At 43.8% G+C, this 143,720-nt stretch overlaps 6 protein-coding genes and 4 long non-coding RNA genes across 15 annotated transcripts in view; 7 read left to right on the forward strand and 3 right to left on the reverse strand.

The window, feature by feature from the left end:
* Positions 1-216: 216 nt before the first annotated feature.
* togaram1 (TOG array regulator of axonemal microtubules 1) lies at positions 217-16,505 on the reverse strand. 2 transcript variants are annotated; one of them, XM_076978455.1, is made up of 22 exons: positions 14,337-16,505; positions 12,420-12,483; positions 10,646-10,771; positions 10,075-10,332; positions 9,045-9,247; positions 8,258-8,490; positions 7,819-7,907; positions 7,510-7,680; positions 7,182-7,247; positions 6,824-6,993; positions 6,367-6,535; positions 6,060-6,281; positions 5,723-5,840; positions 5,403-5,508; positions 4,874-5,109; positions 4,269-4,427; positions 3,873-3,999; positions 3,391-3,503; positions 3,039-3,210; positions 2,418-2,637; positions 1,769-1,855; positions 217-1,432 (listed from the first exon to the last, which is right to left on the reverse strand). In XM_076978455.1, exons 1-22 carry the CDS (start codon positions 15,372-15,374, stop codon positions 1,173-1,175), a joined length of 4,407 nt encoding a protein of 1,468 aa, XP_076834570.1. In that variant the 5' UTR covers positions 15,375-16,505; the 3' UTR covers positions 217-1,172. The 2 variants fall into 2 exon arrangements, with proteins under 2 accessions (XP_076834570.1, XP_076834569.1); XM_076978454.1 differs by having other exon boundaries at positions 10,640-10,771.
* Positions 16,506-18,243: 1,738 nt separating this feature from the next.
* On the forward strand, positions 18,244-29,872 carry klhl28 (kelch like family member 28). Its single transcript, XM_076978224.1, has 6 exons — positions 18,244-18,377; positions 20,818-21,078; positions 21,261-21,898; positions 22,732-23,175; positions 24,983-25,191; positions 25,635-29,872. The coding sequence occupies exons 2-6, from the start codon at positions 20,818-20,820 to the stop codon at positions 25,796-25,798; spliced, it is 1,716 nt and encodes a 571-aa protein (XP_076834339.1). The 5' UTR covers positions 18,244-18,377; the 3' UTR covers positions 25,799-29,872.
* A 3,175-nt stretch (positions 29,873-33,047) lies between these two features.
* dorip1 (dopamine receptor interacting protein 1) lies at positions 33,048-37,856 on the reverse strand. Of its 3 annotated transcripts, none has more exons than XM_076978590.1 (5): positions 37,695-37,856; positions 36,291-36,815; positions 35,329-35,394; positions 35,012-35,146; positions 33,048-34,445 (listed from the first exon to the last, which is right to left on the reverse strand). In XM_076978590.1, the coding sequence occupies exons 1-5, from the start codon at positions 37,778-37,780 to the stop codon at positions 34,262-34,264; spliced, it is 996 nt and encodes a 331-aa protein (XP_076834705.1). In that variant the 5' UTR covers positions 37,781-37,856; the 3' UTR covers positions 33,048-34,261. The 3 variants fall into 3 exon arrangements, with proteins under 3 accessions (XP_076834705.1, XP_076834704.1, XP_076834706.1); XM_076978589.1 differs by having other exon boundaries at positions 35,329-35,418; XM_076978591.1 differs by lacking the exon at positions 35,329-35,394.
* Positions 37,857-40,436: 2,580 nt separating this feature from the next.
* Positions 40,437-42,521, forward strand: LOC143480906 (uncharacterized). Its single transcript, XR_013121910.1, has 3 exons — positions 40,437-41,279; positions 41,558-41,912; positions 42,199-42,521. It is a non-coding gene; the product is annotated as an uncharacterized LOC143480906 (long non-coding RNA).
* A 6,105-nt stretch (positions 42,522-48,626) lies between these two features.
* Positions 48,627-50,702, forward strand: LOC143480897 (uncharacterized). The gene is made up of 3 exons (XR_013121909.1): positions 48,627-49,469; positions 49,745-50,099; positions 50,380-50,702. It is a non-coding gene; the product is annotated as an uncharacterized LOC143480897 (long non-coding RNA).
* Positions 50,703-61,643: 10,941 nt separating this feature from the next.
* Positions 61,644-63,755, forward strand: LOC143480851 (uncharacterized). The gene is made up of 3 exons (XR_013121902.1): positions 61,644-62,486; positions 62,774-63,128; positions 63,421-63,755. It is a non-coding gene; the product is annotated as an uncharacterized LOC143480851 (long non-coding RNA).
* A 10,974-nt stretch (positions 63,756-74,729) lies between these two features.
* On the forward strand, positions 74,730-76,841 carry LOC143480850 (uncharacterized). The gene is made up of 3 exons (XR_013121901.1): positions 74,730-75,572; positions 75,860-76,214; positions 76,507-76,841. It is a non-coding gene; the product is annotated as an uncharacterized LOC143480850 (long non-coding RNA).
* A 4,528-nt stretch (positions 76,842-81,369) lies between these two features.
* Positions 81,370-98,728, forward strand: ptpreb (protein tyrosine phosphatase receptor type Eb). Of its 2 annotated transcripts, XM_076978875.1 has the most exons (21): positions 81,370-81,526; positions 86,511-86,716; positions 89,652-89,723; positions 89,826-89,922; positions 90,679-90,752; positions 90,936-91,069; positions 91,167-91,257; positions 91,426-91,502; positions 91,737-91,773; positions 92,163-92,260; positions 92,442-92,561; positions 92,700-92,863; positions 94,011-94,146; positions 94,248-94,397; positions 94,569-94,662; positions 95,030-95,106; positions 95,531-95,665; positions 95,940-96,065; positions 96,439-96,590; positions 96,814-96,949; positions 97,094-98,728. In XM_076978875.1, the coding sequence occupies exons 3-21, from the start codon at positions 89,654-89,656 to the stop codon at positions 97,166-97,168; spliced, it is 2,043 nt and encodes a 680-aa protein (XP_076834990.1). In that variant the 5' UTR covers positions 81,370-81,526; positions 86,511-86,716; positions 89,652-89,653; the 3' UTR covers positions 97,169-98,728. The 2 variants fall into 2 exon arrangements, with proteins under 2 accessions (XP_076834990.1, XP_076834991.1); XM_076978876.1 differs by lacking the exons at positions 81,370-81,526; positions 86,511-86,716; positions 89,652-89,723; positions 89,826-89,922 and adding an exon at positions 90,471-90,546.
* Positions 98,729-99,569: 841 nt separating this feature from the next.
* Positions 99,570-113,309, forward strand: kctd3 (potassium channel tetramerization domain containing 3). 2 transcript variants are annotated; one of them, XM_076977924.1, is made up of 18 exons: positions 99,570-99,941; positions 101,049-101,102; positions 101,538-101,583; positions 101,758-101,831; positions 101,929-101,987; positions 102,098-102,178; positions 102,418-102,573; positions 104,268-104,361; positions 104,454-104,644; positions 104,724-104,839; positions 105,374-105,461; positions 106,334-106,450; positions 106,558-106,728; positions 107,763-107,918; positions 108,030-108,126; positions 108,999-109,198; positions 109,289-109,427; positions 109,649-113,309. In XM_076977924.1, exons 1-18 carry the CDS (start codon positions 99,871-99,873, stop codon positions 110,187-110,189), a joined length of 2,451 nt encoding a protein of 816 aa, XP_076834039.1. In that variant the 5' UTR covers positions 99,570-99,870; the 3' UTR covers positions 110,190-113,309. The 2 variants fall into 2 exon arrangements, with proteins under 2 accessions (XP_076834039.1, XP_076834040.1); XM_076977925.1 differs by having other exon boundaries at positions 104,271-104,361.
* Positions 113,310-115,106: 1,797 nt separating this feature from the next.
* Positions 115,107-143,720, reverse strand: part of ush2a (Usher syndrome 2A (autosomal recessive, mild)) — a 147,623-nt gene continuing 119,009 nt past the window's right edge. Inside the window, 15 exon segments of the mRNA XM_076977861.1 lie at positions 115,107-115,306; positions 116,964-117,185; positions 117,818-117,880; positions 117,991-118,056; positions 119,764-119,999; positions 120,686-120,769; positions 120,983-121,159; positions 122,106-122,323; positions 122,430-122,668; positions 123,374-123,580; positions 125,969-126,290; positions 127,054-128,582; positions 128,716-128,943; positions 139,473-139,827; positions 143,418-143,580. Coding sequence (XP_076833976.1) covers positions 115,217-115,306; positions 116,964-117,185; positions 117,818-117,880; positions 117,991-118,056; positions 119,764-119,999; positions 120,686-120,769; positions 120,983-121,159; positions 122,106-122,323; positions 122,430-122,668; positions 123,374-123,580; positions 125,969-126,290; positions 127,054-128,582; positions 128,716-128,943; positions 139,473-139,827; positions 143,418-143,580 — 4,199 coding nt within the window. The 3' untranslated portion in view covers positions 115,107-115,216.

Below are 143,720 nucleotides of genomic sequence, written 5' to 3' on the forward strand. Positions count from 1 at the left end.
GTACTTCACTGCAATTTAGGTAGTGAAGGCTTTTATTAGTCTCTTCTATATCTTTCTCTTTAGTTACACACCTGGAATCGTCTTGTGTATGTGTGTGTTAAAAATGTAATCATTAGAGCTTACAGAAATAAACATTTTATTATATATATATATATATATATATATATATATATATATATATATATATATATATATATATATATATATACACAGTATATCAATATATCAATCTGTCTTACACCATCTTGAAAAACATTCCATATAACTGAACATTAGATATGGAAATAGCTAAGACTGGCACAATACGGAATGAGAATTACAGCTCTGGGCATGAATTTGTTTACTATAAATGTATGTTAGTGTGATGCTAGATTTCAGCAAATGTTTTGCTTGTTACAATTCACCAAAAATACATCTGTTTTACATCCAAAGTTATTCAAACATCTGTGCATGAAAATACATCTAAAGTACAAACATATTCTGTTTACTCCACCAATATACCTGGTCATGCAAAAGTCTAGGACAGGTCCCACTTATAACATAGACCATAATCAATTAGTTAGTACCTCATTAAAGGAGTGTTTATCTATCTGCAAAATGTACATTACATACTGCAACATCATACAGCATATATTAAGCTAATACTGTGCCATTACACTTATTAGCTATACAGTACAAAAGTAATTTTGTGAATCATAGCTTTTTCTTTTTTTAAAACAACCATTTAAGACTCCTCATTGAAAAGTCACATTACGCATACCAAACAACAAAAAGACTATAGATCCTTGTTCCTTGTGCATGTGATAAATTACATTCTGCACAGTTACCTCAGGATATGTCAACAGAAAATAACAATCATAGAACAATATATATCTATAGTCACCATGACAACAGTTATCATGATAAGTGTTAGTATTTCAAAGTGCAAACAGAGCAGAGCTCCTAGGCGTGTTAAACCTGATGTGATTCACTAAAATCTGTGCTCCTTATTTAAAAGGACTTCTGAGTTTAAGGATTTAGCTTCTGCTAATTCAAAATGTTAAAAACGTTTGACTTTCTTCCTCTCTCTTTTATTTAAAGTGCAGGCACAGTAAGAAATGCACAAACATCTCCATCTTCAAGTAGAATCCATGTTGGGGTTTATTTTGGTCTGGAGGTCTGGCTGGCAGATCTCAGGTGATTGGGAGGTTCTTCACAAACTCGCTTAGGCTCTTGCGGATATTGGAAGGTTGGGAAGCAGCGCAGTCCAGCAGCGCCGGACCCATGTGGGCATGAAGGGCTTGGCATAGGTGGACAGTGGCCCCCCTCACACTTCCACCCCTCCCGTGGACCGTACCACTGTTGCTGGAGGTCCCCAGGAGGTACCAGAGCAGAGGGAGCACCTTCTGCTCAACCAGTTGTGGCTTGCGGGGGTAGAGTTCCCTAACCAGCTCTATAAAAAGAACAAAGATAAATAAATCAACCCTGGACAGCACTGGGTTATTACAAAACCATTTTCTTAACCTAGAAAGATTTCATTCAATTAAAGTGACAGTATTTGGTAACTATGGTAACTCTCTGGAATGATTAATATCAATATTATAAATATTATTAATTAATATAGGAATTATAGTATTTCTGGTAAATCTTGTTTTATCTCTGGCATCTCTTAGCATATCAGTGGAATGGCTTTCTGAAAGAATAGTTTTTTGATAAATGTATTTGAATTTGTAGAATATTTCTGTATACACAACCACAAAAGATTAAACACTGTATATTGTATACTTACCTGCAACTTTATCAACAAGATCCACTTTAGCTTTTCCATTGAGAAATTGAGCCTTTGTGCAAAACGGTTGAAGAAGTAGTGTGTTATCTGAAAAAAGACAGATCAAGGACATTGTTGGTCAAGTTCAGCAATATTTATGGTAAGTCTTTTTAGAAATGTGTCCTGCTTCATCAAAATCACTAATTATTCACATAAAATGTTACACTAACTAAATATATAGTATCAGTATATAGTACAGTATCTGATAGGAGCACAAAGCTCTGTTTGCAAATGGTCATTTGGAACGCATATGCATAATTATTTGAGTGAATAGGAAGAACAAAAGAGCCTAAGCACATCCACTGTAAACTCCATTATTTAACGATCTGCTGGCAGATAATGCAAGATCTCCTGTCAGTCTAACAAAAATATTTTTTCTTTATATTGGACTGTGCCTTAATATGAAAGGAGATTTCAATTTGATCTGCACCACAAACATCTAGCCAAGAACATTCTTTTACTGATTTGTGTGAACCTTTTCCCCAACCTAGCAACCTTTCATCAAAAGATACAAAGGTAAAACAGAACACAATCATTTTTGTTGTTGTTTTTCTAAAGCCCAGTGGCATGTGTCCTTCAAGATGTTTTTTAAAGAGAGAAATGAACCCACCAAGGTTATTGATGAGAGCTTGAATGGCACCTATTGTTGCCATGTAGATGGCATTATTCTTGGAGTTGAGGTGATTGTCCACTATAGCTGGGACTAAGATGTAAACCACTTGGGCCAGGTTGTCTCTGAGCAGTGTGATTATCTTCTGTAAGGCCTCCAAGGCATAGAGGTTAACCTTGCTATTTGACTCCTGCAGTCGTGCTTTGAAAGCATCAAATACCTGTAGCAGAGGAAGAGAGGTATAGAGCAAGGTGCCCATGCATTCATCAGACACTCACCATATCAGTGCCATTAAGCCCTGGAGCTGATTTGATTTCGAGCCTTTTCATTTCAACCGACTGATTTTTCACAAGTCATTCACTTAGATTTTTTGGTTTAATGCAATTTCAAGGATACACTTGGGTGAAATCTTCACATACATTGTAAAACAATGGACACGACTGCCCTCCACTGTAATAGTTAAAACTGATTGTCGTAATATTTTCTACTCTGAAGCATCTGAGCTTTGACGTTTCTTCAGATGTGCCAGCATTTAATGTTCTCCAAAGTATGACCCCGTATACAGATCACTTCTGAAAGCTGCTGAAAACATTAAAAATCAATTCAGTTCAAATGAGTTACCGGGAACATGTTGCCCACGACCATATATGGGTTGTCCTCGCAGTCGGCCACCAGCTGATCAATGCCCTTGATGCGCTCCCTGAAGTCTTTTGAACCCAGCAGGGCCTTGAGCTGCTTGACGTACTCCGTCTTGTCTGCAATGCTGTGGATGTGTGCTTTGCTGCCGTCTTTGCTGAACACACACAAGAGAGAAAACACAAGGATTGGTTTATAGTGTCCAAACAGAAAATGAACGAGGCTGCAATCAAATTAAACCAACATCAACACTATCAAAAATTGCAAGCATCAAAGCAGATCCAATCAGGATGCACATTTTTTTGTTGTTGTTTTGATTAACTGTTTAAATATTCACCTGCTGGCAAATTGAGGTTCACGGGTGAGAGAGGAGGTACGCATGACTCCACAGCTGGGGATAGAGCGCCTGCCTCGAGCTGAAGGAGTATCCTGAGGCATCTCACCCAGACCCTAAAGCCACATCAACATCATGGAGCGATGATATTGAAGTCCACATGTTGCTTCATACTTTGATTCTATCCCAAAGGTTTCAAGCCGGTTCATTTTGAACCATGCTCTGTCCTTTCACTACTGGGTCTGGGACTACACTGTGCAATGCCTTACTGTAAATACAATATGCGGTGCCATGCACTGTACAAATACTGTACTTTAGTATTTGTTTACAATATATCTCTACCATGACAGTTTAGATGGTTTTTTTATTGCTGTCTGTTTCACCTAAAAGTTTTGTGAATAAGCTTTGTTTAGTGAGTAAACATGGGGCATAGTGGCTGAATGGGATAAAAAATCCTCATCATGTTTCCAAATATGAATCACCACCTTGGATTTCAGAGTGAGGACAGTGTCCCTGATGGTTGCCAGATTTTTGGCAGGGATGTACTTTTCCACCATCTTATCAAAGTCACGGTGGGAGGACAGGAACAGCAGCATACGCCGGCCAAAGCACCTGAGACGAGGAACAGACCACAAAACAGGAGAGAACCGTGAGTGAGGAACCCGTGACTTACAGCACACCGACTATTTATCTTACCAGAGCACAATTTTAAAAGGCCGTCTGTGTCTAGAAAACACGATAGTGCTTCTATTACTCTACAATTTAGCAGCATTTGCTGACTTCAGAGTATCAGACTAGGAGACTAAAAGAATCAGCAAAAGATTACTATCTGGGAAACTGAATAAGCTTTGTAGAATTCTCGTTCTGATCCCAGTACTAACCTGGTTTCTTGGGAAGAGTCCTGTGCAAACATGGAGACTGCAGGAATAATTCGCTCTGTGACGTCTTTCGCCCCAGACAATAAGCGGCCAGCACCAATCTTCTCTACCAAAGTAGCCAAGTGCTGAGCTGTGCACTTTCTTACTACAGCATTCAGATGACTTTTGAGAAAAACAGAAGGAAAAAATGTATGTATGCAGTACAACTTTTAGCTTCTATAAAGAACTTAATACCCTTATGTATGATCTAAAGGCACCATCAAATGATCATATTCTATTCAATGGCTTAGTTTGCACCAGTTAGTGTACGTCTGTATTTTTTAAACAGAAAATGTTTGCATGTCCTCTGTGAGCTAGCTAATTAGCCTATTCTTTAAGCGGTGTGAAGGGCAGTTTGGATCAGCAGAGTGGAGATGGAACGCAATAAAGAAAATATTTAAGAGGATAAATAACTAAAAATATTGTGCTAGGCCAGGGCAATATTTTGAAAGAACAATGGAGAAGTAAAAACAGCAGCAAACTACAGCAGCCAAAATGAGTGCTGTGTTAGCTTCTTGTGTTGCTATCTGAAAGCTTATCAGCTTAAAGCTCACTGCAGGCTAACTGACCAGAGTCCTCCAGCGAGAAGGGCGTTCATGCTCCGAATGGGGGTGCAGTTCTGCACCATGCTCTCCAGAGCTGTGTCCACGTCCTGCCTGATGAAGCCATTGGACTCCGCTGCTTTGTGGAGGAGGACCTTAGCTGTAGCCTCCACTTCCTGGTCCATCCCTTTCTGCAGGCTGGAGTACAACTCCCTCAAGGACACCACCGCCGTGCGGGACACGCCAGAGCGCAGGTTCCGCACCTGCAGGAAAGACGACGTCCCAGCCCATTTCAGCCACATCCAACACTGCCACTGCCATCTTAAGTATAATCCACCACTGCAATGTGTTATGTAGGCGGAAATACCTTAATCACTAATTACAGTTAGATATGCCATCTCAATTTCAATTAGATGAGAAATGTTTTTATAAAAAAGTACTATGCTAACTCTGACTTGACTTTGTCAGCAACATCACCTGTAATGTGTACATGCTGATGGTGGTTGTCAATGTTAGATTTCAGACAGATACACAGTCAGCAAATCTAGTGGCTTACCTCTTGAATAAGAACAATGCAGACATCATGAAGCCTGCTGCTAAGCACATCAGAGTGATACTGAGCCAATCTACGGATGAACATCAAACCTTCAATTTTCTTCTCCCTGTATGAAGATATTGGACATAGTCACACACTGTAACCATCGGCTACTGAAAAAAAAATGCTAAGAGAAAAGGGACGAAGAGGAAAAAAACTGATACTAATAAAGTCACTTCACTAAATACATGCATACTTACCATATATGCAGAACACCATAAATGACTTGCTGTTTAACCTGCCCTAGCCAAATGCTTCAGAATTTTGCAGGTGTGACTTACCAGTCATCAGAGCTAAGCAGTCTGAAGCTCTGAGCGAGAGCGAGGTCTGGTTTGGAGAAGGGCCGTAAAGTCTGCTGCTCGTGGGGATCCTTCCTGGGGGTTCCTGGTGTGAGTTCATCTAGAGAGGAATACCAGAACCCAAACAAACTGACTAGGACTTTTAGGGCTACCAGCTCAACTTTGGATCAAATCAGCTTGAAGTCTAACTGCAAAACATTATTCAACATGGAGAACTAGATTTAAAACATTGTTGTGTAATGCAGTGTTAACAGCAAAGGCAATTTACGTGCAAGCGCAGTGATCACACATGAAGCGCTGAAGAGTAGGCAACACTCACCAGAACTGTTTGAAAGGGACGGGCGTGCTCTGTTCAGACTGGGAGCTCGTCTGCGTCTCAGCAGCGTTTGTCTAGTAGGGACAGCCGTGGGGGGGCTGGGGTGAAGCGGGGGACTCGAACTTTTGACGGGACTTCTGGGGGTGCGTGTGGTGCTCAAGGGCAAATCATCCAGGAGGACACCGGTCTTAGTCTGGGCTGGAACACTACTGTTCAGCTGCAGGTCTGATGGGAAGGAGGTTCAAGGGTAAGCGGTAAGGTAAGGGTCTCAGGAAACATGAGGGGAGTGTTCGCCGAGGTCAGCCGTTACCTTTCAGAGGTGCCACGTCGTCTGGGCTCACGTCCCTCACCGTGTGCCTAAGGCTGCGTTTCATTCGCTGCGTGTTCTGCCACTCCGCCTGTACGGCTGGAACTTCTTGCTGCTCCAGACGAGGCTGACGCATCTTATCTCTTATAATCCTAGACACCTTTGTCCTCTCCTGGGAATACACACGTACGAATCACCACATAACATCTTATGACATAACGTCATTTAGAACCCAGAGGACTAGGATGAAAATACAGTATGTAACTTTTAGTCAATTTCCTTTATTACTTTAGCAGTTTTACTACATCAAATCTTTATTCTCAAACTGGAAACAAATCGTTCTATATTAACAGGAAATCTAGAAATCACTGCTGAAGTTAGGAAAACTGTGATCAAGACAAAAGTAAAGTGAAACAGAAAATGCTGTTCAATAAAAGCCAAAAAACATTGTGTCTCTTACCACTACTTCTTCTTGCTCAGGGCTTTCTTCTGAACCAATATGTCCAGCAGAAACAGCATGGCCATACACTCCAGCCAGTGGCTCCCAGGAGGGTTTCCTCTCGGACTCCTCCTGTTCCAGAGACACCATCACTCCAGGGCGGCAGGTAAGACCAACAGAGCCAAAAACACCTGTCATGGGTGGGGAAAGGTGCCAGTTTAAGGCAAAGCTGCATGAACCTGCACAAACATCACAGGCTAAAGCACAGGACTCCTGTGAAGTGAAGGCAGGGGCCATATATTTTCAACACATAATTGGTCTTAGATCTTACTGGAAATGTGATTAGATACAAAAGCACAACGAATAGATAAATTCCAACCTCTGCCAACTACTCCTTCAGACATGTCGTCAGCAGGGGACGCCCTGGTGCTTTGCACTTGAGATCCTGAAAAGCACAATACATATTAACATGTACTCCATCAAAAATCCCAAATATAACTTCTGGTTTCATAGTGGTTTCTTCATGGTGCAGAAAAACATGTCCATGGGTGCAGGCATAGCAATGTACAAGAGGATCAGCAGGGGCTTTTTGTTTGTAGAATAGGGCTTTTAAAGCAGTTTTTACTTTTTTAATATAGATTTTTGTTGTTGTTGCTGCAGCAAATGATTTGGATGCAATTTCCAGGAGAGCGGATCAGTGAGCTCACCTTTGGCAGGCCTGAAGGCACGGAGAGGCTCTCGACCAGCAGGTTTGGTGTGTGGAGGCGACATTGCTTCTCTGGGTCTCTCTTCCTCTGCTGGCCCATTAGAGTATGTTACTCTTTGACCTACTACGCTCACGCTCAAATCAGAAAGAGCCTTTTCTTGCTGTTGGACACCTGCGATGCAAAATCACATTGAAACCTGTAAATACATTCCGACTTAAACCTCCCTCTATGTAAGTGGGTTATAAAAGCGTATTTGGGGTTGTGGTTACCGGACCAGAAGAAATCCTCCCTAAAAATCCTCACACGTACCTTGAGCACTTGCTTCCATGGAGGAATGTGTCTTCTGTCTTCCTGATGGCACCCTAGCAATACTAGATTTTGCTGCAGAGTTCCTAGGGCTGCAACGATGAATTTAGCAACATGACCATTCTTTAGAGTGCATATCAAACTCCAGCACAAACATATTGGTGTTGCTGTATGTGACTAGTGTTCCACTTCAGGTTCATTAGTTGAATCTGCTAACAAACATTCAACTTGCTGGCTTTGCACAGGAAGTAAAATGGATCCAGTAATGGGGCTGAACAAAATGACTCCTAAGAGAAGCCAGTATATGTTTGTATGGAAATGTGTGCATGGACCAGATTTCAGACAGACTTCCAAATCTAATTGAATGAGTGAAGAGCTCAGTGCCAAAGGATTATCAAAGATTAATGTATGTGTGTATGTAAGAGCAGGACCAGGCATCTACCTGATCTTGGTGCCGTTGGTGATGGTGGACGTTGGGGGTGAATACAGGCTGGACAGGCTGCTCTCGCTGAGGGGGCTGGTCAGAGATGGTGAGGTGTGGGAGGGGGAGTCTGTACTGGGCTCCAGCTTCACCGCAGAGTCCGGGCTGTCTGGGTCTGGCTCAGAGCCACTCGCATTCACCTTAGCCCGCTTCTTAGCCGCACTGTTACGCAAGTAGCGCAGGGAGTTCATCATCTGAAAAATAAAGAGTCTGTCAGCCCAAGTGCAACTGCCCATACCCACTATATCCGTCAAGTACAAGTACATACAACAATACTATACAAGTATTGAAACATTTTGCCCAGTTTAAGCTGGATCCTCCCTGTATGTTAGGTAAATGACATTTACTGGGTCTATTAGTAACTACATATCAATGCATTGATGCCAGAATATATCTTAACTAGGTTAATTTATTTATTCAAAGCCACCATATACCCCTGAGATAAACGCAAATGTAGCATCAGCAGAAGGAAACATCGTCTCATCATATTTGGACACCTAAGCAAAGCATATCGCATGCATGGTCAGCTTTAATACTGGGATGCTACAGGACCTTTATTATGTAGACACAGACGTTAGGTTTGCCAGCTTATATTAGGACCAATGCTGTGTTTATGCATTAAAATCCAGGAAGTAAAACACTTGAGTAACATTTGCAGGCAGCAACCAGAGAAATCTATCAGTTAAACTAATGCATCTGCAACTGAGATACTCCGACTATGTACAACATGATATATGTTCCTACTGACCTCCTCCTTGTCCACTGGCTCCTCATCTGGGTCATGTAAGCTCATGAGGGCGAGGTCCAGGTGGAGGTTCCTGCCAGGCTTCTCTTTCTGCAGGGCTTCCATTGGGGAGGTAGGAGGAGAAGGCCTAATCAGTCCTGACGAGGTGACTCTCGTGCGTGAAGTGCACACAGGCAGTGGGGAACACCTGCTGGAGCCAACTTCACCTGCATGGGCGAATAAGGCAATCTATAAGCTACGACGAGCAGCAACCATTAGCAGATATTAACTCACCATAACATTTCGCAGTGCCTTAGTACTACGTTGCATATGTTTCTCTATCTGAAAGTGCCACTGAAATATGATTCAAGCAAGATGGACAGAGAACGGCAACTTCTCATATGCATCTTGCCACAATTCATGTAATGGCAGCACAATGAATTAGTGCTGAATAACTGAAAGCACGGCATTCCTAAGTCCAGAAGCAGGAAGACATTTATCAGAGCTTAAGTAAATGTGTAACCCACCAATGATTCTGTTTTAGTTTAGCTTAGTTGTGATTCTTTTAGTTTATTGCATCATGAAATCTTACATTTCAATACAATTTGATTCCATTTAATTATTTCGGCACAATTCAGAATTATTTTAATTCTGATACTGGTAGATGCTGAAGAGTCAAACTACAGTACCGCCTAGCTCTGCTCATGGCTAGCACATCTCGCCTCTGCTAGACACTGTTCCATTACCGAGTGAAACCATGTCAGATGAAGATCATCAAATTTGAATTTATGCATTTTCTACATTTGACAAGTGGTGACTATAAATGAAAATTTTATTAATCCAAGTATATGCTCATTTTTTGGTTAAAATTTAATTCATGTAGTATGTATGACACCACAAAATTAGGTCTGCTCATCACTTTACCACTGACGTGGGAACAAGTGCAAGACAAGCTTAGTGCAAGACGAACTTAACTTAACCGGGCACCCAAATAACCGGCCATGCCTCACTGTGTGTGCCTAGTACGTTCTTAGCAATGTAACCATGCGCTCACCAGTACTGTCCCTCCACGGGCCCGGGTCTCTGCGCCGAGGGCTCGTGTCTCGCTTGTTGGGCCATGTATTGGACATGGAGAGTGAGGAGTCGGCGTGTCGTCTACGAGGCAGAGTAGGAGTGAGCTGCACTCCCGGAAGAGTGGCCAGAGGGTAGGAGGGCAGTAGGAACGACCCGGGGGGAGTTGCATTGGAAGGAAGTGAAAAGGTGCGCTCTACACTGGGGTTCCCAGACAGCAAGCGGCTGGATTTGGGCAAACCTGCATGGGAAAGGGCGTTCATTCTCACGAGCATCTAACATGACAATACATTTGCATTAAGTTTTGTTCAGCAGCTCCATTCATTTGACACCTGAGTGAAGTTTCTGACTAAATAAATTGTAAAGCGCCTTGAGTATTCTGAAAGGCGCTATAATTTGAACATTCATTCATTCAACTGATTTCCTTGTTCCCAAATATCGTATTTAGCAATATATTAACACAAAACAAATTATGCAACATTATAAATTCTACATTTTGTACAGGTATTTCAATGATATATAAAGTAAAGCCAACATCAATAAGTCACCTGTACCAGCATCACTGGGGTTAACTGCTTTGAAGATGTCTGGGTCCGAGTCCAGGCTGCCGCTACGGCGAAGTCTCCCCACGCTCTCTCTCTTCCACCCTGGAGAGTGGAGCTGGAGAGGCTCCACTGAACCTGCACATGAAACACAGGCAGAACTGTAGAGGACACGTTCAATCTTCAGACCAGCATATGAAATTAAGAGCTGCAGATCATACTGCAATTTAAATAACAATATTTTCACATGGCTCAAATGTACATCAAAAGTAGCATTAAGTTTAAGAAAACTTAAATTCATAATAAAATCTGCAGATGGCAGCGAGGAGCAAAAGTGGCTATGGGAAAACTCTGGAGAGCTGTGGAGAGCTCTGGATGGGAGCAGCGCAGGCCCGGGGAGTGGGGTGCTGGCACAATCAACTGACTGCAATAAAACATTCAAGTCTGGTCTTGCTTGTAAGTTCACATTGTCCTTGCCAACAGAAGTGGGTACAAAGCACAAGCTCCTTATATCACACAGACTGCTGCTGCATGCCACTGCTTAACGCTGGCCAGGTGATACCCAATACTTAAAGAAGCCATGTTATATAGATTACAAAGATTAATACATATATGCTTTGGCAGCAGTCCAGATGAGGTATCAGAATGACAATGTTTTGTTTAGATTGTTTGGGGGTGTACTAAAAAATGACATCTGTAATCCATATACATGTATTATCAGTATTATACTATGCTGATATAACACTGATTCGAAGCATTATCACCTTAGACTAAACACAACCGCCTAGCAGATAACAAGTGTCACAGTACACCCACACGGTATGAGGCCTTCAAGGTGCCCACTCTAAAGTGCTCTACTCAGTCATCAACAAACTTATCACAGCTAAAGTAATGAATGGAACATGAAATACATTCAAATTCATTTGTCTTCCTCTGGTCCATCTGGTTCATTTATTTGTCTTCCCCTGTTTCTAATAAATACTGTCCCCTGTTTCATAATACAAATATGCAGTCATGGTCACTTGGCAGTCATGGTCCGGTGGTAGGGAACTGGTGTTGTGAGGGTCGTGGGTTCGATTCCCAGGCCTGAGGCCATGAGTGAGGTGCCCTTGAGCAAGGCACCTAACCCCAACTGCTCCCCGGGCGCCGGGCTAGGGCTGCCCACCGCTCTGGGCACGTGTGATCCACAGCCCCCTAGTAATCACTAGTGTGTGTGTGTGTGTGTGTATGTGTGTGTGTTCTAACTGCACAGATGGGTAAAAGTGGAGGACAAATTTAGATTGCGGTGCTGAAAGAAAGTTGACGACCTCTTCGTACTATGCACTTCAGCATCAGCTGACCCTGCTACATCAGTTTACGTGGCCCACCACTTCGTGGCTGAGTTGCTGTTATTCGCAAACACTTCCATTTCCTTATAATACAGCTGACTGTCGAATATTTAGGAGCGAGGAAATTTCACGACTGGATTTGTTACACAGGTGGCATATTGTCACAGTTCCACGCTGGAATTCACTGAGCTCCTGAGAGCGACCCATTCACAAATGTTTGTAAAAACAGTCCGCATGCCTAGGTACTTAATTTTATACATCTGTGGCCATGGAAGTGACTGGAACACCTGATTCCGATAATTTGGATGGGTGAGCGAATACTCTTGGCAATATATATATATATATATATATATATATATATATATATATATATATATATATATATATATATATATATATATATAAAATTACATATATATATTTTACATATAGTATGTAATAAAGAGACATTTACTTACCAAAGTTTGTGACAGGAGATTCCTGATTCAGCCTCAAGGAGGTAGTGAGATTGTCCATGCTAGACTAATGCAGCAACAACAACAAAAATCAAGCCCATGTTTCCATATTTACTGAGCATTTATAAATAAGTAGCTAACTTATTATATTTTCAATTGGGGATGTGTTCTGAGATTTTTGATTCTGTGTAAGTGCAACTAAATTACAGCTTAGGTCTGAAGAAGGCCGGGAACGTATTTAATGTAAGGGTATAAATTTAACCTTTGATTATACCTTACATTTTCTCCATGAAAATGTCTAAAACTCTGAAGTCGTTGGATCAGGTACTCAGAACTGCACAGGGTCACTTTTTTCACCAAGAGGTGTGAAAACAAGCTTGGTGTCTAATTCCACAGTGCTAACCTTACCTGAGACTTCATAATCTTCCCCCTTCATTAAACATTCAATGCACTAAGTGCTTGGTTTCCACAAGCAAAACCACACATCCCTATTATCGGATACATTAAAAAAGATGAAACTCTTTTGTTTCTGAATATAATTTTTCACTAAAAATGCTTGTGAAACAACTCTCTAGCAGACAGCAAAGTGGACACTGACCCCAAACTATTTAAAACTGTTACATAGGTTTTCCATGAAACCCCACCTTTTTGCTCATGTTTATGAGCTTACAAAAGAGAAATCAGCCAAAAAGGATGCCAGGGCCTCTCTGAGCTAAATACACAAGGTGATTTTCAGTGGCAAGGAAAAATAGTCCCCTAAGGTTTCAAGAGCTTAATTAAGCCCAGCCACAGACACAGACACAGGGAACAGTGAGATCTTTATCACAATGTCTGCTTTGGGAATATGATCAATTATCTCTTAACTCCAAACAACAGTCAACCTTTCTGACAATTCAAATTAAGAGTTGTAGATATGTTGCTAAGAAACAAGTAGTGTTACAAACAAAGCCTTTGCAAATATTTTAAAGATCATTTCAGTATGAGTCAAAGTTAAAATGGCAGTTGCTCAAAAAAAGAAAATTAATTGTTGATTTAAGACACATATAATTCCTTACCTTTACCAATTAAATGCATTTAAATCATTTTATTTTAAATATACTAATGCACACACCTACACTAATGCTTGGAAAAAGATACGCCTGTCTGTGATTTAAATGTGCTTTAACCTTCCCTGTCAACTCTACATTAATATCCCATGTTGTGCAGTTTGCCACCTTAGGAGTCAACACATGTATGACTTTTTGAGGTGAACAAGATATGTCAAACCCTCTTAACCCACTGGTCCCATTCTGCATCGTGGGAGGTCGTAACCAGATCAGCACTGTATCTCTTCTCTCTCTGACAACTGACCCTCTCTAATGAATCCTCTCTATTTCTTAGGACATGCTCACAGTCCCGGCAAACAGCCAACAAGATTCAATAAATCATTTTAAGTCAGGAGGGGATCTAGATATAGGGAATACTTGAGTTTGAGCCTAAAACACTTTTACCCCTGACAGCACATTAGCCTTGTCTAAAAGAACACAAAGTTTATGTAAGGTTGTTTTATTGCAATTTAGTATTTCTAGTTCTATTTTTAAAAATTCTGATGGTTGTAATAGAAGGGAAACAGTACTCCAAGATCTGTCAATATAAATTGTATTATATATCAAGTAATTTCAAAACATGAGGGGGGGGGGGGGGGGGTCTGTGACTTCTGTTAATCTTCACCAACATCAATTTAAAATACTCAAATTGAATCAAGTTTGGGAAACAACTTATAGCCTATCATAAAAAAATACTAAGAGTACAGTTACATAAACAGCAAGTTTTCTCTAAAGTAGCTCTTTTCACAATAGTAAAATTATATATGTTTATCTTCTTCTTTGTGTATTTGTGCATGTCTTTATGTAAAATTAACATCATGAGGTAATCACCAACCTTATCAGATAACTTTCCATTTGATGCACTGCAAGGTTGATGGTTTACAGAACATGGGTTACAGACACTAGACCTTTCCCAGGGTAGCTTGTTCTTCGCCTTGCTGGCACTAACTATTCTCCTGTGCGATGGGAGGTCATCTGTAAGAGAACCAAGGCTGCCGTAGCCACTCAGCCGATCCGAGTCTGGTTCCGTGCGGAGGCTCTGCGCACTGTTAACCCTACCCCCATGAACGACCCAGTCCAGGTCAGCTCCTGAGCCAAACTGAGGCATGCGCCGCTGACCAGGCTTGGGGATGACCAGGCCGTATTCTACCATACCATCCACGGATAATCGGGGGAGAATGTGTCTGGCTCGTCGTGCCTGTACAGCAGCCATAAGTCCCTCCACATCTCCAGTGAGCTCAACCCTGTCAATTGCCTTCATGAGTGGCTGTTTTTTTCCTGTGTCCAGACAATAGTCAAAAACGGCAAAGAGCTCCAGAGCTGCATGCCTGACCCTCTTTTTGTTGTCTGCAAGATAAGGAGCGACTACAAAACACAGATTGGGGATATTGAAGTCTTTTCTGGGGTGTGTGAGCATAGCAGCTGTGATGATGTTGACGACATCTTCTCTGACTCTGGAATTTTTGTGCTTTAGGTGTCCTATTACAAGTTCCAGAACTTTCTGTGGACCTACAAACCTCATGAGCTGCCTAAAAACATTCATGTACTCATTCCGAGGAACAGTCCGTGTGTCTCCCAAAGTCTTGAGAGCTACACATACAATCTGTTTATGATATCTGTCCACATTGTAGTCCAGCTTTTGAACCAGGAGGTTGATCACCTGTAAAGTGCCATACAAGACTTTGAAGTTGGTATCATCCAGAAGTCTATGTAAAAAATGGATGAATTCCACAATACTGTCATAGGAAACGGTTTTCAAGTCCAGATCTGAAATAATGTTCTTCAGCTCTTCTACCCCATTTGTTCGGTTCTGGTAATTCTCGTGATCAAGAAGCTGTTCGTGTAACTCCGGAGGTATAAGCGCATAAATCATCGTTGATTTGACTGCTCAGATTCTGGTCAAAGTCACGTTTTGCGAGGCGCGGCGGGGTATATCCACGTCTCCATATATTCGTAAACAGCTCATCTTTTAATGGCTATGTGCGCATCAAAACACGCTCAACGAGACGTGCACAAACGGTAAGTACATTTTAGTGCAAAGAAGTCAAAAACTCGAGCAAACAGACAGATATAACTAGGTATACTGATAAGCTGTGTAAGGAAAAGCGCAGCGTCGATACAATAGGCAGTGATTCTCAAGTCCAACTACAGCACCGACCAAATATGCACATTTATCACCTGTCACTGTAGCTAAAGGGGAAACAACAATAATGAAGTGGAGGTCTGAATTGACAGCTTACATGGCAAAGGGCCAAAATGGGCGTCATTCAGGTAAAACCACCTGTAGCTGACTAACTTTCTCCTCTTCTACTGTGGTTAGAACAAACACTGTAATAACTCGCTAGCTATCTATAACATCTAACAATAAGGCACTGCGGTATTCTGATTACTGTTAGTACATTTAAATACGTAACCAGGTGTTAGAAATTCAACTTGTTCGCCAAAGTTAGCTGCCAAGCGAGCTAACTGAGTTACACGCTTTACTATCCAGAATAGAGCTGGAACTAGCGAGGGTAGGTGTGTGAAATAAACGACAAACGAACCTCTTAACTGCCATCTTCTGTGACTAAAAGTAACCTATGTTGCTGAGCCTACAACATCACCACAACCCATATATCGTTAAAAGGACTGAAGCCTCTGCAAGATAGCTAGTTATCTGGCTAGAAGGTTCTGGGTCAGCAGTGGTTTGTACAGCTGCTGTATCGCCAGCCCAACGTGTCGCAGCTCAACTCGGAACTCAACCCGTTATCAGCCAGTTAGCTGGGTTAGCTACCGCACTACAACATCAGGCATCACTTTCCAGTATTGTTGTCAATTACAGTATTTTCAAACACTGTGGCCTCCGTCGAGAACGACAATAGAAGGCACGTTCCTCTTCAAATCCCGGGTACGATCCTGTCCTTTAGTATATGTAAACACAGATCGGAAAGTCTTCTCGGTCCACAGTCGCTCCTCTCGACGCTGCAGCCAGGACTGGTTGGTGTTGGGAATCAAAATGGCGGAGCGTGTCACTAACCAAGCGCTTCCATGGTGACGCCCGCTCTCGCGACCTCGGAGAGTCGAACTCACGCGTGGTCATTTGGGAGTTGTTGATGGATAATCCAGCCAAGTATTTGACCATACATTATGTTAATACAAATAAGGCATAACAACTTTATAAAAAAGAGCTCAGCAGGTTTTCACCTATGGCTTGTGAGTAAATTTAGATCTTGATATACTTCACTGATACTTTGTTTTACATACACACTGAAACATTTCTATGTTTTACATTTCAAGATGTATGGACCCTTCTAGATGTCAAACTATTTTGGGTATTAAACTATTAAAAGTATTTTCTCACTCTCAGCTGTAGGGCTTTTTTTGTATAAACAACAAATGTATACTACTACTATCTTGGTCTAAACATTTAGTCAGAGTGAACTAGAGGATCCCAAGTGAATTAGTGTTATATATAATATTTTAGAATTATAATATATTTGTAGTCTTAGAATTAAGCCTTTCACTTTTAATTGTACCTTTGTGAGTTTGTGCCTCAAACAACCTGAACCGCAACACCACCAAAATTGTGGAAAATATAAGAGTTCAGGAAGCATGAACCTTCCTCATTGAAGATTAAGAACACTACTAACAATGTGAGGGAATCATGAGCACTATTATCTCCAACACTCATAGCTGAGATAAAATAATCACTTCAACCACAAAGAAAGCACAAAGGTGCATGAATTTTATGGGACAGTTCAGGAAACTACACAACCCCATTCTCATATATATTTCATAAAATCTTAATCTAAAGCACAATTATTATTTTCTTATTGTTTGGTTGGGTTCCACCACTGCACAGTCCAGAAACTAGCTGCAACATATCACTGGGTGTGTAGAGAAAGTCACACTTCTCTGCATCCTTCCATCCCTTGCTGAGCTTCATCAGTGAAGTATCCCCAACTGTATTGCAAAACCTTTCAACTTAGATTACACTTGTTTCAAAACTTCCCCTGTGGAAAATTCTAAACCATAGCACAATCTGTAACTGTACAATAAGGTAGGTGTATTAAATAAAGTGGCTGATTAATTTGCAGTATGTGTTTCTAATAGTTGTAATAAGTGCTTTAATATTTATTTATTGAAGTTAATAAACACCTTATTCATATGAGAAACAAAATACATACTTTTTGGGGCGTGGGTGACTTTGGTAATAAGTAGACTATCCACTGGTTTTCATACTACAATCTGGCTTTATCCCAAAGTATACTAACTAAATCTGTTTCTGGATATCCTAAATAAGGAATAGGCATATAGCTGGAACTGGCAAGTTGTGCACAGGAGCACAAGGAGACTCCTGTCCTCATGTGCACACACTTAGTCAAACTCATTTAGTTCGTGATAGAGGATCTTTGATAGCCTAAACTTTATTTATTTCGGGCAAGCTGTTATCTAGCGTACATATCTCCAGTAGTAGGTATCATATATCAAAGGCTGTATACACACGACAAAAACATCTAAGAAAACCAAATCTGATTTGAACATTGACGAAGGAGGCTTTCTTTTACTGCCTACCGCAACAAATCTCACAACAAATCTACCTTCTTGTGAAGTGGAATAGAGATTAAAGACAAAGAGACGCGTGGCACAAGGCAAATGTAATTATAAACGCGTACTATTTAGGGAACACGCCATTTGTTGACCTGCACATTTTGAAATGGTAATTGTGCCATTTTTGAGCGCTATTTAGCGCAACCTTCTCCCGGAAGTGACGCAGACAGAAGCTCTTTTGCGTTTGTTTTCCTGACAGACGCTCGAGGCTTCTGTCACTGCCGTGTTGACCTCCGCTACTGCAATACACCAGACCTTGTTGGCACATCCAAAAGGTTCAATACAGGTAATTAACGTCGTTTACGTGACATTTTTACACCGTCTGGTCGCAGCAGAGTACAGCTAGACCAGTCTGTTGCTAACGTTACCTGGATAACGGACGCAGCCCCGGCAGTGTTTATTTTTAGCAGCGACCGTGGTTAGCTAAGCTAGCGAACGCGCGAGCATTAACCACAGTCGCGAGCCGTTAGCAAGCTAACGGTAGCCGCCCGGCTAGCATCAGCAGGATTCACACAGGTGATCCGACCACGGCCGCCAACAGTTGCTTTGAATGTCCTTCTCGTCTCTAACATGTGCCATAAGTATTATATGGCTCTGTAAAGGTCAATAGCTGAGCTACGAAGTAAGGAGTTAAATCTTTAGCTAGCTGGATAGTTAGCTACTTTGGGCTCTCAAGGTTTTCTAATGGTGCTGGTACAGTTATTTATGGTCCCTTCGTTCTTGGTTGGGGCGAACTGGCTGGATAGATAACGCACCACACATTAGTGTTGGTCAGCTAACCCAGGTTACCTGTGTGTGAATGGTTCATCAAAACCAATTCGTTTGAACTAGGTAGGGAGGTTATTTCCGCTGATGGTTAACTTTTAACATAATAGTCATCTTAAAAGTTGTTACCTAACTAAATAATTTCTAAAATATTTTATATGCATGTTTAAGTCCACTCTGTTAATTGAAAGTTCTAATCTTGTATCTACGAAGGTTTATCTTTGCATGTGTGGTTATAATCTGTAGCTCCTCAGGAGTTTTACACGTGGTTTTGTTAATATCTCACATAAGTACTATATTACCATCAAGTATTTAAAAGGCACTTGTAAGTGGGTAAGAGCGTCTGCTAAATGCCCTAAATGTAAAATGTACCATATATGATAGAACTTAACAAAAACGCCACAAAAAGTATTTTGATGTGAGATACATACTATATGATAGAGACATCCACATATTTCATTAGCAACTGCTCAGTCAGCACAGACATCACCATGACACCAGTATCCATGGGCAAAAGCCTGTATTGTCTAATTAGGCAGTGCTTTCAGCAACGCTCAAATGAAAGTAACGCATACAGTGTACCAATAATATCAACCCTATAGATTGAGACAGTATTTTAACCCTCCTAACAGCACTGCTGTGATCACATATGTCAGTCAATCATATGTTTAAAGCTTATTTGGGTAAAAGGTCACTGCTATACTTTCTGTGACTGTTTATTTCAGGATAGTGTGTAGTCAGTTATGCTTAATGAAATCCTAAAGTGGACTGCAACTGATGTTTTGGGGAAAGTAAATTGACTTTAATCATCTGAAAGATGCATCCACTTCTGATTGCTGTAGAAGAGTGATTAAACATAGCCATTATGGAGTGAGGACATATATTACTCATTTAGTGTGACACCGCAGTTAAATTGAAATAAAAGTATCACAGAGCTATCAGCAAATTTTGTTTTTTGCAATGTATCTGCTGCTTTTATTGAATTGTTAATTAAAGTGCAATTGCATCCAAAAACTGTTTATTTAATTGAAATGTGGATTAAAGTGAAATCACATCCAAAAACAATTTGCTAAATATCTGCGTCAGCTATCTGGTATGCTTATGATAGGCGGAAGAGGACAATGCAAAATATTAGAGCTGATGCTTTACAAATAAAGAGAACACTCACGTGATGCTTTTAATTATCCAGATGAATCACAGATACTAGCCTGTCTGAATATTGATGTGTACTTTGTAAAGCAGAGAGTAAGAAGCAAAGACAAGCTCTTTGAGTACATTTATACATGACAACTGAAGCAAATCAGAAGGAAATTAGTTGAATAAAACATAAAAAAGTGTTTTCTAAATTTTTAAGTGTAAATGGTGTAATTGAACAATAACATTCAGAGTAGCTTGCTAAGACAGTTGTAATATGTTTATATATAAGAGACTCGATCTTATTGTTTCAAGTTACAGGAACTAGTAACTAGTTATTATAACCTCAGAAATTAATTGAATAATAAAGAATTTAAACATTAATAGCATTTGTTTAAAAGGTTAATGTTTAAATAACCTATTGATTTGTTCTAATAGGAACACTAAGATTCATTTATGTGGACAATAGTAGTTAAGTTTTTTAATGTTTCATTCAGACAGCATGATGCCCATTACAAGCTTGTGTTGGAGAGCCTGTGCCAACAGCACTAATCCTTTTAATGAAACTGGTCTGTTTTTGAATGGCCCCCATTCAGCAGGTTGATACATGGCTCTGCATGGAGGCACACACAAACACTATCTCACAGGCTCCACTTGAACCTAGTCTTGCAAAACATTGTATCAGACCTATAGTTAGTATGGTACATAACATTGATATTACAAATGCATTAATAACTCTTATGCCAAGTGAAAATGGTTTTCTTGCTAAGGTTTAGCGCTAAAATAATAGTATAGTTAATCCAACATTACTCTCTTTCCCCTGAAAGATGGACCAGCAGGCCCAGTCCTACATGCTTGCCAGTCTGACGCGGCCTCACTCCGAGCAGCTGCTGCAAGGCCTCCAGCTGTTGCGGCAGCAGCGTGAGCTGTGTGACATTGTGCTGCGGGTGGGCGACGCCAAGATCCATGCCCACAAAGTGGTGCTGGCCAGCATCAGCCCCTACTTCAAGGCCATGTTCACAGGCAACCTGTCAGAGAAGGAGACCTCAGAAGTGGAGTTCCAGTGCATCGACGAAACGGCACTACAGGTGACGCAGAGCTTGGTTTGTTTGTGCCGCCTTCAGGCTACGAAAGTGGGTTGATGCCGCCCAGTGCAGCCTTTTCAAAGCTAGTCTTTAAGAAAAAAAACTAGGTCTTTTGTCCAAAATAAGATGATGACTAGTCAAACTCTCCATTCTTAAATATTATTTTATTTCTACACCTTTTTCAGGCCATTGTGGAATATGCCTACACAGGAACAGTTTTCATCTCACAAGAAACAGTGGAGTCTCTTCTTCCAGCTGCCAACCTCCTCCAGGTCAAACTGGTGCTGAAGGAGTGCTGCAGCTTCCTGGAGAGGCAGCTGGACGCCGGGAACTGCATTGGCATCTCCCGATTTGCCGAGATGTACGGCTGCCACGACCTCTGCCTGGCTGCCACCAAGTTTATCTGTCGGAACTTTGAGGAGGTTTGTCAAACAGAGGAGTTCTTTGAGCTGACCAGGGAGGAGCTGGATGAGATCGTGTCCAACGACTGCCTTAACGTGGTCACGGAGGAGACGGTCTTCTATGCTCTGGAGTCGTGGGTTAAGTATGACGTGACGGAGAGGCAGCAGTACCTCGCTCAGCTGCTGCACTGTGTGCGCCTGCCGCTTCTCAGCGTGAAGTTTCTGACCCGCCTCTACGAGGCAAACCACCTCGTCCGGGATGACCATGCCTGTAAGCACCTTCTCAACGAGGCCCTGAAATACCACTTCATGCCTGAACACCGACTCTCCTACCAGACGGTGCTGTCCACTAGGCCACGCTGTGCACCCAAGGTCCTACTTGCAGTGGGGGGCAAGGCTGGACTCTTTGCCACTTTGGAAAGGTAAGAGCAGAGAAATAGGTCTCATTTAGCAATGATTTGTGTAGATCCTGCCTTAAAATACTTCAAACATTGACCCTGCACTGATGAATATTTCCAGGTATAACTCCTGTTGCAATCAAATCAAATTTATTTATAGAGCATCTTAAAATCAATGTCATTGGCCAAGGTGCTGTACAAAAGTAAGAGCATAAAATACATATAAAAGAAAACCACAGTTAAAACAAAAACAACCAACATCTCAGATTGGGTTAAAAGCCAAAGAGAAAAAATGTGTTTTAAGAGCACATTTAAAAGTAGAGAGTGAGTCAGCCTGCCTGATATGCAAAGGGAGATCGTTCCAAAGTTTTGGGGCAGTGACTGAGAAAGCCCGGTCACCTCTCATCTTCCTCTTAGTCTTTGGGATGACTAAAAGTGACCAGTCAGCTGACCTGAGTGAGCGTGAAGGGGCGTATGAGTGGAGGAGGTCAGATAGATACGGTGGGGCAAGGCCATGAAGACCCTTAAAAACAAATACAAGAATTTTAAAATCGTGACCTCATGACAGTGTTACTACTTGCATAAATGTGGACAACAACAAATTAAATTGTACAAGTTGAGAAGACTCTTTCTAAATTACTTTATCATACCAGCAGAAAAAAAAATGCTCCGTGCAAAGTTACAAATGCTTCTACCCATCTGTACACAGCCTAACACATTTCCATACCACGTGATTGAGCCATTGAACCATTAATATTACACTTGTGGCTTATTATTTTAAACTGACATTGCTCCACTCTACAAACTCAGTCAGTTGAGGAGGATGTTCAGTGTATTTGTGCTCCTCTCTTTGGCAGTACCGAGATGTACTTCCCCCAGACAGACTCGTGGATTGGGCTGGCTCCACTCAGCGTGCCCCGCTGTGAGTTTGGAGTAGCTGTTCTGGACCAGAAGGTGTACGTGGTGGGCGGCATCGCCACACACATGCGGCAAGGCATCAGCTACCGGCGGCATGAGAGCACCGTGGAGAGGTGGGATCCAGACAGCAACACCTGGACCTCAGTGGAGCGGATGGCGGAGTGCAGAAGCACCCTAGGGGTCGTGGTGTTGGCCGGCGAGCTTTATGCGCTCGGGGGCTATGACGGCCAGTACTACCTCCAGTCCGTGGAGAAGTATGTGCCTAAGCTAAAAGAGTGGCAGCCAGTGGCACCTATGACCAAATCGCGCAGTTGCTTTGCCACTGCTGTGCTGGATGGTATGGTTTATGCCATCGGAGGTTATGGACCGGCCCATATGAACAGGTAAGACGGGCGTACTTTTCTTTCAGATCTAATCGTTATAGCACAGTGCTGCCTTCTGTGTGAGCTTGTTTAATATTTAATGATAAAGGAATAAAATCCTCACATTTGTCAGAAACCTTCTGAATACTGCCTAAATATTTTTGTTAGCAGAATGGCAGAAGATGCTTTTGGAAAGAAAAGGAACTTTGTAAAGTTCACATACTGTGTATTACATTGTGCATCAACAATTTGTGTGGACCTGTCCCGGTATCACGAACCTATAAAAAGGTGTGGAGACATGGCATGCAGGCACCCTGTGCACAGCAGTGTGTGAAAACAGCCTGGTGACAGGCATCAACATGTACTTGTCTAAAAAGCATTTAGATTCCTTACAACTTGGTAGAGTAATGACTGGAATATTGTAGAAGTAATGCAAGTTTAGATACCAAGAACCATTAATGAAGATTGCAGACATTTAGGAAGTGCAACCTGGTTAGTTTTTACTCCAGCTAACGGTTATGCTTAATGGAATTAGCAAAGTGAAAGAGAGCTTGAAAAAAGTCGTCCTAGAATTTATGCCATGCAACCTTCAGAATATGGTCTGAGATCCTGCTTTCACACTTCCACATAGCTATAAAAGTGGAATTAGACCACATTTTGGCTCAAAAGCACAGCAATTTGCCAGGATTGCTCAATATTGTAACTGGACCTGAATTGTCTCCCAGTAGGATATTGCTTTGTTGAACAGGTATTTGGTTTTAATTTAATTTGTCTTTTTATTTTTGCATTAAAATTAGGAAAAAATAGAACATCTGAGTTCAGGCCACTGACATCAACCTAACTCAGAATGTCAAGTTTCTGCTCATGTTAGCTACATTAAAGGAAAGGCATAATGCTGAAGAATGTTTTATTTGAAAGACTGAAAATAAGTAGCTCATTTATTAAAACAAGCTGCTATTAATATAATTGTACTCCATTGATCTATTTTCTGCAATTCCTCCCAGGGATGTTGCTATTTTATTTAATTTTTTCCTTCTCAGGGCTCAAATCCCCAAAGGTTTCAGTCTAGGCTTAAAATGTTTTAATGTATTAATATCTGTGCGTGTGTGCGTGTGTGTGTGTGTGTGTGTGTGTGTGTGTGTGTGTGTGTGTGTGTGTGCATCCCAGTGACTTAACTCACCCATTGATATATGATTGCTACTGTATTTGATCTGATGCGAGATGAGTCACACCATACTGCAGAAACTGTTAAATGCAGAAAAGTGACAATGCTGTGCTGCTGATGTCACACGCCTGTTTGGGAGGGGCACCCTCAAGACTTCCTCTTGCTAAGGCCTCTGTGTCCAACTTAGGCCACCAGAGAGTTGTTCTGTTGTTGTTCTGTCTCCTTGACCAAGATTTCCCTAATGGGCTGCACTTCAATAGGGAACACACTATGCATGCAGGCTGGGAATCACCTCTCACATTTCAGTGTGCTGGAGCTGCACTGAGAGGACATGAATGGTGTCTCAAGAGGTGTTGTCATGGCTTTATCGTTTTCATGATGCCAAACTAATTCAGAGTGGGTGCCCATTTCTAATACAGTGAAGGCAGCATGCATAGGTTTGTTTTTGTTGTAATTGTTCTCCTGGGTTTAATAATGCAGCTACACAGGACATATATTGCAACAGTGAAGAAACTGTACTGAAATCAACCATCATTTTGTTAAAAAGGTTTACATAATATCTCTCATGATAAATGTGATTGGCTCCAAAGGGAAATGGTCCTCACCAAAATGCCTTAAATGTCTCAAATGCTAATGGTAAGACGTATTATGTTTTCTTTACAGTGTGGAGCGCTATGACCCCAGCAAAGATGCCTGGGAAATGGTAGCAGCCATGGCCAACAAAAGGATCAACTTTGGAGTGGGAGTCATGTTGGGGTTTATATTCGTGGTTGGTGGACACAATGGTGTATCACATTTGTCCAGCATCGAAAGATTTGACCCCCACCAGAACCAGTGGACAGCATGTCGACCCATGAACGAACCTCGCACAGGTAAAATATTAAGAACACAGAAGGCTGAAATGTATGACCTCAAAACATTAAAGTCAAGTCTGGCTGTTTGGACTGACATGATGTTGAGATAATAAAGACTTCTCCAAGGTTGTATACAGTGCTTAGGGATTTCAGGGGCCTCCTTATAAATGTCAGCCAAATGTAAATCATAGTGATTAATGTAATATTCATGTCCAAGGTCACTGAAATGTGTGACACTGCTTTTTGCAGTAGATATAACGTCAGGCTGTACGTTTACTAGTTTACTAAGAAAAGGTTTGCTAGATTAGCAAAAATGGTTGACATGTTGGAGGTGTTCTAGTTTAAAACAAAACAAAGTTATATTAATGTGTTGTTTTTGGTGTGATTGTTTTGCATGTAATAAAGCATCAAATCATAAGCAAAGTTTTAACGTTTAATATGCCGTGCTAATCTTTACACAGGGGTCGGCTCTGCTGTAGTGGACAACTACCTCTATGTGGTGGGTGGTCATTCGGGGTCTTCATACCTGAACACAGTGCAGCGCTATAACCCCATCTCGGACAGCTGGCTGGACTCAAGCGGAATGATGTACTGCCGCTGTAACTTTGGCCTCACTGCTCTTTGACCCTTGGGGCACCTGTAGGGTTCTCTGGAAAAGAAGAGAGGGACGAAATGGTTTGCATTTCTTTTGTCTACTCCCCATTCATCTTTGGAACTGTGTTCCTCAGAAGTTGCCACATCTATGTGGAAACTGGTCTGAAAAAGCAAGGCGAAGGTGCCATTTCGGATTTTGGGGTTTGCTGAAGTCGTAGAAGAAGCAGGAAAGACATGGGTCAGGAAGGACGTTTCCATAGTCTGAGTAAGTAGAGGGACTCCTGTCTTGCTTGGATCTCTGGAAAGCACTGGAAGGTTCTGGACAAAGGATGGCAGTTTTGGTTTTCTTGGGTGGCATTTTTCTGCGATGATGCCATTTATTCTCTGAGCACTCTTTTTGTAACCTTAGGCTTAAAGGCTCCTAGCTACAAGTGCAGCTGGGTTTCTTTAGTTTCTGTTTGTTGTTCTATGCCTGTCTATGATATGTATGCATGTCAGGGAAAGAATGAAATTTTTTTGCGTCTGTGTGTCTGTGTGTCTGTGTCTGTGTCTGTGTCTGTGTCTGTGTCTGTGTGTGTGTGTGTGTGTGTGTGTGTGTGTGTGTGTGTGTGTGTGTGTGTGTGTGTGTGTGTGTGTGTGTGTGTGTGTGAGAGAGCATGCACGACAAGCACTCGGGCACAGTGATGAGTTCATTGGCTGAGTTTGACGTGTCTGCATCTAAAATAGTGCTTCACAAAAAAAAGTGGAAAAAACTTATTCTCACTTCCAAAGGGCTGCCTTTCTTTCTCTTGTAAATAAGTTGACTTAAGAATATAGACTATGTCCTCCAGTGCATTGCCTGTAAATGTTATCTGCACTGGGTAACTGGGTATCGGGTGTGTGTGGAGATATGCGCTGACTGAAAATATTCACATTTCACTGCAGTTTCTTAAGAATTCTTCCAAGTTCTACAAAGCTCATTGTAGTTGTAGAACAATACTTTCCCTCTTTTTTGTATGAAAATAACTGTCCTTAGTTCCCCAATCTCATGTATGTGTTCCTCACCTTTTAGCTTTCAGCTTTGAATGTGACCATACATTTCTTTCCACTGCAATGCTTTGGAAGGTGTACAAAAATACTGGTGCTAGTTACAATTCAGGATTTGTTGTGTATTTTGTCTGTGTCATTTACATTTCATTTTTGTTTTTTGTTTGTTTGTTTGTTTTTGCATGTTCACAGATCTCATTAATGTTTTGATATAAATGCACCATTGAGTATCCCTGTGCAACTTAATGATAATTAGTGCCCACACAATTTTCAGTGTGCATACCACATTTATCCAACTGCAATGGAACGCATAGGCCTGTTGCTGGAGGCTTGATAACGACACAATTAATGAAAATGTATTTTAGAGTAAGAATACATAAACATGGTTCATGGCATAATGTGTTTGACACAGCTATGTTCATGAATACAGAGTTAACTAGCTAACAGGGATCTTTGCTGTGTGTCTTCACATACTCCAGTGAGTTACTCATCAGCAAAATCATACCAGTGCATAAACTGGCCATCAGCCCTCAACACAATTTCAACACTACAGCTTGACTGAAGAGGTCAAAATAGCCAATTTTTAAGTACTGAAGTACTCAAAGTATCTGAATAATAAAAAAAGGTTCTTAACTGTAGCCAAAGAGCAGGTAAAGATGTCATAATCGTTTATCACAAATCTTGATGGAGCGTAGATCCATATCATTTCTGCATTAACTGTGGTGTGTATGCCCTCCACATTTCTACATAATTGTTCTCTGCTACATAACCAATTTATCCAGTCAATATTCATGCTTGGGAATTAACCTGTTCCTCACATTTCACAACCACTGTTTATTCCTGTTTAATGTTTATTCCTATATTTTGTTTTAGCTAAGCTTCTATTCACTATTTAGAAGTGCCAAGACTTCTGTTGTCCTTTTATAAAGATGATCAGTATGAGCATTTAAAGAATACTCTTTTACTAAAGTCTGACCTAATACATATGATTCATAGGTGGTCTTTATGTGAAACATTTGACATAAAGCATTAAGGTCTATTTATTAAATTGTAATGTATGGTTATTTGTTTTACCAGCACTGGTTTAAACAGAATCTGGACTTAATTATGAAAAGGCACTCTACACAAAAAATATTTTATGACCCATCATAACTTCAGTGCAACCCAGGGCTTAGATTTCTTTCTTTAAAAAAACATTTGTACAGTGATGGTGGTTTAACATGAAGGCAAAACTCATCCCCATCATATGAGCTATGTAACATTTCAAAATGCAACTTTATGTAAATGTCACATTTTTTTCCTCACAGCTGTCTGTAAACCATAGTTGTTGATATAAATGTGTAAGTAATTATGACCATTTTATGAAGGGCTTACAACTTCTGAAGCTCTTTTGGTGGATCTTTGGGTGTAAAGGCTCAAGTAGACTACAGTACTAAAGTTGTATTGGAGTTTGAGAATGAACACTAATGCATTGGGGTGAATTTGCACAAAGGTGTAGTTAAAAATGAGCTCTGCATTGCACTTATTAAAACAATTTGATACCTTGTGTAATTTGTATATAATAGTTGAAGGCATTTAGACAATGCAATAATAAGACCATTTTCCTTAAACATTTTCCCCATCTCTTTATTGCCATGCTGTTGTTAAAAATAAGATTGCTGCAACTGAAACATTTATTACATTTTAACTGTTTTCTTTGTTAGATGTCTTTCTATCATGTTTCACATGTAAAGAATACGATTTTGCCTTCTGAAATTGTATTCAGCATTGATAAAGAGAATGCGCTGTAATAACCTAAACCATTCAAAAATCTCCCATTATTTAAATGTGATTATGCCCATGAAATTGGATTAACTATTTTCCTTTGGACTACAGTATACCATACGAACAAAGAAGAATGAAAGAAAATCTGATTCATTTGTTAAGTACATTCAAGTTGTTTTATGGTGCCACTTCCATTTATTCCACACACTGAGTGCTGCGTAGTAATTTTTAAACAGCTGTTATAATGTTAATGTGAAGCATTCAAGTAAAAAACACACATCAAAGAACAGCATATGAAGACACGTGTCTTCCATTAGCAATAAGTAATGATATTAATCACAAGTAATACAATTTTTTTCACACAGCAAATTTTTACAAATGTAATTGTTGTCAGTGTGTTTAAAAAGCAGCAGTTATGTATAAGATGGATTTAATTAATTAATTGATGAGGTTACAAAAGCAAATACTAGATACTGTGGACCTGCTTGTATGTTGAGAAACTACAAACAAATTATTTTACTCAACAATGTGGAATCAACCACTTGCCATTTGGTAAATTGTAAAATTGATGTCATATAAAATCAAAAAAAAAAAAAACATTTCATTGTCAATGTGGTTAGAGCATTGAAGAAAAAAGTGAAAAAGGTCAAGAAAAAACCATCACGCAGGCGTGATCTTGCAGTTGCCATGCATTTTTGACCTGTCTTGTTTGTTGCATGCCGTGATGTCTCCTCCTGGAACTGTCAGTGATGCTTCTTTGAGATGGCTTGTCAGATTTTTTTTTCTCACTGCTTAAAAGAGCAAGCACTAATGGCCATATATGTATCTTGTATAATCTGAAGACGTAAAACTGCAAAATGAAGGGATGTTTGTATGTGCAGGTGTTTGATTATTGTTCTTAATCATGGCCTAACTAACTCCTGTCTTACCACCACTCTCACCAAAGTGCTTGTTTTATGAGAGAACCTGAGTGAAAGCAGGTGGTTTCAGCCCTTGAGATCGTCTGTCTTCAGAGAGTTCTTTAAAAACTGATGTCAATGTTAACCACCCAGTTTGTTTCTCCTGGTTTTGTCATGGGTGTGTCTGGCTTTTGTCTGAAGTAAGGTGATTTTCTTGATTTTTTATTATTTTTATAAATATATATCTATATACCTGTGGATTGTTACTGGAAGTAAAAAAGATAACACTAGACAATAGACGCAGTATTTATTTTTCACAATTTAACAAGCATCGAGAGAGAATACATTTTGCCAGTTAATTTATGTGTGGTGCAGTTGTACCCAGTCAAAAAATAAATGCCTGTCTTAAAAGGTGATTGGCTTTTTGTTGGATTTGTATTCTATATCATTTGTGTTGCTTGTTATTACGATACTTTCGTAATAACAACAATTTTCTTTGTCAATAGAAAATGACAATTTCAGCGAGGCACCTTGTCAGAATTTTCTGTTTCTGTATGAAGTAGCTGCTTGTATATGGAGCTTGTACCATACAAGCTGATCACAGTAAACTACCACAGTTTTTCCTCAACACTCAGTCATCAGCTTTGCTAGAAGAAACAACTGTGGACTTTTTTCCACTGTTGTAGAGAGATGGTACTATATGCTAAGAACTAACCATTAAACATTTATAGTTCTGCTACTTACCGAAGGACTTGGATATGCAGGGATACAAATGTCTCAGTGGTCAGTCCTCTCTACATCACCAGTGACACCACTGTTCATTCTAGACTTTTTCTACCATGCAGTATAAATGCTGAGGAAGAGTCAGATATAGCTACTGCTTTCTTGATCCCGTGAAAACAAGCTAGGTAGGAACACACTCAAAAACCAGGATAGCCAAATGGAGTTACACTGGAAAGCTAGAAAGTACGTTTTTAACCAACGACAGTGTGGAAAGGCCATAAATATCATACCAAATAAAAATAACCATCCCACTGTTCGGCAGAGGGCCAACAACCAGCTAGCAACCTGAAAGATTTACCTTGCACCTTTGTGAAGCTGGGCATTCCACCTCGCTGAACTCATTCATTCAAATCCATCACCGCATTCCACAATCAGTCCCACATGCTTCACAATCACACTGCCAATCAGTCTTTAATTAATCAGTCATGGCCTAATTAACTCCTATCTTACCACCACACTTACCAAAGTGCTTGTTTTATAAGAGAACCCGAGTGAAAGGGGGTGTCTTCAGAGAGTTCTTTAAAAACTGATGTCAATGTTAACCACCCAGTTTGTTTCTCCTGGTTTTGTCATGGGTGTGTCTGGCTTTTGTCTGAAGTCAGGTGATTATCTTAATTTTTTTTAAATATTTTATATAAATGTATATCTATGTACCAGTGGATTGTTGCTGGCAGTAAACCAATGTGTATCAGCTCTTCATTAGACAAATGTTCAGGAAGGTTCTGGGCATTGCCTCATCTTTCTAATTTAGAACTTACACGCTCCAGTTGGCACCAAAGTTCAGAATGATCTTCAATGGACCTCTAAAGCTGGGTGTAGTCCCACCTTGATTCAAACGTTCCTCTGTCATACCAGTGCCCCAAAACTACAGATATGTTTTCCTGACATCTGTATTGATGAAGAGAGACTGGTATTTTGAGAGACTGGTATTGGCTTACCTGAAGAACATAGGCCCACTACTGCACCCTCCTCAGTTTGCCTCCCAAAAAAAGACAGGTCAGTTGACAATGCAGTCAGTATGAGATTGAATTTCATCTTGATGACCAAGGAACTTACACCAAGGTCCTGTTTGTGGATTTTAGTATTCAACACCATCTTAGCAAACATTCTTCATTGTGTGAGCACAACAGAGGATCCTGAATCAATTAAGGAAGTGTCACCTTTCACATACTGTTGATACAGTTCAACAGAGCATGTTGTGTTTATTTTTGTTTACTTTAAGAGCTGGAAGATTCATGAACACAGAATGCAGTTATGAAGCTCAATGCCCTGAAAACACAGCACAGTGAAAATGGTATGTTGCTGCTTTTAGGTATCCGATGATTAAACACATCCCTTAAATAAGAGATATGTTCACACTGTGAATTCAGTTATGATATGGCTATATATCCTGCTATATAAATTCACACACACATACAACATGCAGTATTTTATGTGGAACAATTAGGCTTTATAAAGCCTGTTGTACCAAAGTAAACTTCCTCTTGTAGGAGAAAATTATTCAGTTGAAAAAGATAACTGAGAGATGTAGTCATTAATCAAAACTGTTCTGTAGTCAGCTCAGCCTTGGCAACAGAACGAACGTAACTGGTTAACAGTGAATGGAGAGGTTTTCAAATACCGCATGTTCACCCCATATGGTCTCGCTGTTGTGACTTTAACTGCAAGTATCTAAGAACATACTGTAGCCATCAGAAGAACTGAAGCAGTCATCCTTCACGTTATGAGGACATATTATTAGAAACATTTTTATCTGTTCAGAACACATTTTAAGGATAAAATAGTAGCTAACACCATCATCCTAAACCCAAGCAGAAATACCACTCGTATAACTACTAATACATTTACATATCATTCTGCAGCATCCTGATAGTTATTAGAGAAATGTTATTACCATAGCAACATTTGCATAGTTGCATTTGCCAGTTGCAATTCAAAACAGAAAATAAGTAAAAAAAATTTTTTTTACTAAAAAATCCATCTCAGACACTATACAACAAAAAACCATCACTTAGCTGTCATTCTTAAAAGTTAGTTAATTTGCCTGCACAGCACTTTGCTGGATAATAAGGGAATGAAAGGATGCGGCTTAAGAGGATAGCAAGTAATAACCATTAAATAATCTATGTAATAGTTAGTTATTGCTATCCTCTAAATCTATCCAGTAGTGAGCATGAAATGTACTAAAGCATGAGGTTAGTTCATCATTTTGGAAAGATAAGACCCACCTACTGATTATTTTGAATGACACTGGTTATGGCCTCAACCAATTAGTTTATTCCGCTATCAGAACAGTTTTGAGAAATTATTTGAGTGTAAAATTACCTCTTCTAGGCCAACCTATATGGTGGTCCAGCAAAATATTAAATCAACATATCACCCAACTGAATTATAAAAAAAATGATGTGTGCATTGCAAAATCAGTATTATACTGTAAATAAATAAATATCATAACATACCATTCCTAATATTTTTGTCCTTATTTAAGGAATACACTAAGACTCTCTACACTGCAATAGTGATCCTTAGTTATTAAAAGGTGGTACACATGCTTTGTTGCATCATTAAATATTCAGTCGCTTTCATACCTATATGAAAATTGGTGGTTTTGACAAATGTTGACATACATGCAAAATTTAAATTGGCTCAGTTTGTAAACCTATAAGTCCATCTATATTAGCATAACATTTAAGAGAAAGTCTACAAAAACTTCCACACCTATGTATGTGATACCTAAAATGTGTATGTGCGTGTATGCTTGCATACTATTTCATGTTTTTTATTATTGAAATTACACAATACACCAAAAAAAGTTAAGAATGATAATTTATTTGTATTACAGGTAAAGTTGTGTTTTGGTACAAATTATGAACATGTTAATCTTGTTTTAAAATTCAAAGGGAAGAAATTCAAAAGTAGAAACTGAAACTTCTGTGGTCTAGGATTCAATGATTCTATTAATAAAATATGGCTTATTATTCAGACCTTATTATTTGTGTAAAGTCACTGGGATGTGTTTGATACAATTGTAAAATTATAAATGCAAGTCTGAATATTGGCATTTTAAGATTGAAGAATGGAAATAAATGTATAAAATAATTTAAAAAACCTTTTCATTAAATCAGCATTTAAAATCTGGAAACAAAAACCTGCGACACCAATATGGCATTTTATCAGCTCAAACAGTTCTTTGGCAGTTTCTGATGGTCATGTGATGCTGAATACTCTGAACAATACTGGCGCCAGCCGAACAACATGGGTTTAATGTGTTATAATCATAAATACTCTGCTCGGCCCAAAGTCAACCTTTAAACTTTGCATTGCATCACAAAAGATGTAGTGATTACATGCCTTGTGGGCCCATTATACAAAATTATTCTACAATGCTTTCAATAATAAGGCTTTTAAATACGTGTGGGTTAGTGGGAGACCCAACAAAATATCTCTGGTAAAAATATTTCTAAGCCTTTAATTTGTGTATATTAAAAATATTTAACTGCATTTAGCTTTTCTGAAAATATGAATTACATATTGTCCTAGGTTTAATTAGAAATTTTCTTGGAACATAGCACAGAACATAAGACATTTTGAAAGCACTGTTCATAAATTTATATTCAAAGTTCTGAGCTAATTGTTTAAATGATTAGGTTTTGTATACCAGCCCATAACTATTATAGTCCATATAATAATTCTTGGATTCCAAGCACAGCTTAGAGAAGCCATTTAACTCAGCTTTGCTGATTTGTAGATACAATGTTCACACAACATTGTAAACATCAGTAAAAAATGCAGTTACATCAGTGACATCCCTATTCTTAGAAAGAATGTATGAATATTAACAAAACTATTCGCAATTATTTGATGTAGAATATTCATAAGACACTGATGAATGAACTGACCGCCTCAATATGCAAATATTATTTATGGAACAACAAGGATGGGGAAAAAGAGAAAGTGTGTCTTAATGAAACCTTTGGGACCTTTGACCCTTTTGCATCCTGATGCCCCCTCCGACAGTCCACTCATTTGTCCATGGCGCGGACATACACCAGGGATGACAGGAGCAGCAGTTCTGGCGGTTTGTTCAGTAAGATTAGGTTGTCGGGCCGAAGCCCATCATAGTGCATCCAGAAGCCATCGATTTGGAAGGCTGCAGAATAGTGATGTTCCTCCTTGTTGAAAAGTGTGGCGCCCTCTAGTGAGTACCTGGGGGAAAGCACAACCACAGATTTAATACCATATAGGGGGCTCTTGAGTAAAGTTAAACTTTAAAAAACTTGAATGAATCAAATCGTGGCCATGTTTGGGTCCATTTCATCACATACTTGGAGGAGAATGCTTGGTTATGGGTTATATTTTCATTTGTTAAGCATAAAGTCAAAAATCAGGAGAAATGCAAAAGATATAAGAGTACAGAATGACAGCATGTGAAGTATGTTAAGTATTGTCCCAGGTACACTTATTCCAAAATGTAGGAGTTCACAGTTCCCTGACAGCAGCACCAACACACCATCAGTCCAAACAGGAGAAAAAAGCAGACTAATTAGCTCAGCCTTGAGCTGAAAAAAATTAGCCATACAATAGCTGCAACCACCGAGGCAGCAACACTTAGCATTGCCGCTAATCAACACCCAACTCATCTGTGGTATGGTAATCCTAATTATACAAAAGTTTCCAGTTAAGTACTGTTATGGTGTGCAATGATGTAATCACAAACAAAACATAAAATCTCAGCATCCAGTTAAAAAACATAAGCATCCAATCAAACATACCTGTGATCTGAAAAGGCCAAGTGATAAGGTACATAAGAGAGGTCCTCAGATTTCCACATCTGCATGTTAAGAATTATAAAAGGAGGTGGACCATGGGAAAACTCTCTCTGAGAAAACTCCCTTAGCCCATTACACCTGGAATAACGAGAGACATCACATACACAGCACACGCACACAGCACACACAGATAAAACCAAAATCACTATGCTGACGGTAATAAACGGATTTCAAAATGTCATAAATTATTAAATTAATGAATGTATGAATTAAGTAAGTAAGTTCTTAAGTAAGACCAGATCAGACAACTGGTGTCTCACCCAAATTCCTTGCAGAGCACAATCTTTGAGCAGAAGAACTCATCCACTGCAGACTGAATTGGGTCTCTATCAGGAAGTTCATGTGGTGGGCTAGAGTAAGTGACCATATACAACTGCTGTGACAGTGCAAATGCAGTTTAGCAACATTTTTTTTTTTTTATCAAAGCTCCCTTGCTATTTATTTACCTGCTGTTAGGAGACTTCACATACAAGACAACCTGGCTGTCTTAGATTGTCCTTTTTCTATCATTAGTAGTTTAAGCACCTCAAACCTTCAAAATCAGTAAGTGGTTAAGGTCAAACATGCAAAAGTAGCAAACGACCACTGGATACTGCAGCCACCCATCCCTGTGATACCACGTGATGCTAGTATTTACACTGTGACTAAAGTAACCTTTTATGGGAATGAAAGAAAGACACAGCCATACAGCCATGATGAACAGGAGCCAAGCAAGACTATTACATGACCACCTTAATGGCATTCTTTTCACCACTAGACAGCTGGGCCTTATTTTAGCTGAGAGCAACATACCAAATCGTTAGAGCAAAGCTCAGAAATGTAAGTCTGGAGCCAATGATTATTAAAATAATAATAAAAATACTTCTGTTAAATGTTCAAATACATAAATGCTTATGACATTTTCACACATTTTTTCACTATAATCTGCCATGTCTATAACATATGGTCACTTACCATAGACAGTAATTTGAAAGCATTTTCCTGTATTTGGAAAATACTATTGACTTGAAACAACCTTATAATGGAGCCTACAGGCAGCTGAATATTCCTTCAACTTGATGTGTATTACCATTATCTTCTATGCTTACTCACCAACTCAAACCTCAAATAATCTATGAGGTAAAACGAACAAAGCACCATCTTTCTAAGCCTATTCAGTAACCGTTATGTACTTACAGCTAACATTTGTGTGTGTTGAAAATGCCATCTCAGTCAAGCTTACTTGATATTTATAGTGTTCTGAAGGAGCTCCTGGAAACGGGACGGACAGCACCAGTTAGAGCAAAGGCTCTCCTGAATTGTTGACATCAGGTTTTCTAGGTTCTGGGTGAAATTTTCATGCTCGTTGCCAAAAAGGTCGATCTCCAGAGCAGCTTGGTGTATCGCTGATCGATACTGACACTTGGACATCCTGTCCCAGATCCAGAGCATCTTGACTGTCGTGTAATCGTAGGAGTCCATCAGGTAGAGAAAATATTCCACAAACTGCTTACCCAAGAACAAACCCACTTCCCGACGGAAGGTGTGGTTGTCACGCAGGATTACATACAAAAGCATGAGGAATCCGTCGATAGTGCAGGTGTTTTTAAGATTGACTTTAACATACAGGGGGATGCAGGAGACAGCCTTCTGACCAGCCCGGATGATGTATACACCTCCCCAAGGGAGCACCGGCCTCCAAAAAGAGCAGTACTCCTCATCATTGTTCTTGATTAAAGAGCGGATCTCTTCAAACAAAGTTTTGGTCCTGGGAAAACAAAACAAGCATTACATGTAAATACAACAGGGCATGTTGCAAAAGATGTTAGCTGGATGTTTGTACAACCCAGAATTAAAGTTACATTCAAATTCAAGAACGTTATGAAGGTTGAAATATGACAAATGGAGTGTTCACTTGCATGCAAGTCAAATATTTTTGCATGATTTTTCCCTGCATCGAATAGTCTGTGCCGAGTAACCCTGTACGTTCACTCCCAGTGTCACTGAAACCTGACGTTTTGGCCCCTACGTGTTCCATGAAAGTGCAATTTGTATATTATATTGCATAACATATCATATGATATTTAGTACTATCATATTAGATAGTACTAAATTATACTAAATAACATAGGGTAATACTGCTGCAATTTCCCAACCGAGCACTCTCAACGTGGAACGGCGCGCGAGACCGGAAGCACGTCCAAAACCTCCCTGCACTTCACAAAACCACTTATCGCACGAATTCATGTAAAACCCAAGATCCGCAGATTTTCTAACAGAACAGTCTGGTCCCTGGCACCCAAACAATCCACCTGCCACCCCACAAAAAAACTGTACTAACGATTTCAAATAGTTTTACACCAGCAGCTAAACGGGTTACCGCAGAGTGTAACGTAAGAGCGCAATGGAAACGTGTGAAATGTGCAGTGAAAATGGCGCAATCCTAGTAACTAAAACGCTCACAAATATTCATTATGGACGTAGGGCGCAGACGGACACGTTGCACAACCGGGAACCCAGGTAGCGTTAGCTAACACGCTAGCGTGTGTATTCAATGAAACATGTAGCATAGCTGGCCATGTAAGAGACGTGTCATGTGGAGGTGAAGACATTACTTCATCAGCCTTCAGTGGAAAGTTCTACCTACCTCTCAACTTGCCCACTGTGCCCAGTATTTGACATTAAGCGCTCAAAATCCCCCATGCCATTTAAACAACACAAATCATTCTCCATAGCTCTCTGGTTTTCATGTCTTTATAACGGCCAAAAGCCCGACCCCCCTCCACCACTACTGAGCAGAAAACATGGACTCTGTGTTTTCATAACATCCTGTGACGAGTGGACACGCCCACCCGGGGTGACGTCACCAGGGAGGCGGGGTCCTGCTTGTTTACCTGCTTGTTCACCAAATCTCATTACAGTTTATTCATATCTGCGTTGAAAAAAGTACATTTGTGCATTTTAATGCAAGTTAGTAATAATAATGAAGACTGTAATAAATGAACCTCTTAACTAAATACGAACATTTTGAGAAATTATCATACGCCACAAATTGTGCTTTCTTCTGGACTGATATATTTGTCTGGACTGATATATCTGGACTGACATATACGGTTACGCTATAAGAAACCAGTAAATAACTATAGTTTTTGTTGCAGTTGGACATCTTTGTTTGCATTTTCTCTATGTGAAAAATTTATTTAAAAATTAGATATGGTCAACATTGAGATATTTATTCATGCATTGGCGTAGGAACCGGGGGGGATGGGGGGGACGTGTCCCACCCAATATCACAAACAGGTAGATTTGTCCCATCCAAAAAGTAAACCACAGAAAAAGCGGAAACTGTTTAAAAACTTTAACCCTAAAAGCGCGTTTTGGCAGCGTTCGCGATTCATGCGCTGTGTTTGTTGTTAGCAACTTGTCAGGCGCTCTCTGGGTCTTTCGCTTTCTTAAGGCTTGTGTTGAGATGTTCAGAAATATCCCGCACTCATAGCGTCACTGACCCGAGCTCTCACCTCGCTGGAGCGGCGGGTAGTTTGTGCTAGCGTTAAATGCGAGGTCGGTGATAAGAGCAATGAAGAGCTAACCATATAACCATATATATGACAATAAAACAGCTTTATTGTACTGTGCTGTTATGGTAACACACTAGGAGGGTTTGGGTTAGCTAACGCTAATACTAATACTAATATTAACGCTTGTCAGAAAGCTCTCTGAAATGTAAAGTTACATTACTCTCTGGCCAGGTCCGAAACTGCAGAGTGCTACTACACTGAATGTGTAAAAAATAAAATATTATAAATAAAACAAATAAATAAAAGGACACCATCGTTTGAAGTGCTTTCGGTAGTGCAGTATGTAATGCTCCAGAGTGTGCTGTTTGGGACACAGCCTTACTGTCTAACATTAATGTTAGTCTTGTCTAGTCAGGAAACCTTAAAAATGCATTTTGTCATTTCATTTCAGCATGCCATCAAAGAAAGAAAATAAAACCACAGGACACAATGCTCATGAGTTTTTAAAAAGCCATATGCTTTATGCTATATGTGAATATAATCCATACATTGCATGCAGAATTTATTTAAAGTTGTGGACAACAGTATCATGTATTATTGAATATCTTGTTTAGTTTATAAAGGGTCCTTTAATTTGAATTTATCTAGTAATAAACATAAGTACAGAACATTTTGTATTTTCTTTATTTATTTGCAATTTACCATAATTCCACAAATTTTCTTATTTCTTTCTTTTCAATTGTGATTTTTCACTGCTTTTTGCCCATCTGTGCAGTTAGAACACACACTAATGATTACTAGGGGGCTGTGGTGCACACGTGCCCAGAGCAGTGGGCAGCCCTAGCCCGGTACCCAGGGAGCAGTTGGGGTTAGGTGCCTTGCTCAAGGGCACCTCAGTCATGGCCTTAGGCCTGGGAATCGAACCCACGACCCTCCGGTCACAAGACCAGTTCCCTACCACCAGGCCATGACTGCTCAATTAAACAACAATATTATTATTATTAATAATATTATTAATGTGATTATTTACATTTTATAATTTATTAGTAGCCTAATAGTTTGTTTATGCATGTAAATTGATTCTAAAATACAACTTTCAAAATAATATTTTATGTACACTTTAGAAGTTGTTACGTTTTTGTTTGTGCATGTGAATTAATTAATACAACTTTTCAAAATTGTAAACTGGCTGTCTCTTTACATCTTTATATCTCTATTTAAATATTTTAAAGGCAAAACCTGAATAACAGGAAATAGAATTAAACTCCACAAACAACTATTTCTTTATCTAGCTAGTTGTGGTGTCTACCTGGGATTATATGCAGAACAAGAATAAATACTGCTGCTCGCGTGAAGATCTTTAAAAGAACAAAAAAATCAAACTGCGCGACAACGCTCGACGGAATAACGGACTCGCGTGGCTTGATCCAAAAACGACGTTGGTAAGACTATTAGCAAACGAGCTGTATAGACGCTTTGACGATGAAGCTGTAAGCATCGCATAAACATCGTAAATACCGCTTAAAAGCATCAGGTGACGAACGTCTTTCGGAAAGCAGATGGACGTCATTTGAACATCAGGTAACGATGTCTATGCGACGTCGTGCCAGTGAGCAAACGTAAAATGCTTTAACGATGTAACTGTGAGCATCGCATAAACGTCTTGTCGACGTTCCTGTGCTGTCTCTGTTCAAGTAAGATATGTTGATATGTTGATTTGAGTACTGAGCTGTGGTGCTGCTGTAAATGTCTCTGCATCGTGCTCGTATTAGTCGCGGTGTACGGCATTATTTTCATACAACGGGGGGGTTGGGGGGGTTGGTGTGTGGGGGGGGGGGGGGTTCCGTTTCTATAGTAACGGCATAACACAACATAACCGAACGTATATAAGGCCGCACGGCAAGGCAGTCCACACCAGTAAGATATTTGTTGAGAAAGAGGAAACATTGTACAGCATCACAGCTGAACATTCTACGAATTAACACAGTAGTGGACAGTGGAGAGTGGGATAAGAAAGAAGATGGACTGCATTATACAGATTGAGATGGAAAGTGAAAATCTGAGAAGTGGACAGGAACAAACAATGGATGACACACTGACGCTACGTGAATATGAGGAGATGTTCAATAAGAGAGTTGACAATATAATGTCTATGATGGAGAAAGCCACAGATAAAAAAAATACAGAGAAAATAAAAAACAGAGAGATAGAAAAGGAGTGGGCAAGAGAGAGAGAAGAAATGAAGAAAAGACATAAGGAACTGGAGGATGAAAAGAGGGTCATTGTAAAGGACAGGAACCAAATGGAAGAGGATTATATAAAGGAGATCAGAAAGATGGCTGAGGAAAAAGAGAGGGAGGAGCTGGAGAACATCAAGCTTAGGCAGGAGATCCACTTCTACGAAGAAAATAAAAAGGCAAGACTGAAGGAAATAGAAGAACTTCGGCAAAAGATGGACAAAGAAGTGAAAAAAATGAAGTCGAATGTAGAACGTCTTCTTCAAATAGAGCAAGAAATGAAGAGGATGGGGGATGAAAGGAAGAGAAATCAGAAAGACTTGAGAAGGGATAAGGCTTCATGGCGCCTGAAGGTGGAGCAAATGGTGGCTAGAGTGTTTGTGAAAAAACATGGAAAACCTGAGGATCAAGGGAAGGAGATGAGAAAGAAGAGCAGATGGCAAAAATTGTTCAAGGCAATGCAATCTGAAATGAAAGGTTAGTAAACGTACCTGTGCCCTAGAGAGATTATAAATAATATTATGGCATTTAATAATAATAATAATAATAATAATAATTTCATGAACTTATTCATTTTTGTGTTATTCACTGAAATTCAGTGACAATACACCATGTATACACCATGACTAGCTTGCCGGAGCCTCATGCTAATCGCTGGCACGTGAGCTATGTATGTTTAAATAAACGGTTGTTTAAATTGATGATCATATACTCAACTAGTATTTTATATCTTTTCTTGCATGTTTCTACTCAAGACGATTCCATAGATGCGCCTAGGAGATGGTCTGGGTTGCCAGTGGATGTGCTGATACCCGGGTTGGATGTGCCATTGCCGCAGAGGACGTGCTGATGCCAACTCCTACCAGAGGTTCACCATCTGCACTGAAGAGACTGACTACTTGGCCTGGAATGAGAACCATGAGCACTGCAGGAGCCAGGAGAGCAGCGTCCAAGAGGACCAAGAGAAAAACTCAGCTAATACAGCAGAACTCTCATCCTGCCCCGGCAGAAGCAACCCAGAGAGTCAGAGCTCTGCAGGCCGAGGGAAGGAGACGAGAAAGAAGAGCAGATGGCAAAAATGGTTCAAGGCAATGCAGTCTGAAATGAAAGGTTAGTAAACGAACCTGTGCCCTAGAGAGATTATAAATAATATTATGGCATTTAATAATAATAATAATAATAATAATAATAATCACATTTTATGAACTTATTCATTTTTGTGTTATTCACTGAAATTCAATGACAATACACCATGTACACACAATGACTAGCTTGCCGGAGCCTCATGCTAATCGCTGGCACGTGAGCTATGTATGTTTAAATAAACAGTTGTTTAAATTGATGTTCACATACTCAACTAGTATTTTATATCTTTTCTTGCATGCTTCTACCCAAGACGATTCCATACAAGCTCCTAGGAGATGGTCTGGGTTGCCAGTGGATGTGCTGATACCCGGGTTGGATGTGCCATTGCCGCAGAGGACGTGCTGATGCCAACTCCTACCAGAAGTTCACCATCTGCACTGAAGAGACTGTGACTACTTGGCCTGGAATTAGAACTACAACTAGTTCCCTTTTGAGTCTTGGTCCTCCCGAGGTTTCTTCCTAATCCCCACCATCATAGGGAGTTTTTCCTCGCCACTTGCTCATTAGGGATCTGGACCCATACAATTGTAAAGCTGCTTTGTGATGTGTTGTAAAAAGCGCTATATAAATAAATTCAAGGATTCAAGGAGACTTTATTGTCATTCACATCACATGTGGTACATGAGGTGGAACGAAATTAAGAACCCAGGGTCCCACTTTTAACCCCAATAGCAACAATGTAATAAAAAAAAAATGACTAGAGTAGAGTACAGTAAAAATAAAAATAAAATAGAATAAGTAAAGTAATGTGACACACGGCTTGTGGCGAAGGATGAGACACGGAATCCTGCTTTTCCACTGACGTCACTTTAATTTCAACAATGATTGCCCAATAGCGCACGGATAACAGAAATACTCACACAGCAACGTGTAAACCTTAGACAACGACGAGCACAGGACACTGCGCGAACGCAGATTAAATAGACAAACCACATTAGCCCCATGTGATTACGAGACGATTCACAGGTGAGACGGATTATCACATGACACAACCATAACCACGGAGATCCACTGACGCAGACAAAGCACGTGGACAACGTTTACACACGCCCAAAAGGGAGGGGCCGGGGTCCTCAACGTGACAAGTAAAAGTAAATCTAACAAATAAATAAATCTGAGTACTTAAAGTTATTTTTAAAGTGACTGTGGGTAAAGTGTGGGTAAAGTAAATAAATTTGACTTGACTTGACCATGTTACAATCATTATGATATAATATATATAATATAATAATTTTTTAAAGCATTCAAGTGCCTCTCCAAAATGAATTATGTCGCTAGCCTCGCGAGAGTGTCAACCTGCAGTAGCCAGTGTCAGTTCTCGCAAGATTAGCGCTGATGGTGGGAACAACAAACCTGAAAAACAAATCAGAGATGGATGAATGCAGGGGCGGACTGGCATACATTACAACCGGGGATTTCCCCGGTGGCCCAATGGGTTAGTGGGCTGCCGGTGGTTTCACTCAGCCCATGGAGGAGCCATTGCCGCGCACTGCGGCCGCGGACTGAGCCTGTAAACACATGAACGAGTTGGACTGGGCCAGCTGATCCGGGCTGACGGTATGCACCGGAGATCAGAAAAAAAACCCAGCTTGTCCCAGAAAATCCGGGCCGGACTACGAAAACATACAGCAGCTGTGTCACTTATTAATACAAGTAGTCACGAACTGGAAAAGCCTTGTCCATACTAATGCCACATTAATGATATCTCCCTGTTTGTATCCCACGAGTGACAAGTCAAGAGAGAGAGTCGCCAGTTGCACACTGACACTGCTGAGTAGTGATGTGTCATTCGCGAATGATCCGGTTCTAAGAGCGGGCTCTTTGAAGTGAACGATTGGAACCGGTTCCACAATGGGAGCCTCTTTAGGATCCTATTTGGGAGCCGCTTTTTCCTTCAGTATTGTGCTTGTGCTCTGCAAGTGCCACAGTGCCACAGTTTTTTTCCAACATCGTTTTTATTTGTCCTTCGGTGCCTCACTGTCTCTCCCTCTCCTTGCACCTATTGCTCTGCTTCTGCCAGTGGTAGAGACCGGAGAGTTTATTTCCTCAGTTGGTGCCAGTTTATACTTGGCGCGTCGCGACCAGCGCGAGGGTCCGTGCGCCGAAAATGACGCAATCGTGGTGGCTCCGCCCCTGCGTGAGGACCGCCATGCGAAGGAGGTCGTGCACCTCTTCAGCGCAATGAACAAAGTTATGTATGCCGGGTTCATACACCTTTACAAGGTGGAATTCAAGCACTTGTATGTCACTTTCAATATTGAAAAAGGCCATTTTCAATATTTTCCAGCACCTTAAACTTTAATATTTATACATATACTCGAAATTATTCGAAATAATTTGCTTTTTTATCACATCAATTCAGTCAGACAGCTATTTGTATGAAACAAAATACAGTTACATTTTCAAGTAGGCTTTAGCCTACTTTAGCACTTTTCAAACCTGGAACAACACAATGCAACATTAATTTTTTTCAGGTAAATGTTCCTTCCCTTGTTTTTGAGGGGTGTTTATTTATACTACCACATATCGTTTCGGACAACACTGCAAAGAATGTCTCCACTGCCCGCATGTCATGCGTGTGCTCCACACATCTGACCAATCACACGCAGCTTTCAATTAATAATGTGGTGGGAAAACACTGAAAAAAAAAGTTATCTCCACTTTTTTTGTGGAAACGGCAGGCAATTGGCCAAGCTGTATTGCGTTCTATTTTGGTGCTATTTTGTGATAAATTATGCAGCATTACTCATCACAAGTGCTTAACAATGTCAATAATGAAACACAATGTTATTAAATTAGGTTTAATCTATTAATTAATTAATAATGTAAAAAAATATATATGGGGAGCCGTTTGGGAGCCGAAAAGAGCCGGCTCTCCACAGTAAGAAGAGCCATTAGAGCCGCATCACTAGAACATACACTTTTAATAGAAACACTGGTGAAGTCCAGCCCGATAGTGTAAGCACAAAAACAGTCAACTCACGCAGGCACGAACTTAATGTATTTTGTACCTTGTGTATACGGTATGTAAAGTTACAAAACCCAAAGTGAGTGACCAACTCTTGTCCCAAATGAACCATTTTTCTCAGTTGTGTGGAAGACCTCGCCGAAGTTTCCAAGTACCAGTCGCTGCAGAATCAAAAGTCCAGGGGGTGGAGCTGGATCTAGATCCAACTCCTCCCACCGTCCATAGTTTCTTTTGGTCGGTCCAGGGGGTGGGCGGAGCTGCATCTAATCCAACTGTTCCTACGTGTCGCTTACGTTTTCCGACCAGGAAATAGAAATCCAATAAATTCACCCTTTTACCGTTTAAAGATAAAAATGTTCTTTGAATGTTATTTAAATAACACAATACACATTTTTTTTAGTTTACAAGAAAACGTAAAAGTGGACAGGAATAATGATCTGTGATTGCCAACATAATAAAGTACAGTACATTTCTTAAATATGTACTATTTCTTTTTTTTTTACCGTTAATAAAATTACATTTTTCGTTAGGACGGTACACTTCAGGTGTGCAGAATGGACAGTGGTATTTACTGCAACAAGTAGTGCACTGCACAACTGAAAGCGTCTGTCCTTTTTTCAAAACCGTGATATGCATCTATAGATGGATGGAAAAATATAAATAGCATTATATTAGTTGGGAAGTTTTTCAGTGAACTGGTTAATGAGGATCATGGCCATTACATGCACGCACTACTGAATAACAGTCCCCCTCGAAGTGTCCATGCGGTACCGAACAGCACAACCATTACAAATTTTAAATAACTACAGCAAACACGAATTAATTTAACAGTTTATGTCCAATATGAAGAACACAACATACATAAGTATTTAATACATCTGTATTCTGTTTAGCTCATGTAAGAGACGGGTCATGTGGAGGTGAAGACATTACTTCATCAGCCTTCAGTGGAAAGTTCTACCTACCTCTCAACTTGCCCACTGTGCCCAGTATTTGACATTAAGCGCTCAAAATCCCCCGTGCTATTTAAACAACACAAATCATTCTCCATAGCTCTCTGGTTTTCATGTCTTTATAACGGCCAAAAGCCCGATCCCCCTCCACCACTACTGAGCAGAAAACATGGACTCTGTGTTTTCATAACATCCTGTGACGAGTGGACACGCCCACCCGGGGTGACGTCACCAGGGAGGCGGGGTCCTGCTTGTTTACCGTGACGTCACCAAATCTCATTACAGTTTATTCATATCTGCGTTGAAAAAAGTACATTTGTGCATTTTAATGCAAGTTAGTAATAATAATGAAGACTGTAATAAATGAACCTCTTAACTAAATACGAACATTTTGAGAAATTATCATACGCCACAAATTGTGCTTTCTTCTGGACTGATATATTTGTCTGGACTGATATATCTGGACTGACATATACGGTTAAGCTATAAGAAACCAGTAAATAACTATAGTTTTTGTTGCAGTTGGACATCTTTGTTTGCATTTTCTCTATGTGAAAAATTTACTTAAAAATTAGATATGGTCAACATTGAGATATTTATTCATGCATTGGCGTAGGAACCGGGGGGGATGGGGGGGACGTGTCCCACCCAATATCACAAACAGGTAGATTTGTCCCATCCAAAAAGTAAACCACAGAAAAAGCGGAAACTGTTTAAAAACTTTAACCCTAAAAGCGCGTTTTGGCAGCGTTCGCGATTCATGCGCTGTGTTTGTTGTTAGCAACTTGTCAGGCGCTCTCTGGGTCTTTCGCTTTCTTAAGGCTTGTGTTGAGATGTTCAGAAATATCCCGCACTCATAGCGTCACTGACCCGAGCTCTCACCTCGCTGGAGCGGCGGGTAGTTTGTGCTAGCGTTAAATGCGAGGTCGGTGATAAGAGCAATGAAGAGCTAACCATATAACCATATATATGACAATAAAACAGCTTTATTGTACTGTGCTGTTATGGTAACACACTAGGAGGGTTTGGGTTAGCTAACGCTAATACTAATACTAATATTAACGCTTGTCAGAAAGCTCTCTGAAATGTAAAGTTACATTACTCTCTGGCCAGGTCCGAAACTGCAGAGTGCTACTACACTGAATGTGTAAAAAATAAAATATTATAAATAAAACAAATAAATAAAAGGACACCATCGTTTGAAGTGCTTTCAGTAGTGCAGTATGTAATGCTCCAGAGTGTGCTGTTTGGGACACAGCCTTACTGTCTAACATTAATGTTAGTCTTGTCTAGTCAGGAAACCTTAAAAATGCATTTTGTCATTTCATTTCAGCATGCCATCAAAGAAAGAAAATAAAACCACAGGACACAATGCTCATGAGTTTTTAAAAAGCCATATGCTTTATGCTATATGTGAATATAATCCATACATTGCATGCAGAATTTATTTAAAGTTGTGGACAACAGTATCATGTATTATTGAATATCTTGTTTAGTTTATAAAGGGTCCTTTAATTTGAATTTATCTAGTAATAAACATAAGTACAGAACATTTTGTATTTTCTTTATTTATTTGCAATTTACCATAATTCCACAAATTTTCTTATTTCTTTCTTTTCAATTGTGATTTTTCACTGCTTTTTGCCCATCTGTGCAGTTAGAACACACACTAATGATTACTAGGGGGCTGTGGTGCACACGTGCCCAGAGCAGTGGGCAGCCCTAGCCCGGTACCCAGGGAGCAGTTGGGGTTAGGTGCCTTGCTCAAGGGCACCTCAGTCATGGCCTTAGGCCTGGGAATCGAACCCACGACCCTCCGGTCACAAGACCAGTTCCCTACCACCAGGCCATGACTGCTCAATTAAACAACAATATTATTATTATTAATAATATTATTAATGTGATTATTTACATTTTATAATTTATTAGTAGCCTAATAGTTTGTTTATGCATGTAAATTGATTCTAAAATACAACTTTCAAAATAATATTTTATGTACACTTTAGAAGTTGTTACGTTTTTGTTTGTGCATGTGAATTAATTAATACAACTTTTCAAAATTGTAAACTGGCTGTCTCTTTACATCTTTATATCTCTATTTAAATATTTTAAAGGCAAAACCTGAATAACAGGAAATAGAATTAAACTCCACAAACAACTATTTCTTTATCTAGCTAGTTGTGGTGTCTACCTGGGATTATATGCAGAACAAGAATAAATACTGCTGCTCGCGTGAAGATCTTTAAAAGAACAAAAAAATCAAACTGCGCGACAACGCTCGACGGAATAACGGACTCGCGTGGCTTGATCCAAAAACGACGTTGGTAAGACTATTAGCAAACGAGCTGTATAGACGCTTTGACGATGAAGCTGTAAGCATCGCATAAACATCGTAAATACCGCTTAAAAGCATCAGGTGACGAACGTCTTTCGGAAAGCAGATGGACGTCATTTGAACATCAGGTAACGATGTCTATGCGACGTCGTGCCAGTGAGCAAACGACCTGCCGCAAATGCTTTAACGATGTAACTGTGAGCATCGCATAAACGTCTTGTCGACGTTCCTGTGCTGTCTCTGTTCAAGTAAGATATGTTGATATGTTGATTTGAGTACTGAGCTGTGGTGCTGCTGTAAATGTCTCTGCATCGTGCTCGTATTAGTCGCGGTGTACGGCATTATTTTCATACAACGGGGGGGTTGGGGGGGTTGGTGTGGGGGGGGGGGGGTTCCGTTTCTATAGTAACGGCATAACACAACATAACCGAACGTATATAAGGCCGCACGGCAAGGCAGTCCACACCAGTAAGATATTTGTTGAGAAAGAGGAAACATTGTACAGCATCACAGCTGAACATTCTACGAATTAACACAGTAGTGGACAGTGGAGAGTGGGATAAGAAAGAAGATGGACTGCATTATACAGATTGAGATGGAAAGTGAAAATCTGAGAAGTGGACAGGAACAAACAATGGATGACACACTGACGCTACGTGAATATGAGGAGATGTTCAATAAGAGAGTTGACAATATAATGTCTATGATGGAGAAAGCCACAGATAAAAAAAATACAGAGAAAATAAAAAACAGAGAGATAGAAAAGGAGTGGGCAAGAGAGAGAGAAGAAATGAAGAAAAGACATAAGGAACTGGAGGATGAAAAGAGGGTCATTGTAAAGGACAGGAACCAAATGGAAGAGGATTATATAAAGGAGATCAGAAAGATGGCTGAGGAAAAAGAGAGGGAGGAGCTGGAGAACATCAAGCTTAGGCAGGAGATCCACTTCTACGAAGAAAATGAAAAGGCAAGACTGAAGGAAATAGAAGAACTTCGGCAAAAGATGGACAAAGAAGTGAAAAAAATGAAGTCGAATGTAGAACGTCTTCTTCAAATAGAGCAAGAAATGAAGAGGATGGGGGATGAAAGGAAGAGAAATCAGAAAGACTTGAGAAGGGATAAGGCTTCATGGCGCCTGAAGGTGGAGCAAATGGTGGCTAGAGTGTTTGTGAAAAAACATGGAAAACCTGAGGATCAAGGGAAGGAGATGAGAAAGAAGAGCAGATGGCAAAAATTGTTCAAGGCAATGCAATCTGAAATGAAAGGTTAGTAAACGTACCTGTGCCCTAGAGAGATTATAAATAATATTATGGCATTTAATAATAATAATAATAATAATAATTTCATGAACTTATTCATTTTTGTGTTATTCACTGAAATTCAGTGACAATACACCATGTATACACCATGACTAGCTTGCCGGAGCCTCATGCTAATCGCTGGCACGTGAGCTATGTATGTTTAAATAAACGGTTGTTTAAATTGATGATCATATACTCAACTAGTATTTTATATCTTTTCTTGCATGTTTCTACTCAAGACGATTCCATAGATGCGCCTAGGAGATGGTCTGGGTTGCCAGTGGATGTGCTGATACCCGGGTTGGATGTGCCATTGCCGCAGAGGACGTGCTGATGCCAACTCCTACCAGAGGTTCACCATCTGCACTGAAGAGACTGACTACTTGGCCTGGAATGAGAACCATGAGCACTGCAGGAGCCAGGAGAGCAGCGTCCAAGAGGACCAAGAGAAAAACTCAGCTAATACAGCAGAACTCTCATCCTGCCCCGGCAGAAGCAACCCAGAGAGTCAGAGCTCTGCAGGCCGAGGGAAGGAGACGAGAAAGAAGAGCAGATGGCAAAAATGGTTCAAGGCAATGCAATCTGAAATGAAAGGTTAGTAAACGAACCTGTGCCCTAGAGAGATTATAAATAATATTATGGCATTTAATAATAATAATAATAATAATAATCACATTTTATGAACTTATTCATTTTTGTGTTATTCACTGAAATTCAATGACAATACACCATGTACACACAATGACTAGCTTGCCGGAGCCTCATGCTAATCGCTGGCACGTGAGCTATGTATGTTTAAATAAACAGTTGTTTAAATTGATGTTCACATACTCAACTAGTATTTTATATCTTTTCTTGCATGCTTCTACCCAAGACGATTCCATACAAGCTCCTAGGAGATGGTCTGGGTTGCCAGTGGATGTGCTGATACCCGGGTTGGATGTGCCATTGCCGCAGAGGACGTGCTGATGCCAACTCCTACCAGAAGTTCACCATCTGCACTGAAGAGACTGTGACTACTTGGCCTGGAATTAGAACTACAACTAGTTCCCTTTTGAGTCTTGGTCCTCCCGAGGTTTCTTCCTAATCCCCACCATCATAGGGAGTTTTTCCTCGCCACTTGCTCATTAGGGATCTGGACCCATACAATTGTAAAGCTGCTTTGTGATGTGTTGTAAAAAGCGCTATATAAATAAATTCAAGGATTCAAGGAGACTTTATTGTCATTCACATCACATGTGGTACATGAGGTGGAACGAAATTAAGAACCCAGGGTCCCACTTTTAACCCCAATAGCAACAATGTAATAAAAAAAAAATGACTAGAGTAGAGTACAGTAAAAATAAAAATAAAATAGAATAAGTGAAGTAATGTGACACACGGCTTGTGGCGAAGGATGAGACACGGAATCCTGCTTTTCCACTGACGTCACTTTAATTTCAACAATGATTGCCCAATAGCGCACGGATAACAGAAATACACAGCAACGTGTAAACCTTAGACAACGACGAGCACAGGACACTGCGCGAACGCAGATTAAATAGACAAACCACATTAGCCCCATGTGATTACGAGACGATTCACAGGTGAGACGGATTATCACATGACACAACCATAACCACGGAGATCCACTGACGCAGACAAAGCATGTGGACAACGTTTACACACGCCCAAAAGGGAGGGGCCGGGGTCCTCAACGTGACAAGTAAAAGTAAATCTAACAAATAAATAAATCTGAGTACTTAAAGTTATTTTTAAAGTGACTGTGGGTAAAGTGTGGGTAAAGTAAATAAATTTGACTTGACTTGACCATGTTACAATCATTATGATATAATATATATAATATAATAATTTTTTAAAGCATTCAAGTGCCTCTCCAAAATGAATTATGTCGCTAGCCTCGCGAGAGTGTCAACCTGCAGTAGCCAGTGTCAGTTCTCGCAAGATTAGCGCTGATGGTGGGAACAACAAACCTGAAAAACAAATCAGAGATGGATGAATGCAGGGGCGGACTGGCATACATTACAACCGGGGATTTCCCCGGTGGCCCAATGGGTTAGTGGGCTGCCGGTGGTTTCACTCAGCCCATGGAGGAGCCATTGCCGCGCACTGCGGCCGCGGACTGAGCCTGTAAACACATGAACGAGTTGGACTGGGCCAGCTGATCCGGGCTGACGGTATGCACCGGAGATCAGAAAAAAAACCCAGCTTGTCCCAGAAAATCCGGGCCGGACTACGAAAACATACAGCAGCTGTGTCACTTATTAATACAAGTAGTCACGAACTGGAAAAGTCTTGTCCATACTAATGCCACATTAATGATATCTCCCTGTTTGTATCCCACGAGTGACAAGTCAAGAGAGAGAGTCGCCAGTTGCACACTGACACTGCTGAGTAGTGATGTGTCATTCGCGAATGATCCGGTTCTAAGAGCGGGCTCTTTGAAGTGAACGATTGGAACCGGCTCCACAATGGGAGCCTCTTTAGGATCCTATTTGGGAGCCGCTTTTTCCTTCAGTATTGTGCTTGTGCTCTGCAAGTGCCACAGTGCCACAGTTTTTTTCCAACATCGTTTTTATTTGTCCTTCGGTGCCTCACTGTCTCTCCCTCTCCTTGCACCTATTGCTCTGCTTCTGCCAGTGGTAGAGACCGGAGAGTTTATTTCCTCAGTCGGTGCCAGTTCATACTTGGCGCGTCGCGACCAGCGCGAGGGTCCGTGCGCCGAAAATGACGCAATCGTGGTGGCTCCGCCCCTGCGTGAGGACCGCCATGCGAAGGAGGTCGTGCACCTCTTCAGCGCAATGAACAAAGTTATGTATGCCGGGTTCATACACCTTTACAAGGTGGAATTCAAGCACTTGTATGTCACTTTCAATATTGAAAAAGGCCATTTTCAATATTTTCCAGCACCTTAAACTTTAATATTTATACATATACTCGAAATTATTCGAAATAATTTGCTTTTTTATCACATCAATTCAGTCAGACAGCTATTTGTATGAAACAAAATACAGTTACATTTTCAAGTAGGCTTTAGCCTACTTTAGCACTTTTCAAACCTGGAACAACACAATGCAACATTAATTTTTTTCAGGTAAATGTTCCTTCCCTTGTTTTTGAGGGGTGTTTATTTATACTACCACATATCGTTTCGGACAACACTGCAAAGAATGTCTCCACTGCCCGCATGTCATGCGTGTGCTCCACACATCTGACCAATCACACGCAGCTTTCAATTAATAATGTGGTGGGAAAACACTGAAAAAAAAAGTTATCTCCACTTTTTTTGTGGAAACGGCAGGCAATTGGCCAAGCTGTATTGCGTTCTATTTTGGTGCTATTTTGTGATAAATTATGCAGCATTACTCATCACAAGTGCTTAACAATGTCAATAATGAAACACAATGTTATTAAATTAGGTTTAATCTATTAATTAATTAATAATGTAAAAAAATATATATGGGGAGCCGTTTGGGAGCCGAAAAGAGCCGGCTCTCCACAGTAAGAAGAGCCATTAGAGCCGCATCACTAGAACATACACTTTTAATAGAAACACTGGTGAAGTCCAGCCCGATAGTGTAAGCACAAAAACAGTCAACTCACGCAGGCACGAACTTAATGTGTTTTGTACCTTGTGTATACGGTATGTAAAGTTACAAAACCCAAAGTGAGTGACCAACTCTTGTCCCAAATGAACCATTTTTCTCAGTTGTGTGGAAGACCTCGCCGAAGTTTCCAAGTACCAGTCGCTGCAGAATCAAAAGTCCAGGGGGTGGAGCTGGATCTAGATCCAACTCCTCCCACCGTCCATAGTTTCTTTTGGTCGGTCCAGGGGGTGGGCGGAGCTGCATCTAATCCAACTGTTCCTACGTGTCGCTTACGTTTTCCGACCAGGAAATAGAAATCCAATAAATTCACCCTTTTACCGTTTAAAGATAAAAATGTTCTTTGAATGTTATTTAAATAACACAATACACATTTTTTTAAGTTTACAAGAAAACGTAAAAGTGGACAGGAATAATGATCTGTGATTGCCAACATAATAAAGTACAGTACATTTCTTAAATATGTACTATTTCTTTTTTTTTTACCGTTAATAAAATTACATTTTTCGTTAGGACGGTACACTTCAGGTGTGCAGAATGGACAGTGGTATTTACTGCAACAAGTAGTGCACTGCACAACTGAAAGCGTCTGTCCTTTTTTCAAAACCGTGATATGCATCTATAGATGGATGGAAAAATATAAATAGCATTATATTAGTTGGGAAGTTTTTCAGTGAACTGGTTAATGAGGATCATGGCCATTACATGCACGCACTACTGAATAACAGTCCCCCTCGAAGTGTCCATGCGGTACAGAACAGCACAACCATTACAAATTTTAAATAACTACAGCAAACACGAATTAATTTAACAGTTTATGTCCAATATGAAGAACACAACATACATAAGTATTTAATACATCTGTATTCTGTTTAGCTCATGTAAGAGACGGGTCATGTGGAGGTGAAGACATTACTTCATCAGCCTTCAGTGGAAAGTTCTACCTACCTCTCAACTTGCCCACTGTGCCCAGTATTTGACATTAAGCGCTCAAAATCCCCCGTGCTATTTAAACAACACAAATCATTCTCCATAGCTCTCTGGTTTTCATGTCTTTATAACGGCCAAAAGCCTGACCCCCCTCCACCACTACTGAGCAGAAAACATGGACTCTGTGTTTTCATATCATCCTGTGACGAGTGGACACGCCCACCCGGGGTGACGTCACCAGGGAGGCGGGGTCCTGCTTGTTTACCGTGACGTCACCAAATCTCATTACAGTTTATTCATATCTGCGTTGAAAAAAGTACATTTGTGCATTTTAATGCAAGTTAGTAATAATAATGAAGACTGTAATAAATGAACCTCTTAACTAAATACGAACATTTTGAGAAATTATCATACGCCACAAATTGTGCTTTCTTCTGGACTGATATATTTGTCTGGACTGATATATCTGGACTGACATATACGGTTAAGCTATAAGAAACCAGTAAATAACTATAGTTTTTGTTGCAGTTGGACATCTTTGTTTGCATTTTCTCTATGTGAAAAATTTACTTAAAAATTAGATATGGTCAACATTGAGATATTTATTCATGCATTGGCGTAGGAACCGGGGGGGATGGGGGGGACGTGTCCCACCCAATATCACAAACAGGTAGATTTGTCCCATCCAAAAAGTAAACCACAGAAAAAGCGGAAACTGTTTAAAAACTTTAACCCTAAAAGCGCGTTTTGGCAGCGTTCGCGATTCATGCGCTGTGTTTGTTGTTAGCAACTTGTCAGGCGCTCTCTGGGTCTTTCGCTTTCTTAAGGCTTGTGTTGAGATGTTCAGAAATATCCCGCACTCATAGCGTCACTGACCCGAGCTCTCACCTCGCTGGAGCAGCGGGTAGTTTGTGCTAGCGTTAAATGCGAGGTCGGTGATAAGAGCAATGAAGAGCTAACCATATAACCATATATATGACAATAAAACAGCTTTATTGTACTGTGCTGTTATGGTAACACACTAGGAGGGTTTGGGTTAGCTAACGCTAATACTAATACTAATATTAACGCTTCTCAGAAAGCTCTCTGAAATGTAAAGTTACATTACTCTCTGGCCAGGTCCGAAACTGCAGAGTGCTACTACACTGAATGTGTAAAAAATAAAATATTATAAATAAAACAAATAAATAAAAGGACACCATCGTTTGAAGTGCTTTCAGTAGTGCAGTATGTAATGCTCCAGAGTGTGCTGTTTGGGACACAGCCTTACTGTCTAACATTAATGTTAGTCTTGTCTAGTCAGGAAACCTTAAAAATGCATTTTGTCATTTCATTTCAGCATGCCATCAAAGAAAGAAAATAAAACCACAGGACACAATGCTCATGAGTTTTTAAAAAGCCATATGCTTTATGCTATATGTGAATATAATCCATACATTGCATGCAGAATTTATTTGAAGTTGTGGACAACAGTATCATTGTCACGGTGGGGAGGCCGGGTCGCCACCAGAGGGCGCAGGCCACAGCTCGCACTGCCTCACCACACACGCCCCCGAGCACCAGACCACTCCCTCGGTCCCAGTCACCACATTACTAACACCTGTCGGTAATTATGTTGTGCACCTTTTATACCCCGCAGGTCGTTCGGTCCAGTGCTGCACATTGCCCCGTCAGAGCTCTACGCTGGACCTCTCTGGCTTCTCTTGTAGCTAGTACCTTGTTTCGGCTATTGAAGCTTTTCTGTTTGCACACTGAACAGCATGGATAATAAAGACCATTCTGTACAACCCTCGCCTTCGGCCGCCTCTGTTCCCGCGTCACAGAATGTGCAGCCTGGAGCGGCCGGAGGCGAGGAGCCCTCCCCTCTGGAGATTCTTGCTCATCAGGGGAGGGCTCTAGGTAAGCAGCAGCAGGAGCTCCAGGAGCTCCGTGCGGTTCTCGCGACACTCACCACTTGCATGCAGAGTTTATCTGTGCAGGCTACCACGGAGAGAACCAGACCGACCAGAGCTCTCATCGCCCCTCCCGAGCCATATGGAGGGGATCCCGAGCGCTGCGAAGGTTTTCTGGTGCAGTGCCAGCTGCACTTCGCCAGTGGTCCGCAGCTCGGGGACGGAGAAAAAGTAGCGTTCGTGGTGTCACGCCTGAAAGAGAAGGCTTTAGACTGGGGCGCGGCCCAGCTCACCGCCAACGCACCGTTTGTTACTAACTATGATAATTTCATTCAAGAATTCAAGGCGGTGTTTAACCATCCTAGGAGAGGGAGAGCGTGCGGACAGAGTCTGCTACAGCTGCGCCAGGGCAGCCGCAGCGCAGCGGAGCACGCCCTTGAATTCCGCACCCTGGCGGCTCGGACAGGGTGGAATGACGCTGCCCTGACGGACGTTTTTTTGGCCGGACTGAAGCCAGAGCTGAAGGCAGAGTTATCCTGTCGGCCAGAGGAGCTGGGGTTCAACCAGGTGGTACACCTAGCCATCACGTTTGACCGACTCCTCCAAGAGAGAAAGGGAGGCGCTTCTCTATCCGTCACCCCGCAGGTTCCCGTGTCGGCACCACCCCGTGAGACGACTGCCGCTGAACCCATGGAGATGGGCGAGACCGCTCCCCTCCGGAGGAACACCGGCTTCAGGAGGGGACGGGCTCGGGTGAGTAATTCCTTATTGGGCAATTTATTGACGTGGCAGGTCTCAGTGTCTCACGGGGAGGTGTCTCTGGATCTCTTTGCCCTAGTGGACTCGGGAGCCTCGGGGAACATCATGAGGAGAAGCGTAGCGGATCGGCTGGGTGTGCCACTGAAACGACTGGCGGAACCTCGACGCGTGCGGGCACTGGACGGACGGCCTGTGGGCGGGGGATTTATATGTTTTCGCACTGCACCTGTTACACTAGTCATACAAGGTCACCAGGAGCAGATTAGTTTTTACATCCTCCCCTACACACGTCACCCACTCACGTTAGGTCTCCCCTGGTTAAGATTGCACAACCCGGTGATAGACTGGAATAAGGGAAGCCTGTTAAAATGGGTTGCGCCTCTGCGGGGCGCTCGGTCCTCTCCCCGTGTGTTTGCTCAATCCACCAGCATCGAGAGCCCTAACATCAAGACCAACCAGGTTATCCCTGCTCCATATAAGGACCTGGCAGAGGTTTTCAGTTCCTCCAAAGCTGCACAGCTTCCCCCTCACCGTTCTTGGGACTGTCACGTCACGCTTAAGCCCGGTTCCACTCCTCCGCGCGGTCGCGTCTACCCGCTGTCACAAGAGGAGGAGAAGGTAATGGATCAGTATATTAAGGAGGCACTCGCACAAGGTTATATCACTCCCTCCACTTCGCCTGCCTCAGCCAGCGTCTTTTTCGTTAAGAAAAAGGATGGGGGGTTGAGGCCATGCGTGGATTATCGAGGGCTCAATTCCCTCTTAGTGAATTTCTCCTACCCGCTGCCGCTGGTGCCTTCGGCACTAGAGCAGTTGCGGTCAGCGAGAATTTTCACTAAACTCGATCTACGCAGCGCCTACAATCTCATCCGCATTCGCAAGGGGGATGAGTGGAAGACGGCGTTTAGCACTACGACCGGGCATTACGAGTACCGCGTCTTGCCCTACGGCTTGGCGTCGGCTCCGTCGTTCTTCCAGGCGTTTATTAACGAGGTCCTGAGGGAATATTTGAATGGATGTGTTGTCGCCTATATTGATGATATTTTGATCTATTCACAAACCCCGGACCAACACGTGCGTGATGTGCGCGCTGTCCTGGGCACGCTCCTGCGCAATAACCTATATTGCAAGCTGGAGAAGTGCGAGTTCCACCTTTGCGAGGTGAACTTCCTGGGTTACACCATCAGGCCAGGCTCCGTTCACATGCAGTCAGGTAAGGTGGATGCGGTCGTGAAATGGACTCAGCCTCACACGCGGTGCGAGCTTCAGAGGTTTCTGGGCTTCGCAAATTTTTACAGGCGGTTCATTCGCGGGTATAGCCAAATCGCGAGGCCACTTACTGATCTGTTACGGGGGGGAAGAAAAAAGTTGAGCTGGACAACAGAGGCTACGAGGGCGTTTGGCGACCTTAAGAAGGCTTTTATACAAGCGCCCGTACTACACCAACCCGATCCCAACAAGCCGTTCATAGTGGAGATAGACGCCTCCAACGTTGGTGTAGGTGCTGTGCTGTCTCAACGCCCGAAGAAAAACAGCTCGCTCAGACCGATAGCCTTCTATTCCAAAAAGCTAACCGCAGCGGAACGTAACTACGGTGTGGGCGACCGTGAGCTGCTAGCTATGCGCAAGGCTTTCGGCGAGTGGCGTCACTGGCTCGAGGGGGCGAGACACCCTTTTACAGTCGTCACCGACCATAAGAACCTCGAATACATAAAAACCACCAAACGCATGAACGCTCGCCAAGCTCGGTGGTCACTGTTCTTCTCCAGGTTCCGCTTCCAGGTTACTTACCGGCCTGGGGAGAAGAACCAGCGAGCAGATGCATTATCCAGGTCCTTCCCGGGCAGTAAGGACTCCACCAGTGATGAGCCGGTGATAAGCCCTGAGTGTTTCCTGGGAACTGTGGATTGGGAGATTGACAGGGCGATTGCTGCAGCTAATCCACATCCGAGCTGTCCACCGCACCGCAGGTACGTGCCTCCCGCACAGCGCACTGCCCTTATCAACTGGGCACACACGTCGGTGGGAACAGGACACCCCGGGGCTTCCAAGACAGCCCAGTTATTAGGAGCCAGGTATTGGTGGCCTGGGTTACACCGTGACGTGTTGAACCACGTAGCCTCCTGCGCTGTGTGTGCGCGTAGCAAGGTGCCGAGGACTCCTCCAGCGGGCAAGCTCCTTCCTCTCCCTGTGCCAGAACAGCCGTGGACGCACATCGCCCTTGACTTCATCACCGATCTCCCTCCATCCGAAGGTAACACAGTCATATTGGTGGTGATAGACAGATTTTCAAAGATGGTTCGGTTCCTCCCTCTGCCTGGCCTGCCCACCGCGTGGGAGACGGCGGACCTTCTGTTCCGGCACATATTCCGGCAGTTCGGTCTGCCGGAGGATATTGTGTCGGACAGGGGCCCGCAGTTTACCTCGCGTGTGTGGCGGGAGTTCCTGTCTAAACTGAACGTGACTGTCAGCCTAACATCTGGATATCACCCTCAGGCCAACGGACAGGTGGAGCGCGCCAATCAGGAAGTAGGACGGTTCCTGCGCGCTTACTGTAGTGAGCACACAGACACGTGGTGCGCCCTGCTGCCATGGGCTGAATACGCACAAAACTCCCTTACCCATTCCAGCACGGGGAAAACGCCATTCGAGTGCGTGTTCGGCCGTCAACCACCTCTGTACCCCTGGAACGTCGCCTCCTCTGATCAGCCAGTTGTCGAGGAGTGGTGCAGACGGAGCGAGAGGGTGTGGGAGGACACCCATCGGCGCCTGAGGGAAGCTATCAGACGGTTCAAACATAAGGCGGACCGCAGAAGGAGCGAGGCTCCCTCCTACCAGGTGGGTGACAAGGTGTGGGTGTCCACCGGAGATGGACGCCTGGGTAGGAGGGGTAAGCTAGGGGAGAAGTACGCGGGTCCCTACATCATCCTCAAGCGCGTCAATCCAGTGACGTACAAGATCAGCCTGCCCGAAGACCGACGCGCTTCCCGCGCGTTTCACGTGTCCGCCTTAAAACCGTACAGACAGGGGCCCTTGGAGGACGTGGTGACGACAGCGCCGCCCTCTCCGCTGCAGCTATCTGACGGTCCTGCCTACCTTGTGGAGCGGCTGGTGGACTCCCGACGTCGCAAGGGAAAGATGCAGTACCTGGTGGACTGGGTTGGCTACGGTCCCGAGGAACGTTCTTGGATTCCGGCCTCCCAGGTCCTGGGCTCCTCCCTCATCGCCGACTTCCACCGAGAGCATCCGGACCGGCCGGCCCCGAGGAGACCAGGGCGGCCTCGTGGTGGTCGGCGGGAGGAGCCCTTGGGGAGGGGCTCTGTCACGGTGGGGAGGCCGGGTCGCCACCAGAGGGCGCAGGCCACAGCTCGCACTGCCTCACCACACACGCCCTCGAGCACCAGACCACTCCCTCGGTCCCAGTCACCACATTACTAACACCTGTCGGTAATTATGTTGTGCACCTTTTATACCCCGCAGGTCGTTCGGTCCAGTGCTGCACATTGCCCCGTCAGAGCTCTACGCTGGACCTCTCTGGCTTCTCTTGTAGCTAGTACCTTGTTTCGGCTATTGAAGCTTTTCTGTTTGCACACTGAACAGCATGGATAATAAAGACCATTCTGTACAACCCTCGCCTTCGGCCGCCTCTGTTCCCGCGTCACAATCATGTATTATTGAATATCTTGTTTAGTTTATAAAGGGTCCTTTAATTTGAATTTATCTAGTAATAAACATAAGTACAGAACATTTAGTATTTTCTTTATTTATTTGCAATTTACCATAATTCCACAAATTTTCTTATTTCTTTCTTTTCAATTGTGATTTTTCACTGCTTTTTGCCCATCTGTGCAGTTAGAACTCACACTTACTAGGGGGCTGTGGTGCACACGTGCCCAGAGCAGTGGGCAGCCCTAGCCCGGTACCCAGGGAGCAGTTGGGGTTAGGTGTCTTGCTCAAGGGCACCTCAGTCATGGCCTTAGGCCTGGGAATCGAACCCACGACCCTCCGGTCACAAGACCAGTTCCCTACCACCAGGCCATGACTGCTCAATTAAACAACAACATTATTATTATTAATAATATTATTAATGTGATTATTTACATTTTATAATTTATTAGTAGCCTAATAGTTTGTTTATGCATGTAAATTGATTCTAAAATACAACTTTCAAAATAATATTTTATGTACACTTTAGAATTTGTTACGTTTTTGTTTGTGCATGTGAATTAATTAATACAACTTTTCAAAATTGTAAACTGGCTGTCTCTTTACATCTTTATATCTCTATTTAAATATTTTAAAGGCAAAACCTGAATAACAGGAAATAGAATTAAACTCCACAAACAACTATTTCTTTATCTAGCTAGTTGTGGTGTCTACCTGGGATTATATGCAGAACAAGAATAAATACTGCTGCTCGCGTGAAGATCTTTTAAAGAACAAAAAAATCAAACTGCGCGACAACGCTCGACGGAATAACGGACTCGCGTGGCTTGATCCAAAAACGACGTTGGTAAGACTATTAGCAAACGAGCTGTATAGACGCTTTAACGATGAAGCTGTAAGCATCGCATAAACATCGTAAATACCGCTTAAAAGCATCAGGTGACGAACGTCTTTCGGAAAGCAGATGGACGTCATTTGAACATCAGGTAACGATGTCTATGCGACGTCGTGCCAGTGAGCAAACGACCTGCCGCAAATGCTTTAACGATGTAACTGTGAGCATCGCATAAACGTCTTGCCGACGTTCCTGTGCTGTCTCTGTTCAAGTAAGATATGTTGATATGTTGATTTGAGTACTGAGCTGTGGTGCTGCTGTAAATGTCTCTGCATCGTGCTCGTATTAGTCGCGGTGTACGGCATTATTTTCATACAACGGGGGGGGGTTGGGGGGGTTGGTGTGGGGGGGGGGGGGGGGATTCCGTTTCTATAGTAACGGCATAACACAACATAACCGAACGTATATAAGGCCGCACGGCAAGGCAGTCCACACCAGTAAGATATTTGTTGAGAAAGAGGAAACATTGTACAGCATCACAGCTGAACATTCTACGAATTAACACAGTAGTGGACAGTGGAGAGTGGGATAAGAAAGAAGATGGACTGCATTATACAGATTGAGATGGAAAGTGAAAATCTGAGAAGTGGACAGGAACAAACAATGGATGACACACTGACGCTACGTGAATATGAGGAGATGTTCAATAAGAGAGTTGACAATATAATGTCTATGATGGAGAAAGCCACAGATAAAAAAAATACAGAGAAAATAAAAAACAGAGAGATAGAAAAGGAGTGGGCAAGAGAGAGAGAAGAAATGAAGAAAAGACATAAGGAACTGGAGGATGAAAAGAGGGTCATTGTAAAGGACAGGAACCAAATGGAAGAGGATTATATAAAGGAGATCAGAAAGATGGCTGAGGAAAAAGAGAGGGAGGAGCTGGAGAACATCAAGCTTAGGCAGGAGATCCACTTCTACGAAGAAAATGAAAAGGCAAGACTGAAGGAAATAGAAGAACTTCGGCAAAAGATGGACAAAGAAGTGAAAAAAATGAAGTCGAATGTAGAACGTCTTCTTCAAATAGAGCAAGAAATGAAGAGGATGGGGGATGAAAGGAAGAGAAATCAGAAAGACTTGAGAAGGGATAAGGCTTCATGGCGCCTGAAGGTGGAGCAAATGGTGGCTAGAGTGTTTGTGAAAAAACATGGAAAACCTGAGGATCAAGGGAAGGAGATGAGAAAGAAGAGCAGATGGCAAAAATTGTTCAAGGCAATGCAATCTGAAATGAAAGGTTAGTAAACGTACCTGTGCCCTAGAGAGATTATAAATAATATTATGGCATTTAATAATAATAATAATAATAATAATAATAATAATAATTTCATGAACTTATTCATTTTTGTGTTATTCACTGAAATTCAGTGACAATACACCATGTATACACCATGACTAGCTTGCCGGAGCCTCATGCTAATCGCTGGCACGTGAGCTATGTATGTTTAAATAAACGGTTGTTTAAATTGATGATCATATACTCAACTAGTATTTTATATCTTTTCTTGCATGTTTCTACTCAAGACGATTCCATAGATGCGCCTAGGAGATGGTCTGGGTTGCCAGTGGATGTGCTGATACCCGGGTTGGATGTGCCATTGCCGCAGAGGACGTGCTGATGCCAACTCCTACCAGAGGTTCACCATCTGCACTGAAGAGACTGACTACTTGGCCTGGAATGAGAACCATGAGCACTGCAGGAGCCAGGAGAGCAGCGTCCAAGAGGACCAAGAGAAAAACTCAGCTAATACAGCAGAACTCTCATCCTGCCCCGGCAGAAGCAACCCAGAGAGTCAGAGCTCTGCAGGCCGAGGGAAGGAGACGAGAAAGAAGAGCAGATGGCAAAAATGGTTCAAGGCAATGCAGTCTGAAATGAAAGGTTAGTAAACGAACCTGTGCCCTAGAGAGATTATAAATAATATTATGGCATTTAATAATAATAATAATAATAATAATAATAATAATAATCACATTTTATGAACTTATTCATTTTTGTGTTATTCACTGAAATTCAATGACAATACACCATGTACACACAATGACTAGCTTGCCGGAGCCTCATGCTAATCGCTGGCACGTGAGCTATGTATGTTTAAATAAACAGATGTTTAAATTGATGTTCACATACTCAACTAGTATTTTATATCTTTTCTTGCATGCTTCTACCCAAGACGATTCCATACAAGCTCCTAGGAGATGGTCTGGGTTGCCAGTGGATGTGCTGATACCCGGGTTGGATGTGCCATTGCCGCAGAGGACGTGCTGATGCCAACTCCTACCAGAAGTTCACCATCTGCACTGAAGAGACTGTGACTACTTGGCCTGGAATTAGAACTACAACTAGTTCCCTTTTGAGTCTTGGTCCTCCCGAGGTTTCTTCCTAATCCCCACCATCATAGGGAGTTTTTCCTCGCCACTTGCTCATTAGGGATCTGGACCCATACAATTGTAAAGCTGCTTTGTGATGTGTTGTAAAAAGTGCTATATAAATAAATTCAAGGATTCAAGGAGACTTTATTGTCATTCACATCACATGTGGTACATGAGGTGGAACGAAATTAAGAACCCAGGGTCCCACTTTTAACCCCAATAGCAACAATGTAATAAAAAAAAAATGACTAGAGTAGAGTACAGTAAAAATAAAAATAAAATAGAATAAGTAAAGTAATGTGACACACGGCTTGTGGCGAAGGATGAGACACGGAATCCTGCTTTTCCACTGACGTCACTTTAATTTCAACAATGATTGCCCAATAGCGCACGGATAACAGAAATACTCACACAGCAACGTGTAAACCTTAGACAACGACGAGCACAGGACACTGCGCGAACGCAGATTAAATAGACAAACCACATTAGCCCCATGTGATTACGAGACGATTCACAGGTGAGACGGATTATCACATGACACAACCATAACCACGGAGATCCACTGACGCAGACAAAGCACGTGGACAACGTTTACACACGCCCAAAAGGGAGGGGCCGGGGTCCTCAACGTGACAAGTAAAAGTAAATCTAACAAATAAATAAATCTGAGTACTTAAAGTTATTTTTAAAGTGACTGTGGGTAAAGTGTGGGTAAAGTAAATAAATTTGACTTGACTTGACCATGTTACAATCATTATGATATAATATATATAATATAATAATTTTTTAAAGCATTCAAGTGCCTCTCCAAAATGAATTATGTCGCTAGCCTCGCGAGAGTGTCAACCTGCAGTAGCCAGTGTCAGTTCTCGCAAGATTAGTGCTGATGGTGGGAACAACAAACCTGAAAAACAAATCAGAGATGGATGAATGCAGGGGCGGACTGGCATACATTACAACCGGGGATTTCCCCGGTGGCCCAATGGGTTAGTGGGCTGCCGGTGGTTTCACTCAGCCCATGGAGGAGCCATTGCCGCGGACTGCGGCCGCGGACTGAGCCTGTAAACACATGAACGAGTTGGACTGGGCCAGCTGATCCGGGCTGACGGTATGCACCGGAGATCAGAAAAAAAACCCAGCTTGTCCCAGAAAATCCGGGCCGGACTACGAAAACATACAGCAGCTGTGTCACTTATTAATACAAGTAGTCACGAACTGGAAAAGCCTTGTCCATACTAATGCCACATTAATGATATCTCCCTGTTTGTATCCCACGAGTGACAAGTCAAGAGAGAGAGTCGCCAGTTGCACACTGACACTGCTGAGTAGTGATGTGTCATTCGCGAATGATCCGGTTCTAAGAGCGGGCTCTTTGAAGTGAACGATTGGAACCGGCTCCACAATGGGAGCCTCTTTAGGATCCTATTTGGGAGCCGCTTTTTCCTTCAGTATTGTGCTTGTGCTCTGCAAGTGCCACAGTGCCACAGTTTTTTTCCAACATCGTTTTTATTTGTCCTTCGGTGCCTCACTGTCTCTCCCTCTCCTTGCACCTATTGCTCTGCTTCTGCCAGTGGTAGAGACCGGAGAGTTTATTTCCTCAGTCGGTGCCAGTTTATACTTGGCGCGTCGCGACCAGCGCGAGGGTCCGTGCGCCGAAAATGACGCAATCGTGGTGGCTCTGCCCCTGCGTGAGGACCGCCGTGCGAAGGAGGTCGTGCACCTCTTCAGCGCAATGAACAAAGTTATGTATGCCGGGTTCATACACCTTTACAAGGTGGAATTCAAGCACTTGTATGTCACTTTCAATATTGAAAAAGGCCATTTTCAATATTTTCCAGCACCTTAAACTTTAATATTTATACATATACTCGAAATTATTCGAAATAATTTGCTTTTTTATCACATCAATTCAGTCAGACAGCTATTTGTATGAAACAAAATACAGTTACATTTTCAAGTAGGCTTTAGCCTACTTTAGCACTTTTCAAACCTGGAACACAATGCAACATTAATTTTTTTCAGGTAAATGTTCCTTCCCTTGTTTTTGAGGGGTGTTTATTTATACTACCACATATCGTTTCGGACAACACTGCAAAGAATGTCTCCACTGCCCGCATGTCATGCGTGTGCTCCACACATCTGACCAATCACACGCAGCTTTCAATTAATAATGTGGTGGGAAAACACTGAAAAAAAAAGTTATCTCCACTTTTTTTGAGTAAACGGCAGGCAATTGGCCAAGCTGTATTGCGTTCTATTTTGGTGCTATTTTGTGATAATTTAATAATTGGTTATAATAAAAGTTTTATTTATAAAGCATTTTTATGCTGCATTACTCATCACAAGTGCTTAACAATGTCAATAATGAAACACAATGTTATTAAATTAGGTTTAATCTATTAATTAATTAATAATGTAAAAAAATATATATGGGGAGCCGTTTGGGAGCCGAAAAGAGCCGGCTCTCCACAGTAAGAAGAGCCATTAGAGCCGCATCACTAGAACATACACTTTTAATAGAAACACTGGTGAAGTCCAGCCCGATAGTGTAAGCACAAAAACAGTCAACTCACGCAGGCACGAACTTAATGTGTTTTGTACCTTGTGTATACGGTATGTAAAGTTACAAAACCCAAAGTGAGTGACCAACTCTTGTCCCAAATGAACCATTTTTCTCAGTTGTGTGGAAGACCTCGCCGAAGTTTCCAAGTACCAGTCGCTGCAGAATCAAAAGTCCAGGGGGTGGAGCTGGATCTAGATCCAACTCCTCCCACCGTCCATAGTTTCTTTTGGTCGGTCCAGGGGGTGGGCGGAGCTGCATCTAATCCAACTGTTCCTACGTGTCGCTTACGTTTTCCGACCAGGAAATAGAAATCCAATAAATTCACCCTTTTACCGTTTAAAGATAAAAATGTTCTTTGAATGTTATTTAAATAACACAATACACATTTTTTTAAGTTTACAAGAAAACGTAAAAGTGGACAGGAATAATGATCTGTGATTGCCAACATAATAAAGTACAGTACATTTCTTAAATATGTACTATTTCTTTTTTTTTTACCGTTAATAAAATTACATTTTTCGTTAGGACGGTACACTTCAGGTGTGCAGAATGGACAGTGGTATTTACTGCAACAAGTAGTGCACTGCACAACTGAAAGCGTCTGTCCTTTTTTCAAAACCGTGATATGCATCTATAGATGGATGGAAAAATATAAATAGCATTATATTAGTTGGGAAGTTTTTCAGTGAACTGGTTAATGAGGATCATGGCCATTACATGCACGCACTACTGAATAACAGTCCCCCTCGAAGTGTCCATGCGGTACAGAACAGCACAACCATTACAAATTTTAAATAACTACAGCAAACACGAATTAATTTAACAGTTTATGTCCAATATGAAGAACACAACATACATAAGTATTTAATACATCTGTATTCTGTTTAGCTCATGTAAGAGACGGGTCATGTGGAGGTGAAGACATTACTTCATCAGCCTTCAGTGGAAAGTTCTACCTACCTCTCAACTTGCCCACTGTGCCCAGTATTTGACATTAAGCGCTCAAAATCCCCCGTGCTATTTAAACAACACAAATCATTCTCCATAGCTCTCTGGTTTTCATGTCTTTATAACGGCCAAAAGCCCGACCCCCCTCCACCACTACTGAGCAGAAAACATGGACTCTGTGTTTTCATAACATCCTGTGACGAGTGGACACGCCCACCCGGGGTGACGTCACCAGGGAGGCGGGGTCCTGCTTGTTTACCGTGACGTCACCAAATCTCATTACAGTTTATTCATATCTGCGTTGAAAAAAGTACATTTGTGCATTTTAATGCAAGTTAGTAATAATAATGAAGACTGTAATAAATGAACCTCTTAACTAAATACGAACATTTTGAGAAATTATCATACGCCACAAATTGTGCTTTCTTCTGGACTGATATATTTGTCTGGACTGATATATCTGGACTGACATATACGGTTAAGCTATAAGAAACCAGTAAATAACTATAGTTTTTGTTGCAGTTGGACATCTTTGTTTGCATTTTCTCTATGTGAAAAATTTACTTAAAAATTAGATATGGTCAACATTGAGATATTTATTCATGCATTGGCGTAGGAACCGGGGGGGATGGGGGGGACGTGTCCCACCCAATATCACAAACAGGTAGATTTGTCCCATCCAAAAAGTAAACCACAGAAAAAGCGGAAACTGTTTAAAAACTTTAACCCTAAAAGCGCGTTTTGGCAGCGTTCGCGATTCATGCGCTGTGTTTGTTGTTAGCAACTTGTCAGGCGCTCTCTGGGTCTTTCGCTTTCTTAAGGCTTGTGTTGAGATGTTCAGAAATATCCCGCACTCATAGCGTCACTGACCCGAGCTCTCACCTCGCTGGAGCGGCGGGTAGTTTGTGCTAGCGTTAAATGCGAGGTCGGTGATAAGAGCAATGAAGAGCTAACCATATAACCATATATATGACAATAAAACAGCTTTATTGTACTGTGCTGTTATGGTAACACACTAGGAGGGTTTGGGTTAGCTAACGCTAATACTAATACTAATATTAACGCTTGTCAGAAAGCTCTCTGAAATGTAAAGTTACATTACTCTCTGGCCAGGTCCGAAACTGCAGAGTGCTACTACACTGAATGTGTAAAAAATAAAATATTATAAATAAAACAAATAAATAAAAGGACACCATCGTTTGAAGTGCTTTCAGTAGTGCAGTATGTAATGCTCCAGAGTGTGCTGTTTGGGACACAGCCTTACTGTCTAACATTAATGTTAGTCTTGTCTAGTCAGGAAACCTTAAAAATGCATTTTGTCATTTCATTTCAGCATGCCATCAAAGAAAGAAAATAAAACCACAGGACACAATGCTCATGAGTTTTTAAAAAGCCATATGCTTTATGCTATATGTGAATATAATCCATACATTGCATGCAGAATTTATTTAAAGTTGTGGACAACAGTATCATTGTCACGGTGGGGAGGCCGGGTCGCCACCAGAGGGCGCAGGCCACAGCTCGCACTGCCTCACCACACACGCCCCCGAGCACCAGACCACTCCCTCGGTCCCAGTCACCACATTACTAACACCTGTCGGTAATTATGTTGTGCACCTTTTATACCCCGCAGGTCGTTCGGTCCAGTGCTGCACATTGCCCCGTCAGAGCTCTACGCTGGACCTCTCTGGCTTCTCTTGTAGCTAGTACCTTGTTTCGGCTATTGAAGCTTTTCTGTTTGCACACTGAACAGCATGGATAATAAAGACCATTCTGTACAACCCTCGCCTTCGGCCGCCTCTGTTCCCGCGTCACAGAATGTGCAGCCTGGAGCGGCCGGAGGCGAGGAGCCCTCCCCTCTGGAGATTCTTGCTCATCAGGGGAGGGCTCTAGGTAAGCAGCAGCAGGAGCTCCAGGAGCTCCGTGCGGTTCTCGCGACACTCACCACTTGCATGCAGAGTTTATCTGTGCAGGCTACCACGGAGAGAACCAGACCGACCAGAGCTCTCATCGCCCCTCCCGAGCCATATGGAGGGGATCCCGAGCGCTGCGAAGGTTTTCTGGTGCAGTGCCAGCTGCACTTCGCCAGTGGTCCGCAGCTCGGGGACGGAGAAAAAGTAGCGTTCGTGGTGTCACGCCTGAAAGAGAAGGCTTTAGACTGGGGCGCGGCCCAGCTCACCGCCAACGCACCGTTTGTTACTAACTATGATAATTTCATTCAAGAATTCAAGGCGGTGTTTAACCATCCTAGGAGAGGGAGAGCGTGCGGACAGAGTCTGCTACAGCTGCGCCAGGGCAGCCGCAGCGCAGCGGAGCACGCCCTTGAATTCCGCACCCTGGCGGCTCGGACAGGGTGGAATGACGCTGCCCTGACGGACGTTTTTTTGGCCGGACTGAAGCCAGAGCTGAAGGCAGAGTTATCCTGTCGGCCAGAGGAGCTGGGGTTCAACCAGGTGGTACACCTAGCCATCACGTTTGACCGACTCCTCCAAGAGAGAAAGGGAGGCGCTTCTCTATCCGTCACCCCGCAGGTTCCCGTGTCGGCACCACCCCGTGAGACGACTGCCGCTGAACCCATGGAGATGGGCGAGACCGCTCCCCTCCGGAGGAACACCGGCTTCAGGAGGGGACGGGCTCGGGTGAGTAATTCCTTATTGGGCAATTTATTGACGTGGCAGGTCTCAGTGTCTCACGGGGAGGTGTCTCTGGATCTCTTTGCCCTAGTGGACTCGGGAGCCTCGGGGAACATCATGAGGAGAAGCGTAGCGGATTGGCTGGGTGTGCCACTGAAACGACTGGAGGAACCTCGACGCGTGCGGGCACTGGACGGACGGCCTGTGGGCGGGGGATTTATATGTTTTCGCACTGCACCTGTTACACTAGTCATACAAGGTCACCAGGAGCAGATTAGTTTTTACATCCTCCCCTACACACGTCACCCACTCACGTTAGGTCTCCCCTGGTTAAGATTGCACAACCCGGTGATAGACTGGAATAAGGGAAGCCTGTTAAAATGGGTTGCGCCTCTGCGGGGCGCTCGGTCCTCTCCCCGTGTGTTTGCTCAATCCACCAGCATCGAGAGCCCTAACATCAAGACCAACCAGGTTATCCCTGCTCCATATAAGGACCTGGCAGAGGTTTTCAGTTCCTCCAAAGCTGCACAGCTTCCCCCTCACCGTTCTTGGGACTGTCACGTCACGCTTAAGCCCGGTTCCACTCCTCCGCGCGGTCGCGTCTACCCGCTGTCACAAGAGGAGGAGAAGGTAATGGATCAGTATATTAAGGAGGCACTCGCACAAGGTTATATCACTCCCTCCACTTCGCCTGCCTCAGCCAGCGTCTTTTTCGTTAAGAAAAAGGATGGGGGGTTGAGGCCATGCGTGGATTATCGAGGGCTCAATTCCCTCTTAGTGAATTTCTCCTACCCGCTGCCGCTGGTGCCTTCGGCACTAGAGCAGTTGCGGTCAGCGAGAATTTTCACTAAACTCGATCTACGCAGCGCCTACAATCTCATCCGCATTCGCAAGGGGGATGAGTGGAAGACGGCGTTTAGCACTACGACCGGGCATTACGAGTACCGCGTCTTGCCCTACGGCTTGGCGTCGGCTCCGTCGTTCTTCCAGGCGTTTATTAACGAGGTCCTGAGGGAATATTTGAATGGATGTGTTGTCGCCTATATTGATGATATTTTGATCTATTCACAAACCCCGGACCAACACGTGCGTGATGTGCGCGCTGTCCTGGGCACGCTCCTGCGCAATAACCTATATTGCAAGCTGGAGAAGTGCGAGTTCCACCTTTGCGAGGTGAACTTCCTGGGTTACACCATCAGGCCAGGCTCCGTTCACATGCAGTCAGGTAAGGTGGATGCGGTCGTGAAATGGACTCAGCCTCACACGCGGTGCGAGCTTCAGAGGTTTCTGGGCTTCGCAAATTTTTACAGGCGGTTCATTCGCGGGTATAGCCAAATCGCGAGGCCACTTACTGATCTGTTACGGGGGGGAAGAAAAAAGTTGAGCTGGACAACAGAGGCTACGAGGGCGTTTGGCGACCTTAAGAAGGCTTTTATACAAGCGCCCGTACTACACCAACCCGATCCCAACAAGCCGTTCATAGTGGAGATAGACGCCTCCAACGTTGGTGTAGGTGCTGTGCTGTCTCAACGCCCGAAGAAAAACAGCTCGCTCAGACCGATAGCCTTCTATTCCAAAAAGCTAACCGCAGCGGAACGTAACTACGGTGTGGGCGACCGTGAGCTGCTAGCTATGCGCAAGGCTTTCGGCGAGTGGCGTCACTGGCTCGAGGGGGCGAGACACCCTTTTACAGTCGTCACCGACCATAAGAACCTCGAATACATAAAAACCACCAAACGCATGAACGCTCGCCAAGCTCGGTGGTCACTGTTCTTCTCCAGGTTCCGCTTCCAGGTTACTTACCGGCCTGGGGAGAAGAACCAGCGAGCAGATGCATTATCCAGGTCCTTCCCGGGCAGTAAGGACTCCACCAGTGATGAGCCGGTGATAAGCCCTGAGTGTTTCCTGGGAACTGTGGATTGGGAGATTGACAGGGCGATTGCTGCAGCTAATCCACATCCGAGCTGTCCACCGCACCGCAGGTACGTGCCTCCCGCACAGCGCACTGCCCTTATCAACTGGGCACACACGTCGGTGGGAACAGGACACCCCGGGGCTTCCAAGACAGCCCAGTTATTAGGAGCCAGGTATTGGTGGCCTGGGTTACACCGTGACGTGTTGAACCACGTAGCCTCCTGCGCTGTGTGTGCGCGTAGCAAGGTGCCGAGGACTCCTCCAGCGGGCAAGCTCCTTCCTCTCCCTGTGCCAGAACAGCCGTGGACGCACATCGCCCTTGACTTCATCACCGATCTCCCTCCATCCGAAGGTAACACAGTCATATTGGTGGTGATAGACAGATTTTCAAAGATGGTTCGGTTCCTCCCTCTGCCTGGCCTGCCCACCGCGTGGGAGACGGCGGACCTTCTGTTCCGGCACATATTCCGGCAGTTCGGTCTGCCGGAGGATATTGTGTCGGACAGGGGCCCGCAGTTTACCTCGCGTGTGTGGCGGGAGTTCCTGTCTAAACTGAACGTGACTGTCAGCCTAACATCTGGATATCACCCTCAGGCCAACGGACAGGTGGAGCGCGCCAATCAGGAAGTAGGACGGTTCCTGCGCGCTTACTGTAGTGAGCACACAGACACGTGGTGCGCCCTGCTGCCATGGGCTGAATACGCACAAAACTCCCTTACCCATTCCAGCACGGGGAAAACGCCATTCGAGTGCGTGTTCGGCCGTCAACCACCTCTGTACCCCTGGAACGTCGCCTCCTCTGATCAGCCAGTTGTCGAGGAGTGGTGCAGACGGAGCGAGAGGGTGTGGGAGGACACCCATCGGCGCCTGAGGGAAGCTATCAGACGGTTCAAACATAAGGCGGACCGCAGAAGGAGCGAGGCTCCCTCCTACCAGGTGGGTGACAAGGTGTGGGTGTCCACCGGAGATGGACGCCTGGGTAGGAGGGGTAAGCTAGGGGAGAAGTACGCGGGTCCCTACATCATCCTCAAGCGCGTCAATCCAGTGACGTACAAGATCAGCCTGCCCGAAGACCGACGCGCTTCCCGCGCGTTTCACGTGTCCGCCTTAAAACCGTACAGACAGGGGCCCTTGGAGGACGTGGTGACGACAGCGCCGCCCTCTCCGCTGCAGCTATCTGACGGTCCTGCCTACCTTGTGGAGCGGCTGGTGGACTCCCGACGTCGCAAGGGAAAGATGCAGTACCTGGTGGACTGGGTTGGCTACGGTCCCGAGGAACGTTCTTGGATTCCGGCCTCCCAGGTCCTGGGCTCCTCCCTCATCGCCGACTTCCACCGAGAGCATCCGGACCGGCCGGCCCCGAGGAGACCAGGGCGGCCTCGTGGTGGTCGGCGGGAGGAGCCCTTGGGGAGGGGCTCTGTCACGGTGGGGAGGCCGGGTCGCCACCAGAGGGCGCAGGCCACAGCTCGCACTGCCTCACCACACACGCCCTCGAGCACCAGACCACTCCCTCGGTCCCAGTCACCACATTACTAACACCTGTCGGTAATTATGTTGTGCACCTTTTATACCCCGCAGGTCGTTCGGTCCAGTGCTGCACATTGCCCCGTCAGAGCTCTACGCTGGACCTCTCTGGCTTCTCTTGTAGCTAGTACCTTGTTTCGGCTATTGAAGCTTTTCTGTTTGCACACTGAACAGCATGGATAATAAAGACCATTCTGTACAACCCTCGCCTTCGGCCGCCTCTGTTCCCGCGTCACAATCATGTATTATTGAATATCTTGTTTAGTTTATAAAGGGTCCTTTAATTTGAATTTATCTAGTAATAAACATAAGTACAGAACATTTAGTATTTTCTTTATTTATTTGCAATTTACCATAATTCCACAAATTTTCTTATTTCTTTCTTTTCAATTGTGATTTTTCACTGCTTTTTGCCCATCTGTGCAGTTAGAACTCACACTTACTAGGGGGCTGTGGTGCACACGTGCCCAGAGCAGTGGGCAGCCCTAGCCCGGTACCCAGGGAGCAGTTGGGGTTAGGTGTCTTGCTCAAGGGCACCTCAGTCATGGCCTTAGGCCTGGGAATCGAACCCACGACCCTCCGGTCACAAGACCAGTTCCCTACCACCAGGCCATGACTGCTCAATTAAACAACAACATTATTATTATTAATAATATTATTAATGTGATTATTTACATTTTATAATTTATTAGTAGCCTAATAGTTTGTTTATGCATGTAAATTGATTCTAAAATACAACTTTCAAAATAATATTTTATGTACACTTTAGAATTTGTTACGTTTTTGTTTGTGCATGTGAATTAATTAATACAACTTTTCAAAATTGTAAACTGGCTGTCTCTTTACATCTTTATATCTCTATTTAAATATTTTAAAGGCAAAACCTGAATAACAGGAAATAGAATTAAACTCCACAAACAACTATTTCTTTATCTAGCTAGTTGTGGTGTCTACCTGGGATTATATGCAGAACAAGAATAAATACTGCTGCTCGCGTGAAGATCTTTTAAAGAACAAAAAAATCAAACTGCGCGACAACGCTCGACGGAATAACGGACTCGCGTGGCTTGATCCAAAAACGACGTTGGTAAGACTATTAGCAAACGAGCTGTATAGACGCTTTAACGATGAAGCTGTAAGCATCGCATAAACATCGTAAATACCGCTTAAAAGCATCAGGTGACGAACGTCTTTCGGAAAGCAGATGGACGTCATTTGAACATCAGGTAACGATGTCTATGCGACGTCGTGCCAGTGAGCAAACGACCTGCCGCAAATGCTTTAACGATGTAACTGTGAGCATCGCATAAACGTCTTGCCGACGTTCCTGTGCTGTCTCTGTTCAAGTAAGATATGTTGATATGTTGATTTGAGTACTGAGCTGTGGTGCTGCTGTAAATGTCTCTGCATCGTGCTCGTATTAGTCGCGGTGTACGGCATTATTTTCATACAACGGGGGGGGGTTGGGGGGGTTGGTGTGGGGGGGGGGGGGGGGGGATTCCGTTTCTATAGTAACGGCATAACACAACATAACCGAACGTATATAAGGCCGCACGGCAAGGCAGTCCACACCAGTAAGATATTTGTTGAGAAAGAGGAAACATTGTACAGCATCACAGCTGAACATTCTACGAATTAACACAGTAGTGGACAGTGGAGAGTGGGATAAGAAAGAAGATGGACTGCATTATACAGATTGAGATGGAAAGTGAAAATCTGAGAAGTGGACAGGAACAAACAATGGATGACACACTGACGCTACGTGAATATGAGGAGATGTTCAATAAGAGAGTTGACAATATAATGTCTATGATGGAGAAAGCCACAGATAAAAAAAATACAGAGAAAATAAAAAACAGAGAGATAGAAAAGGAGTGGGCAAGAGAGAGAGAAGAAATGAAGAAAAGACATAAGGAACTGGAGGATGAAAAGAGGGTCATTGTAAAGGACAGGAACCAAATGGAAGAGGATTATATAAAGGAGATCAGAAAGATGGCTGAGGAAAAAGAGAGGGAGGAGCTGGAGAACATCAAGCTTAGGCAGGAGATCCACTTCTACGAAGAAAATGAAAAGGCAAGACTGAAGGAAATAGAAGAACTTCGGCAAAAGATGGACAAAGAAGTGAAAAAAATGAAGTCGAATGTAGAACGTCTTCTTCAAATAGAGCAAGAAATGAAGAGGATGGGGGATGAAAGGAAGAGAAATCAGAAAGACTTGAGAAGGGATAAGGCTTCATGGCGCCTGAAGGTGGAGCAAATGGTGGCTAGAGTGTTTGTGAAAAAACATGGAAAACCTGAGGATCAAGGGAAGGAGATGAGAAAGAAGAGCAGATGGCAAAAATTGTTCAAGGCAATGCAATCTGAAATGAAAGGTTAGTAAACGTACCTGTGCCCTAGAGAGATTATAAATAATATTATGGCATTTAATAATAATAATAATAATAATAATAATAATAATAATTTCATGAACTTATTCATTTTTGTGTTATTCACTGAAATTCAGTGACAATACACCATGTATACACCATGACTAGCTTGCCGGAGCCTCATGCTAATCGCTGGCACGTGAGCTATGTATGTTTAAATAAACGGTTGTTTAAATTGATGATCATATACTCAACTAGTATTTTATATCTTTTCTTGCATGTTTCTACTCAAGACGATTCCATAGATGCGCCTAGGAGATGGTCTGGGTTGCCAGTGGATGTGCTGATACCCGGGTTGGATGTGCCATTGCCGCAGAGGACGTGCTGATGCCAACTCCTACCAGAGGTTCACCATCTGCACTGAAGAGACTGACTACTTGGCCTGGAATGAGAACCATGAGCACTGCAGGAGCCAGGAGAGCAGCGTCCAAGAGGACCAAGAGAAAAACTCAGCTAATACAGCAGAACTCTCATCCTGCCCCGGCAGAAGCAACCCAGAGAGTCAGAGCTCTGCAGGCCGAGGGAAGGAGACGAGAAAGAAGAGCAGATGGCAAAAATGGTTCAAGGCAATGCAGTCTGAAATGAAAGGTTAGTAAACGAACCTGTGCCCTAGAGAGATTATAAATAATATTATGGCATTTAATAATAATAATAATAATAATAATAATAATAATAATCACATTTTATGAACTTATTCATTTTTGTGTTATTCACTGAAATTCAATGACAATACACCATGTACACACAATGACTAGCTTGCCGGAGCCTCATGCTAATCGCTGGCACGTGAGCTATGTATGTTTAAATAAACAGATGTTTAAATTGATGTTCACATACTCAACTAGTATTTTATATCTTTTCTTGCATGCTTCTACCCAAGACGATTCCATACAAGCTCCTAGGAGATGGTCTGGGTTGCCAGTGGATGTGCTGATACCCGGGTTGGATGTGCCATTGCCGCAGAGGACGTGCTGATGCCAACTCCTACCAGAAGTTCACCATCTGCACTGAAGAGACTGTGACTACTTGGCCTGGAATTAGAACTACAACTAGTTCCCTTTTGAGTCTTGGTCCTCCCGAGGTTTCTTCCTAATCCCCACCATCATAGGGAGTTTTTCCTCGCCACTTGCTCATTAGGGATCTGGACCCATACAATTGTAAAGCTGCTTTGTGATGTGTTGTAAAAAGTGCTATATAAATAAATTCAAGGATTCAAGGAGACTTTATTGTCATTCACATCACATGTGGTACATGAGGTGGAACGAAATTAAGAACCCAGGGTCCCACTTTTAACCCCAATAGCAACAATGTAATAAAAAAAAAATGACTAGAGTAGAGTACAGTAAAAATAAAAATAAAATAGAATAAGTAAAGTAATGTGACACACGGCTTGTGGCGAAGGATGAGACACGGAATCCTGCTTTTCCACTGACGTCACTTTAATTTCAACAATGATTGCCCAATAGCGCACGGATAACAGAAATACTCACACAGCAACGTGTAAACCTTAGACAACGACGAGCACAGGACACTGCGCGAACGCAGATTAAATAGACAAACCACATTAGCCCCATGTGATTACGAGACGATTCACAGGTGAGACGGATTATCACATGACACAACCATAACCACGGAGATCCACTGACGCAGACAAAGCACGTGGACAACGTTTACACACGCCCAAAAGGGAGGGGCCGGGGTCCTCAACGTGACAAGTAAAAGTAAATCTAACAAATAAATAAATCTGAGTACTTAAAGTTATTTTTAAAGTGACTGTGGGTAAAGTGTGGGTAAAGTAAATAAATTTGACTTGACTTGACCATGTTACAATCATTATGATATAATATATATAATATAATAATTTTTTAAAGCATTCAAGTGCCTCTCCAAAATGAATTATGTCGCTAGCCTCGCGAGAGTGTCAACCTGCAGTAGCCAGTGTCAGTTCTCGCAAGATTAGTGCTGATGGTGGGAACAACAAACCTGAAAAACAAATCAGAGATGGATGAATGCAGGGGCGGACTGGCATACATTACAACCGGGGATTTCCCCGGTGGCCCAATGGGTTAGTGGGCTGCCGGTGGTTTCACTCAGCCCATGGAGGAGCCATTGCCGCGCACTGCGGCCGCGGACTGAGCCTGTAAACACATGAACGAGTTGGACTGGGCCAGCTGATCCGGGCTGACGGTATGCACCGGAGATCAGAAAAAAAACCCAGCTTGTCCCAGAAAATCCGGGCCGGACTACGAAAACATACAGCAGCTGTGTCACTTATTAATACAAGTAGTCACGAACTGGAAAAGCCTTGTCCATACTAATGCCACATTAATGATATCTCCCTGTTTGTATCCCACGAGTGACAAGTCAAGAGAGAGAGTCGCCAGTTGCACACTGACACTGCTGAGTAGTGATGTGTCATTCGCGAATGATCCGGTTCTAAGAGCGGGCTCTTTGAAGTGAACGATTGGAACCGGCTCCACAATGGGAGCCTCTTTAGGATCCTATTTGGGAGCCGCTTTTTCCTTCAGTATTGTGCTTGTGCTCTGCAAGTGCCACAGTGCCACAGTTTTTTTCCAACATCGTTTTTATTTGTCCTTCGGTGCCTCACTGTCTCTCCCTCTCCTTGCACCTATTGCTCTGCTTCTGCCAGTGGTAGAGACCGGAGAGTTTATTTCCTCAGTCGGTGCCAGTTTATACTTGGCGCGTCGCGACCAGCGCGAGGGTCCGTGCGCCGAAAATGACGCAATCGTGGTGGCTCTGCCCCTGCGTGAGGACCGCCGTGCGAAGGAGGTCGTGCACCTCTTCAGCGCAATGAACAAAGTTATGTATGCCGGGTTCATACACCTTTACAAGGTGGAATTCAAGCACTTGTATGTCACTTTCAATATTGAAAAAGGCCATTTTCAATATTTTCCAGCACCTTAAACTTTAATATTTATACATATACTCGAAATTATTCGAAATAATTTGCTTTTTTATCACATCAATTCAGTCAGACAGCTATTTGTATGAAACAAAATACAGTTACATTTTCAAGTAGGCTTTAGCCTACTTTAGCACTTTTCAAACCTGGAACACAATGCAACATTAATTTTTTTCAGGTAAATGTTCCTTCCCTTGTTTTTGAGGGGTGTTTATTTATACTACCACATATCGTTTCGGACAACACTGCAAAGAATGTCTCCACTGCCCGCATGTCATGCGTGTGCTCCACACATCTGACCAATCACACGCAGCTTTCAATTAATAATGTGGTGGGAAAACACTGAAAAAAAAAGTTATCTCCACTTTTTTTGAGTAAACGGCAGGCAATTGGCCAAGCTGTATTGCGTTCTATTTTGGTGCTATTTTGTGATAATTTAATAATTGGTTATAATAAAAGTTTTATTTATAAAGCATTTTTATGCTGCATTACTCATCACAAGTGCTTAACAATGTCAATAATGAAACACAATGTTATTAAATTAGGTTTAATCTATTAATTAATTAATAATGTAAAAAAATATATATGGGGAGCCGTTTGGGAGCCGAAAAGAGCCGGCTCTCCACAGTAAGAAGAGCCATTAGAGCCGCATCACTAGAACATACACTTTTAATAGAAACACTGGTGAAGTCCAGCCCGATAGTGTAAGCACAAAAACAGTCAACTCACGCAGGCACGAACTTAATGTGTTTTGTACCTTGTGTATACGGTATGTAAAGTTACAAAACCCAAAGTGAGTGACCAACTCTTGTCCCAAATGAACCATTTTTCTCAGTTGTGTGGAAGACCTCGCCGAAGTTTCCAAGTACCCGTCGCTGCAGAATCAAAAGTCCAGGGGGTGGAGCTGGATCTAGATCCAACTCCTCCCACCGTCCATAGTTTCTTTTGGTCGGTCCAGGGGGTGGGCGGAGCTGCATCTAATCCAACTCTTCCTAAGTGTCACTTACGTTTTCCGACCAGGAAATAGAAATCCAATAAATTCACCCTTTTACCGTTTAAAGATAAAAATGTTCTTTGAATGTTATTTAAATAACACAATACACATTTTTTTTAAGTTTACAAGAAAACGTAAAAGTGGACAGGAATAATGATCTGTGATTGCCAACATAATAAAGTACAGTACATTTCTTAAATATGTACTATTTCATTTTTTTTAACCTTTAATAAAATTACGTTTTTCGTTAGGACGGTATACGTTTATATCCTTAATATATCATTAAGGATATAATGACCAGCGGTCAACTGGTACAAAGACAAGACATATATAGGCAAACAAACGATTCTCAGGTGAGACGGATCACGGGCTCCGCCCACCTGAGGGACGCACATGATGTCACCAGACAACAACAACAACAGCCGCTGTGGACAGAGGCGGCCGGTAGGGGGCCGCCTCACCGTGACAATATGTGAATATAATCCATACATTGCATGCAGAATTTATTTAAAGTTGTGGACAACAGTATCATGTATTATTGAATATCTTGTTTAGTTTATAAAGGGTCCTTTAATTTGGATTTATCTAGTAATAAACATAAGTACAGAACATTTTGTATTTTCTTTATTTATTTATTTGCAATTTACCATAATTCCACAAATTTTCTTATTTCTTTCTTTTCAATTGTGATTTTTCACTGCTTTTTGCCCATCTGTGCAGTTAGAACACACACTCACACACACTAGTGATTACTAGGGGGCTGTGGTGCACACGTGCCCAGAGCGGTGGGCAGCCCTAGCCCGGCGCCCAGGGAGCAGTTGGGGTTAGGTGCCTTGCTCAAGGGCACCTCAGTCATGGCCTTAGGCCTGGGAATCGAACCCACGACCCTCCGGTCACAAGACCAGTTCCCTACCACCAGACCATGTTCTACGTCACTATGCATACAGTGATTAACTACCTTGCCTACAGTGGAATCAGTTTATGGTAATATTTTAGAGGATAGGCTGGGCTTTGATTTGATAGCAAATGTGTCCTCCCCCAATGTCAAACCCGCTCCTACGCCCTTATATTCATGCATCAATTAGCATTTATAACCAACGAGCACATAACGTGCTTGAACAAGTTACTGCATGGATAACAGTTTCTTCATGAACGCATGAAGTGCTGGGTAAGCCATTTGAGGATATGCCTAATAGGAAATCCGGTCCTGGTTATCCCATTGGGCGGCAGTATTGCGCCATGTTCCAGAAAAAAAACAAGAAAGCAGGAGAAAATTGTGTTAAGCTGAACAGCCCGGCAACATTTGTGTAGGAAAAGTATTGCACAAATGTGGCATTCAAGGCTATTTATGGTTAAGAATGTATATAGCTGCTCATCAGACATCTCCACTGAAAATGTTTGTCGTTTCATGTCAGAACTGCTGCCAAATGAGATGCAACAGGACCAGCAAGAACCGCTGATCAGGTTAAATAAGCAGCAATCCGGTCAGATCTAAATATATAACGGTCACAGCATAGTGAAACCGGACATTATTGCACAGTTCCACTGTATATTTAAATTACTTTGTTATATTAAACTTATAATAAAGCCTACAGCTGAGTGAATCTCCATAGTAAAACTAGCTACGTTTGGAGGCAGGAGATGTTACAGTAATAATTTTAGTGGAACAGCAGAGAAAATCACAATGCAAATATATTTTAAAATATCTTACAATACTTACTATTTGCCCTGTAAACTGAGAATCGGAGTTATATAGTTGAATGAGTGAACATTATTCCCAGGTAGGTCTGGGCGGTGATTCTAGATACATTACAGAATGACGCACCGCTTGCGACGCGACATCCCCACCGGCGTGTGTAGCAGATCACGGGAAGATAACAAGAACCGTGGAAAGAAACAAAATATCCCACAGAAATAGCATTACTGCAAAATACAGCTTTTAAATTTTGATTGAGCACTTCCTTCGACGACTGCATCGCAGAGGTAAGGTCATTATGAAATGTATATGATGCGAGGCATTAATCATCATCGTCTCTCAGTAACCTAGATGCTCAGCGGGGTAAGGACCACAATTTAGATATCTCACCCTACAGCAGGCCGTAGACGTTTATCGCCGAATGTAGTAAGACAGCCTGGGAGAATTATTTAGAAATGTTTAGAATATCATATTGTCATTTGTTAAGCGCGTCAATGCCGTATTTCTCCCAACGTGGTACGTTCACGTTTCGCCTACGTTGTCAGTACTGTCCGTCAATACTGCTTCTTAGATATATCCTCATATTCTTCTGGATATAGACACAGTATTTCGTTAAGTAATAGGAAATAATGGTTTTGAATACGTGACCAATACGGCAATACGTTTTTGAATAGGAAAGTTCAGTAGGATGTGTATAGGCTGGTAGAACCGAGCCCATGTTTCCACCCTATAAACAATCCTGTACACACATTCCTGCAGGCTTCACTCACGCTAGCCCTACATGATACACTGAAGGTGCCACAGCCTCCTCTGGTCGTGTCAGTGAACCTATGTGAGATACAGGCGTACCTCCTCCACCATGGCACAGCCGTGGTAGACCTAGAAGCGCAGCGTTGTGTTGTTTACCTCCTTCATTCATAAATGCACGAACCTCGGGCGCTTCAGTACCGCGCATGGTATGTCAGGGTGTTTACAATCATGTTTACATTTTGTATTCGGCTCTTAAATGAAGGTTTATCCTTCCAAGAGAGGTTTCTCATAACTTTTCTTTGCAGATCTTCAGAACATCTCTTTAACTCGGCATTGTGTTCGATTGAACAATTTAGAAAAAACAATGATTTTCATTTAACAAGCTGATATTACTGATAATACAGATATGAGAGTGTAAAGAGGAGACATTTTGATTTTGCGGTGTGACTGAAACTGGCAGTTGCTATTGGACTTTAAACGGTGCACAATGCAGCACAATCGTAATCCTGATTCACATGTCAACAGCAATCACTCTTACTGTGACTTTCTGTCAAACATGCAGCTCATAACTGGGTGTGGCATATTAACAATTAACATCCCAATCATTTGTCAAGCCAAACACTATTGACACATTAGAAACTTACACACACACACACACACACACACACACACACACACACACACACACACGCACACGCACACGCACACACACACACACACACACACTTTTATCTTTAAGCATGTTTAAGTTGCTTCCATGTTTTCAAAGGCCCCTTTGTTAAGGACATATTTTATGCCATCCATAAAGTGGCAAATGGAAAACTGTTTTTGGACTATATTGAGGATATGTTCAGCAGTATTATTGAATAAGGTCTTAGATGTTTCTAAAGGAAAATCGTGTTTCTCTAGTTAACACTGTGTGTTGCACCAAACATCTTTACCCCATGTTTTATTAATGTGTTTTTTCCATTCACAAAACTGTTTGATCTTTGTCCCCTCCCAACACTGCTTAAACATCTAGTGAAATGAGTTTAATGATGTTATGGAGTTCAGATACATTTTCATGAAGACTGTGGATCATACATGATAACTGCTGTCCAGGGACTTTGATTCTAGTAGAGACGATGTGACTGGGAGGAGTAGGCATCATGATGCACTTAAAACGAGGTTAAATTAATAGTTTATTAAACACTACAGAACTGAAGAAATGTCAGGCCACTAAGAAAAAGGCAAATGAACTAAAATGCACACAGTAGGTCAAAGACCAGGTGTTGTCCCCAACCCCCCCCCCCCCCCCCCCCCCCCCCCCTTTTTATTTCCAAGTAAGAGATGTTTGTGGATCATCTAAACATTACATTGAGAGAGTTGTGGGTGGGTGGCTTAGCTGGACTCAGTTTGCTCCTTTTATTGAGAGAATAAAGGCTATCTTCAGCTGTTCTTATAAGGTCGGTGAATATGTTGTTCATGAATCTTCACTGAGGTTTTGGGCTTCACTGTACTATTTAACTTAAAATGAGGTTTCAAACCACACAGCACAAACCTTTTACAAACACATCACACCAAAGGTCACCACTGTGATTTAAAACATTGTTGCTCTGTCTGAAAGCTTCCCACTAATGGCAAATTATATATCGCACCTTGCTCATTAGGCATATATAGTTTCAGTGCAAATTTGGTTTTACTGCAGAAATATAATACTTTGTAGATTCATCATTGACCCAGAAAAGCTGCATTAATGCTCTTAAGCCAGTTTTGGATAGCATAAAGGTAGGATTGCCATCAATTCAATGCAGCAGTCAGCATCTCAGTCCAGATCAGTAAAGTCACAGTAAAGTTTTTTTCCTTTGGTTTTTGTTGAGGGCTGAGTTTAAGATGATTTAATGAAGGTTTGTCAGAAACGCCTGCTGCCGGTCTTGCAGTGACCATTAACAGTAGCCAGACTCCTTGAGCAGCTCAACATTCTTATGAGGTTTCAGCTCTCTCTTATTTTATACTAACATTGTACAGTTTATGATCAACACTACACTAGAGTTGCTGATAAAGTCTCTTGTAGATGCATGCTAATAATTTGTTTTGAAAACCCAATACTTTCATCATCTTGGATTTATGGTTAATTAAACGTGAGTGTAAAGAAAAGTGGCAGATTCACCTGGCTTCTGCCTGAGCATGAGATAAAGAAATAGAGTGCAATGCAGTGACATCCTGGATTAAAGTTTAATCATTTGCAAAAGTTTTTCTCAGGGGTACTGAATGATCATAAATAAGGGAAAAGTTCACTTAAACATAATTTGCATAATGGGAACTATACGGTCTGTCAATATGAAAATACCATTTGAACTGCTACAAGGTTACAAAAACAGAATTAACAAACTTCTTTGTTTTGATTTATTGGCTGTTTAATTTGAGAACCAGAATGGCAGTTAAACAAAAGCAAAAATGTATACACATGTAAGTCAGAAGTACTGACATTCCCCTGTAGGTCCTGATTTGACCACATTTAGTGACTTTTATTATTTATCATTTTATTATTATTTAGTGACTCTCTTTTATTAAACTTGACTTCAATGAAAATCACATTATAGTGTTAAAATAGTAATGAAAAGGATTTTTGAGATTCATCAAAGCTTGCTTATATTATCATTGCAAATGATTTTTTACTCTTATTTAGAGTTGTAATCAATCTCCTGTCAGGAATATATGTTTGTGCATTCCATTCTCTTTTGCTACTATTTTAAGGGCATGACTGTCTGGATTACTGCGGTAATTGATTTGCCACCATTAGCAAATTTTCAAATAGACAATTTTCTACTTGCTTATAAAGAATTAAAGACATGCAAATAAGTCTTATGTTTCCAGACAGGCATATCCGAAATGCTGTGAGATGTGTGCAGATGGCAAATGCACATGTTTCCAGGGTAACGGACTCAGGTTTATGAGTGGTTAGAAGTCTCGCACTGATGTCTTCTCAGAACTGATGTAGATTGCATTTCCAGGATCGCTCCCCAATGTCTGACTGCACTTCTAAAGGCTCAGAGTCAGGACATGGTTTAGCTAAGGCAAACTAAAGTCACATATTTCTCCATTGTCTAAAACATTTACATTTCTAGCATTTGGCAAATGGTCCTATCTATAGGTTTTTTTTTTTTTTTTTACATATTTATCAGTATAACAGTGGATGTTCTCGCTGGGAATTGAACCCATGACCTTGGCATTGCACCTTGCACCTGCATAACACCTGCACAACCTTATGTTTCTTATCACAGTCCAGGGAATGGACCGTGTACAACAGCTCAGATAAGACTGACACATTCTCTGGTTTGATCTTCATTTGGCTGATCAAATGAAGGGTCCGGTATGATGTAGACTAACGGTTTCAAGTCAAATACACAAAAGGAGATCAGAAATATAAAGTGAGCTGTGAAATCAGACCAAATTAAATTTTAAGATGTTAATGTATCCTAACATAGATTATTCTATGTGAACTTCTATATGCAATATAAGAAGGCGTATGTGGCGATCAGGTAAATATAACATATACATACAGTTTCCCCTTAACCACACTGCTTAGGTCATACATTATATTAATTTTTGCCTCTACAGCACTTTGCCTGTCACACTTAGAGTAAAGTGAACCTGTGGCCTACTACCCCACATTTTGTTCTTTAATACAGAGCATGAGTATATATAGCTCAGATCTGCCTTATGGGACTATGAAGCGCTTAATGGGAGCATGTTGGTCTTGTGTGGGTTACAAGACATTTAGTTAGACTCAGGTTAGGTTTCACGTTTCGGTACTTTGTCATATCTGCCGGTGGTGTGCTGAAAGGAAATTGTTTCAGTGCTCCTGAAGAATCATACATATAACAATCTTGCATTTAAGTGCTGTTTTGAAACTAGTCCTGTATAACATGGTTTGGAGGGAGCAGTTTAAAAGGTCGTGGTGTGGGTGAGAACTATCAGTATAATTTTTGGCACCTTGTTTTCTGTTTGGTGTATAAAGAGGCAGGAATGAAGACCTAAATCAGTGATCTTTTCCCTCTTGTGCAGTGATGTTGCTACACCAAACTGTTCCACAACAGCTTTATAAGTGTGTACCAGAATATCTAGACACACCAAATACCCGAGTTATTTTATGATGAAAGGCCTCAGGTTAAGAGAGCAGTATTATGTCCAATTAAATTTGTGCTGACGGTTGTGCCTAGGAACTCAAGAGTTGGAGTGGTAGGTTGATGTTTCTTCTCTTAAATAAAACCACCAGCTCTTTTTGTTGTTATGGGGTTTTCAATATTCAGGTTTTAAATGATTCACTTCAAAGCTCCCACCATATCTTCGTGGTCATAAAAGACCAGTCCCAGAAATGTTGTACCATCTGCAAATCTAGTTAGCCTTTGATGTTTCTGCCAAGCAGTGAAAAATACAATGCAAGTCTGTAAGAATAACACAGACATCTACTTTATTACATTCTTTGCCGTCTTTCATTTAAAAAGGATGTTAATATTTCTGTTTTCCTTATCTCTCCAGGTGTTACAAGTGGATCTCATATCCACAGTGAACAGGAGAGTGACCTGAGTAACTACATTATCCAGAACTGAGAAGAAGCAGCAAGTAGACAGATATTATGAATCTAGGAAACCTTTCAGACTCCTGCCTGAAGAGAAGTGTCCAGGAAGCTACTATGGATTGAGAGCTTGACTCTATAAGTGACACCCCTGGTTTGGACCATATTTGTGAGTATGTTTGCTCATGAGTGCATGTGCTTGTATGTTTGCATCAGATTGCATTTCTTTCACCACTGTGCTTAAAGGTCACAGGAAATGTGGTGATGGCGGGATCTTCCAGTCTGGGTTATGACCAGGTCAATAAATCCCAATTTCCATTCTCACCTGTCTAAAGGTTAAAGGTTCAACTGAGTCAGGAGAAGTAGCAAAAGCTTGTGTATAATCACATAGCTGCGCTGTGCGCTGGTGAGTGGATATTGTCACATTCATGCACAGGTGGCAGCAGCTGAACAATAGGAAGAGCATATGGAGCCAGGATCCATGTCAAATCCATGACAAGTGTGTGTATCAGTATTGGGAGCCCTCTTTGTCCTTTATCTGCTTACACAGGACCTTTTACGAGGCATTATAGCATTGGTTTCCGTTGATACATAAATGACACCCAGCTTTACGTATTCGCTAGAACTTGCCTACAGCTACTTCTCTTTATTCTACTCTTATGCCTTGTCTTTCAGAGATTAAACCACTGGATGATCCATAATTTTATGAGGTGGAACTGTAGCAAAACTTGACCAGTCTGGTCCTGCTGGTTGTAAATCCAATATATCAGAATTGCCACATTTTCATGTCATGTAATTATTCTCTCTCAGACTACACAACTTAACAGGACATAAGGAGACAGCTTGGATAGTACTTTGTCAAGGGGACCCTGAATTACTCACTCACATCCATTTCAGTTCATGTCAGAAATATTTCCAGATTTTGCTCATTCCAAATCTAGAAGCATTGGCACATGCATTGGTATTATCAAGCCTTGGTTTTTGGAATGCTGTATTCTACGCTGTAAAATATCTGAAGAAAATCTGTGACCACCGAATTCTGTGATTTTAACTGTTTACCATTAAATTAACAATTTAATTACATTTTACTGTAAGGACACAAACAGTAACTCAAGAGTACCCATGTGCAGCCATCATAACATGAGACCACTGTACCTTCATAATAAAGTAATTAAACACCAGTCTAAATGTTTTCAGTGGCGTTATCCTTTCACATTCATTTGTACAAATGTTTTTATGTCTGGGATCAGCAGAGAGCCGGTAGCACACCGCTTAAAACCTAAAAACATTTCGACTGGTGGGGTCACATGTTCTGATAACAGCCGTCAGAAAGAGTGTGTGCTGCTGGCTCTGTCGTCACAGAAATCGGTGGTGACAGATTTCGGTGTAACACCGATACCTATTGTCACTAAAACATCACCCTTGTTCTTCACACTCTTCGCTGCCTTCCCATAAAACAAATAATAGATTTTAAGATATAGGCCCTAACGTTTAAAGCAGTCCACGCTTTAATTCCTCAATAGCGTACGGGTCTCCTTTTCGTGACGCCAGTCTCGGTGTCACCGTGGTTAAGCATTGTGAAAGAGCGTTTGGACCCATCCTCTCACAGACTGATGAAAGCTCATGAAAACAGAATATGCTATGTTCGCTTTCAAGGCAAACCCGGTTCAGTTAGCCAGATACCATCAGCGGAGAGCTTTTATCTGCACAAATATACAGCAAGTTAACTACTGAGTGGCAGTGTTCGCTACGAATAAAGTAGGACTAGCTAGCTTGGTTTAACAAGCTAAAAGCTGTAAAATAAAAACACATGTATACACAAGCAGATTATTCATTCTCCACATGTTAATTTCACCAACAAATCCTGCCTGGTAATATTACGAAGCGTCAAGGCTTTGTATACGTTGCTTAGTGAATTTCCCAGTCGACGAAATCAAAATTAAGTGCACAGCTAGCTATAAATAATTTCAGAACTTTAAAAACTAAACATTACTGATGATCAAATCTTTTTTTCATCAAATATGAAAACGGTGAAGTGTTGTATAATGTGCAGTGCTGCACTATTTTGAACCTATATGTGCTGTTATTCCCGAAAACCACCAGCTGTTATTGTTTTACCAGCACGACCAGGCCCAAACGCCTCACAAGGCTCCGGCTGCACATCGCCACTGAGGACTGACCTTAATGCTTCTATAGGATATTTAGCAACATCGCAATCTTCTGTGTGTTTTTATATTTAACGGACATATGGAGTCTACTTCTAAAAAGCCATCTAAAATGTCCTCCTGTGTAATTCTGTTTCGTGAATATTAAAGTCTTGGTTTAGTTTTCGTTAAGGATAATAACCCTGCATGGTTCAACCCATCCCCAATGGTCCTGTGTGACCCAACCCTCCATAAAACTGAGATGCCAGAAATAACAGCAACATTTCAGCACCAACACACCCAAAAGTGCCAGGAGCCTACAAGAAAAGTGCTGGGGCTTGATCTGATCCGCTGTTATGAAACAATAAGAAAGGTTAATTCACTTCATCAATGACGAGGAGCTTTCGAAAAACCTGGCTGACTGCAGCAATGGAAGGACTTGTTGAAAATGTTGGACTTGGATGAGATTAATGTGTTAATAAAAACCTTCCATACAAACAACCTGGATCCAGAGTATTCACACACTTCATACACTTACATTCTTGTATATTCCATCACATTATTGAGTACTGTCCTAGTTTCTTTAGCTCCTAGCTACTACTTGTAACATTATAGCTTCTACTTATAATATATAGAACATCAAGTATGTCTCTGGAGATGGTAAATCTCATGAGTTAAGCTATGAATAGTACATTTAAGGGATCATTTTGGAGAATGGCTTATTGGCGTAAAACATGCAATGAGTTTATAGGTGTTACACTAAACTCTCATGACTTGTAGACTATATGATTAAATGATGAAGCCATTGTTTATGTTTAGAGCCATTCATCTTCCATAGCATGCACAGAGACCCTGTCATATTCCTGCAATTTCATCAGTTTTATATATATGTATTACATATATTTGATATGTATTTTCTTTAAAATATTTGACATTCTATTTTCTTCCATTTGTATCCAGTCATGATGGTCCTGTTTCTGGTGGCAACAAACCTTTTATCAAACACCTCCTTATATGTGAACAGGACGGCAGGTATGGACTCCATGTTCTTCATGGTTCTTCATGTTCTTCATTTGAGGAGCTCAGAGTGGAGTTAGGTTAAACATGCTTGGAATTTACTCTTTTCCTTCTCAGAGCCTCCTGCACCTCAGGGTTCTCACGTGTTGCCCTCCACCCTCGTCATCTCTCTCCTCCTCATCATCTTCATCCTCCTCACAGTATACCTGCTCAGGTATGTGTACACACACACACACACACACACACACACACACACACACACACACACACACACACACACACACATTTCATGGGTCCTGGTGGAGTCAGTATTGGTGATGCATTCCAACCCTAATATTTATGCATCCTTGCACAACAAGTCTCTAGATGATATTGTCTGTCAGACTGAGATGGGAGTGGAATGTTTGCAGTTATCTCTCTCTATATATATCAGGGCTGGACTTGAATTAATTCAGTTGAAGTTCATGTCAATCAGATGGCAAGCTAATATTCTTGTAATAAATTTAGTTAGCTGATACTGTTTTAAAAGATTTTTTCTACTTTTCAGTTTATGAATTGAACTGGACCAATAAAATTGATCACATCCTTGTTAAGCAACAATCTTTGTGTATATCAATATGTGTTTCTTTTCATGTGTGTCTACAGGACGCTTGGACTGAAATAGGCTCCCTTGTATAGGGGAGGAGATACATGTATAGCCCTGCCCAGCTAGTTCAACAACTGTTTGCGTAATAAAATTTGAAGGCAGTTGTGCTAGTTGGTCAAAGAGTCAGTATTTCTCAGCTGCTTTGTAGCTCTGTGCTTGCCTGTCTCCCATGAGAAAGAACAGCTTTAGATGGTGTGTGGGTGTGTGTGTGGGGGTTTGTGTGATTTAAACTTCACAATTTGATTATATGCTCTTTTGTATTATTGCTTAGTCTTTATATTGTAAATTGATCCTTTAAAATGTTTTCTTTTATTGTTCTAATAGGTTCAGACAACAAAGGAAGGATCTTGTTACTTCAGTTGACAAAAAGTTACCTAATGGCTTCTTGGAAGATCAAGGTAGGTGAAACCCTGAATCCAGACCTTGTGTGCTTAAAAAAAAGTCACATGAAATGCAGTATCAGTTATCTTCAGTGAACAAAGGATCATATTGTTCTCTATCCATATCCTTCCTAGCCATGTTCATTAGAAGACTAACGGCCCCTGCATATTGAGCTAGCTCATCTAGTCTCTCTTTCTCAGAACAAACAGTGGTGCTTCTCCCAAGATCTCCCTCCCCATCAAAGCGCTCCTTCCCCATCCTGCTGGAGTCCCTGGAGGAGGAGTTCCGCCTACGGACGGCAGACGATGGCAAGCTGTTTAGAGAGGAGTTTAATGTAGGAGCACACACTCTCACTCTTTCCTCCCACTCGTCAGTTAACCTCCACAGCACGCCCGCTAGCTGACGTTAGCCATCTTGTGATGTGTTAACAGTCTTTGCCTTGCGGGTTTGGCCGGGGTACGTTTGAGGAAGCGAGCAGGGAAGAGAACAAAGACAAGAACAGATATCCAAACATACTTCCCTGTGAGTAACGCATGCATGCTTACACACACACACACACACACACACACACACACACACACACACACACACACACACACACACACACACACACACACACACACACACACACACACACACACACACGTCCCAGTAGTGATATTCATTGTACCTTTCTATTCTTCTCAACAGATGACCACTCCAGAGTTCTGCTTTCACATATAGATGGCCACATATGCTCAGACTATATCAATGCTTCATACATAGATGTGAGTGTATCCTGTTTTTACAGTAAGTAAATAGCAATGAATGCAAAGTGATACAAATCTCTATGAATTTGGTTAAGCTAAGGTAAACCATTCATGCATCTGAATTATTCTCACAGAGATATGACCATGTTGTTCGTAATTTAAGCACTCTGATACTGCACATGAGTGCCAGTAGCAGCTGTCTGACACTGAGTTTGGTAATTGGATGTACTGACTTCTTCACAATTTTTTTAGGGTTACAGAGAAAAGAACAAATTTATTGCTGCTCAAGGTAAGCATGCATGAACCACAGTTTTCCTCAGTGTTTGAAAATGTTAGATCACAGCAAACCCATTTGGTAACGTTTTAACAGGGCTCTCAAACTCATGTCCCAGAGAGCCACAGCACAGCAAAGATGTAGCTCAGCAGGTAATTATCAATTTAAATTGGGAAACATCAAATTGAACAGTGCAGAACACCCTCAGTAATTGAATTCATGAGCCTTGCCTTCACCGAGTTAGTGATGAACAGCAGGAAGTGCTAGGGGCCAGCTCAGGGCCAGTTCATGCACACAGCACAGCTATGGTTGCAGTCTTCAGGGATCATGTATTATTCAATGCCACCTTTTATGCCCTGATTTTATCTTTAAAGATTTTACCATTTCCCTGTCTGTGTCTGCAGGGCCAAAGCCAGAGACTGTGGCTGATTTCTGGAGAATGGTTTGGGAACAGAAATCTGTCACCATAGTTATGCTGACCAACACACGAGAGAGAAAAGAGGTGATACAAAAACTCTTCCACCATTAGATATTTTAGTTTATATTCTCAAGCATATTTAAGATTTTAAAAATATAGCTTAGTGCTGATTTGCTTTGGGTGTAAATGAGCAATAGTGCAAATTAGGTGTGAGGCCCGTTTGTCGGGATGTCTAATCTTCAACAGTTTGTCTGCCTGTGTCTAGGAAAAATGTTGTCAGTACTGGCCGGAGCAGGGCTGCTGGCTGTATGGAGTCGTCAGGGTAGCGGTGGAGGACGTCACCGTGCTGGTAGACTACACCATCAGAAAGTTTTGCGTGCAGTATGTAAGTAGAAACTCCCAAATAACCAAAAGTGTTTACTGAGTCTTTTGGGACAGTGTGATTTGGTGAGGATAGGCTTTTGCGATTCCAACCCTGACGGGCGTGTGCCCCGTTGACGCCGATGCTCTCTGTGATCTTCAGCATGGCGCAGAAGGCTGCAGGGCACCAAGACTGGTCACCCAGCTACACTTCACAAGCTGGCCTGATTTCGGTGTGCCCCTCTCCCCCATCGGAATGCTCAAGTTTCTCAAGAAAGTCAAGAGCGTCAACCCAGTGCATGCTGGACCTATAATAGTTCACTGCAGGTAAGGGTGACGACCACCAATTAAAAACATGCACATGCAAGACTGTTCCTGAGGCTGCTGACATCCTGTCTGCCATAGACTGTATAGAAATGTATAGACAGGTGACGTGCAGTCTTGGACTAATTTATATAATCTCAATAAAAACTAACATTAGTATGGAAGTATGTGTGGTAGCCAATCATGTAAGCAATGGCTAAAAAACCCACATGGGTGTTTGACTGGAATAAGCAGCACCCTACTAATGCACATATGGAAGGAGATGGTCGTAGAGGGCAAATGCACCAGGCAGGTCAGCTGGTACTGAGCCATCAGAGGAGCTTTGATTCCTCAGGGCCCTTAGAAGCAGAAGCCTGCTAGGCAAAGTAGAAGTGCAAGGCTGAAAGTGCTTCTGGGCCAGAACTCGGGCTACTTAAGTAGAAACTTTCTTACACTGGTATGCACTTTGATTATATTATTAATGTGCAGGAGGTGCCTTAAATAGTGAATTAACATGCAACTATTACAATTCAATGTACTGACTGTATGCATTTCTTAGGCATAAAAAGCTTCCAATGTCCAACACTCCAAAAACTTTAACACTGCAGGCTCTCTTAGGACAAAAGTAGCCGAGTTTGACTGAACATGACTGAACTTCGCAAACTGGGACTATGTGTGTGTGTTTTCAGCTGTTTAAAGAAAAGGGCCATATGGGGCCATTACCACTTGTAGCAGGAACAACACACTTGTCCCCTGTAGCTGAAAGAAGAGATCCCAACGTTGGTGGCTTCAGCTGTGTTAGGCCTCAACAGCTGTTTGAGGACGCAGGCTTGACACAGCCAATGGCTGGGAGTTAGAAGCTGGCTGTGTAGTCATTAGAACTATTGAGTTATTTTCTAGTGTACCGGCCTTTAAAAAAATCTCAATAGAAACATATCTTAAACTTAATGGAACTGATTTCTATTACTACTTCCTGAATACTCAGTTCAGATTTCATTAGTCGAACAAATCCAATTCCAGGAACAGAACAGGACATAACCATCTGCTTTCAGTCCAGCTCCAATCTGATCTCATCTATGCAAAATATAACAAACCCAGAAAAGGGGATGATTCATCTCATTGTCTCCTGTGTCTCACTGTGGTTGGTCGGTCTGTCTCTCCCTCTTCCTAGTGCTGGTGTTGGACGGACCGGCACGTTTATTGTGATTGATGCCATGATGGATATGATGCACGCGGAGGGCCGAGTGGATGTCTTTGGTTTCATCTCCAGAATCCGCAGCCAGCGTTGCCAGCTCGTGCAGACGGACGTAAGAATCCCACGCTTTGGCTTTGCTCTGTCTAGACGTCCCGTGTTTTTTCAGGCCCCGACGACCGTGAACGGTCCCTCTTTGTGCCGGTTGTCCTGCAGATGCAGTACTCCTTCATCTATCAGGCCCTGCTGGAACATTATCTGTACGGTGACACGGAGCTGGACGTGTCCTCTCTGGAGGGCCACCTGCATCGCATCCACAGCTCGCACATCCACATGGACCGAGTAGGACTGGAGGATGAATTCAGAGTACTTACCCTCTACTCTCTCACATATTTCCTTTATGTGTCTGTTGGACTTCTGTATCCACTGTAGTTGGAGGTAAAATTAAAGGTAGTCGGAGGTAATTAAAGTGTTTTTTGGTGGGAGGTGGAGAATGTAGTCCTGACCTTCAATTCTTTTTTTGTTTCCTCACCACAGAAGCTGACTAATGTCCGCATAATGAAGGAGAATATGAGAACTGGAAATCTCCCAGCAAACATGAGGAAGAACAGAGTGTTGCAGATCATTCCATGTAAGGAAATGCCTCATCATATAACCTCTAAGCTACTAGACAAGAGGTGACCAAGGCTGACCATGGAGGTCTCGCTTCCAGCCCAAACGGAACACACACTTTCCACCTAATTAGGATTACTACAACTAAATGCTACGACACGGTCATGCTTCATGAGCAGGGCTGAACACTCACGCAGTCAAGTTGACTCATTTCTCTTCCTTTTGAATTGCTCTGCAGTTTGCAGAGGTGAAGTTCTTGAAGTGTTTGGAAAGTATTAAATATACAATAGCGAAAATGACCTTAAAGATGATGCTAATCTAACTGCATAATGCACCCATTCCAAATGAGTGCTAATATAATTTTATGCCTTGCTTATGTTTTCCAGATGACTTCAACAGGGTAATACTATCTGTAAAAAGAGGTCAAGAGTTCACAGATTACATAAATGCATCTTTCATAGATGTAAGTATATTTATGGATGAAACCAATCTATATTATTTGGGGGTGGACTTGGTATACATTATTGAGCCAGAATCTAGTTGACTAAACTGCTTCATTAGGAAGTATCTTCCAAGTTCCTTTCATAAGGATAATATAAATTCAGTGTCATTACATATTTAACATAAACAAATGTCATTTTTCCAACATTTCCAAAATCTATATCAACTACTGCAATGATTGCTGGACATTGTTTTTCCTTGAGTAATATAGACTTATTATACACACACGTACATATATACCAATTACATAAATGTAATTAGCAATAAATAGCACATTTAACACTCTTCACATAAGCAAAATTCAAGCTGCTGAAATAACAATTCAAACAGTTGAAATAAGCCAAAAACCCCCACTATATGTGTGGCTGTCTGTGTCCTCACGCTAGGGTTACAGGCAGAAGGATTACTTCATTGCCACCCAGGGGCCGTTATCCCACACTGTTCAGGACTTCTGGCGCATGGTGTGGGAGTGGAAGTGTCACTCCATCGTCATGTTAACTGAGCTGAAGGAGAGAGAGCAGGTGGATAGCACCACATTTCACCAATACTGCTGCCACCACGCATCTTCACTGACAGTACACCTGAACACGGGCCTTCCACGCCACGAGAATCCCACCCTTGATGCAAAAACCCCAATCATGACTGTTAACAGATTCATGCTTGTACTAATGAATTCCTATGCAGTCATTCAGCTTGGTGCCTGTGCCTGAGTCCAGGCTCGATCCCTCTCCTCTGTAAATGTAAAGTGTAAATTGTAAAGTTTATTTACGGCGCTTGCTTTGGTTGTAAATGCAGGAGAAATGTGTGCCTTACTGGCCTGCAGAGGGCAGCGTTGTGTTTGGGGAGTACGGCGTGGAGTTGAAGAGGGACACGCAGTGCGAGACTTTCAGTCTCCGGGATCTGCTGCTCACGTACATGCCGGTGAGTCCTCCCTGCTCTAGTCTCCAGTTACACACTGAAGTGTATCAGAGCTGGGGGAGAACACTGCAGCCCGTGGTCAGTCTAGACAGACATCTGATGGAGTCTGTTCAGAAGTGATTAAAGACGTACACAGAGGTGCATGATGAAACTGTGTTTTTGCTCTTATAAAGACAAAGGAGAACTAATCTGACAGCAGCAAGTTGCTTCATGGCAAACGTCTCATATTCATTATCACTTGCAAAACTGACACACTGCTTAATACAACTAGGCAAGAGCAGCACACCCCCAACCCTCACAGCAGAAATCAACCATGTTCTCTTTATGTATATGTTGTATGACTTCATGTTTTTGCCCAATCATCTATTCATTTCAGGAGAAGCAGAGTCGTCTGGTCAGACACTTCCACTTTCACGGATGGCCTGAGATCGGAATCCCCTCAGATGGAAAAGGAATGATTGACCTTATCGCTGCAGTGCAGAGACAACAGCAGCAATCTGGCAACCACCCTATAGTGGTACACTGCAGGTGCGTATGCACGCACACACTCCAGAGAGGATGAAGTGATGAGCTGTCATGGAGTCCCACTACTGCTTAGTGAAATTTTCAATCATGTTAAAGGAAACGTAAGAAATTGGACGCATATACTTCCTGTGTCTGTCTTTTGCCCTATATCGTTCATCCTCACATATGCATACAAATACTGATGCACAGATCACAGAAACAACTGCTTCTGTGTTGCCTCCTTCAGTGCTGGGGCGGGCCGGACCGGAACCTTCATTGCCCTCAGCAACATTTTGGAGCGAGTGAAAGCTGAAGGCTTACTAGACGTGTTTCAGACTGTAAAGAGTTTACGCAACCAGAGACCACACATGGTCCAAACTGTGGTGAGAATCTAACGATATTCAATCCAGACGTGATAGAGACAGCTCTACTGCTACTTAAATGTTGGGCTGTGTTACCTTTAAACGGCATGGACATTGTCTATTTTTAAATATACAATTATGTAAATTATTGTCTTTCTTCTGCAGGAACAGTATGACTTCTGCTACAAAGTTGTACAAGACTTTGTGGATATCTTCTCAGACTATGCTAACTTCAAATGAAAGAGGAATCTTTGATGTTCTTGCTTCTGGTCACTGTTCCTCTCCACCCCCTAACGTTGTTTATAGCTTCAGTTTGAAGATACTCTTACTATGGCTTGATGACACTCTATGCACTTGACCCAACCTTCCTCTTGTTAAATATTGATATGAATGCAGTGAGAGAGAAATGTTTTTGTACATAACCTATTCCAGTCCTCACTATATGAGGCTTTTGCATTTAGATGCTTGTTTTTTTTCTCAAAACCTTTACTCAAATGTAATCAAGCTTTGTTTTTTAGTACTCTTTGTTAAATATTTAAAATCATATATGGGGAATGGGTTGGGTGTAAACTTTTTTAAATGGTCAGGCTATATTTTTTGTTTGTACATTATCTATCTATTAATTTGTATATACTTTTAAACAGCGAGTAAGTGTTAGCATTACAGGTTTGTCTCATCATATTTGTATTTGCCATGCTGCTATATGATGGCTTTTAACCAGTATTGATGTAAAGCTGAACAAATACCTATAATATAAAGTTAACTGATGCAGGGTTTAAATTGGACTATAGGGAAACACTGTGAATCAGATTCTGAGAAACATATGTAGTACTCATTCATTCTCCTAACCATGTAAACATTACGAAGGCAACTAAAATCAAGCCAAAACAAAACAAACAAAAACCAACACAATAGCAACAATCAACCAAGAGTTCCATAATAAATGTATCAGTTTCAAATGTCCGTCATTGTGCCAGAAAGAGTTACAGGAGGTAGAGCCTGAGTTAGCACAACTACTGCTGCAAAACAAACCCTCTGAAGTTCTTTGGTCATTTTTTGCCTAGTCACATTCACTTTGGTCATTGTAAAAAAAGGATTCCCATGAGTTTGGTAAGCTTGGTCTTAATGGTTAAGACAGACAGGAACTACATTTACCTACATTTAACATGTATTTACCTTTTTTATTGATCTGGGAATATCTGGGAGTACTATAATTTAGTATGGTGTAAACACATTTGGAACAAACACAGTGACAAAGAAACTGTGTGACACTAGTTGTAGTCACTTGGTTCAAATGAATCATCTTGGTTTTTTTGTGTAATAAGTTAGCAATTTAGTTATCTAAAGAAGCAATGGAGTTTCTGTTGTAGATGAGAGTTTTAATGTAGAGAGCTTTGGATGCTCTAGAGACCCTTCCTCCATGGAGAAGTTGTCATATCGGGTGTGCCCATGAAATGGCAGAAGAAGAAGTTTAAAGAAGTAGACCAATTGTGGAAGAAATAATGGAGGGGACATACCATTGTAGAAGTGGATAAAGGTGAGGAGCATATTGCTACAGAGCCCATTCAAGACTGGCTCCATAGCAGTTCTAGTACTCTGTCATTTTCATGGGCATGGGAGAGTGCAGACAACACTGTCTGCAGCTTTAGTGCTTACTCCTGAAGATGTTACTGAATTGGATTTTTTTTTTCATGAGAGAAAAAAATTCACTGTATGAATGACTGTTCCCACTGTAAGCAATTTTACAATTTAGAACTGTAATAAAAAACAATTTTCTGCTTTATATTTAAGTAGTGCAGAACTGAGGTAAAATTAAAACAAACAAACAAAAAAGAAACCAAAGAGCACAACATTGCTGTTTTCTTCTTTGTTGCTGTTCACTGTTCTCACTGGTCAGGTATGTTCTGTTGAATTGGCTGCATTAGCATCCAACATAATACATATTTATTAGTGATGAACTGAACTGAGCTTAACTGGTTGTTTTTTTTTTATTAGTGTTTGCTTTAAGACTCAGCAAATAAATATGAAGACTGGGACTTTGGTGAAAGGATCTGTAAAAGTAAAGTAAGCATTTGCTGAAAAAAATTAAGATGAGTCCAGACACAAATTATGCACAGATGCCCAAGCATGGCAAAACAAACAGAAGGTCCTTAATAAGAAAGAAAGAACTTATGAACTTGCAGATCAACAACAACCAGAAAACCAACTGTGATTTATAATTTTCTTACAATCACCGAATCGAAATAAAAAGAATCATCAACCTCTATTACACAAAGATTAAAGTGTAGAGCCAATCACTAGCCACTGTCGGCAGACGGTTTCTTCAGCACACTTATGAAAACACTTCAATCAAACAGTTCAGTCAAATTGCTTGAAATCGATTTTAGGAATTATAGTTTGGGATAAATGCGAAAATTCCATAATAGTCCCTTATGTTTTTAAAATTTCGTCCAGTTGGTATCTTAAAGACCAAACACTAACCCTGCAGGGGATACTGTGTAGCCTCCCATGAAAAATTAACTGATGACAACAACCGCTCGGTAGCCAATAGGAATGCAGAAGGCGGGGTCTGCTCCGTGGGCGGGCTAAGGCGAGGCTACCGGATTGGTTGTTTGGGTCTGGCCGACGTGAGTAGCATCGGTCCAACACCCAGAGCAGTAAACAGTTGTCCACACAGCCCTAACAGTCCACAAAACGGCCTTTTCATGTTTTCTGGACTCTTCCTCGGCCTACTCGTATTGATTAAAGCCTCGGGCATCAAAACCTCACCGAGAATATGATGAACATTTGTGATAAACCCTTTATTTCACGCTCGTCGCGTGACGTTTAATTTTTCTGTAGACTTGCTGGACGGGAGGAAGAGCGAACAAATAGAAATTTCTAACTGACCAAAAGCTTAAACTGGAGAAAATAACTGGATCCCTGATCTCTTGGTCTCGGAAATGGCAGGAATTTGTAACAGTTTAACATCTGGAAGCGGTGACATCATCCAGCTAAATGTCGGGGGAACAAGGTAGGCGAGATGTCCAAACTTGATCAGCTGCCTAATGGGCTTATGTGGTGTTAGTACTCCAGCAGTACCGAGTACAGAGTGGACTCTGCCACACATATTTCTGTAGATCTATAGGTCTATATAGTCCAGTTATTAATAATGCTGGAATCTAAACTAGGGAGTTTAACAGATGACACATTGGATCTTCCCTTACAGAGTTTAGCAGCGCATGGACTTGTTTACAATAAATGTCATTTGGCTTTAAAGTGGATTTGCTTCCATAGTGTAAATGGTGTGAAGTATGAAGTATGTACAGTGATCTATCGTGACTTGCGTGACTAATTCATCCAACGTGTAGAGTAACTGGCCATAAAGTTACTTTATGTCTCCAGTGATGTGACATGCACGTTTAGTGTTCAGCTGTTCCGTCTCAGATCACAACCACACGTGTACCTGCTCTAAGATACTTCAACTGTGCACTTCACAGTCCAACCTGATCCAGATGAACCAAGTGCCTCATTTTCACTGCAATAGAAATCAGCAAGAAGACGGCAAGTGGATAGGACAAATGAATATGGAATATGTTTGTCGAAGGAAATCTCTTGGTGCTGTATTAAAATAGTTTCCTTCTGATGCACACGAGTATTTAGTTTGACTCTACACAGGATGTAGTAAATCGATTTAACACATTGGTTTGATGAAACGTGTATGTATATTTAGGGCCATTTATGTTTAACAGCCATGGTCCCCTGGTGTTAATCTGGTCGCAGTATACAAGGAATGTTAATCTGCAGCAAAATACTAAATCTAGCATTAGTACAGCAGCATTGTCCATAAGAAGGAACCACTCATGTCTGAAACCATGTTCGAAGCTGCAGTGTGAGCAGCAATGTGCCAAGTCATCCGAATTATTGCCTTCGCTTTCAAGAAAACGATCCCTTATAAATCTGTGTCTGCATCATTTAATTCAGGTGTCCCACACAATATAAACCCATAAATGTGCAGTCCAAAGCTGTAACTTGACTGACATTTAAAACCTCTGACTCTAGAGCAATTAACGACTGTCATCAAAATCATCAAGTCATCACAAATGTAAACCCAAGACTAAGGAATCTACTCTTCTTTCAGGTTTAGCACGTCAAGACAGACTCTCATGTGGATTCCAGACTCTTTTTTCTCAAGGTAAGAAAGCTTAGGTCACTGGAATTTAATACAAATTTAATAATTGTTATTCATTTATTTCTATTTATTTTTCTGTCAAAGTAAAACTATTGAAATTTTGTAAATTCAGGCCAAAATACTTTTTTTTTCAGTTATCACAGCAGTTTAGTTTGGATTATGAAGAAATTAGAGAACACTCCCAACTGTACACATTACATATTTAGAACGAACATACAACCAGTGTAGCTTTAAAATGTAGCCGAATGTTGATTCATAAAGTACATTATTTTAATCACAGATTAAAATTCTTGAACCACAAATCTCAAACTGATAGAAACCAATTAGCATTTTCTTTAGGACATAGAATGAACATTTACAGCACTGCAATTGTAAATGTGAACAAGAACAGTTGTAGTGGGCCAGTCACAATAATTCTGTGTTCTGTGTGTCCTCTAGTTTACTCAGTGGGAGAATATCAACCTTAAGGGATGAAACTGGAGCTGTAAGTAATCACGTTTCTGGCACATTCTTCAATGACCTGCGTACTACAGGTTGCCATATATTAATTATTTTGTCATTAGTGACAACCCTTTGGAAGCAGTTATGGTTAAGGTCATTCTACTTAATTGGAACTGTGCGCTAAACCTGAACACACAAAATATCTTTTGTACCACAGATATTTATTGATAGGGACCCAACAGCATTTGTGCCCATTTTAAACTTCCTTCGAACAAAAGAATTAGACTTAAGGTAAGACATGACGGACAGGGTTTCTTTGGGACTATCCTTTATTAGTTAAACCACATGGTAACACCAGGTGTGTGATGTTGCCTTAACTCTGTTGTAGGGGAGTTAACATAAGCGTTCTGCGGCATGAGGCTGAATTTTATGGGATTACACCTTTAGGTATGATGTACTTAGTTAAAGCTTTACCTATAAATACCGTTCAGGATATACAGCTTACTGCATCATGCCCTGACCTGCATCTTCTCTTTTCCCTTTATGTGTTTGGTTAGTTCGCCGCCTGTTGTTGTGTGAGGAGCTGGAGAGGTCATCGTGTGGAAGTGTGCTCTTTCATGGCTACCTGCCCCCACCAGGTAGTTTGAGCGCTTCACACGCACAGATACAGACAGCTGTGTGCCTTGTCAAGCACAACCTAATATTCAGACCCAGTGTAGAGTTCAGCCATGGGTTTCAAATAGTTGATGTAATTTTTAAAACACTGTTGCAGTCTGGGCTTCACTGAGGAGAGTATACAGTAGAGTCGGAGCACTTTCTGTTGTCACTGACAGATGGTCAGACTTCAGAGCTCTTTGCCTGCCTTGTTTTCTCACAGCTATCCCAGCCCGCAAAGCTGCTGGCGGTCAGACCACAGCTGCTGGCGGTCCGGAGGAGCGTCCGGGCCCCAGCGGAGCCGAGGGGGGCTTCCCACGTTCCTGCCCACACTCAGCGCTGCCTGGGCCCGCCACGGGGGACGAGGCCGCTAGACTCGGTGAGGGGCATCTGGGTGAAGTGTTCATTTTTAATGAGTAGGATCTGATTTTTAATCCTACATGATCAGTATCCATGAGACATGCTATACACACTGGTTTCATGAATGAAGACTTTCACTGAAGGAAGTGATGTTAACACTTGACATTCCAAGGACCTGCCGGCTGGGTCTCAGCACTCTGTTTTGCAAGTACATATCTTACACATTAGTTTAAATGTTATTATGGAATAATTCACAGTAGGTCTCAACAATATGATTTAACACTAATAAATAGATCATAAACCTTGAGCTCAAGGCATTAACAAGATCAATTCTAAGCCATGTCTGCCTAATTTTGACCATAAAATAATACCTGCTCATGTGATAGTCTGTACTTTTGGAATTGTTACATAGTCAAAGGTTTAGACATGGTGACTTATGACTTGACAACTGTGCCTACAGTCTGAGTCACAGCTGAAGTGTTGATGTCTGATGATCTGTAGTGAAACTAGCGCTCTGAGGAAAACAGTGCTAGCTTTCATTCAATCTCCTTTCCTCACCCTGTCACAGATAAGAGATTGGAACATTTTATCACACCCAAAATAACATCATACTTGCCCTGCAACCAGCTTGTTAGTGTTTGGTTACCAATCTAAGATTAATCACAACCATTCAAATAGTTTACAGGTATTTTATATTTGTATTTTCCTGCCAAAGAAAATACTGTTTCCTGTTTTTATTTTATAATTTTTTCTCTCTTTTTTGCAGTGTATTAATGCATTGGTCCTATTGTTGAAAAATCAAACTGTTGTGACCAATTTAAGCAGATTATATGATGGACCAGAGACTATGAGTCAGATGCATACATAGTGGCAACGGGACCATATTGGCTTCTGCAATAGGCTAGAATATATGAAGCGTAGTTTCAGTGAGGAGCTCACTGGAGTAGTAGAATTCAGTAGTAGAATGAATTTAATAGGAATTAATAGGCATTTAGGTTCTCTTATGAGCTCATTAAGTTGGAATACAGGTTTGGCGAGTCTTCATTTCAAAGTCCTAAATAGTTCAGGACCGTGTTTAATTTGGGTCTATAAATTAGGCAGATGATAAGTGCTCTTAATACTCATCATGGGCCTAATATATATATATTTGGTGATATAGGGCTATAATTTGGGGAACTACAATATCTGTCCAGCAGTGCTGAGAAAACTGCAATCCAACCAAGACTAATGTCATCCTCTTCATCAGAGGGAGAAAGGGAAGGTGTCATAGTAACAGAACAGCTTGCCTATTGGCCAAGGAGCAGTGTGCGGTGGAAGCCATTTTAAACGGCCTTTAATGTCCTCTCATGTGAGAGGAACACAGAAAGACAGATATTGCAGCTCTAGGCATAAAAACAACCCAAACCCTGTCCTGCACTAGCAAATATAAAGTGAAATGTAACAATGCTGCTTGATTCAGAACACATGGATCATAGGAGTACACTGAATATATACATCCAAGGTCTGTTTTAGGAGGTGTTAAGTATTAGGTAAATTGGAAGTGTTATATCTTAGATTTTAGTTGTGGAGCTACCAGCAATTTAAATCCTCCTTCATCCATCCCTCAGTAGATTGTGCGGGGACTGTAGTGCTGCCCAAACAAATGTTAACATATTTAGCTTGCTTTAAATAGTTAGAGGACTTTAATTTTGTCTTCTTTCATCTGTATCTCAGCAGGATCTCCGGTGGATCCCAGGAAGGTGCTAATTGTCGCTGGCCATCATAACTGGATCGTTGCTGCTTATGCTCATTTTGTCATTTGTTACAGGTAACACACACCAGACACATTGCTCTGCTACGTTTACTACCAACCACAGCATGTGGCCAGACCTTCGTAGCTCACTTCTAACTGCTGTGCAGGATGAAGGAGTCCTCGGGTTGGCAGCAGGTGTTCTCCAGCCCTTACCTGGACTGGGCCATCGAACGCGTGGCCCTCAATGCAAAAATCGTGGGAGGTCCACATGGAGACAAAGACAAGATGGTGGCAGTGTCGTCAGAGAGCAGGATCATCCTCTGGAGTATCCAGGATGGTGGCAGTGGGAGTGAGATAGGTAGGAGGGACTGGGAGAGCTGGGAGACTGGGAGAGCTGGGAGAGCTGGGAGACTGATGGTGGGCTGTGCTTTTCATAGGTGTGTTTAGTCTTGGAGTGCCTGTGGATTCTTTGTTCTTCATTGGGAGTCAGCTGGTAGCTACGAGCCATACTGGGAAGGTTGGGGTATGGAATGCGGTCACACAGCACTGGCAAGTAAGACATCAAATTACAAATCATGACATGCAAACATAACAAAGCAAAACTAATTTGTGGTTAAGATAACCTTGTTATTACAATTCTCCTAGCATATTCCTTTAGCCAATTAACCTTTAGCTCAGAGCCGGAGTGGCTAATCGGGAGATTCGGGAGGATTCCCGATGGGCCGGCTCATGTCAGTCTATAGTTTGGGCCGATTGGGAGGGAAAAATAATTTTGGGCCGGATTTGGGCATGAAACTCCCGGGCCGAAAAAGTGGCACACTCCGGCCCTGCTTTAGCTAGTTCTACAAATTTCTTAAATTAATGGTCTCACAGACCATTGTTATTCAGCAGTGGATGACCTATATTTGTTCAAAGTATGTAACTAGAGAAGGTTATGAAACACAGAGCCAGTCTATCGCAGTCTATCACAGTCTTGTTCACATAAACCTTCAGGAGCTTGTCACTCATCTTTTATTGTTACCTTGTTTTGCGTTTTCTCAAAGTGAGGTAAAGTTGGGGCCCATGACACACTGCTTCCCTCCCGCAGGTGCAGGATGTTGTGCCGATCACGAGCTGGGACACGGCTGGCTCTTTCCTCCTGCTTGGATGCAACAATGGCTCCATTTATTACATTGGTGAGCCCATAATCTTAAGCAGAGGTGAAACCAGGCAGACGGGTTAGCACACTCAGTTACTATAAGAGCCGGCGGTTTGAGTTGTATTTGATTACACTGGCCTGTAGTCATATTTTTATGACATTTTTGAAAAGCTAATCGTGTGAATCACAGTTTTGCCCTTGCTCCAACTATTGTTCATGAAACATGAGGTTTGTCCTGTTTGTTTAGTAGTGGAGATATGAACCTCATGTAGCTTCAGATAATGATGGCCTTGCATCCAAAATCTTTTCAACAAGTACACATACAAAATCTTCATTTACTACCTTTAGGTGACAATATTTATATATTCAATATAATTATGACAAATATTTCTTAAAAAGCTGGGCTAGTCTGGGCTAGTAAACACATTTAGGTTTAAAGTTTTTGCAGAAATGGGTGAAATGACTTCCGTTTTCTAGATTAGCTTCTTATCATCAGTCAAATTCATTAATTATGGTAAACATGTTCTCTTCATTGAAAACTGAAGAGAACGTAATTATACCAATTGGCTAATTGAAGATAATTTATTTTTTAAAAGTCAGCACCTTTTTTTGGATATCTCAGAAGTACAGGTAAGAGCGCCCAGGTGTTTCCAATAAAAACAGGGAGGTGGAGAGGAATCCAAAGTGAAGATGGGATTACTGGTGTGCAAGCACAGAGCCACACACTCAGTCAGATGACAAATCCTGATCAATTACCCAATTACCCATTTTGATGATACACGTAGGATGATTTCTGAATTACTCAATAAACTTTATTACTCCATAAACTATCCATTATTCCAAAAACTTTTGAGGGAGAGTGATGTAGAAGGTTTGGGTCAGACTTACATGCGCTCTCACTGTGTTTAGACATGCAGAAGTTTCCACTGAGAATGAAAGACAACGACCTCCTGGTGACCGAGCTGTACCACGACCCCTCCAATGACGCCATCACAGCCCTCAGTGTCTACTTAACACCAAAAACCAGTAGGTGTCCTGCAGAAAACGGAGCACAAGCACTCAGTGCTCGGTGTCCCTCATCACGGTGCTTTTAGCTAAAGGAGTAAAGTGGGCTTTACTTCCTGCGTTTGCAGGCGTGAGCGGAAACTGGATCGAGATGGCGTACGGCACCAGTTCTGGGGCGGTGCGTGTGATCGTGCAGCACCCGGAGACAGTGGGCTCAGGGCCACAGCTCTTCCAGACCTTCGCCGTGCACCGCAGTCCCGTCACCAAGATCATGCTCTCTGAGAAACACCTGGTGTCCGGTAACTATGCTCTCACATGGAGCTCAATATCAGGGAGGCCTTTAGATTTTTCATCATCGTAATGTATGTGGGGTAGGGAAGTAGCCCAGGTAAACTGTATTAAACTTATATGGGGTAGTGAGTAACCCAGGTAAACTGTATAAAACATATAGGGTGCAGTGAATTAACCCAGGTAAACTGTATTAAATGTAAATAGCATAGTAAAATGGTGCAGGTAAACTGTATTAAATGTAAATAGCATAGTAAAATGGTGCAGGTAAACTGTATTAAATGTAAATAGCATAGTAAAATGGTGCAGGTAAACTGTATCAAATGTAAATAGGATAGTAAAATGGTGCAGGTAAACTGTATTAAACATGTATTAGTAGTAAAGTGGCCCAGGTAAACTGTATTAAATGTAAATGGGGTAGTAAAATGGTGCAGGTAAACTGTATTAAATGTAAATGGGGTAGTAAAATGGTGCAGGTAAACTGTATTAAATGTAAATGGGGTAGTAAAATGGTGCAGGTAAACTGTATTAAATGTAAATGGGGTAGTAAAATGGTGCGGGTAAACTGTATTAAATGTAAATAGTGTAGTAAAATGGTGCAGGTAAACTGTATTAAACATGTATTAGTAGTAAAGTGGTCCAGGTAAGCTGTATTAAATGTAAATAGTGTAGTAAAATGGTGCAGGTAAACTGTATTAAACATGTATTAGTAGTAAAGTGGCCCAGGTAAACTGTATTACATGTAAATGGTGTAGTAAAATGGTGCAGGTAAACTGTATCAAATGTAAATAGGATAGTAAAATGGTGCAGGTAAACTGTATTAAACATGTATTAGTAGTAAAGTGGCCCACGTAAACTGTATTAAATGTAAATGGGGTAGTAAAATGGTGCAGGTGAACTGGTAAATGTAGTGAGATGCGCATATGAAAGTCTAACTGCATTTTCAGAACAGTCAAATCAGAAATGAAAATTTGAAATGACTGCAGAACCTCCATGAACACTTTTCTGGGGGACGTCCTCAGTACGGTGCCTCTGTGTGTTGCAGTGTGCGCCGACAACAACCACGTACGAACGTGGACGGTGACGCGCTTCCGGGGCATGATCTCCACACAGCCGGGCTCCACGCCGCTCGCCTCCTTCAAGATCATCTCCCTGGAGGAGACCGAGAGTCACAGCAGCTACTCCTCCGGCAACGACATCGGTGAGAGCCTCATGGCGCACGTCTAATGGGCCTTCAAGCCCAGAGGGAGCAGTGGCACACTGCTGGCCTGGCACTTGGACACTAGGTGGCGCATGTGTTACTTCCACGCAGGTCCCTTTGGGGAGAGAGATGACCAACAAGTGTTCATTCAGAAAGTCATCCCCATCACCAACAAGCTGTTTGTGCGCCTCTCCTCTACAGGAAAGAGGTATGTTCCAGGATGTGTGCATGTTATGGGAAACTCTGAGAGCCAAGACCATGGGGACTGGAAGGAGCAGGGATCTGATCTGATCCTCTGGGATGTGCCATAGCCTTTCATTTGCAAGAGAATTTACTGATAGATGGCTACATCAGGAGTAACAGCACATTGTAATGTTATGGTGAAAGTTCCTATTTGCAGAAGTACACCCGTGAGGTCGTGAACGCTGGAGAACTAGAAGACATTTGATGCAGGGTGATGGGTCATGCAACAATGCACTGTAAGAATGGTAGAGAGTGTCTATGCAGACAAGTACACTAAGCCTTCATTTCCTCTGTATTCCAACCTTACTCTGGCACAAAATATATATGCAGCAACTCATTTTGCCCCCTAGTGGTATCAGCACTAGCATATTTCTCAGTTACTAGCAGCTATATATATAACTGCCCATATATATATATATATGGGCATATATATATATATATATATATATATATATATATATATATATATATATATATATATATATATATATATATATATATATACACAGATGAAAACGGTCTGCAAGCGAGTTAAATTTAATTTGTGGGTCGGTTATCGGTGTTATTGCCATTAAAGGCCCACCACTAATATATATATATATATATATACATTTAATATATATATATATATATATATATATATATATATATATATATATATATATATATACATTTAATATATATATATATATATAATTTATTTATTTCTTTATTATATTTGGATCCATATATTTGGATCTCGAGTGAAATTTCAGGATGAACCTAAAAGCGACATATACTGTAACCAGAGAAGGTGAAATGCGAGTGAGTCTGCTGGTTCCTGCCGGGTCTGTGCAGGATCTGTGAGGTGCAGGCGGTGGACGGCACCACCATCACCTGCTTCACCGTGCGAGAGTGCGAGGGCTCTAGTCGCATGGGGTCACGCCCACGCCGGTACCTCTTCACCGGCCACGGCAACGGCAGCATCCAGATGTGGGATCTGACCACCGCCATGGACACGGTCAACAAGGGCGATGACAAAGCCAAGCGTGATACGGGTGAGCGTGAGCTGAACACCGGTGCAGACGCTGTACCAAGAGGAGGAAAAAGGTCTTGAACCTGCCTGTATTTTATTTATTTTCCTGAAGAAGTAGGAGGGCCCACAGAGGAGGAGCTTCTGAAGCTGCTTGACCAATGTGACCTGAGCACGTCCCGCTGTGCCACGCCCAACATTAGCCCCGCCCCGTCGCTGCTGCAGCACGGCCGTCTGCGGGAGTCCTGCTCCAGGTCAGGTCCTGCTCACGCCTCCACACCTTTGAGCACAAGTGCTGGCCTCCCAGGGTGTACCGGTGAAATCATTTTATCATAGCACCTATTTAACTTAGGGTGTAAAAATAGTGGTAGAAATAATATCGGTGACTAAAGAGAACAAGTTATTAAAGTTAAGGCATTAAAGGCATTAAAGTTAAAACATAAAATATATTTTTAAAAATGTTTTATTGCTTCAGTCTGCAGCTGCAGGCGCTGGAGCCCATGACGGAGGCGGCGACGTACGGGGCCGTGCGGCCGTACCGAGAGAGCCCCCTGCTGGCACGCGCACGCCGCACAGAGAGCTTTAGCAGCTGCCGAGACTTCCACTGCCTGAGCCTGGCCAGGGCCCTGCTGGAGCCCAGCGGCCAGCGCGGAGAGGACGAGGCCGATGGAGGCGACGACAAGGGCAGCTCGGCCGGCGAGCCGTCGGGAGGCGGGGCCCCCGAGGACCCGGCAGCAGGGCGCCAGGCCCCGGACAGTCCCGGATATGCCCGACGCAGGGCCCTGTCGTCCGACGACGGTCCCGAGGGCAGGAGGAGGGGCGCGTTCGAGGGTAATTTCATGGGCAGGAAGAAGGTGCCACCGGTGCCACAGTTGAGCTCCGTGCCCCTGGGGGCAGATGGGGGTGGTAGCGATTCCTCCAGCACCGCCTCTCCCTCTCCCACCAAGACGTCCACGTCCCCCCGGCACCGGCGCGGAGCAGACGCGGCCGGCGAGTTGCACTCCTACGCACCGTGAAGGCTACCGCTACTGCCAGATCCACGAGGAGTGTCTGAAGTGGTGACCTGGAAGCCGCGGGTGGAGCGTTCACATGTCTGTGGGTGGAGCGTGTGAGATTAGACCTGTGTTTGTTTGTCACGTGTTCACTCACTTGCACCGTGTCTATTTTACTTTGTGTCATTTTGCTGCTTTTTATTGCTCAAACGTTACATCCACTACAACCGCTTCCCCGTCTTTAGGGTCTGCCAGTCCACTGAGCCCTGAGGAGAAAAATTAGCGACTCTGTTTGAGCTGACAGGATGTTTCATTAGAAAAATTAAATTAGTTTCAAATCAGGCGCAGACAGATAGACCACAATGCCTAGAGTCATGGCTGCAGTTATAGCCAGTGCAGAGATGCTTTTCTCAGTATTTGTTTTTAAAGCACTTTATTTTGACATTTCAGCACTTAATGAAGGGAATATTCTCACGTTTCTCCAGGTGCCTTTCATGCAGCTCATTTGGCAGTTTATGTGGTATAAAATTTGGGGCACAGTTCATGAAGGATAATCCAGACTTACTATGCACAAAATCTGTTTTCACAGTATGACTGACTTCTCTCCAGGTCCACTAAGCAGTCCAGCCAGCTCACTTTAGTTTGACGCAGATGGCTAATATGCAATCTGAAGGCTTACACATGAGACTTACAATGTGTTGCTCTTGTGGTCTTTGGCTTAAATTGGTATGCTTGGTCCAAGAGAGATTTGTTTCCATGGACTGGGGTATGTGCTAATATCTAATGAGCTGTTAATGCTGTATTGGTGAGAGGGTGCTAGCCGTGTCCCAAGCACAGGCCTCTCCCTCTCTGATACGGCACAGCACTGGGAGGGAAGAGGCTATTTTCACAGAGGATGGCACTGAAATATGATGTGATCAGGGCTCATATTCAGTCGAGTTGCCTTCAACACTAACATGGATCGGCCAACTTGTGTACTTCCAGGCTGCTGTTTTTTCGTTTTGTTTTGTTTTTTTTATGCTACTTTGTGAGGAATTTCCCCACCACTTCAAATGCTTTACACAAAAGACAGAAAAATAACAAGACGGTCCTAAAGATGACAGCATGTCTCTCTGGCATGAAGCAGTTTCATAAGTTTGTACTTGTAGTATAATCAAAAAATGTTACACTAATATTTTGAATAGGCATTGTCTGTAGTGTATTTAATATATATTTACTCATTATAGTCCATGCATAATATAAAGGCCTAACTTTATTTTTATTGCATTTGCACATACTGTGAAGAAATAAATAATTAGTAAAGTATATTCTATAAATACATTAACTGATAAACTAAATATACTTCTATACATTATGTAGACGCTCCACTGTCCGATTGCAGTAACCTCTTTAACCTGGTGATGTTTACACTTTTTATCCCACCTGAGGGAAATGTGCAGTAGGCTAGATGATGTGGCATATTGCAGAATTAACTTTAATTGTTCACATTAAGCCATAATGTTTAATTGTTCACATTAAGCCAGAAACATAATGTTTCATGTTGGTATTTTATTCTATTATGACATTTTCCATTGCTCTTCTACATTACAATATTAAGGAATTTTGAAAGAACTAAGGAAAATTCACAGGAGATGTAGACCAGCCCCTTTAATAAGAACAACTACTATGTATCTACACTCACTCGCTACACAGTAGGGTCATCAAATGTACAGGTGGATTTAATCAGTATAAATACAGACGATAGTCTCTGCTGTTCACTGGGCAGTTTCTGACCATGAGCCCTCTGGCAGCAGGGTGGGACACCACCCAGTTAAGGTGGGGATTGGGTGGAGGACCGCTGTGGAGCAGCATAAACACTGACATGGTAGGATAACTCCCCCTGTTCTGTGGAGCAGCCGCTGGGTCTGACTAACTGTGCACTTACAAGCTCTGTGTAATAAAGTGGGTGTTTTAGAGAAGCGCTTTCATTTGTAATATGTCACCTTACCAAAACTTAATTAGCTCAACTCATTAACAGCTCAACTCATAATTAGCTCAACTGATTTTTTTTGTTTGATTTGTGTGGATTTCCTTAGATTCTGTACGAATGTATTCCAGTTTTGTGTTTCCTTTATTTGCAGACTATTACTGTTTTCAGACATTACCAAATTTATGGCGATGTAAAATTCATAGTTTATACCACATGATTTTAAAAGTGAAAACAGTAAATATAGTGGCCGCACTGAGTGCTAGTGTAGACTCCTCAGCAATCTTCAGTCAAGGTGTTGAAACCACTGGCTTTGGTTCCCAGCCATGTGATCATCAAACACCACCTCCCATCTTCGTTCAATAGGTCTAATAGACACAATGTGAATGGTGGTATTGAACCACCCCAGAACCACACTGCTGGACGTCCTTCATGTCCACTCCAGAACCATACTGCTGGACGTCCTTCACGTCCACTCCAGAACCATACTGCTGGACGTCCTTCACTGCTAGTCTTGCACGTTTCCAATCAAGATTGGTTCAGCAAAAACTGAAGGTAGTGTCGTATGTATGGTAACACACTCTAGGACCTTGAGCTACATGTGTGATAGACTGCGTATAATCAGTGCGGTTATTTATTCAGCCAGCTCAGGGGCACTTCCAGAGGAGCTGAGGGCACTGGGTCATTGACATGTCTGCAGGGGCTAAAGGGATCCAGGAGCTCCTCTGGGGCTAAAGGGATCCAGGAGCTCCTCTGGGGCTAAAGGGATCCAGGAGCTCCTCTGGGGCTAAAGGGATCCAGGAACTCCTCTGGGGCTAAAGGGATCCAGGAGCTCCTCTGGGGCTAAAGGGATCCAGGTGCTCCTCTGGGGCTAAAGGGATCCAGGAACTCCTCTGGGGCTAAATGGATCCAGGACCTCCTCTGGGGCTAAAGGGATCCAGGAGCTCCTCTGGGGCTAAAGGGATCCAGGAACTCCTCTGGGGCTAAAGGGATCCAGGAGCTCCTCAGGGGCTAAAGGGATCCAGGAGCTCCTCTGGGGCTAAATGGATCCTGGAGATCTACTGAAAACACTTTTTTAGTCCCTGAGATGTAATGGCAGATTCTCCTTCATATCCTACAATAAAGAAATAGTCAAATGCAGAATATAAACTAGTCATGTTTAATTACATTCTAATTCCAGCAACATGAATTTTGCCAGTCTAGCTTGCACATGAACATAACCTATACACAACACTTGTGATTTTACAAGAAAGTACATTATTATAAAGTACATTATTTAATATATATATTAAATACATCCAACATAAATAATAATACTGAGAAATTTTAAAAATTATAAAAATGTCAAGAAAATTACTGCTATCTTTTGCGTATGTTCAAATGAAGCTCTGAAATGAAGGGTACAGTCATACTGCTATAGTGCATAGGTTTAAAACAACCTGCTTTCTAAAATGATAAACAATTGTACAAACAACAGGACTGAATTTGTTACATTGTTATATAGTTACAAGACACTCAACAGTTGGCATTATCATGATTTTTTTTATATTATATTGCTGAGTCTAAGAGGCACAACGTTATGCGATTTTCTCATTACAGTTATACCCATTACTATATATGGGAGCAGTTAATATACTGCACAAGACTCTCAAGCACAAAGACTGACTACCTAACAACATCCCTAACACTCCCTAAGAACATTCTTAAGACTCCCTAAGAACATTCCTAATACTCCCTAAGAACATCCCTAAGACCCCTAACAACATTGCTAAGACTCCCTAAGAACATTCTTAAGACTCCCTAAGAACATCCCTAAGACCCCCTAAAAACATCCCTAAGAGTCCCTTAAGAATCCTAAAGAACATCTGTGGGGAAACACTGGACAGTCTGTGTAAGTATTTATGAATCACCAAGTTTCTGAAACATACAATTATATATGTACATCTTTTTGAATGATTGGCTAAACGGCAAATCCAATCTCAAGTACTAAACTCCTTATGTGTATTTCCCATCTTGCTCATGAACTGACAACATACGAAGAAAGATGGAAAATGAATTCTTTGGTTTCTAATTTCTGGGCCTCAATGTCTGAATGTCATGAAGTAGATGTCCTTGGTAATAGTTCTTACAGGCTGCTTTTACAGTCTTGAGAGGAAAGGATCCTCGAGAGGAACAACTGGAACACCTTCCAAATGAAAGGAGCTGAATTTGAAACTTTTACTGCTCAATGATGCCCCTTAGTGGCACAACTGTTAATTACATCACCACTATTTTTGGTCTTATTTCACAGGACATTTAAATCCACATTAATCAGGACTTTCGACAGGATTAAGCTAAACATTCCACATAATACATTCAAGGATATTTAAACACTTGAAAGATAAGCTCTTGCTCACTCCAGTTGCTTTACTGTAGAAATAACATTTCTATTTCATGTTTTGTCAGAAGAATTCTGCTCTGTGAGCAAAGATACTCCAAAGTCCAGCTCAACATGTCTAGTATGTGATGTCAAACAACAAATGTCGGTACCATATAAGCTTTTAAACCACTTACAAAAAACAGAATCACACTAAGGAAACATTAAAATAACATAAGTAAACATGAATTTTGGGGCTGAAATGGAAGCAAGAATATGTGACTTGTACATGGTTCCTGTTCAAGAGGTAGTTGCTATATATACTTGAGGGAATACACACTGAGGAAGAATTGCACTTCTAAAAATGGAAGCATAAAAATCCTTCCAGTAAGAAGACAGAAATGTGTTATGTGATGTACAGTCTATATTCATAGTGTAGCTCTCTGCTTGTGTACCAACTAAAGCCAACAAGGTGAGGTGCTTCTAGACAGCAGCTCACAAAACTGTTAACAGGATATCCAGTATGCACACTTCCATGTTTATAACTGACGAAAGACTGCTGTGTAGAGAAGAGGAGCTGTTTAACTCTTCAATGTTTTCTATGCTGTCTGTGGCAGCATTGTGAGGGGACTGCTGTCAGGTCTCTGTATGAGTGTGTGTGTACATCTGTCTAATTGCAAGAAGGGGAGAATGGGAGTGTGAAAAGCAATCAAGGAGAAATGATCAATTCTATAAGTGTGTGTCTGTAAACACTGTATGCTCTTTCTTCATGGAGCTGAGTCCTTTTATTGTTTCTCCGAGCTCCTCATCTCCCACATACTGTAGAAAGAAACACAGGGGATAGTTACTCCAGAGGTCTGGGGTGAACACAGGGGATAGTTACTCCAAAGGTCTGGGGTGAACACAGGGGATAGTTACTCCAGAGGTCTGGGGATACACAGGGGATAGTTACTCCAGAGGTCTGGGGTGAACACAGGGGATAGTTACTTCAGAGGTCTGGGGTGAACACAGGGGATAGTTACTCCAGAGGTCTGGGGATACACAGGGGATAGTTACTCCAGAGGTCTGGGGTGAACACAGGGGATAGTTACTTCAGAGGTCTGGGGATACACAGGGGATAGTTACTCCAGAGGTCTGGGGTGAACACAGGGGATAGTTACTTCAGAGGTCTGGGGACACACAGGGGATAGTTACTCCAGAGGTCTGGGGATACACAGGGGATAGTTACTCCAGAGGTCTGGGGTGAACACAGGGGATAGTTACTCCAGAGGTCTGGGGTGAACACAGGGGATAGTTACTTCAGAGGTCTGGGGATACACAGGGGATAGTTACTCCAGAGGTTTGGGGTGAACACAGGGGATAGTTACTTCAGAGGTCTGGGGATACACAGGGGATAGTTACTCCAGAGGTCTGGGGATATACAGGGGATAGTTACTCCAGAGGTCTGGGGTGAACACAGGGGATAGTTACTTCAGAGGTCTGGGGATACACAGGGGATAGTTACTCCAGAGGTCTGGGGGTGAACACAGGGGATAGTTACTCCAGAGGTCTGGGGATATACAGGGGATAGTTACTTCAGAGGTCTGGGGATACACAGGGGATAGTTACTCCAGAGGTCTGGGCTGAACACAGGGGATAGTTACTTCAGAGGTCTGGGGATACACAGGGGATAGTTACTCCAGAGGTCTGGGGATATACAGGGGATAGTTACTCCAGAGGTCTGGGGTGAACACAGGGGATAGTTACTTCAGAGGTCTGGGGATACACAGGGGATAGTTACTCCAGAGGTCTGGGGGTGAACACAGGGGATAGTTACTTCAGAGGTCTGGGGATACACAGGGGATAGTTACTCCAGAGGTCTGGGGTGAACACAGGGGATAGTTACTTCAGAGGTCTGGGGATACACAGGGGATAGTTACTCCAGAGGTCTGGGGGTGAACACAGGGGATAGTTACTCCAGAGGTCTGGGGATATACAGGGGATAGTTACTTCAGAGGTCTGGGGATACACAGGGGATAGTTACTTCAGAGGTCTGGGGTGAACACAGGGGATAGTTACTTCAGAGGTCTGGAGTGAACACAGGGGATAGTTACTTCAGAGGTCTGGGCTGAACACAGGGGATAGTTACTTCAGAGGTCTGGGGATACACAGGGGATAGTTACTCCAGAGGTCTGGGGTGAACACAGGGGATAGTTACTTCAGAGGTCTGGGGATACACAGGGGATAGTTACTTCAGAGGTCTGGGGATACACAGGGGATAGTTACTTCAGAGGTCTGGGGTGAACACAGGGGATAGTTACTCCAGAGGTCTGGGGATACACAGGGGATAGTTACTTCAGAGGTCTGGGGATACACAGGGGATAGTTACTTCAGAGGTCTGGAGTGAACACAGTTGACCAGTGAGTCACACTGGCTGTTTGTGCACCAAACCTTCAACCGGTTCCTCCCTGAGCCACTACATCCAAACCCGTCTCACCATGCCATTGTCAGTGCCCTGCACCTCCCGCTCCAAAGCCAGGCCCGCCACAGACATCCTGTCCTGCATGTCGATGAGCTGGCTGACGCTCCGGTGCAGGGAATTCTGGGAGTGGGCGTGGCTGAGCTGGCCCTCGCTGGGGACGCGCAGAATGGACATGGTGGGCTGGAGACTGGGGTTGCTGGGGCGGGAAGCGCCACCCACCTTAGTGTCACTCAGGCCCTGTGACACCAACACACCAGTATCAGGTTTCCACAGCTAACAGGTTCACTGCGCTCACTGACCACTCATGATGTCCATGCAAATGCCAGTACAGCTCAGACAGACAGTGGGGAAAACACGAGTGTGAGGAGTCTGACAGCAAAGGGAGGAATGTAGCTTCCCAACAACGTTTCAGACCAGCAGGTTTGAGCTGGGGCGGTGGGCACTGAACAACCCCCCCCCCCCCCCCCCCACCCTGTACTCCTGTTTAAAATATTACCACCAGCACTTCTACTTTATGTACTGAAAACTGTCTTCTAGTCCATCTTTAATAATAGCTTTGAAACATGCTGGAGACTCATTGACTCATGGTCTACAGCACCATCTGCTGGACAAAAACTGTTGTGCACGTTTGAAATGATCACGCCAATACTGACACACAAAATCATTCCAACAAAAAAAGTGAAGAAAGGAAGACAAAATAACCCACATATTAACTTATAAAGACTAGGAAGTTAACCAAAGAAGGAAAAATAAACATGCCATCTTACAATAAAGACAAAAATACAGACATAAGTATATTTTGCCAGGAATGCAAACAAGCAGGCAGCTCTGTGCTGTGCAGTAAGGCTCCGAGCCAGAGCGTGTACTACCTCAGCGTGCATGGTAAAGCCCTTTAGGGTTACACTGCTGGTCGAGTCCGGTACACTGTCAAACTGAAGGAGAGAGGGTGCCATGAGGAAGGAGGGCACAGGGAGGTGGGGGCAGGGGGAGAGAGAGAGGGGCGGGGACACAGAGAGAGGGGCGGGGCTGGGTGAGTGCTTACCATTCCGCCATTGGACTGCAGGAGAGCAGTGGAAGCATGGCTAGAGCAGAGATCAGAGCAGGCCCTCTAACACGCCGAGAACAGCCCAGCAAGTCGTTACAGGGCCGGGCCGGGAAATGGAAAGGGTGTACAGAGAGAGAAATTACACTGACAGTTTAAGGCTTCTGGGAAGAGAGAAAGGAATGCTGAAAAACAGTAGAGATTTCACGTTCTCCCTAGTTTTGGACTGGTTTTTGCTTTCTGTCATGTGTCCACTAGGTGGCAGCATGGTCAAATGAAAATACATGCAGACGTCTACCCTCTTGTGGACATTTGAGGAAGTTCAAGAGAACATTTTGGAAGCGGGTAAAATATAAGTTTCAATGGCACCGGAAATAAACATTGGATGGCGTGTAACTATCTAGCACTAAATCCCGATAAAACAGAATTAATAATAGTTGGGTCTAGGGCTGCGAGAGACAATATACATAATGTAGCATTGAATCTACATTCCTTTACTATAACCCCCAGCGCAGAGGTAAAGAACTTGGGCGTCACAATAGACCCAGATCTCTCGTTCGATACACATATTAATAATATAACTAGGGTAGCGTTCTTTCACTTGCGCAACATTGCCAAAATTTGAAACATATTAAATATTAGTGATGCAGAAAAACTAATCCATGCATTCATATCCTCTCGTTTAGATTATTGCAACAGTCTCCTAGCTGGATGTTCTGGTAAATCGATAAACAAACTCCAGCTGGTTCAGAACGCAGCAGCACGAGTTTTAACAAAAACTAAAAAGTTTGATCACATTAGTCCCGTACTATCGTCATTACACTGGCTGCCAATTAGATTCCGTATTGACTATAAAATACTTTTATTAACATATAAAACGCTGCATGGCTTAGCTCCAGACTATCTTAGTGAACTTATTGAACATTATAACCCAGCGCGTTCACTTCGCTCGCAGGACGCAGGGTTATTAACTGTTCCTAGGATCAAAAAGATCACAGCAGGTGGAAGAGCCTTTTCTTCTAAAGCTCCACAATTGTGGAATAATCTTCCTGCCTCTAGTTGGGACTCAGACACAGTCTCAATGTTTAAAACTCGATTAAAGACTCATCTGTTTAGTTTGGCCTTTGATTAATCTGTTACATATTTACTACATCTCGTATCTTTTCTCCGAGGTTCACCTGGAGATTAACATTGCAGTCGGAGCCTCCAATACCAGCATCACTGCTCCGACACGAAATGAAAACGGAATATCATTTTTACCTTTACTTAGTCTGATTGTGTGATTTGTGTGTGACTTGTGTATTTGTCTGTATTTTGTGTAATTTGTGTGTTAACGGGCCGCCCAATGGAGGATGGGTTCCCTTTTGAGTCTTGGTTCTCCCGAGGTTTCTTCCTATTCCTCACCATCATAGGTAGTTTTTCCTCGCCACTGTCGCCTTTGGCTTGCTCATTAGGGTTCTGGACCCATAGTATTGTTAACCTTTTAAATCCTGTAAAGCGCTTTGTGACAACATGTGTTGTGAAAAGCGCTATACAAATAAACTTTGATTGATTGATTGATTGATCATAGATTCACAACAATATTAACCATCTTACAATCAGCAATATATAACCTTTGCCAACATCTACCCAAAACGTAAGTGTCAACCGATGCACATTTATGTATTGCAGACATTATCAGACATGACATTCACTGAAAGGCCGCACAAGTGTGTGACCTTGTAAAGGGTCAATACCGACATTCAGGATGTTCAAATGCAGCTCTGCTCTCACCAAGCAGGAGGTGCTGGGAGGGCACGTAGGGCTTCTCCTCTGCAGGGGCTGGAGGGGCGCTCTCTCCCTGGCGCGTGGAGCCTTGCCCAGGGCTCGTCGCAGCACCACACCCAGCAGCACGGCCAGCAGCACCAGTCCCAGCAGGGCCATGAGCAGGATGAACCACAGCTCCGTGTGGAAGCCCCCCGCTGCACCGGACGCTCCACCCTTACCCCCCGAGGTGGCCTCCACCCAATCTGTTAGGGGAGGACAGAGTTCAGACCGTCTTATATAAACTTGTGTCTTTTGATCTGTTTTTATAGGGTATTTATTCCTATTTGAAACAGGAAGTGGAAAACTCCACTTCCTGTATTAAAAAGAGACTGTGTATGAACTATATGTAATTTTCTGATTGTGGTTAGACCTGATTTGCATAGTCAGGTCTCTGTGCAAATTCAGTATTTTAAAATGTATTTATGTAATGAATTTTAACCAATAAATGCACTAGGAAATTCAGAACACTTTTGAGAACACTTTGATGAGCCAGTCACTGTCAGTTCACCCATTTCACCCTCTTACCCCATTGGTTCCTTCTTCCCCTCTCACTTACTCTCCTTCTAGTGTAGTTTCACTCCAAACTCATTAGATCTCTCTCTCTCACACACACACACACACACACACACACACACACACACACACACACACACACACACACACACACACACACACACACACACACACACACACACACACACACACGAGCATGTGACAGTGACACCAGCTTTGGAGCCGGTCCGTCGTCAGAACTGAGACGCGGCACAGTTTCTCCTGGTAATGACGAGTCACCTCCACCTGCTGGGCCCAAAGCCCCAAGCCCTTAGAGAGCAGCACGCCGCATCACAGCCACGCGTACCTACGCCACACGTACCTACGCCACACGTACCTACGCCACTGCCTGTGCTGTGTTTGATGACACTAGAACTGGCACTGCCACTGTCTGTGGTGCAGGTAACCTGGAAGATAAAGGCTGGGGGAGGGAGTAACACAGAACACAAAACTGTCAGAATTAACTATATGAGGAACAAAAAGGTTAAACACAGATAGGTGAGGAAAATGAGCACCCAGAGAGGATTTAAATGATGAAATAGGACCACTGTAAAGCCATGGGCATATCGATATTTTCACAGGCAAAGCTCAGAAAGGTGCACACGTGCTGGTAGGTGAGGGGTGGGGTCTCTACTTTTGTCGGAGGTGCGGGGGATGTGTAGGGAGCTGTGGAAGCCGCTGTAGACGCGCAGGCCGCTCTCACTCAGGGAGAACTCCCTCAGGGGCCCGTTCAGGAGGAACGACTGGGTCCAGTCCACATGGACCGCCGTCAGGTTGCTGTGCACCACAAACGCTTGTTTGTACTGCGGAGCTGCAACATACATGGAGGGAGAACAGGAGAGAGAGGAAGAGGAGAGAGAGGAGCAGGAGAGAGAGCAGTGGGAGAGAGAGGTCACAGACATCATGCCCCAGTGGACAAGCAGTGGAATATGCGATTGTTGTGATAAGATAATATCTTATCAATATTAGTTTATGAGCTCTGTGTTACCACATAATAGTATTAATACAGAATTGAGAGATACTCTAATTATACTGCTCACTCAGATACCTTATTTTATCCAAATATCCAAATAAGAGCTTCGAGTGATATGGAGGCCACGGAAGCTGCGTTTGTCACTAACCATTTTAGGTAACTACAGTCCTAGGTACAGCAAACTAATAAACATTTAGCAGTATTCTAACAGAAGGAGTGTTTCTGTAACATACTTGCTAACTAAGCTAGGTTAGCTAACTAGCTAGCTGGGCCTCAGCGCTCATTGTAAGTCATTCATTTTCAGAGACCAGATCAGCTCTGGAGGCTTTCACAATGGAGCATATTTACTGGGGAGAGAAACGCTATAGCATCAAAGTTAGTGAGCTAGTTAGGATGTGTGGGTTCACTAGTTAGCTAGCTTGTTAAGGTTTACACATAATCAGTTATGACACGAGGTAGCTAAGTAAACTGTGGTCACAATTTGTATTCTGTGACGTAATTGCCCTGTAAATAGAGCATCTCAATCTGTTATCTAAGGTTCTATAACAGTTAACATGCCACCCGGTTAGATAGCTACCTGTGTAGGCCACCTAGTTAGACAGCTACCTGTGTATACCACCTAGTTAGACAGCTACCTGTGTATACCACCTGGTAAGACAGCTGCCTGTGTAGGCCACCTAGTTAGACGGCTACAGCAAGGTGGCTCACTGGGTACAGAGTCTGCAGAAAGTTGAGGAGTGTGAGACAGAGTGAAGTGTGTGAGTGTACAGGAGCTCCAGCTTACGTTCTTTCAGCGTGGTGATGGAGACCCAGTCAGATGCGGTGCTGCCCATGTTGTTGTAGGAGACCACACAGATGTCGTAGGTGGTGTAGGGGAGCAGGGTGGTGATATTGAGGCCCTGGCCCTTTCCGAAGAAGCGACTCTCCACCTGGCCCAGCGAACAGCTCACGGGCACGGGCTGCAGCGGCTGGGGACACGCCCTCCGCACCAGGAGCTCAAAGCTACCCGGAGGAGGAGAAAAGCCGCAACGAGGAGCGAATGTGCGTGATCAAACGCTTAATATGCACGAGCACGTTAACGAACACATGAATATTAGCGAGCACGCACCTCTCAATGATGCCATTGGGCTGCAGGGGCCGGTCCCACTCGGTCAGGGCCCAGCGGGAGGCGAGGGTGACGGGGCGGGGGGGCGGCTGCTGGGCGGGGGCGGAAGGCGGAGTGCGCAGCTCGCTCAGCGGGCCGCGGCTGCAGCAGCCTGGGCACGTACAGGCCTCCACCCCCACGGCGTAGGTGGTGAAGGGGACCAGGTCGCGGAGGGTCTGCTGCAGTGACGTCCCCTCCGACAGCTGTGCACAGGGAGAGAGGAGGTGGAGGTGAGCCTGGGCCCCCTGCACTGGTCAGTGTTACCGCTCATACAACATGGACGCCTGCCCTTCTTACTGAGGACAGTTAAGAGAGTTGATGAATGGTGTTCTAGTGGACCTTCTGCCATCATACGTGGTAACGAATGCCACTTGCTCCAAACGCTTGCACAGTGCAATTAGAGCAGCTTGAGATGTTACTGGCTGGAATACAGAATCAAGACTGGTTATGACAGATTATGATGGACTATTATGAATTAGCTTGAAGTCCCTTTCAAAGTACTGCTTGTGTGTGGGTGTGTGTGTGTGCTGTTAAAATGACTGTAGCACTGAACCACTGGGAAGTATGATAGACTAACAGAAAATATTAAGTATTAACTGTATTAAGTGCAAAAAACATACTGTGAATGACAGCAATTTAAACCAAGCCATCTTTCTCATGTTGAGATTCTCTAGAATACTGATTCATTAAAAATGTATATATTAAACCAACATTACTATTATACATATATCAGAATAAGAGCTGATGAAAATCTTGACCTTTCAGTCTCCATGCCAACTACGTCCCATCAGGCCATGCCCCACACCTCACACTCACAATGGCAGCCTGGCGTCAGAGGGTCAATAACAAACACCGGAGGCACATCAGGAAGTTAAGGAAGCTCCACGGTGGAAGTGGCGTACACATACCAGCACGTGTTTGTCCTTCGTCTGGGCGAACACCTTGTAGAGGCTGACCATACCGTTGGGCTTATCGGGGGGGGTGATATCCACCACAGCCCACGTGGCATGGATGTGCAGGAACTGGAGGGGGCTCACACCCTCGGGAGGAGCTGGCCCGGTCCGGCCTGTGGCCCACGGGCTGCCCACACGACCCGCTGAGTTCACGGCCCACACCTGAAATGACACCAGTGGTTCCGTTGACCACGCCTTGAGATATCAACGTCTGCAGATCTGTTTCATACTTTAGCAATAATGTAACAACAGCTGACAGAATTAAATACAGGTGGTGCAATAACCCTTTTAAGATGTAATGTGTACTACGGTCCTGTTCTTTGGGTGCTGCAGAGGGCGTGGAACTAGAGTATAGAGTAATATAGAGTAATATAGAGTATACATACAGGATCAAACGTGCAGGGCTACAAGGAAGCACCAGTCCTGGCTCTGACACCAACTTCAGCAAGAACAATGACACTACACTCCTCATGTGGTCAGTGGGGAGTCGAATTCTCCCACATCTAGTGTTTACAGCAAACGGCGTCCCACTATATCCAGGGGATCAGAGGCAACACATAACCCCCCCTCGCCAATCACGAGGCCCGATACGCCAGAGTCCATTACGGAGGTGCTCTCGAGAAAATCTACATGGAAATTACATTTCTCCTTCATCAAGGAGCGCGCCAACATGCGGCTAGGTGAGGTAATCTTATTTAGCCGACGAGCTGTTGGTATAATTACAGAGGAGGAGCGGGGAAAGGTCATCAGGGGTCACCATTTGCATGGGTAAGTAATTTGTAGATTGTCAGTCAGAATCGGGCCGGCAGATGGATGTTCTGGCGGATAGGGTTAAATTAGCCTCAATAATAGGCAATTAGAGCGTGATCAATCAGAATGATAGATCTAAGTGGCAATACATCGGGACTGCACGGCGCTCAGGTCCGGTTGCGCATTCCCCTCTGGAGCCCGGACGAGGGGACGTGGCCGACATATTCGAGGGGCCGCGGGGAGGGAGGGGGTCACGGAAAGGGCATCTTGTCACCTCACGAAGCGAAAAGGTCAACATGGCAGGAGGAAGATGGAGGAAGAGCGTGGAAGAGGGACGGCACTGCAGACGCGCCCTCACCCTTTCTCTCGGACGCGTCGGACATCGTAAACATGTCTGCGGCGACAGGCTGAGAGGAACGGGGCCGCTTAATGCTGCGTGTAAATAAACGAACAGCAGACAATGAGGAGGTGAGAATAACAGAGGCATCTCGGAGCTGGGCGGTTCACCGGCTGGAGAGTGGAGTGGGAGCAGGACACCCTCGTGTCCTTGTGTGAGGAGCAGACCTCTTTACTGCCGCGCCAGCACTCGCTCGCCGAGCCGTTAGTACGGTAATTAGGGGAAAATAAAAATATGTCATGTGTGAGCTCTAATGGATCTGGGTTGAAGCGCTGAGGGTAGATTCTGCCCAGCGACAGGTTCTAAGAGAGTCCCGCCACGCCCGCCTCATCAGCGCGGGGCCAAAAGCGCTCTTTTCCAACAGCAGCGCTAATTAAGGTGTGGCATAAAAGTGTCAGTGAAATATGTGGCCGCCGCTTGTGCGAGTGCCTGGGTTTCGCTAAGGAAGCTGTGTGTGGGTGACACCCCAGCAAAGGGAAACAAGATGAACAGGACTTTCCTCCGACGTCTGGGCGAAGCCATGAATCACGCCGACATCCGCGCCTCGGAAAGATGGCTTTAAACGTGAGGAACGAACTGAAGGTGAGCGGATTAAACCAGCCTCCTAATCCACAAAAATTCCTCCCCCGTTGGGAAGCGAGAGCAGAGGTTAATGCAGGAAGGAGCCGCCTCGCCCCAACAGTCCCGTACTGTAAGCGTGCCCTCCCGGGAGAGCACGTGGGCAGGGAAGGTCTTTTCAACACTCGTCTGGGAGGTCGCCGTGGCTGATTCGATGGCTTCGATCATGATCGGCAGCATACTGCCAGGTCCGAGATTAATGGCCCTGTCACCTGTCCGTAGGAGCAGGGACCCCGCCCGCCGGCTGTCATAAATTACCGCTCTTAAATAAGATGGAACAATCAGGCCGAGTCCATCAACGTAGCCCATGCTTCTTGCGCATGACAATCAAATGCTAATGTTATTTCGTTCTAAAGGCTAGCCTGTCAATTAAGAAAGGTCTTGTGAGGGGCAGCGGCGTCACGAATATGAACACCGGATTAAACACAAGCGCAAACCGAAGTCAGATAGCATGCTAGCCGCTTTCTTAGGAACACTGGCTTTGTAGGTACATTCTTCAGGGCTAAGCAAGCAGTCCATTGGTTGAGCGCTCAGGGATCAGGCGACTGAAGGCTGGGCGCTTTTTGGGGTGAGGAACTCTCTCAACCAAGCAGTGGTGCTGACGAGCAAAAAAGTGTACAAGCTCAACCCTGCAGTGTGTCACCGTCACATGAGCTCATGTTGGTGCCTGTGTGTGGCTAGTGTACAGATCTCTCCATGTACAAAAAAAACCCATTTCAAATGTGTTTTTCAAAGTACAGTGTTGGGTGAAATTTAAGAAAGACAGCAAATGAAAAGGAAATGACCTGGTACTCATAAGGCACGTAGGGGAGGAGGCCGCGGTCGTGGTATGAAGTCGAGGCGTCGCGGTAGACGAGTGAGGAGGCAGACTGTCCCTCGACATCCTGGCTGAGCCTCCGGTAGAGTTCATAGTGCAGCAGCTTGCCGTTAGCTTGGGCAGGCGGAGACCAGGAGAGCAGGAACACAGTCTGCAAGCCCCTCAAGTCAGCCTGTAGCTCCAGCAGAGGCGCTGACTGGCCAGCAGGGGGCGCCTCAGGTGTTTGAACCGAGGCCCATTCGCTCAAAGCACATCCGATCAGGGTGCAGGCCTCCACTCTCACTTCATACCTAGGCAGGATTGGCATACGCATACTTCAGCTCTAAGCTTTAACTGGTTATGTTGAATCAGTTAACATTTGTAAGGCTATTGAGGGGCAGCAGGAGCTGAAGGGGAGGGACAGCAGGAGCTGTAGGGGAGGTGCAGCAGGGCTGAAGGGGAGGGGCAGCAGGAGCTGAAGGGGAGGAGCAGCAGGGCTGAAGGGGAGGGGCAGCAGGAGCTGAAGGGGAGGGGCAGCAGGAGCTGAAGGGGAGGGGCAGCAGGAGCTGAAGGGGAGGAGCAGCAGGGCTGAAGGGGAGGGGCAGCAGGAACTGAAGGGGAGGAGCAGCAGGGCTGAAGGGGAGGAGCAGCAGGGCTGAAGGGGAGGGGCAGCAGGGCTCAACAGGAAGGGCAACAGGCCAGAAGGGGAAGGACAGGGCTGAGGAGAAAGGGCAGGGGAGGGAGAGGAGAGGAGAGTGGAGGAGAGAAGGTCACCTGGCAATGGTGGTAACGAGGAAACGATAATAGTGATGAGCTATTAGTATCTCTCTTTGTGCTTATGTGGAATTTTAACATGCGTGTACACACACAGACTTCTACTACTTGTCTGCCTTTGTGTCTTTGACTGCCACTGTGTAAAACAGGAAGAGGGAGACGTAAGGACAATCCCCAAGATGCTCTCTACAGCGTCTCCTGCGTTCCTGATCTCATCTCCTCCCGTCTCCTCAACTTTCCTCCTCCCTTCTCCTTTATTAATGCATGTGTAGCAGCGATGTCGGCCCCAGTCACACGCACCTGCAGTACGGCCGCAGAGCCGTGAGAGAGAAGCTCCGGCTCTGGAAGGCGCTGTGATGTGGCGCGAAGATTAGCCTCCTCACATCGGGCTCAGAGCGATCATGTTCATACACAGAGTAGCTGATGAGGACACCATTGGCCCGCACCGGGGCCTCCCACTGCACCATGATACTGGAGGGCCCCAGGGCCTGCAGACGGGGCAGCGCCATGCCCGTGGGGGCCGAGGGACGTGTCCGGGCCACGGCCGCCGGGCTGCTGACCGTACCCTGGCCGTTTCTGGCAGTGACGGTGTAGCTGTACTCCACACTGGGCAGCAGGGTGAAGTCGTGGTAGCGGGTGTCCATGCCCACGTAGATGACACGCCCGTCGCGGTGGAGCTCGTAGCCCGTGATGACCCCGTTGGGGCTGTCGGGTTCCCTCCACTCCACCTCCACAGACTCGGGGCCCGTGACCTTTAGAGTTGGGGCTGTCATACCAGTGGGGGGTGCCTCTTTAGTTTGGGCTGGAGTGGGAGCACTGGTAGTACAGCCTCCGTTAGTGCAGACTGTGAGGACAAGCACATAGGGAGTGTGGGGTTCTAAACCACTCACCTGTGCACTCAACTTCTTCCCATGGTAAACCTCCTCTTTGTTAATCTGGAGGATGTATTCTAAGATCTCCCCATTCTGGCTAGATGGTACAGTCCATGAAACATTTAGGGAATGGGACATCACACTGGACACCATAGGAGGTTCTACTGATGTGGGAGCAGCTTCTAATGTCCTGACTATAGTCGGCTGGCTGGTGACACAGCCAGCTACTGTGCATGCAATAATTGCATAACTGTAGACAGTGTACGCCATCAAATCCTCATCAGTGTAGTTTAACACACTTGCGTCAAAGCTGAAACGAAAGCCAACGTTGTTTCTATGAATTTTGTAGCTCAGAAGGACACCATTGGCCTCCAGTGGAGGTGTCCAAGACACAAAGAGTTCATGTGGCCGCCCTTCCAAATGACTGACAGCTGGTGGTGCCAAACCTCTTGGAGGAGCCTGCTTGGTGCGGACGGTCAACCAGGGGCTGTCGGAGGAACCCGCTGTGTTTGAAACACGCACGTGAAACCTGTACCTGCTCCATGGCTGCAGGCCAGACACGTTACAGGAGAAGCTGCTGGCGTCAACGTCCCTGACTGTACACGCGACCTTGGCCTGTGTCTCGCTCTCCTCGTCATCTTCATCGCTCCCGAGCCCGCCGTCCTCCACGCCCGCGGCCATCACCTGGTAGAGCAGGATGATGCCGTTGGGATGTCCTGGGGGGTTCCAGCTGAGCTCCACACCACGGGACCCGATGCGGCGGGCACTGGGCGGGGCCTGTGAGGTGGGCGGAGCCTCGCCGGTGGTGACGGGCTGCGCGGGTGTCCTGGTGCACCCTGCCTCTGTGCAGGCCTCCAGCACCAGAGCGTACGTGGTGTAGGGCTTCAGGCGGCGGAACAAGAACTGGCGTGAGAGGCCGCTGAACTCCAGGTTGCCTTCACTGAACACGTTGTACACCTGTAAAAGAACAGACACGGCAGAGTCGGTAGCCGTCCGCCACAGCCAAACCCCCCGGGACGCCCTGCTGGACTATGCTGGGCTTGTAAAGCAGCAGGAGACCCGGAGTGTGCCGCGACAGGCGGATGGATACCTTGAGCGCTCCGTTGGGGGAGGTGGGCTCTGGCCATCGCAGGAGTAGGGCACGCCCGTGTTCGGGCTTCTCTACGGTGAACCTGCCCAGACCAGTGGGAGGGGCCTGCATGGTGCGAACGGGGGCCCAGGGGCCAGCCGCGATGCCACCTCCGTTCACCGCCTCCACCCGCATGCTGTAGCTGGTGTAGGGCTCCAGACCAAACACATGGGCCTGATGCACATGGCCCTAGACCAGGAGACATGCATGTACACACACACACAAACACACCCACACACACATTCACAGTTTAGAAGTCAGTGAAACCCCAAACATTAAACTCAGAAGTAGTTTTTACATCTGCAACAGTATTAAGATAAATGGCTTAAAACTGAGTTCTTAATAACATTAGGGAATGAAGGTGCCAGAACCATCTGATGCTATAATGATTGTGCAGGAGGAATGAGAATGGGATAAACCCACAAAGGTGAGGAATATGATGACAACAGAAACCTATGCCGTCTGGCATGAGGCAGACAACACTTCAATTACACACAGAACCTGTTACCATTACACATGGTACACTCTTACACATACCATTACACACAAAGTAACGTTTCAGGCCGTGGTTCTGAAGTGATCCGAGCCCGGGCGGTTTCTATGCATGATTGAGCCAGAAGAGATGCATTTGTGAGGTTCAGGTTCAGAAAGCACTCCACCGTGTCTAGTTTGGACCAGCATCACTGGCCATCATCCCCACTCAGCAAAACACTGGCACGCGAGGGCAAAAATGACCATAATCCTGAAAGCACTCTCAGAGAGCAGCGCTGGCAGGGCCCGCGGGCCCCGCAATGAGGCTTCTGCACCAAGCCTTTAACAGCTCACTGCATTAATTGCCCCCCCCCTCCCCAACAAAAGCAAAAAAAAAGTGTTCCACAAAGCCAGCATCATGGCAACATAAGGTCTGCCCCCCCCAACCTGTGACAGCTCCGTACACCCACATATATTATGAGAGTCAGAGGAGGAGAGCCACTTCAAAACTACCTTTTTACCGTTGTGAAATATGAAAGCCTGCTTGGACTATAAAGCTGGCAAACATATGCACACTGTCAATAGCAGCAGATGCTTCCTTCCACTTTATTTCAGCACTGAGACTTGCGTGCGGCCCCTAGATGGCAATGCTATCAAACGCTTTCCCAAACACGGAGACAGAGGCATTAACACGCACGCGCTCGCTCAACCAAGACACTCAAGGCACCTATTAAAAAGCAACTAAGAGGATTGATTTTGGTTATAGATTTCCAAATAAATGTAAACGGCACAGATCCCTAAAATGGGAAGTGTTTAAGTTTTGATTAAGAGAATCGGGCAGGCTGCCTGTAGGACTACACAAAACAACCATCAAATTACACCAAATCTTCTACTGTGCTGAACACCAAATGTACTTCAAAAAGTCGTGCTTGTTCCATTAGCTTAAACTATCATATTTAATGATTTAAAAAACACTGTAAACTCTTACTACTACTACTACAACTACTACTGCTACCAATATTAAATGCCACAATCTCTTCCTCTTTGCCCATGTAAAGTTGCTGAATTTTGACTAACGTTCTCAGCAACCTGTGGGGCAGTCTGGGTTCAGACGAGCCCTCCTCTGATCTCTCCACGACAAAAGCACAATTCAGACTTTAGCTGATTCAAAGGGAGATCAGGGTAATGGAGCGAGAGAGCACGCGTCCAGTTCTACACATTAGAGGAAGAGGAGACTGAAGCACAGTTAGAATCTGCTCCGGGAATCAGCCATTTGTACAAAGAGACGAAGAGCACCACCCCCCCCCCCCCCCCCCCCCTCTCCTCATCTCAGCCCAGGTTTGTGTACGTCTCGTCGGCGACTCGCGCTCGAGTTATTTCCTGTGACAGCGCTGGGGGTCGACTGGGCCCGGAGATGATTTTAATTAAGAATAACCATGTGTATTTGTCACAACAATTATGCTAATTAGCGGAAAGCAGAGATTCCTGACCCTTCAAAGGTGCGGGACTGCCTCATCTGCATACTGGAGGCAGACAAGTCTGCTGGAGCCGGTCCTCGTTGAGTCCAGGGTGAGCCTTCATTAGCCCGTCAGGATCTGCATCAGACCGCCACCCCCTCCACACCCACTCTAAAAGAGACGGCCCATCAGACCGCCACCCCCTCCACACCCACTCTAAAAGAGACGGCCCATCAGACCGCCACCCCCTCCACACCCACTCTAAAAGAGACCGCCCATCAGACCGCCACCCCCTCTACACCCACTCTAAAAGAGACCGCCCATCAGACCGCCGCCCCTCAACACCCACTCTAAAAGAGACCGCCCATCAGACCGCCGCCCCTCCACACCCACTCTAAAAGAGACCGCCCATCAGACCACCCTCCTCCACACCCACTCTAAAAGAGACCGCCCATCAGACCGCCACCCCCTCCACACCCACTCTAAAAGAGACCGCCCATCAGACCGCCACCCCCTCCACAACCACTCTAAAAGACATGGCCCATCAGACCACCCTCCTCCACACCCACTCTAAAAGAGACGGCCCATCAGGTTTCTGAACTCTCTATAAGAACAAGTTAAAACATTCCTGGAGATATCCAATCAATATGATCAACAAACAAACAAAAACAAACAAACCCCAACAAATGTAAGATCAGCCAAATGTTTTCTTATGAAATGTATGTGAGAAAAATTATAAATGAATTTGCAGTAGTAATTATCATGAATGCATTCCATGCCAATTATATATACTCAGAAATGCCAGTGCATTCTGTGATAATTCTCACACAGAAAATACCCTTTTAAAGATGTAGTCTTAAGTAATCATATAAACATAACTAGATGCAGATGCTTGTAGGAGCATAATGATTCATCATTATATGTAAGACCCCTGAGGGGAACATGTCCAGAAGTGTTATTACTACTTTTCATTATGAATTATTAATCATGTAAACCAGACTTACTCAACTGTGGCCCCTTGACTACATTTCATGAGGAACATTCCTGTAGAGAGGCACTTCATTTCATTCATTAAGATGCTTTTTGGTGAAAGAGGTGTATTAGTGAATAAAATGTATGGTTACTGGAGAATGAAATGAAGTTATTAGTGAAAAAATATGTAGTTATTTTTGAAAGAAGGTCTGGTTTCTGATTTAAAAAATCAAATGTGATTATTGGTGAAGAAAGGCGTGATTATTAGTGAAAAAGAGGTGTGATTATTAGTGAAAACGAGGTGTGATTATTAGTGAAAAAGAGGTGTGGTTATTAGTGAAAAAGAGGTGTGGTTATTAGTGAAAAAGGTGTGATTAGTACAGGAAGCTGAAGTGACCTTAGTCACACAGCCCCAGTGTAAACTGCACATGCCCATTAAACACCAACAAAGCACTTTCTTTGCTCATTACACATGGGGTCAAATGTTATCCAGCACAACTCCAAATCAAAGTCCAGACATTGTAAGCCTTTCCTCTAACTAGATAGAGTTCATAGAGAACAGAAATCAGTGATACATAAAGACCCCAAGAGACTTTCAGCCTCCTCTGATTAACCGAAGCTCCTCTTCTAAGCCCCTCATTGTCCGGCTATCCAAGACTCTTAATCCTGAGTGCACCTTTAACACAAGTATTAAAGCAGAGGACGGCACAGATAACCACGGGCCGGCTTTCAGTAGCTGGACAGCTCATGGCCTCTTGTGCGGGGGGTAATAATAAAACAGCAGACTTTCCCAGAGGGGGACCATTCTCTGGGGCTGACATCCTGGCATTGGACCGGTGATTTACTGGGTGGGAATGGGAGACTGGGTTTGAAAAAAGCCCCAATCAGCCTGAGAGCCCTCAAATCACTGGGCGGCTCTTCAGAACGGAACAATGTCTGATGAAGCCTCTTGGTTGAAGGGCAACACATGCAGATGCTTGTGCGTGCCCGCACACACACACACACACACACACACACACACACACACACACACACACACACACACACACACACACACACACACACACATGCGCGCGCGTGCACACACACACACGTCCACATGCACGCACGCAGAAAGAGAGAGAGAGAGAGACCTCAGCCTCGGTTAATGAGGACCTCTATGAAGGTACGGTGCACTTTGTATGAGACCCCTAAAGCAGGTTCAAGAACAGTATTTACACAGATGAGAACAAAGGTGTGGCCTGTGGTTAAGAGTACTCCTAAATCCAAGTCCAGATCTGTTAAAGTGCTTCTACACTCCTTCAGATGTGAACGTCTTTGCTTTCAGCTTTCCTAATCACATGGTTACAATGGCTACACACTAACAAAACAGTTGTAAACAAAGCCCTCTGTCGTCAATTCCTACAATCCAAACCCCCCCCCCCCCCCCCCACACCGCCCTGCTGCGGGACTCCAGCCGTCTTTGTTTGATGAAGCTGTGAATCTCGCTACAACCCATAAAGCAAAGTGTAATCAAACTGGGGCCCTCACAGCCATCTTCCTCTCGGCTAACGAGCGGACGGGCTCTTTGCGTAGCCGCCGAGCTGCCTGCTCAGAATTCCTCTCAGATCCTACAGCACCGCTTCAAATGCGAGGCTCGCTGTCTACAAACACACACACACACACACACACACACACACACACACACACAGAAAATGTAAAAGCATAAGAGAGTGAGAGCGAGTGAGTGAGAGTCATGGTCCAACCTGTGCCCATCATGTCTATACAATCTTCTCTCTCGTCTTAATGATACACTAACAGATTGTAAACATGCTGTTGCCGTTTCAACAACCCCCCCCCCCTTCTCTTTTTTCCTGTGCATTTTTTAAACAATGTCCTTCATGTTAGAGTGGTTACAGGCAGCAGAAGGACATCATTAGAGCCATGGTTAAACTGCAATTTACACCATTAGGAAGGCAGGAGCAATTTTTATTGCCTAGTAAATTTCAGCTCTGAAATATTTGGACCATATGGCTCAATTTGTGTAATAACCTTAATTTCTTGCACCCTTCAGGTCTGCCTGCCTCTCCGACAGAGTCGAGCTTCTGTGCGCAAACGGCAAAGTGTGTATGGAGCAGCGGTGGAGATTAATAAGGTGTCACGTCCTGTTTGGGTGAAGGCGTTGGAACAGCAGCCAGATGGTATCGCGGCAAATGACTGTCAGGGGTCCTGATCTAATCAATAGGATGTATTAATACATCGCCCATCGCTGGGAGCCTCGTGGGGCTGCAGTCTAACATCTGGAAAGAACGTGAGGAGATGGGAGGAGGAGGAGGAGGACAGAGAGAGAGAGAGAGAGAGAGAGAGGCAGAAGGAAAGGGAGCAAAGAGAGGGGGAGAGAGGACAGAGAGGCAGACAAGCAACAGATAACAGCAGAGGCAGAAAGCAATCCACAGACCGAGAGTGGGAGGCAGAGAGACACAGGAGAGAGAGGGAGTGTGTGTGTGTGTGTGAGAGAGAGAGAGAGAGAGAGAGAGAGAGAGAGAGAGAGAGAGACAGAGAGAGGAGAATGAGAGAGAGAGAGAGAGAGAGAAAGAGAGAGGAGAGGGAGAGAGAGAGGGAGAGAGAGGAATGAGATAGGGAGAGAGACAGATAGAGAGAGAGGAGAGAGAGAGAGGAGAGGGAGAGATAGGAATGAGATAGAGAGAGAGAGAGAGGGTGAGAGAGAGAGAGAGAGAGAGAGAGAGAGAGAGAGAGAGCGCATGTGTCAGTGAGAAGCAGGAAGGAGGTTCCTGGGGCTGGTGGAGCTTGGGCCAGCACCCCCACTCTCTCCCTCTCTCTCTCTCTGTCTATCTCTCTCTGTCTCTCTCTCTCTCTCCCCCTCTCATGGAGGGCTGATAAGTGCTCCGTAATGAGGGGCGTCTGTGTGCATGGCGAGGGAGGCGGGTTCTGGCGGCTCAGACCGCCTGCGCACCGTAGCCTCATTCAGTCGTGCTGCTGTGACGTCCCCATTAATCACCCTCCCTGGCACCGGCTATAGCCCACGCCACAGCCGGGGATCGATAGCTGAGCCCCCTACCCTGCACCCCCAACTTTAACAACAACAACAGCGGAAAAAACCAGAAGAGTGAGAGAGGAATGGAGAGAGGGGCATAAGGCGAGGTGTTGGATGGGCCCGCTCAGACCAGAGAATGCCACATATCTCTCCCTGATGCCCCGACATTATGGAGAGGCATTACTGAGCATTACGCCATCTGTTCTGTTCCCTACCTGATGGCCACAGCCTGCAGCTCACCCTACGTCCAGGCAGGGAGGGAAGGACCTCTTCAAAACCAACAACGTGCAATATGGTGCAGCACAAACACCACCCACCGCTCTCCCACTTTTGGCTTTGTGGCTGGTCTCGGGGTGGAATCCCCTGCAAAACGAAGCAATGCGGAATCCTCCATCCAAAATGAACCTTTCACTCAATCATGAAAAAAACCCCACAGTAGAGATTCAACCTGTAGCCCTTCAACAGTTGGTTACAGCAAAATCAATACGCCACCCCACTGCTAGCCAAGTATCGACACGGCAGGAGGGGCAGCTGACCGAGCACAAAGCCTGGCTCCAAAAAGCTCCGGCAGGATCAATGGATTATAAATGTAGCCCTGAGAAACACGCTAATAACCACACTGTGATTGGCTCTCGGCAGGTACCGTGTAAACGTCTGGCCGCCGCTCCAGAGGAGCCTGGGAAAACGAGAAGCTGAGGGTGTCAGTGCTTAAAGCAGCGCTTCCAAAAACACACACACCCCAATACCTGCTGCCAGACAACAAAGGGGATGTGGTGGGGTTGGGGTGAGTGGTGAGGGTGGTGGGGTTGGGGTGAGTGGTGATGTGGTGGGGTTGGGGTGAGTGGTGATGTGGTGGGGTTGGGGTGAGTGGTGATGTGGTGGGGTTGGGGTGAATGGTGATGTGGTGGAGTTGGGGTGAGTGGTGAGGGTGGTGGGGTTGGGGTGAGTGGTGATGTGGTGGGGTTGGGGTGAGTGGTGAGGGGTGATGTGGTGGGGTTGGGGTGAGTGGTGATGTGGTGGGGTTGGGGTGAGTGGTGATGTGGTGGGGTTGGGGTGAGTGGTGAGGGTGGTGGGGTTGGGGTGAGTGGTGATGTGGTGGGGTTGGGGTGAGTGGTGATGTGGTGGGGTTGGGGTGAGTGGTGAGGGTGGTGGGGTTGGGGTGAGTGGTGAGGGTGGTGGGGTTGGGGTGAGTGGTGATGTGGTGGGTTGGGGTGAGTGGTGATGTGGTGGGGTTGGGGTGAGTGGTGAGGGTGGTGGGGTTGGGGTGAGTGGTGAGGGTGGTGGGGTTGGGGTGAGTGGTGAGGGTGGTGGGGTTGGGATGAGTGGTGGGGTCAGTTGAGTCGGGCTGGGGTGGTGGGGTTGTGGTGAGCTTAATGTCAAAGATTTAGCATTTAATTTTATATTAAATTCTGCCCTGAAAAGACTGTAATGTTCTAAATATTCACATCACGTGAAGACTTGAGTGGTAAAAGTTCAAGAAAACAAATGATTCCATTTTACAAAATCTGTGACTGAGAGTCAATCAGCACTAGAATGACCTTTTAGTCTTGCACTAACAATACATGCTAGAATGGATATTCAGTTTAGCACCCCATACAAGCCCTGAGAAGGAAGAAAACCAAACCCAAGGGTCGACACGTGAACCTCAAAAATCACTTAATAAAAACCAACTCAGGTTAGACCAGAAAATTAAGGGGAAAAAAGAGAAATCACAAGATGATAAATCAGAGGCCCTCACGGTCATAACTCAGGACGGCTAAGGACAGCGTGGAAAATTAATTAGGAGCTGATTAACAGCAAACCACCTGATCGCGTGTTCGCCCACCGCCGAAACCAATGCTGACTTCTGGAGGTCAAGAGAAACTGGAAAGGACTGCCAAGAGAAACTGTAAATTACGCCCACAGAAGAAGAGAGGGGCACTGATAAAAGGCTTAGCTCAGATGACGTTCATTAATTGCTATCCAAATAATTAATTTGTCTATTGGGCGGGCATCTCTCTGGAGCCCAGTGGGGGGGGTGGAGCTCCACAGTAGGACCTGGACTGCTTCCCTGCCTCACGGTGCTGGGAAGAGGAGCCGGTGTGGCTGGGGCCGAATGCGGACGCGTCTGGAGCGTGAGGTTCTGGTTCTGGACAGAACGGCAGTGGAGAGCAGCTCGCTGCGTACCGTCTATCCAGGCTGAAGACAGCTGAGGCTCACCCGTCCGCCATCTTTACTGCGTCGGGGCCCGTGGGCAGACGGGTGACGTAGCTCAAACACGAGAACGGTGAGCCGTCTAGCTGTGGGCGCTCAGATGTTTTACCTGATCTGGACCCGTGGGATTCAGAGCGCTACTAAATGGCGGATTTGTGTTATGAAAGAGAAGCCCAGAGTGAGAGTGGGAGCACGGCAGAACTTCCCAGGTGAGGCTCAGAGGAGACGCCCACATGACACACATGCTGCAGCTCAGCTGCAAACCCTCTGCTGTGCCACACACCCTCTCCACACCCTCCACCCTCTACACCCTCCACCCTCTCCACACCCTCCACCCTCTACGCCCTCCACCCTCTCCACACCCACCACCCTCCACCCTCACCACACCCTCCACCCTCTCCACACCCTCCACCCTCTACACCCTCCACCCTCTCCACACCCACCACCCTCCACCCTCACCACACCCTCCACCCTCAACCCTCTCCACACCCTCCACCCTCTCCACACCCTCCACCCTCTCCACACCCTCCACCCTCCACCCTCTCCACACCCTCCACTCTCCACCCTCTCCACACCCTCTACCCACTACACCCTCCACCCTTTCCACACCCACCACCCTCCACCCTCACCACACCCTCCACCCTCTCCACACCCTCCACCCTCTACACCCTCCACCCTCTCCACACCCACCACCCTCCACCCTCACCACACCCTCCACCCTCTCCACACCCTCCACCCTCTACACCCTCCACCCTCTCCACACCCACCACCCTCCACCCTCACCACACCCTCCACCCTCCACTCTCTCCACACCCTCCACCCTCTACATCCTCCACCCTCTCCACACCCTCCACCCTCTACACCCTCTACACCCTCCACCCTCTCCACACCCTCCACCCTCTCTACACCCTCCACCCTCTCCACACCCTCCACCCTCTACACCCTTTCCACACCCTTTCCACACCCTCTCTACACCCTCCACCCTCCCCACACCCACCACCCTCTCCACACACCCTGCACCCTCCATATTCCATCCGCACCTCATGCTAAGCAAGCCCCACACTGCCTGTGCAGTCTCCACTGACTCCTGTGCCCAGAACACAGCCAGCTGTACTGCAGGAGATGGGAGGGAAACAAGTCACTGATGAATGAGCTGACGTCCGATGAGTCAGGTTAAAGGGCGCCATTTACATTTGATATAAATTATGACCAACCCTCAAAGGTCAGCAGTAAAAGCAGGTCTGGTCGCACTGCAAATAGCATATGCGAGGTTGTATATAACACCCTCCCCTCCCCATGCCACACTGAAGAGAGTATGTGAGAAGTTGCAGATATCTCTCTTTCCTTCTCTCTTATGCTACAGAGAGTAAGTGAGAAGAAGATATATATTTATCTCTTGCTGCAGATAACATGAGAAGAAGTAGATATCTTTCACACACTGCAGATAGCATGTGAGAGGTTGTAGATATCTCTCCCTCTCTTAGTAACACTGTAGGTAGTATTCAGAAATACTGTAGATATCTCGATACAGAGAGTATGTGAGAGGTTGTAGATATCTCTTTCTCTCACAATGTAGGTAGCATGTGAGGGATTGTAGAGATCTCCTCCTCTCCTGCGTTCTCTCACACTGCAGATAGCATGCTAGAAGTTATGTATATCTCTCCCTCTCTCATGCAGCAGATACCATGTGAGAGCTTGTTCTTGAACTCTCTCCATCACACACACACACACACACACACACACACACACACACACACACACACACACACACACACACACACACACACACACACACACACACACACACACACACACACACACAGGTAGTGGTTTTGTCACTCAGGTTAGGTGAACTGATCTGAATAAGTGCATCATTTGGACATGTGGTAGCAGCCGTGGGTCTGGTCTGTTTAACATGATGTAGATACGCATGTTAACCAGACCTGGAATGAATCATAAGGTATTGTAAGGCTATGATAAGATTGCTATACTCTTTAAGTTGTTCACATCATTACACTGTTACATCTCCTTCATAAGAATGCATAGATGAAAATATTGTCCATGATAATCTTTTGACTAAATGTTGCATATAATAATAATAATAATAATAATACCAGTAACAATAATCATAATAATAAAGATAAAATAATAAAAACATAATAATAATGTCTATGTGTACTGTAATGTCTATGTCTGCTAAATCAAACCTAAATTACATCTTGCTGCACCGAATACAATAACCACCATGTTGTGTGGTAATAAAAGAGAAAATCAAGTAATCATCATGTAATGATTAAGTGTACTTGTATTCATTGCTCATTCAGCCTCTCAGAGTGGCTGAGGCTCCAACCGCATGTCTTTAATCTGTTAATCTGCACAAGCTTCATCTCGCCTCAAACACGCTGCACTAACACACCTTAGGAAGCAGAGACACGCCCATCTGCCTCGCTCCCTCCCACTGTGGCATTCTGGGTTGATCTGACCCCACGTCCCCTCAATCTCCAGTATGAAGCCATAACTTTTCAATGTTAAACTTTTACGAATGAGGAATGACTGTCAAATAAATATTTGCTCTTGTGAAAGGGCCTTACCGGCACCGTGAGAGCAGTGACCGTTGGGGAGCTGAGTGTTGGATCTCCAGTCTTTTTCTGGTACGCTACTTTATACTTGGAGATCCGTCCATTGGGCATGCTGGGCTGGGTCCAGTTCAGCAGGACGGAGTAAGGGCCCGTGGGCCGTGCTGCGGGCGGGGCCATGCCCTCCGGTTCTGCCTCTAGAGTGAGGGTGGAGCTCCAGGAGCTGGAGGCGGAGCCCTGTGAGTTGTGGGCGGTAACTCTGTACTCGTATTCAGTGAATGGCTGGAGGGAGTCTGATGCGTCGATGAACTCCTGGGGACCCTCAGTCCAGATGAAGACCAGAAGCTCTTCCTGGGTTCCTTTAGGTCTTCTACAGCACAAATGAAAGGTGAGGTTTACACACTGTACATACCACACATGGTAATATACACAAACAGCATTACAGGGATCCATAGCTGTATGTTACAACCCTTAGATTTAACTCCTAATAATTAGAAACAAAAGGAATAAAACAGAAAACAAAGGAGGAGGTTGAGGAGGTGGAGGAGGTGGAGGAGATGGGGAAGTGGGGGAGATGGAGGAGTTGAAGGAGGTGGAGGAGATGGAGGAGGTGGGGGAGATGGGGAGGTAGAGCAGATGGAGGAGGTGAAGGAGATGGAGGAGGTGGGGGAGGTGAAGGAGATGGGGAGGTGGAGGAGATGGAGGAGGTGGGGGAGGTGAAGGAAATAGAGGAGGTGGAGGAGATGGAGGAGGTGGGGGAGGTGAAGGAAATAGAGGAGGTGGAGGAGATGGGGGAGGTGAAGGAAATGGGGGAGGTGGAGGAGATGGAGGAGGTGGGGATATGGAGGAGGTGGGGAGGTGGAGGAGGTGGGGGAGGTGGAGGTGGTAAAGGAGATGGAGGAGGTGGGGGAGATGGGGAGGTGGAGCAGATGGGGGAGGTGGAGGAGATGGAGGAGGTGGGGGAGATGGAGGAGATGGGGGAGGTGAAGGAGATGGAGGAGGTGGGGATATGGAGGAGGTGGGGAGATGGAGGAGATGGAGGAGGTGGGGGAGATGGGGGAGGTGGAGGAGATGGAGGAGGTGGGGGATATGGAGGAGGTGGGGAGATGGAGGAGATGGAGGAGGTGGGGGAGATGGAGGAGGTGGGGGAGGTGGAGGAGATGGAGGAGGAGGTGGGGGAGGTGGAGGAGATGGAGGAGGTGGGGGAGGTGAAGGAGATAGGGGAGGTGGAGCAGATGAGGGATATGGAGGAGGTGGAGCAGATGGAGGAGGTGAAGGAGATGGGGGAGGTGGAGGAGGTGGGGGAGATGGAGGAGATGGGGGAGGTGAAGGAGATGGGGGAGGTGGAGGAGATGGAGGAGGTGGGGATATGGAGGAGGTGGGGAGATGGAGGAGATGGAGGAGGTGGGGGAGATGGAGGAGGTGGGGGAGGTGGAGGAGATGGAGGAGGTGGGGGAGATGGAGGAGGTGGGGGAGGTGGAGGAGATGGAGGAGGTGGGGGAGGTGGAGGAGGGCGGCCCAATGCTCTGCAACCTTTGTTCATTCCCCCACAAAAAATGCTGCTGGCCTCAGCCAACATGCCAACAGTTCCATCTGTTGCTTTAATGCTCTGCATCACTGTTATGCTGTATTTCCCACACTCGTGTGTGTTTGGAGCCAGATGTCTGGTGTTCTATTGAGTTCATTGGTCTCTTGGTGATTCCATGCGCTGCAGCAGACCTGTACGTCTCCCCATTATCCTCCCCATCCGGAGTCCCACCTGGGACATGAATGTTGTGTACATTTCTAAAGATTGTGTGTAGATCTAAAGACAAGACGTTTATCTTTGTCCACAGAACACTACTACTACTCCAGATGACAATCTGTGCCATCTTCAGCAAGCTAGAGCAATGGTGTTTCAGCAGTGGTACTCTCCCAGGTCTTCTGAACTCATCTTTGTTACTTTGAGGACTCTGTAGCATGCACTGATCTTTCTGACCTGTTTCTGATACAACAGCCTGGTGATGCAAGTCACCTGAAAATTAGAGCTGTATATTAGAGCTGTTTGAGATCTGACTCATGATCTTGAGTGGTGTGTCCAGCTCACGGTACAGTCTCAGTCTTGACTGCCACTAGACAAATCAGCTACTTGTCCTAGTCCTAGTCCTAGTCCTGGCATCGCTATCTCCAACGCCAACACTGATGGCTGTTAATTCGTGGGCTTAATCTTACACTGATCAACAAAAATAACAACAACAAAAAAAACCTTTAAAGACTATTAAAGCCAAAATATAAAGCCAATACCTCCGTAACATCTGGAATGGTAAATTACAGAATCAATATGAATAAATAGCACTAATAGTTTAGCTACTGCTAGGAGCGCCGACATACAAGCACAAGCAACGCATGAATCAGTGCAGCTCTGCACTCACTCAGTGACTCAAGCCAAGGACAAACAACGGCTCCCTCAGGAGGAGGCGCAAAGTCAACACTGGATCAACGTAAGGGATCTGAGTTTAATGTAATGCTGAGTTCAGGTATTACTATAAACAGGCACGGCGACACATCAAGTCGTTTTAAGCCCGACGGCCGATTCCCCGGCCCCTCTACGGGTGTGCGCCCGCGTGCCGTATTTGCCCACGTTTATCCGATCCCAAATCAGGGCTCAGATCAAATCCGGCCACGTGCGATCCGAGCCACGGGCCTCCGCGGGTATGCTAATGATATTTCTTCAAGACTTATGGCGGCTTAGGCTGCAGTGACCTGGCGTATGGATGACATTGGTCAACACAACGCTGCCCTTGACTAAAGCCCTGGTGGGGGGCGCACACACGTGGCAGCCAGGAGGAGGGGGAGGCCGCTTCTCCCGCCCAGTGCTCGGGTCAGCAGGATTCTTAGAGCACGTTTATTTGAAGGAAGTAAAGTGTCTCAACTAAGAACAAAACCTGTATTTGGCAAAAAAAAAAAAAACTAAATAAATTAAATACTGTGGGAATTAGAAAATTTGAAGTTGGGTAGGTTGTGGCTTTTAGGACTTGATAGCATGTGCAGAAAGTGTAAGTGTGTGTGTGTGTGTTGGTGTGAGAAAGAGCGTAATAATGGAGTTAGCAGGTCCCTCATGTCAAACACTGAACCCTTCCCCCCCACATTCTCCCCTCCAGCAGACGGGTTGGGGCGGGCCGTCTCGATGTAAGCTCTTTCGCTCGGCGCCAGGAGGACGAGTAGATCCATCCTGTTCCATATCGCTCTTTGCAGTGGATCAGAGTGAGTCTGGAACAACGGATGTCAGCGGGGCCATGTCAGCTCGTATTTACAGCTGCCCATCACAACTGCTGCAACATCCTTCTCTCCTCTCCCTCTCTGCTTCCTCCCTTCCTCTCAGTCTCTCTCTTCTCCCTCCTTCCCTCTCTCCTCCTCTCTTTACTATCACCTCCCTCCTTCCCTCTCTTTCCTCTCATTCCTCCCTCCCTCCCTCTCCCTCCCTCTTTCTCTCTCATTCCGACTGTGCCTCTATGACATGGCTTTGATATTCATATATAAGCACTCTGCATATCGCCGCTTGCACCTCCACTGTCAAACGTTGACAAGCGTGACCAGCTGTGTTCACCCAGCTCACCTCAAGGTCACCACATAATTACTGTTTACCGGGTCACACGCTAACTCCATAACGGCCTGTTCCAACGTTTTCATGGCCGGACAACTCCGGCCAAGCGCCAGTGCTGGGAGCTCTGACTTCTCTCTTCTCATTTCAGTCATCCCTGCACCTCTGTTATCACGCTAGGGGTGTGCGGAGCATAATGGCTTCATTTCTGTCATTGTGTCACTTGGTGGGTGAAGTATTTACCAATATAGTTAAATATTGTCTATAAATGTGTATATATAAATTCTCATACATATACACTCCCCAAACTCAGTCACCCACACCACACCACACCACACCCCCAATCCCCCCTCACTCCCCCAGTGCATTCTGGGCGGTACCTGTACAGGAGGTATGTGGTGAGCAGGCCGTTGGGCTTGTGCGGGGCACTCCAGTGCACCTCGATCACTGCAGAGGCAGCTGCTGTCAGTACAGGAGGGTCCAGGGCCTGTGGGGCTGCTTCAGGCGTCTGCACGGAGACACCCGGGCCTGCCCCGCAGCCGTCTGCGTGGGAAGACCAAGACGCACAAATGTATGCGCACACAAACACAATCACAAAGAACTCCCATGTCATCAAAAAACAAAACACCCCAGCTAAACCTTAAACAACAAATGGTTTCAGCATTACACTTTCTTGCAGTACC

This window comes from Brachyhypopomus gauderio, chromosome 17, assembly GCF_052324685.1.
Source record: "Brachyhypopomus gauderio isolate BG-103 chromosome 17, BGAUD_0.2, whole genome shotgun sequence".
In the NCBI taxonomy this organism is placed as follows: Eukaryota; Metazoa; Chordata; class Actinopteri; order Gymnotiformes; family Hypopomidae; genus Brachyhypopomus; species Brachyhypopomus gauderio.

Coding starts and splice junctions, on each gene's coding strand:
- kctd3 (XM_076977924.1), top strand. CDS start 99,871: ATGGCAGGAATTTGTAACAGTTTAACATCTGGAAGCGGTGACATCATC. Junction 101,832..101,928: donor ACAAAAGAATTAGACTTAAG/GTAAGACATGAC, acceptor ACTCTGTTGTAG/GGGAGTTAACATAAGCGTTC. Junction 109,199..109,288: donor CAAAGCCAAGCGTGATACGG/GTGAGCGTGAGC, acceptor ATTTTCCTGAAG/AAGTAGGAGGGCCCACAGAG.
- togaram1 (XM_076978454.1), bottom strand. CDS start 15,374: ATGATTTATGCGCTTATACCTCCGGAGTTACACGAACAGCTTCTTGAT. Junction 7,681..7,818: donor CATGGAAGCAAGTGCTCAAG/GTACGTGTGAGG, acceptor TTTGCATCGCAG/GTGTCCAACAGCAAGAAAAG. Junction 2,638..3,038: donor TCGTGGGCAACATGTTCCCG/GTAACTCATTTG, acceptor CCTCTGCTACAG/GTATTTGATGCTTTCAAAGC.
- klhl28 (XM_076978224.1), top strand. CDS start 20,818: ATGGACCAGCAGGCCCAGTCCTACATGCTTGCCAGTCTGACGCGGCCT. Junction 21,079..21,260: donor TCGACGAAACGGCACTACAG/GTGACGCAGAGC, acceptor CACCTTTTTCAG/GCCATTGTGGAATATGCCTA. Junction 25,192..25,634: donor CATGAACGAACCTCGCACAG/GTAAAATATTAA, acceptor ATCTTTACACAG/GGGTCGGCTCTGCTGTAGTG.
- ptpreb (XM_076978875.1), top strand. CDS start 89,654: ATGATGGTCCTGTTTCTGGTGGCAACAAACCTTTTATCAAACACCTCC. Junction 94,398..94,568: donor GACTGGAGGATGAATTCAGA/GTACTTACCCTC, acceptor TCCTCACCACAG/AAGCTGACTAATGTCCGCAT. Junction 96,066..96,438: donor TGCTGCTCACGTACATGCCG/GTGAGTCCTCCC, acceptor TATTCATTTCAG/GAGAAGCAGAGTCGTCTGGT.
- dorip1 (XM_076978589.1), bottom strand. CDS start 37,780: ATGGAGAATGATTTGTGTTGTTTAAATGGCATGGGGGATTTTGAGCGC. Junction 35,147..35,328: donor GTGCTCTGCAAGGAATTTGG/GTGAGACACCAG, acceptor TCGTTATTCCAG/GTGTAATGGGCTAAGGGAGT. Junction 34,446..35,011: donor TTGGCCTTTTCAGATCACAG/GTATGTTTGATT, acceptor GCTTTCCCCCAG/GTACTCACTAGAGGGCGCCA.